The following is a 144,179-nucleotide window of genomic DNA, read 5'->3' as shown; positions in this document are numbered from 1 at the left end:
TGCTCACAATTCTTTCATCCTAAAATAATCACCACTAACATTTTTTCAATTTACATGTGAGAGCATTTACTTAATGTAATTACTCTTGGGTAACCTCATTTTCTTTCATAATTTTAAAATTATAAAATATATGCTTATTGTAAAATATTCAACAACACACACATACTTGCATTAAAATGTCTGTTCTTGGCTATCACTTGCCTTGCAAAATTTCACTCCACTGTTTCAAATACTGTATATGTTTCTATGCAAACATTTTTAAAACAATGATTTTCCTATTATACTCTTCTCTATTTTTCATTTGTTTACTTAATGATTGTGGCAGACTGTTATAGTAGTGACCCCCAGTGAACCATACTTCCTGTAATCCACACCTTTGTGTAGTCCTCTCCCACATTGTGTCTAGGTTTGGCTGTATGCCTGGCTTTGGCTAATAGGACATTAGCAAGCTTGAAGCAAGCAGAGGAGTAATAAGAATTTCCACAGAGGGGCTTGACTTCTTAGATCACTTCTTCTTTGAACCCAACTATACGTGCTGTAAGGAAGCTGGCCTAGCCTTATAGATGAAGAGAAGTAGTTTTATGGAAGAAGCTTTATGGAAGAGAATTGAGGTGATAGCCAGCAGCAAATGACAGATGTGTGAGTGAGGTCTTGAATATTCCAGCCCCAGTTTACCTGCCCCCTAAATGCAGCACTGTACGAGTGGCCCCAATCAACACTGGAAGGAATAGGTGAATACCTCCAGTCAATCCACAGCATCTTGAAAAATAATAAGTAATTGCTTTATATTTGAGTGTTTTGTTAGCAATCAATAACTGAAACAATAATATATCAGTTCATTTTCATTCATCTCCTTTTTCATTTCCACCTAGTACGTAATTATATGAATATACAACAACCATTTATTTAGTCCTTACTTGATAGATTTTTTTGCTTGTTTGTACTAACAATATGGCAGTGGACATCATATTTAACAATAAGGCAAATATCTTGATGTACAAACTTTCATGTGTACCTCTGAATATGTCCTTAGAATAAATTCCTAGATACCTCTGCAGCTAGTCTGACTAGTCTGTTTTTAAGGCTGTTGATAGGTTTTGCCAAATTGCTCTCAAGAAGAGGTGAAATATCTTTATTTTTCGGAAAAAATGAAGATAAGAAGGGCTACATTTAATCACTGACAATCCACTTGGAATCTGGCCTGTTTGCCTTAATTCATTACTTCGACTGGGGGGGTAGAACATAATTGTGGATAAACACACTTCTTTTAATGTGTGTTGCAATGAGGATCCAGCCAGATTCAAGCATTGTTGGAGTTGAATTTTCTGTTTGGTAATGTCTGTTTAAAAAAGTTGAAATGAGAGAAGAGCTATGAATTTGACCTCTTTCAAAACAATTTTTTCGGTATCTAGTTTATTTGAAGATGTATATACCTTTTATTCCAGAAATTTTGCTTCTAAGTATAGCCTCAGGAAATTATCATGTCTGAATACACATGAATTTTGAAAAGTACTTTTTGTAATGGCAAAGTTATCCTGTTCGTCAGTAGGAAAATGGCTATATGGATGTATTTTGATACAACAGAATTATGCAGTACAAATAATATTACAGAACCTTCTATATCAACATAAGTGAATCTCACAAATAAAATGATCATGAAAAGAGAGAGAGAGAGAAAGAAAAAGCAAGTTGCAGAAGTATTCATACTATGTGAATGATTTACCTTTAGTTTTGGAAACATGAAGAACTATGATATATGTTGTCTAGGAATGCATACAGATGGAGTGAAAGTATAAAACATATATGGGACTAAGCATCAAATTCAGAGTAGTAGTTGCTATTCTATGAGGGAGTAAGGGTCATGTGATCAGAGATCAGTTCTCAGATGCTTCTAAAGTTTTGATAATGTGCTATTTCTTTTTTTATGAATATAATATTAATATTTTATAATACAGCATGGCAAATCTAGACTTCAGATAAAAGGAAAACTTTACACATCCCAGGGTCTTCAGCATATTCTATGCAAATACTTGTTAAGAATAAAAATTCTACTTTCAAATGAAGAAGATCAATGATGTGCATCTATTTTGGTTTAATCCCTGTATACTCCAGGAGCTATCGACAGTTGTTTCACAGAAGCTATTAAAGTTGCTGTCCAAGGTTAAATGAAAATTTCAGTTTATCAGAGTAGCATTGAGGAAATAAGGGAATTTGTTCATGGTTCTTGTATGGTCCACACAAGGGGGTTCATTAAGCTATACATCATGTGGGTAATTTCACAAGTCATTGTGCTTGCTTTCTACCTTGAGTGTTTATAGCCTTGAGTTTCAAAATTGTATCTCTGATGCCACTGAGTTCTGAACAAAAACATCCCTCTTCTTTCGTTGTGTATTTTCTGTTAAGCATACTTTTTAAAGACATGTTAAGCATTTTATATAAATTATTTAATATGTTTTGGGACAAAAAATATGTCTGGCTTTTTAATGGGTTCTCCTCACACTACACGAAATAAAATTTATTAGGCAACACTTTTCCTTTTATTTATGTCTTAAAATCTGATGTGACTGAGGCTATTTCTCAAGATGGTAAGTAGGTACCTGGCTACATGTTTTATTATTTTAAACACATTTTTATGTGTTTTAAATATTCTGTATGTACACATTTTAAAGACTGTGTTGGGGGATGGATAATGCAGAGGTGGCAGGTGTCTCTTCTGTGGTGTAGTATTTCTTCATGCTGAGATGGGGATAACAGGTGATGGCTGGGGAATTCCCAGTCATATGTACAATCAATCCATTGGTGGGTGGACCCTGCTCACTGGCAGAAGAATCCCCAGTATTTTGGGAATATTTAGAATATCGAGAAAGTTTTCCAGTGGATAGGGCCTTTTCTCACTTCCTTTAAAGTACTTTGTAATATCTCGGTATCATGATAATACATTTTTGGCTCAATTGGGAAGATAATCTATTGTTGACTTCTTTACCCATTGAAGGGTCAGTCCTTCACTTTCCCAGATAAGGAAGTGATAGATGGTAGTATGGTGTAATGGACATGGAACATGGACTGTGAAAACAGACCATCTTAAAAATCAGATCCTGACTTCTCATGCTGCAAGCTATATCAACTTGGGCAAGGGTTAAGTTACTCAATTTTGCTGGTTTGTTGTGAAAATCAAATGAGATGTCCTCTATAAAGTGCCTGACACACAGGGGCTCAGTCATCTCCTATTTTTTTTTCATAAGACATCTACAGTTTCGGCGCACCTGGGTGGCTCAGTTGGTTAAGCATCTGCCTTGGCTCAGGTAATGATCTCAGGGTCCTGGGATCAAACCCCATATCTGCTCCCTGAGGGGTGTCTGCTACTTCCTCTCTCTTTGCTGCTCCCTACTCCCCCTCACCCCCCTCCCGTGCCTCATGCATGCTCTCTCTCTCTCTCTCTCAAATAAGCAAATAAGATCTTTTTTTTAATTATTATTATTTTTTTTAAGATTTTATTTATTTATTTGACAGAGAGAAATCACAAGTAGGCAGAGAAGCAGGCAGAGAGAGAGGAGGAAGCAGGCTCCCCGCCGAGCAGAAAGCCCGATGCGGGGCTCGAACCCAGGACCTGGGATCATGACCTGAGCCGAAGGCAGCGGCTTAACCCACTGAGCCACCCAGGCGCCCCAGCAAATAAGATCTTTAAAAAAAAAAAGACATCTACAATTTCTGCTCATTTTAATGATACCTGCAACCATAGAATTGAATGATTATATTAAGAAAACAAATTTTCTGGCTAAACATTAAAATAGTATGCTGAAAGAGGCAATTAGGCTACTCTTTGTTGAGTGAGCTATTACTTACCAAAGCTAAGGACTTTCCCCTTATATGTAATTCTACAATAGAGAGTTCTTTATTTATATTAGAATAGATGAGGACATGTTTTGATATTTGTACTTTCTATTTGCAAATTGGTGTTTATAATGAAAATTTCTTTTAACTGGAAAAATTACGGCATTTAAATCCATTAGAATTTTATATTTTAAGTGGTCTTTAGAGGCCATTCTGAGCCTGTCATGGACCTAGGAGGAGGAGGGGCCTCCTCACAAAAAGGTTTGATTGATTCATCATCAACAGCATCCTTTTCCTGCCTTCCCTCTCCTAACTGAGGGACTCCTAGAGATTTCATTCTCTAGTCCGTACACTTGCTGTCCTCTTCCTCATCTTGCTGTGGTTTTGAGATTCGAGGAAAGAAAAGTTACTCTTCTTTGGGAGGAACTTAGACTCCTTACCTCATCTAAGGCCCCTCAGTTTCTGTATCACAGTTTGGTCATTATGTTTCACCCTTCACAGCTGCTGTTCTGCTTTGATCCATATTATAAACTTGTTGGATTTTAATTAATTGCCTCTTCTAGGAAGAACTGGATAAATAGAAGTTTAAAAGAACCCAAAGAAGGTTAAGCTTCTTTTGTCTTGACAAATTTGGATGACAATAAAGTTGAATTAACTGACATTTTACATGCACAAGGTACTTCTACCAACAGAACTATTACAGTACTAATGTAAACTGAGATAAGGTAGAAGAGAAAGCACCAAAAACAAGACACTAATCAGCTACAGATAAACAAAATTCCATTATTTTGATTTTCTTTCCAAAAATTCTGGAAAGCTAGCTGAATCCTACCTGGCTTATAAGCAAAAGAAATATTTGTTAACATCTCGTAGTACACACTTTTTCCATTTCTGTATCCACTGGTTAGGTTATCATTTGTAATCTTTGTTTTCATTCTTCCTTGTTATTCTTTAAATTTTATTTGATTAGCAAATGCTGTGTTTTCCATTTATGATAAAAATTCCAGAGAAGGAAACTAATCATCAGATGAAATGAAAGCAAAATGGAAAGAAGGAATGACATATGAAACCCATTCAGTAAACTAATAACCAAAAGTTCCACATATTTAATGTCAGAAAACAGTTGGTTCCACATAAATACTTTTTTTTAAAAAATGAAGATAACTATTTAAAGTACATTATTAGGAATATTTGTTAAGTATATCCTGAATAAATGCATCTCTTTCACAATATAAACTTCAATAAAATGTTTTCTTTCTTTTTTAAGATTTTATTGAGAGAGAGAGAAAGCATGAGCAGGGGAAAGGGCAGAGGGAGAGAGATAAGCAGAGTCCCTGCTGAGTGGGGAGCCCCACTTGGAACTCAGTCCTAGAACCCTGAGATTATGACTTGAGCAGAAATCAAGGGTTGGATACTTAACTGACTGAGCCACCCAGGAACCCCTCAATGAAATGTCTTCTTGATGACTCCAGGGAATATTTATGAACCAATGTTTCTCTTTAGATCTTACTTTAAGGTAGCCACTATCCTAAATGAGCTAAGATGATTATGGTTTTAGAACCCAGATCTACTTTTCATCGATCTTCTCTTTCCTCTTAGCCTTCTCTCCAGTATTAATAAATATTTCCCAATTTGCAGAGACTAAAGAGTCATATAACATTTATGATAATTTATGATACATACATATGATGGAATATTATTAAAATTGAATAGTTTCAGACTACTATTTGCTAAGTAGAAATGCTCATGATGAAATAAAAAGTAGAAAAAGTATATAAAAATAGTGTATGGACTTGGATATCAGTTGAAGACAACAAAAATACGTAGATGATAGGAAAACAGAAAACAAAGCAAAAAGTATATAACACTTAATGTTGGTATTACTGGAGATTTCAGTAGTTTCTTTCATTTTTTTCAAATTTTCAAATATATATTATATGTTTATTATATCTAATATATCTATCCTGAGATATGTATACATATACTTTAAAGAAACAGGTAGCTCGCATCCACATGCTGCTGCTGCTACTGCTGCTGCTACTACTACTAACTAACACTGACACAGTTATTACTTTACTTAGCACCTTGCATATGTTAACTCAACAGCATGTTGGAGACAGTTCTCCATAGGTGTCTTGTACTGCTAACCATCTTGCTGGAAATGCCAAGGATGCAAGTCCCTGACAGCTCTTTACCTGGGTCACTTTTCAGGATTGTGTTTGTAGTGACAGTCTTGGGAATGAGATTATATCCTGCTCTCGGACAAAGAGTAGGCTTGCTTACAACTCATAGAACAGCAGCTCCCCCAGACGAGCATTCCTCTTCTGTAACACTATACACGTGTGCAGGCATCAATCTAGGCAAACCTTCAGTGCCACTGGGGACTCTGGGGACTTGTATTCAGGGAACTGACCACGCAGTGCTGACCCTCTGGCTACTGCTTTTGCTATGGGTAAAAAAGCCTTTTGTCTCTGAACCAGGAATCTGTATCTCTTGTCGTAAAAACGAAATTGTGGCAAGTTAATTTGTTAGGTTGCAAGTGATGTAAAATCTAAGAGTTTTTATAATTCTTGAAAAAAATTGCATTATTCCCATTAGATAGATGAGGAAAGAGAGAGACAGACTGGCCTGAGTTTATATTGCTAGTAATTGATGGAGTTAGATATGAAACCTGGTAGACAAGCTCCAGGGTCCAGGCTCTGAATTACTACCATATACTGTTACTGTATAGCAGCTGAAGCTAGGTACCTTGGATGTTCAAATGTCTACTACCTGCCCTACATGGTCAACAATCCTGCAAAATTCAGATTCCTAAAATTTTCCATATTATAATGTTTCTTTATCTGCGAATGTGTAAATGTGGCAAATTGTCACCAAGAAAGCCTGGGATGGCAAGTCCTAAGGTCCCTCTATTCCTATAAAATAAACTAAATGTAAAAACAAAGAGGTGGGATAAAATCAGAAACTACTATCACCGTCATATTCTGTATTATATTATTGTATGCTTGCCATTTTGTAGTATCTCTGGTAGTGGAGATCTCCACTGGTAGTGGAGTATCTCTGGTAGGAGGAACCCTCCTGGGATGTCTGGGTGGCTCAGTTGGTTAAGCAGCTGCCTTTGGCTCAGGTCGTGATCCCAGCGTCCTGGGATCGAGTCCCACAGCAGGCTCCTTGCTCAGCAGGGAGCCTGCTTCTCTTTCTGTCTCTGCCTGCCACTCTGTCTGCCTGTGCTCGCTCACTCTCTCTGACAAATAAATAAATAAAATCTTAAAAAAAAAATAAAAACAAATAAAAGGAACCCTCCTTACCCTCCTCAAAAAAAAGGAAAAGTTATGTCTAGATCTTATCACTGTCAGTTATCTTGGTTATCAAATATGGAGGTGGTTCTCTTTATCACTTCAAAGCAGTCACTACTAGGTTGAATTTCAGAGCTTGGCTCTGCATGAATCTCCAGTTGTGCTTGGATCCAGAGCTGCTGTATTATATAGTTCTTAAATGTGCCATTGACAGGCACATAATATGAATAGTCCCTTCTAGACTTGTGTGAAAATGGAGTTATGTGAACTTTGATGCAGTCCACAATGAGGGACATCACTGACCTTAAAAAAGACAAAACCAGTGCAAGCAATATATAATTTTTAATGTCTCTTGACTCTGAGATAAAAGGATTTTGTTTGAAAGCACTTCTAAGTGAACTTTTAGATTTCTTTCTCCCTGCATTTGATTTTCAGATTAAAAATTTCATACAATACCAGCTATTCCTAGGCAGATCCTGATTTATTGAGTCTAGGGAGGGGTTGAGATGCTACTTAGGTAAATTCCCAGGTAGTATCACTGTCACTGGTCCAAGAATCAATAGTGACTAGTAACATCAGCTCTTGACAGACTTATCCTATGGTAAAAGTCATTTTGGCAGCTAATGTTTAAAAAAGCTTTCAGGCCCCACCCTTAGAAATTCTAATTAGGTGGCTCTAGAAGATACCCTAAGCTTTTTAAAATAAGCAACCCAGGTGAGTTACCATTAGGAAAGTTTGGGTATGCTGTACTAAATCAGGGACTACCATATCTGGCTGCACTTTACTGTCATAATAAGGCTTGTTTAAAAAAATGAAGAGATGCCGACAACTGGTAATTAGGCTCAGGTATCTGTTAGAGGCCTAAGAAACTGCTACTTCCTTCAGGGCAGGAACCAAAGTTTTTTTGTTCCTTGCAATATCTAAAGAATTTAGCACCGTATTATGAGTATTCACTCATAAAATATTTTCCAATTGCCTAATTCTAGGCTCGCCACAATCTAGCCCTGGATTAGTCAGCGCTCTTGTGATTTCAAGTGACAGAAACTCATCCTAAACCAGATTATGCCAAACAAGGGAATTTTGGGGGTTAACAAAACAGAACAATGTAGAGTTGTTCTGATTCCAGGCATAGTTGGATTCAAATGTTTAAACAATATTATCAGATATCAAATTTTGCCCTCCCTCTTCCTCCCTTCCTCCCTCCCTCCCTTCTTCCTTCTCTTCCTTCATTCCTTCCTTCCCTCCTTCCATCCATCCATCTCTCTCTCCCTCTCTCTTTCCTCTCTCTCCCTCTCTCTTTCCTCTCTCTCTCCCTTCCTTCTCTCTTCTCTTTCCTTCTCTGTCTTTATGTCTTTCCTCCACCCTGTGTCTTTTTTTTTTTTTTTCCTATTCTGATGTTAGTTTCTTTTGTATTTTTGGTTGGATTCTCTGTGTGGAAGATGTCCAGGGGCATCTCCAGGTCTACATGCTCCTTAAATCTTTTTTTTTTTTTTTTTTAAGATTTTTGTTTATTTATTTGACAGATCACAAGTTGGCAGAGAGGCAGGCAGGGAGAGAGAGGAGGAAGCAGGCTCTCTGCAGAGCCAAGATCCTGATGTGGGGCTCAGTTCCAGGACCCTGGGATTATGACCTGAGCCGAAGGCAGAGGCTTTAACTCACTGAGCCACCCAGGCACCCCGCTCCTTAAATCTTAAATGTCAATGAAGAGAGAGTCTCTTTCTCTGATAGTGCCAACAAAATGCTAGAGAGGAATCTAACTATCCTATTCCCATTTGTATGTGTGTACATTCCTAAATTATTTTATATATATTTATATACATAAATATATTTCTATATATTATATATTTAATTATATAATTAATATATTTATATATATAATACATATTTTACACATATATATAAAATATATATATTTGGGAAAGGGGATACTTTCCTTACTGAAAGTATGGAGTTAATTCTGCCCAAACCATATGGGTTGAGGATGATGAATGGAAAAGGAATGGTGGGGGGAGTCATTCAAAGCTGGGAGGTGGTATTGTGCAGGGGAATAGATGTCCACTATAGGCTCACATCTGTATTTCCAGCCTTATTATTTAGAATTATTTAGAATATTACTCAGTGGTATATGACATACCCTTATGTCACCTGATCTGTGACTATTCAGCATCTATCCTGTTTCCTTAGTATTCTCTTAGTTCAAGATTCCCTAATATTGTCCCCTATTCTTGCCAACTTATTGTGGTTATTCATATCATTGTTCAATTAAAATGATCTTTCTCTCTAAATACTTCTTTGGAAGTTGTGGTAAAAAATACATAACATGAAATGTATCATCTTAATATTTCTAAGTACACAGTCCTATAGAGATAAATATATTCACAGTGCTATGAAACAACAATCTCCAGAACTTTTTCATCTTGCAAAACTAAAATTCTATACCCATTAAATAATTCCCCATTTTCCCCTCCCCTCCATTCTCTGGCAACCACCATTCTTTCTGTTTCTATGAGTCAGACTACTATAGATACTTCATATATGTGGAATCATATGGTATTTGTGTTTTTATAACTGACTTGTTTTGTTTAGCATACTGTCTTCAAGCTTCATCAATGTTGTAGCTTGTGGCAGAATTTCTTTCCATTTCAAGACAAATAATATTCCATTATTTGTCCATACCACATTTTGCTTTTCTATTCATCTGTTGATGAACACTTGGATTGCTTCCCCCTCCTGGCTTTTGTGAATAGTGCTGCTATAACATGGGTGTACATGAAACCTTCTTAAATCTTCTCCTTCATCTTCTCTTTCCTCCAAGGAATGAATTTCTCCCATTCTTATAAAAATGTTGGTTCTTCCCATGCCATAATCCCATGCTACCCAAGCCATTCTGCACTCCATGGTACATTAATAGCTTTCAAGGTGAGGCAGGTATGGGATTTGAATACTTTCTGTATTGTTCTTAATATATACATGGACATCCATTCTTTTTTAAAAATTATTTTTATTAACATATAATGTATTATTTGCCCTAGGGGTACAGGTCTATGAATCATCAGGCTTACACATTTCATAGCACTCACCACAGCACATACCCTCCTCCCCAGTGTCCATAACCCGACTACCCTATCCCTATCCCCCCGTCCCCCAGAAACCCTCAGTTTGTTTCATGAGATTGAGTCTCTTATGGTTTGTCTCCCTCACAATCCCATCTTGTTTCACTTTTTCCTTCCCTACCCCCACAATCCCCTGCCCTGCCTCTCAAATTCCTCATATCAAAGAGATCATATAATAATTGTCTTTCTCTGATTGACTTATTTTGCTTAGCATAATACCCTCTAGTTCCATCCATGTCATTGCAAATGGCAAGATTTCATTTCTTTTGATAGCTGCATAGTATCATGGACATCCACTCTTATAGATGCCTCACTAGTTGCAAGATTCCAGAGAAGAGCACTGCTCCAATTATGTAAAAGGACAAATGTTTAAGACTGTCACAATTACTTCTCAGTGATGCATATTAAAGTAGAACATCTGATGTGTGAGATTTTGCTTGTGTATGTGTGTTTTAAAGCATTTGTTAATGAACTTCATGTTTTTGTTCAAATTAATTGCCATACTGACTTTCCAAAGAAAAATCATAGTTTGCCCATGTCATTTACTCAGTAGTTCCCAGAAATATATTGCCAGAGAAATACAAACCCCATGCATGAAAAGGCATATCCTTTTGTGTGGGAATTAAGGTGTTTTTTTTTTAATAATTTTTGTGCTAATGACTCCATTTGAAAGTTTTGACAGCTATCTGAAATGGCACATAAGGTAAATCCTTAGGATGTAGTAATTACCTCTCCAGTCTTTCTTGCTTTCAGAGGCTTCAGCTCACCGAGCCACCCAGCCATCCCTCTTTCTTGCTTTCCAAAGCTGATTTCAGTTTTGATATTTTTCCATAAATGTGTTATTACAAAGGAGAGAAGCAAAAATAATTATGCTTGAGACTCTCTCTTTCCCTCTGGACTTTCTCCCCTTATCTCTCTCCTTCTCTTGGAAAAAAAAAAAAAAAGCATTACTTACAATAGCCAAGTTATGGAAGCAACCTAAATGTCCATCCATAGATGAGTTAATAAAGAAGATGTGGTTTATATATACCATGGAATATTACTTAACCATAAAAAGAATACCTTGCTATTTATGACAACATATGGATGGAGCTAGAGGATATTATGCTAAGTGAAATAAGTCAAACTGAGAAAGAAAAATACCATATGATTTTACTTATTTGTGGAATCTAAAAAACAAAACAAATGAACAAACAAAGGAGAAACAGACAAACTGGTGGTGCAAAAGACAAACTGGTGGTTGCCAGAGGTGAGGTGCTTGGAGGGATGGGAAAAATGGGTGAAGGGGAGTGGAAGGTACAGCCTTCCAGTTATGGAATGAAAGTAATGGGAATGAAAGGTACAGCATAGGGAATATAGTCAATGGTATTGTAATTGCATTGTGTGATGATAGATGGTAGCTACCTTTGTAGTGAGCATAGTATAACGTATCTGAATCACTCTGTTGGATACCTGAAACTAATGTAATACGTGTAAACTATACCCTAGTAAAACGAAATTCAGATAGCCTGTGTTAGCAACTGATAGAGAACATAGGGTAAGGCTTCAGTCATGTCCACATCAGAAAGGACTATCTAGTGCCCATCAAATGTCTGCCTGAGAAAAAGGATATGTATAGATAATCATTCTTGGCATAAGCAACTCACCTTCAGATAAGCCCCGTGAAGGGAGGGGCTTTTATGAATTACTCAGTGCTCTATCCCCAGAAACTAGAACAGCAGCTGTTCAGAAAATATCTGAACATAAAGAAGTATTAAATAAATAAATACATTCAAGGGTCCTGTATTTCTCCCTAGATAGATATCACTCCAACAACAACCATGATCTCGTCCTTTCAGTTTTAGTTCCCAAGTGATTCCCAGATATGTCCACAGCTCTTCATATTGACAACTGCCAACTCCAATAGCCTCTCTACTTGTTTCCCTCTACTCTGCTTCCCATTGTGGTGACCAGACCTCAAAGATGTCTGTGTCCTAATCTTGGAACTTGACTATGTTAGGTTTTAAGGCAAAGTTGAATTAAGGTTTCAGATGGAATTATGTTATTTTTTCTTTAAGATTTTATTTATTTGACAGAGAGAAAGATCACAAGTAGGCAGAGAGGCATGCAGAGAGAGAGGAGGAAGCAGGCCCCCTGCCAAGCAGAGAGCCCGACATGGGGCTCAATCCCAGGATCCTGGAATCATGACCTGAGCCGAAAGCAGAGGCTTTAATCCATTGAGCCACCCAGGTGCCCAGAATTATGGTTTTTAATTAGCTGACCTTGAGATGGGGGAGATTATCCTGGATGATCTGGTTAGGCATACTATAATCAAAAGGATCTTTGGGTGTGGAAGAGGGATGCAGAAGAATCAGTAACAGAGGGTTGTGATGTGAGAAAGACTAGAGTGGCCACCGATAGCTTTGAAGATGGAAGGGGGCCATGAGCCAAGAAAAGTGGGCAGCTTTTCTAGAGGACTCTAAGTGGAAAAAAAAATAAGGAAATAGATTCTATCCTAGAGCCTTCAGAAAAGAATATGCCCCCATCAGCAACTTGATTTTGTCCCAGTGAGACCCATTTTGGACTTCAGATCAACAGAATTTTAAGGTAATAAAGTTGCATGGTTTAAGTCACTAAGTTTGTGGTACTTTGTTATATCAGTCCTAGAGAACTAATACATCCTCCAAATGAATCTCATTAGCAGTACCTTCTCATTCAGCGCCTTGTGTAAAACACTTGATTTTCCTATTTCTCTTAAGATGAAGACCATGTTGCTTAATGTAATCTACAAAACCTTGCCTGGGTTGACTTTCCCTAATTCTATAGTCTCATTTCTTCCAAATTTGCCCTTAGCATCTGTCTGCACTCTAGCACTAGCCTTCTTGGCTTTCTGTGGTAACACTAGTTCTATTGCCTCTGCCTGCTTTGGTTGGCTAGCTCTTACTCTCCCTTCAGCACTTAGAAATAATTGCTTCCTCAAGAAGTGTCTCTTTTCTCTATAACCAGATCAGTTTCCACTATTAGGTGTTTTGGTAATGCTGCAGTGAGCCTCTCATATGCAATGATCAAAAGTGTGATTTCACATTTGTTCATGAGATTCTTTGATTAAAGTCTGTGATCTCTGTAGGGTCTGTACTCCCATGTCATAATATTTCTAATGTCTAGCATAATGCCTGGCACACAGTAGGGACTTAGTAAATACTTGCTGAATAAAGGAATAAATAAATGAATGAAGTTGGACCACCAGAAAACTGGGTCCCAGGTTAGTTGTGCTAACTTTAAAGAATCACTCTAATGGAAAGAGGCATGTTAATATTATCTGTTATCAAGGATACTGTTCAAAACAGCTCCATGAAATCTGTTAACTCTGTTTCCTATAGGGCTATTGGTGAGGATTTTTTTCCATCATATTAATCAGTTTTCTATTATCAAGTAATGAAAATAATTTATTTTTCATCCTGTTTTGGAATAACTTTGCTTTCCCAGGGAGAGTAATCTGTTTTCTTTCTTTTATAAGTGAACAGGAGGGGTGCAGATTAAATGCATGACCTTCAAGATTATAGCACACATAACAAAGCTCCTGGGACAATTGACAGCTGATGACTTGCAGCAAAAGCCCTTCCCGCTCACCCTCGATTGCCCTCTGCTGCAGAGAGCCACCTGGCTCAACATTACTCCACTTACCAGGAATAGCCTGCATCAGTGATGGCCCAGTCGGCGGTGGGGGGTTAGAGGTATAAAGGCTGTGTTATCCAATTGGAAGAACTCTGCAGAGCTGCCTCAGCTTCATTGCTTCCCAAAAGGGAGACTTTGTTTGATGGTTTCATAGTTCAACTCCTCTCTCTTCCCATTGAACTAATAGATACTAATCTCAAGAGCCTTTCCTCAGTAAACTTCCTAAATACAAAGATGTCTCCTTCCTAAAACCTGACTTAAAGCTTTCTCTTTCTCCAGAATGAGAATTGAATGATTTTACTTCACCTGGAAACTCAGAAACCCAACTAAAGTAGCTATGGTGACTTATATAATCTACATATTAACAGATTTGGTCTAGGTTGTTTATTTGCATGCCTGTTTGTCCAGTCTCTTTTTATTGGTATTATAATTATTTTCATGGGTATACTATGATTTTAAAGTGTCCCAACTTTAAAGTGGTGAATAAGACAGGATTTCAATGAGTAAACAAACCAAATAAATAAGAATAATAGTGTGTTTAGGAGATAAACACTAAGCACAGAAATTTAGGTTTACCTAAGATTTGTTGAAATTTCTTGCACTAAAGGGAGATAGATATGCCCAAATATTGGGCATATTGGTTGTTTTTCCTCCAGTGTGCTTCCATTAGGGTACATTTATGATCATTTGAAATAAAAGTTAGCAGGACAGAAAAAGGAGCTGTGAGTGTATTTGTCTTTCCTTTAAAATTTACTTTATGCCTAAGAAGCAAGCTGGGAGAAAAGAAAATGGGAAAGTCAGGAGGCAGATTGTTACTGGTTCAGTTGATATTTTACAGTTTCCTCCTTTTAATTGTCCTTAAATAACCTTTATCATGTCTTGATTCTGTACTACTTCGTAAGCCATGTATCTCCTGGGAAATGAAACAACATGCAAATGTTAAATTTCTCCTATAAAATGGGTATGACTCTGCCTCTCAGTTCCTCATTTTCCAAACCCTTGTAACCAAAGTTACCAAACACAGAAATAGCATGAGAATTAAATAACAGAGACATTTCCAGATATAGTCGTTCAATTCATTTACATGCATCTCCTAGGTTCGTCATTTTTAGGGAGTAGAAAGCAGAGCTTTTGACGTTGTGTTTTGGCTTGGGTAAGTGAGCTGTGTGCTCTGCTGACATTCCTGATATACAACTCCTTGTACCCATATCAAAGAAATTTACATTTTCTGATCCTATTTCCTCATGGTAAAGTTTTCTGATCCTATTTCCTCATTTGAAATTTATCTCAAAAAATGAAATCAGGGGGCGCCTGGGTGGCTCAGTGGGGTGAAGCCTCTGCCTTCGGCTCAGGTCAGGATCTCAGGGTCCTGGGATGGAGCCCTGCATTGGGCTCTCTGCTCAGCAGGAAGCCTACTTCTCCCCACCCCAACCCCTCCACCCCTGCCTCCATCTCTGTCTACTTGTGATCTCTTTCTCTCTGTCAAATAAATAAATAAAAATCTTGAAAAAAAAAATGAAATCAGAAACATGAACTTTCTTGATAATTTTGGGGGAAATGCCAGGATCTCTTTTTTACTTGTAAAGATCTTCCTTAGGAACACTGTATCCCTTAACGAGAGAACACTTTTCATAACTTAAGGAACATTGAATCTAGTTCATTTCCCATTAATGGCAAATTACTTCATACACTCAGGAGTCTGTATGTGATGTTTAATGTACACCTCAGAGACTATTATAACTTGAATGTTAACCTTGGTAATATCTGAGTGTCCTAGCAGAGAAAAGAGATGGAGTGATTATAGAGGTTTATTAGACTATTTGCTAATCTGTTTACTCTGTATTATGAATACCAATTAAGATCAACTTATAGGGGCGCCTGGGTGGCTCAGTGGGTTAAAGCCTCTGCCTTCGGCTCAGGTCATGATCCCAGGGTCCTGGGATCGAGCCCCACATCGGGCTCTCTGCTCAGCGGGGAGCCTGCTTCCTCCTCTCTCTCTCTGCCTGCCTCTCTGCCTACTTGTAATCTCTGTCTGTCAAATAAATAAATAAAATCTTTAAAAAAAAAAAAAAAAGATCAACTTATAAAGGGGCACCTGGGTGGCTCAGTGGGTTAAGCCTCTGCCTTCGGCTCAGGTCATGATCTCAGGGTTCTGGGATCGAGCCCCGCATCAGGCTCTCTGCTCAGCAGGGAGCCTGCTTCCTCCTCTCTCTCTGCCTGCCTCTCTGCCTTCTTGTGATCTCTATCTGTCAAATAAATAAATAGAATCTTTAAAAAAAAAAAGATCAACTTACAAAAATAATAGAAAATACAATTAAAAATAGAGTGAAAACTGCCAGGCAGTTAAAGAATTCTTCCATTAAAATATAACTGAGGGGCACCTAGGTGGCTCAGTTAGTTAAGTGTCCACCTACAGCTCAGGTCATGATCCCAGGGTCCTGGGATGGAGCCCTATGTCGGGCTCCCTGCTCAGCAGGGAGCCTACTTCTTTCTTCCTGTCCCTCTGCTTCTCCCCCTGCTTGTGTTCTCTTGCTCGCTCTCTCTTTCTCTCTTTCAAATCAATAAATCAATAAATAAAAATCCTTAAAATAGAAGATCTAAGAGGGCATCTGGGTGGCTCAGTCAGTTAAGCCTTGGATTCTTGGTTTTGGCTCAGGTCATGATCTCAGGTGTCATGGGACTGAACCCTGCATTGGGTTCTGCACTCAGGGTGGTGTCTGCTTGAGATTATCTCTCTCCTTCTTCCTCTGCTCATGTGGCTGCACTCTTTCTCTAAAATGGGTAAATTTAAAAAAAAATAAAAAAATAGAACTCACTAATAAGCTAACAAAAGAGTGCTAAGTCATAAGAAAAATCTGCTTTTCAAATCAGTTTATTCTGATAATCATCCCAAAATATGTAGCTTCTTTTAGCAGTCTTTATAAAAAGAAATAAATTTGAGGGAGATTAAGATAGTTACTTAGCAAAGTTAAGATGGTGTTTAGAAACATGGCTTGGAGAAATGAATACTGATGTAAGAACATCCTTCCAACCCCTAGGAAGATAACAGGGAAAAGTGACAGTAAAAGGTGTGGCCACCTTAACCTAATTATACTTCTTGAAAAACACTATCTCAATCTTACAATTTGGCTATAAAACCACTAAGTGGACTCAGTAATGGAGGATGGAAAACAAAAAAGAAAGGATTAGAGGAACTTAGAAGAATGTCATTAGAATGTGATGTGACTTCAGTTTAAAAAGGACTGCAGTGGATTCTGACTTAACTAGGCCCAACTTCACAGATTAGGAGCACAGGTCTCCATTAGACCGCCCTCATTTCAGACATCAACTGCAAAGAGATCCTAGGCCACCCTCACTTCTGACCAGGTAGATATGGGTTTAGAGGTTCCCACTACCTTGTCAGGTGTGATAATTTACTAGAATGACTCACAGAACTCAGGAAAATGGTATACTAATGATTATAGTTTTAATATGGCAAAGAATACCAATCACATTCAGCCAAAGGGAGAGAGGCATGGAGTAAGGTTTGGGAGGGTTCCAAACACAAAGCTTCAATTGTCCTCTTCCTGTAGAGTGAGGACAGGTTACTTTCCTCGCACATCAGTGTATGACAGTGTGTGTATTGCCAATAAGTATGTTCAACTCCGCTTTGGTCTCCAGAGTTCTCCACATAATTGAACTCAATCTCTAGTCCTTTTCTCCTTCTCAGAAGTTGAGCTGTTATTATCTTGCTCAAAGCCTTAACCTTGTAATCACATGGTTGGTCTTTTGGGCATTGCCAGCCTCAATCCTGAATTATCTGGTTAGCATAAATCATCAAAAGGATTACTGTGTTAACCTTATTTCAGTCACCTAGTTAGTGTAAACTCAGGTGTGGTTCCAGAGGTCCACCATGAATAGCAAAGACACTGTTACCATTCTGGAAATTCCAAGGGTTTAGAGGATACCTCTCAGTAACAAGGGACAAAGGCCAGCCAAATTCATTATTAAATAAAAGGGAAGTAAAATATTATAGGAGTGTGTCATTGTAAAGAAAAAAAGATAAAAATGAATTTTTACATTATTTGTGTAATTACTATTACATAACTTATTCTGGGGCGTAAATGCTTTTTGTGCTTAATGAGTCCAACTACAAGGTGAAGATATTGCTGGGCATTTATTGCACTGACTAGTAGCAAAATGCGTTTTTAAGAGCTCTTTAATTTTTGAGACTTTTAAGTATCCAATGTCCATTTTCGTTATGCAAAAAATGACATGAATTACCAGGACAGCACAAAATATTAAAGGTATTCGATGACTTTATGTGAAAGAGAACATGGCAATTTTTTGGTAAAATATAAAAAAGGCTTTCATTTTGATTTAAAATATGCCTTATTTTATAAGCTAATTTATTTATTTTAGAGAGGGAGGGCAGGAGCAGAGGTAGAGAGGGAGAGGGAGACAGAGAATCCTAAAAATCTTAAACTGGGCCTGGATGGGGGGCTTGATCTCACATTCCTGAGATCACCATCTGAGCCAAAATATAGTCAAACGCTTAAGTGACTGAGCCACCCAGGTACCCTAATCTGACTTATTTTAAAGGATTTTATTTTATTTTATTTATCTTATTTGAGAGAGAGAGACTGCAAGTGAGAAAGCAGAAGGAGCAGCAAATGGAGGGGGAGAAGCAGGCTCCCCACTGAGTAGGAGCCCTGATGCGGGGCTCAATCCCGGGACCCTGGAATCATGACATGAACCAAAGGCAGTCGCTTAACAGACTGAGCCAACCAGGAACCCCACCTAATTTAACTTTTTTTAAAGCAAGGCAAGATAAAAACTCTGACTTATTTTGTGTTAAGCAACATTTTGCTTAAGAACCATGGTTCATTGAAAATTACTCAAAAACTAATATATTCCAGCTTATGATTAAGACTTAGTAATATTTATTCACTTAATTTTGTATTTAAATGTTTATAATTAAGTATTTGTGTAATGTTAACTTATTTTCTTTTTTTCTAATAACCCATCCTACAATATATGAGATTTTAAGGGTTGACATTGTTGGATAAGAAAATAACACATGGTGTTCATTTGGTTGGGATTCACAAACATGTGCTTCTAGCTTTACATTTTAGGATTTTTCATTTTCTACTTCATAATTTCTAAAACACTGTACTGTGGTAATCTTATTTTATTTACCAAAACTATAATAATGAAAACTATTATTTTGTCAAGTTTTAGCTCATTGGGTCTGAAAACAAGTTTTGAAATTCAGTCATTTCATATCCAAAGTTTTTATATTTTCTAAAGGTAATTTTCTTAGGCTTTCCTAATTTTCAGAAAGGTACTTACATCTGGAGAACCTCCAAATAATTTATCCTCAAAAATATTCAGGAAGATGATTTGTAGAATGATTTGTATACTGATTAAAGAAAAATAAGATACAGAAATGACAATTCAATCTGATTCTTTCTTTGGACAAATCACTTGAATTACTAGCTGCATAAAAGTTTCCTCCACTTGGGGCACCTGGGTGGCTCAGTGGGTTAAGGCCTCTGCCTTCAGCTCAGGTCATGATCCCTTGGTCCTGGGATCCAGCCCCACATCAGGCTCTCTGCTCAGCAGGGAGCCTGCTTCCTCCTCTCTCTCTCTCTCTGCCTACTTGTGATCTCTGTCTGTCAAATAAATAAATAAAATCTTGAAAAAAAAAGTTTCCTCCACTTTTTTTTTTCCCCGTCCTCCCTACCTCCTTTTCTTTCTTATTTTCATTCATATGGTGCTTGGTGGGAGAGAAATTTTGAATTTGCAGATAGAGACTTTCTTCCTTCCTAGCATATTTAAGGTGCTTCTAATGTTCTACTAAAGCTCATCTCCTTGTAATGTTAAATTATGGTACTTTTTGAAAAAAATACTTAATGTCCTAGGATCCTAGCGTAAAAGGTAATAAAGCTCCGTATTTGTGTGTGTGTGCTAACATACTTCCAGAAACTTAGCAAAATATTTCATAATCCATCTGTGTAATAATCAAATCCAGAATATTCTACTATTCATATCCCAAGCATGTGGCCCTAGGCAATTAAGAAAATGTGTGGGTATTGAGCCAAACTTCTTGTGAAAACATTTCTCACTCTGTTTTTGTTGTCATCAAGTGGAGTGGAAGCAGTAGCTAGAAGGAGACCTGGAAAAGGGCCAGGTTGATAAGTGGGAAGGCCGCTGGAGATCAAGACCTTCCCTAAGCATCATTGCTGAAGACAGAACAGTCTTCTTTGGTGTTTCCCCAGCTGGTATTAATAACTTTGTTCATATCCTACCTCCTCAGGCCTAGAAACAATCCTTTTCTTTGTACCAGTACATTCTTTTCACCTATTAATTATACAAAAGTTTAATGACAGAATTTTATGAAGGCAGAAGAGATGATGATATTTTATAGATAACTTGGTTATAACCTAACCAGCACAAGAAAATTATGAAAAATGCTTAGAATTAAAAAATATAAATTAATATACTAAGAGAAATTTACAGAAGTCAATGATTTCTTATATGCAATTTCTATCTAAAAGATATACGGAAGAGAGGGCATGAGATATTCTTTATTGAATAACAAAAAAGAAAGCCTTACAATGTATCAAATATTAACCCCCCAAAATATTTTTGTGGCTTATGAGTAAAATTACAGTAGTATATTGAGAGATATAAAAGAAGAGTTGAATTTACAGTTTTATACAGGAATATTGCTTTTGTTTCTAAGGAGATCAGTTCTTTTTTTAAATTTTCAACTAGTTGACAAATATGACTATAATAGTTTCAGGAGTACAACACAATGATTCAACAATTCTATGCATTATGAAATGCTCACTAGAATAAGTATAGTTACCGTTTGTCACCATACAAGTTATTATAATCTTATTGACTATATTCCCTATGCTACATTTATGGCCCCTGTGTCTTATTTACTGTATAACTAGAAGTTTATACCCCTTAATCTCTTTTACCTATTTCTCTATCCTCGTGCCCCCTCCCCTCTGGCAACCACCAGTTTGTTCCTTGTATTTATTAGTCAGTTACAGGTTTTGTTTTTGTTTTATTTGTTTTGTTTTTTAGATTCCACTGTAAATGAAGTCATATGATGCTTGACTTTCTTTGTCTGATTTATTTCACTTAACATAATACCCTCTAGGTTCATCCATGTTGTTCCAAATGGCAAGATTACATTCTTTTAAATGGCTGACTAATATTCCATTGTGTGTATATGTGTGTGTGTGTGTGTGTGTGTGTGTATAAAACATATAACACATCTTCTTCATAAGGTCCTATGTATAAGGACCTCCTTTATAAGGAGGTCAATTCTTACTAAAGTATTTTTTGAAATCTCAATATAATTACTAATAGAATTATTTTCTTTGGTGGATGTGGGACTTGATGCAAAATTCTGAACTTCATTTGGAAAAATGAGATTAGCTAAAAATGTTCTAAAGAAAATTTAAAAAGGAGGGATTTGCCTAAAAATGTATAACTACTGTGATTATAATATTGCAGTAGTGTGAGAGTAGATTGACAGAGTATTAGATCAGAATAGATAATCAGGGGTGCCTGGGTGGCTCAGTGGGTTAAAGCCTCTGCCTTCGGCTTGGGTCGTGGTCCCAGGGTCCTGGGATCGAGCCCCGCGTCGGGCTCTCTGCTCAGCGGGGAGCCTGCTTCCTCTTCTCTCTCTCTGCCTGTCTCTCTGCCTACTTGTGATCTCTGTCTGTAAAATGAATAAGTAAATCTTTAAGAAAAAAAAAAAGAATAGATAATCAGCCTAGAATAGATAAATAGATGGATAGATCCTAGTGAGGATTCACAGTTCATTCACAACAATCACAAAGGACCATGCCTGAAGACTTCCCTTAATTTAGCAACTAACTCAAGATGAATCCTGACCAATGGCATTTTTTTTACCAACTGGAACAGAAGCCATCAGTCCCTGTCCTAATCCCCTAGGCCTCCCTATTATAGTATACTGCTGCCTTCTCTCCCCACAAACCTATGCTCCCTCATCTGGCTGCTAAATCCAGGTCTGCCTCCTGAGGCTTCTGGAAGTGCTGGAGAGCAAGCACCACAGCTAGTAGCTTTCAACCATACACTGACTGAGGTTGCTGCATAAAATTTCCAGTTCCCTCCTCCCTAGTATGGACACCTTAGAGGAAGAAGGTCTACACTAACTCAGGCTTAAATTCCAGTTGCTACAGTGGTAAAGAGTTTGGTACAAACTCTTTATTGGTCATTTTCCATTTCCGTTTGTGCTTACCATTTCCCTATCAGTGTTTTCTCAGATCACATCCCAAATAAATTACTTTCACTTGAATCTTTGGAGGTGGAGGCAGTAGCTTCTGGGGGAGTCCAAATTAACCCACCAGCTAAGATTACAGGGCTTCTCAGGCCACGGTTGCATAGACCAAAGGTATAATGTTCTAGAATATACAGTGCTATGTTATAAGTGCTACCATCATATTGCACAACATGGGGACATGGATGGCTTATTATTTTTCCCATTTTTCTTTTTGGAATTACTATATCCTTGAGAGATTTTTAATTTAGAGTGCAGGTATTAACTTTTCTGCACAAAATAATGCTTTACTAACTTTATCATAGTAGAGTGCGTTTTCAAATTCCCATAATTTAAATTTATAAGCAAGAATGCATCTTCAGTTTGTGTGGTTGCAATGAATTCACATATTAGTAAAAGAAGAAATGATGTAATAAATGGTGCCAGTAAAATTAGTATGGGGTGCAATTCAAGTTATCCCTAGTCTCATAATAAAAACAAAAATAAATACCAAATTCATCAATAAGTTTAACGTAAATAAAAGAAAAAAATACTGTAAGCAACTAGAAAATACTGCCGAATATCTTGTCTTAAGGTGGGAAATGGCTTTCTAACCAAAAAAACATTGAAGGAAACTACATTGTTAGATATTACTACATCAAACTGAAATATTTCTGTGTTATAATTAATACAAATAAAACTAAGAGACAAATTATAGAGTGCGGAGATATTTTAAGAAGTTTTGGCAAAGGGTACTAAAACACAATATTAACATTATGGACTTTAGGAAGCCAGAAATGGATGAATTCACTGGTTCAAGATTTGGCTCTGTTTTCTAGCTTTGTGATATCAGGCAAACAAATTAATCTTGATCAGTCTCTATTTTCTTATCTGCTAAAGGGAGATAACAATATATCTACTCATAAAGGTGTTTTGAGTATTAAATGAGATTATCTAGATAAAGTATTTGCAGAATGCCTGAAATATGGTAAGAGTTCAATGAAGTCTAATTCTAAGTATTACTATCTTTAAAATCGGTCTACATTTTTTTGGTAAATAGTGAATACTTACGTTATAATTTTTTTAAAAAGTTGAATGTAACAGAGAGGAAAAAAGAGGACATGAACAATTTACAAAATATATTGAGATGAGTAAGTGCCAGGCATCTAGTCTAAGCACTTTACATATATTTGCTATTTTAATACAACAACCTTATAAGATAGGCACTATTGTTATTTTCATTTTTATGAGATGAGGAAACTGAAGCACAGAGGGGTTGAGGAACTTGCCAGTGGCCATGCATCTAGTATTATATATATTTCTCAAGGAATTTCAGTGATTATTAAAAAAAAATGTAACTTGAAAATTCCTTTACCTAATTCGGAGTACCAAAAAACTTTTAATTATTTTTATAGTCACTTTATTATTGATAATATGTTAAATATTTTTCAATGGAAATTGGTTATTTCCTTTTGCCCTCACCAGACATGGGCAGAGTGTGAAAATTAAATTGGTTGAGTGACTTGAATCATTCTATCTGCTTTCTCCTACTCAAAAAGCTGAAAATATCTGGTGTTTGTGGAGAAGGGAACTGGATGGGACAGGAGAGGGAGGAAAACTCTCAATAACTTCATAAAATTTTTCAAATAACAGTCTTGAGTAGAAACATTATGATTAAACAATATGATTAAACTCATAATATAGAAAGCTGACAACCTTAAGGTCAGAAAAAATAAAGAGAAATTATTTAAGGAAAATTGATCTACTCACAGAAACCTTCAGTATAGGGAGGCACTTTGTTTAGGTGTAGATGAGAGCAAAAGGCTTTAAATCTCGGGAGCTCAACAGCATTGAGAGCCTTCTGGAATCCTTAAATACCTGTCATTATTCTCACCAGCCAGGACAGCATAGTGGAGAATCAACATTGGAGGTGATGGGAATGGGTTGTCAAATGGGAAATTACCTCGATATAATGGAAGTCTACAAGTATCCAATCAGAGAATCTTTACCAGAGGTCACAGAACAGAAGGACTCAGAGACTAAACTAAAATCATTAAAGTTCATGGTTTATTGAATCAACATAAAGTAAAGAGTAAGAAACAAGAGGAAAGAGATGGGGTAGCTTAACTTACTACACTTATGAAAGGGTAAAGAGTAAGAAAGACCACACTGTGTGATTTCTATGTTATAAAGTGCTACTATGTCTTATTTTTCTCTCTCCCGAATCAGGTATCCCCACTGTCAGCGTGATTGAAAGGACCAGACTTGAGAGTGAACAAGGAACTCAGGTGATGGAAAGTGCCTGGAGTCAAATTCTTGTGCTTTAGGAGAGACACAGGGGCAAGGATGCCTTGCCACAGCTATAGCTTGTCCATTAGTTTGACTAAGCAGTGGTAGATTTTATCTGCATGTCTCAGGCAGAGGACAAATGAGTCAGAATGAGTGTTGCCAATAGATGGAGGATAATTAAAAATCTCATGAATATTTAGTATCTCTTTTGCCTCATAAATATTCAGTAGAACGTTAAGATTTGGTGTCTCATGTGCCATACTAATAATTGATCACTTTCATTTTTCCATTTCCACCTATGTGACTAGTGGTCTTTTTACTAGTGGTAAAAAGTGGTCTTTTTATTTATGTCTAACATATTTCACATATTATTATTTTACTATTTGTGCTTAACATGAGTTTTCCTTGTGTCTCGCAAGCTATTTCATACTCACAATCTATATTTAATGTTTCTTATGAGTTTTATTGATTCCATTTGCTTTTCCTGTCTTCTATAGGAGAGCTGAATATTCTCAAATAATACAGAAAACACACCTTTCCAAGCGGAGGGTGTGAGTAGGGACAAGGAAGGATCAGGGTTTATAGAGAAGGAAGACTTCTGTGTGTTTGTGGAGATAGACCTTGGCATGGTATGGCTCTACAGAACCTGGCAAAAAGCAAACAAGGTACTCTTCTTCTCTTTGGGTATTTCCTGCGTTCCCTCTTAGCTCAAATACTCCAGACTATTTATACTGCAGTCCCCCCTTATCTGTGGTTTTGCCTTCTGTGGTTTCAGTTACCCGTGGTCAACCACAGTCCAGAAGACGATGATCCTTCTTTGATTTATCCTCAGAAGGTCAGTAGTACCTAGTGCTGTGTCACAGTGCCTACATCATTCATTTCACTTAGTCTAATCATGTAGGTGTTTTATCATCTGGTATTATCAGTAGAAGAAGAATGAATGCAGTATAAGAGATTTTGAGAGAGAGAGAGAGAGAGAGACCACATTCACAGAATTTTTATTAGAATATATTATTACAATGATTCTATTTCATTATTATTGTTACTGTTTATCTTTACTGTGCCAGAATTTATAAATTAAACTTTATCATAGATGTGTATATATAGGGAAAACAGTGTATATATAGGGTTCAGTATATCCCCCATCTCAGGCATCCACTGGGGATCTTGGTGACCTGAGGGTGAGGCGAGGGTGGGGAGGACTGATGATTTATAAACAGGCGCTGAAGGATACTCTTCATATAGCTGTATACTTTGAAAGCATTCCTTTTATAAACTATCTTATGCTGTTTATTCTTCTACCATCACATCTTTACTAAAACTAATAAATTGTTTATTTTAGGTTGATAAGGCTTAACTAGAAAAACATAGCAAAAATCAGAGTATCAAAGGATAGAAGAAAGGGGAATATGCAAACATTCTCAGGCAGATGGCTCCTAAATTATTCAAGATAGAATTAAGACTTGCACACAGAATTTGATTGTGGGTAACATATACAGTTGGAATTCACTAAATATCTGACTCTACTTTTCCTACTGCATTCAACTTATGTTTATAGTTCAAGGCATATATTTGGTTTTGACCACTGAGTACTGTAAATTCCAACTGAATTTTGATTAGCTGAGTTCTAATATAAGGGAGAAAAATCCCCACTATCATTTACAGTATAAGACTTTCTTCTTTGTTTTTCATCTAGGATCATGGAAATCACCAAAGTTTTACTGTTGTCTCTTAAGATTCTGATCTGAGTGGGGGTAGTAATTGTCCAATATTTGGCAGTTTGTTTTCCCAGGCAATTACACTGTACTCTCTCTGTCACACTAAGACAAACTTTAGAAAGGAATATTTAACAGTTTTCAATTCCTTACCCAGGTAATTTAATCATCATATGGAGACCGTTATTAAGGCCCAAACTGAAAATGTCCATGTACCTATAGGTGGTTAACTACATCTATGAAAACAGGTGCCAGTTTCATCACAGGAAATCTTGACTGAGCCAAAACTTGCACTGTTCTGCACTCCCATATGGTTTTAATACTAAAATCTGGCTTTAACCAAGGTATTTTTCATTTTTAATTTTTATGAAAACCATTTGGCTGCATTTTAAATGGGTTTCGGTTTTCTATTCAAAGATTACAAGAAAACATTCAAAATGATTTTTACAAATTAAGGATTATATTTCACACTTGGATAATGAAACAAGTTGTATAAAACTATTCAAGATAACATTAAAAATTGATGTTAATAATATTTATGTCACCATATATTTTAGTATTTCTCTATTGAATAGCACTTTTCCATGGGTAGAAGAAAGCCGAGTGTGTGTCTGAGGTGGGGGACTATAAAGAAATAGAGATTTTAAAATAAGAAAGAATAAGTATGTAGAGGACATTATATGTAATTAAATTTAGATATGTCAAATAGGTTTTATTTTTATATCCCCTACAAAGATTAACACAGTGTTTTTCACATGGTACTGCTGAGCATATACTGAGTGAATATAATATTTTATCACATTCTTTTACACATACTTTTACAAGGATTTTCAGAGAAACAGGAGGTTCTTTTTATTTTTGCAGTTCCACCAAAAATAAAGGATCACAGTCTTCCAGAATTGTTCCAAGAGCAAAGAGTGGGCGGAGGATTGACTATGAGCGTAACATTACTGGAATCTCCCCAAAACTAGAACTAGAAATTCCCTGTATTATTGTACTAGGAGAAAAATACCAATTGTAATACTCAAATATTATGGCACCCTGCTTCTCCTACTCTCCCCCACTGACTCTTGTCTCTATTCCCTGATCACCAGCAGTTTCTCCCTCTTTTTATTTATTTATTTTTTTTATTAACTAGTGATGTTAATGCATGTGGCTGTTCAATTTTCCCAACACCATTTGTTGAAGAGACTGTCTTTTTTCCATTGGACATTCTTTCTGTGTAATCAAAGATTAGTTGACTATAGAGTTGAGGGTCCAGTTCTGGGCTCTTTATTCTGTTCCTTTGATCTATGTATCTCTTTTTGTGCCGGTACCATACTGTCTTGATGATGACAGCTTTATAATAGAGCTTGAAGTCTGGAATTGTGATGCTGCCAGCTTTGCTTTTCTTTTTCAATATTACTCTGGCTATATCGGGGTCTTTTCCAGTTCCATACAAATTTTAGGATTATTTGTTCAATTTCTTTGAAAAAAGTATTTTGATAGGTATTGCATTAAATATGTAAATTGCTCTAGGTAGCATAGACATTTTCACAATGTTCTTTCTTCCAATCCATGAGCATGGAACGTTTTTCCATTTTTTTGTGTCTTCCTCAATTTCTTCCATGAGTATTCTATAGTTTCCTGAGTATAGATTCTTTGCCTCTTTGGTTAGATTTATTCTTAGGTGTCATATGGTTTGGGATGAAATTGTAAATGGGATCAACTCCTTAATTTCTCTTTCTTTTGTCTTATTATTGATGTATAGAAATGCAACTGATTTCTATTCATTGATTTTAAATCCTGCCACTTTACTGAGTTCCTGTATGAGTTCTAGCAGTTTTGGGGTGGAGTCTTTTGGGTTTTCCACATAAAGTATCATATCATCTGCAAAGAGTGAGAGTTTGACTTCTTCTTTGCCGATTTGGATGCCTTTTATTTCTTTTTGTTGTCTGATTGTTGAGGCTAGGACTTCTAGCACTATGTTGAATAACAGTGTTGTAGTGGACATCCCTGATGTGTTCCTGACCTTAGAAAAGCTCTCAGTTTTTCTAAGCCATTGAGGATGATATTTGCTGTGGGTTTTTCTCTAGATGGCTTTTATGATATTGAGGTATGTACCCTCTATCCCTACACTTGAAGAGTTTTGATCAAGAAATGATGCTGTACTGGGGTGCCTCAGTGGCTCAGTGGGTTAGGTCTCTGCCTTCGGCTCGGGTCATGGTCTCAGGGTCCTGGGATCGAGCCCCGAATCGGGATCTCTGCTCAGCGGGGAACCTGCTTCTTCCTCTCTCTCTGCCTGCCTCTCTACTTGTAATCTCTATCAAATATATAAATAAAATCTAAAAAAAATGATGCTGTACTTTGTTAAATGCTTTTTCAGCATCTTTTGAGATTATCATAGGTTCTTGCTCTTTCTTTTATTAATGTATTGTATTAATTGATTAATTTGTGGATGTTGAACCAACCTTGCACCCTAGGAATAAATCCCACTTGGTCGTGGTGAATAATCCTTTTAATGAACTATTGGATCCTCTTGGCTAGTGTTTTAATGAAAATTTATGCATTCATGTTGATCAGGGATAGTGGTCTTTAATGGGGTCTTTGGTTTTTGGGATCAAGGTAATGCTGGCTTTGTAAAATGAGTTTGGAGGTTTTCCTTCCACTTTTATTTTTTGGAACAGTTTCAGGAGAATAGGTATTCATTTTTCTTTAAATGTTTGATAGAATTCCTCTGGGAAACTATCTGGCCCTGGGCTCTTGTTTGTTGGGAGATTTTTGATTACTGTTTCAATCTCCTTACTGGTTATGGCTCTGTTCAAGTTTTCTATTTCTTCCAGGTTCAGTTTTGGTAGTTTATATGTCTCTAGGAATGCATCCATTTCTTCCAGATTATCTAATTTGAGGGCATATATTTGCTCATAATATGTTCTTATAATTGTTTGTATTTCTTTGGTGTTGGTTGTGATCTCTCCCCTTTCATTCTTGATTTAATTAATATGGGTCCTTTCTCTTTTCTTTTTGGTAAGTCTGGCTAGGGGTTTATTAATGTTATTCATTCTTTCAGAGAACGAGCTCCTAGTTTCGTTGATCTATTCTGCTATTCTTTTGGTTTCTATTTCATTGATTTCTGCTCTGATTTTTATTATTTCTATTCTCCTTCTGGGTTTAGGCCTTACTTACTATTCTTTCTCCAGCTCCTTTAGTTGTAGTTAGATTGTGTATTTGAGACCTTTCTTGTTTCTTGAGAAAGGCTTGTATTGTTATATACTGTCCTCTTAGGATTGCTTTTGCTGCTTCCCAAAGATTTTGAACAGTCGTGTTTTCATTTTCATTTGTTTCCATGAATTTTTTCAATTCTTCTTTAATTTCCTGATTGACCTTCAGTAGGATGCTCTCTAGCCTCCATGTATTTGAGTTCTTTCTAACTTTCCTCTTGTGATTGAGTTCTAGTTTCAAAGCATTGTGGTCTGAAAATATGCAGGGAATGATCCCAACCTTTTGGTACCGGTTGAAACCTGATTTGTGACCCAGGATGTGATCTATTCTGGAGAATATTCCATGGGCACTAGAGAAGAATATGTATTCTGTTGCTTTGGGATGGAATGTTCGGACTATATCTGTGATGTCCATCTGGTCCAGTGTGTCATTTAAAGTTTTTATTTCCTTGTTGATCTTTTGCTTAGATGATCTGTCCATTTCAGTGAGGGGGGTTATTAAAGTCCCCTACTATTATTGTACTACTGTCAATGTGTTTCTTTGATTTTGTTATTAATTGGCTTATATAATTGGCAGCTCTTATGTTATGGGCATAGATATTTAAAATAGATCTTCTTGTTGGGCACACCCTTTAAGTATGATATAGTGTCCTTCCTCATCTCTTATTATGGTCTTTGGTTTAAAATCTAATTTATCTGATATAAGAATTGCTACCCTAGCTTTCTTTTGATGTCCATAAGCATGGCAAATTGTTTTCCACCCCCTCACTTTAAATCTGAAGGTGTCTTTGCATCTATAATGAGTCTCTTGTAGACAGTATATCTATGGGTCTTTGTTTTTTTAGCCATTCTGATACCCTATTTCTTTTGATTGGGGCATTTAGCCCATTTACATTCAGAATCATTATTGATTATACTGGTTATATAAAGATATAAATTTAGTCCCATTGTATTACCTGTAAGCTGACTGTCACTGTATATTGTCTCTGTTCCTTTCTGTCTATGTTACTTTTAGGCTCTCTCTTTGCTTAGAGGACCCCTTTCAGTATTTCCCATAGGGCTGGTTTGGTGTTTGCAAATTCTTTTAGTTTTTTCTTGTCCTGGAAGCTTTTTATTTCTCCTTCTATTTTCAGTGACAGCACAGCCTGATATAATATTCTTGGCTGCATAAATATCTCATTTAGTGCTCTGCATGCATATATCATGCCAGTCCTTTCTGGCTTGTCAGGTCTCTATGCATAGGTCTGCTACCAATCTAATATCTCTACCATTGTAGGTTACAGACCTCTTCTGCTGAGCTGCTTTCAGGATTTTCTCTTTGTCTCTGAAACTTGTAAGTTTTACTATTAGATGATGGTGTGTTGACATATTTTTATTGATTTTGAGGGAGGTTCCCTGTGTCTCATGGATTTTGATACCTATTTCCTTTCCCAAATTAGGGAAGTTCTCTGCTATAATTTGCTCCAATATATCTTCTGCCCCTCTCTCTCCTTCTTCTTCTGGGATTCCAATTATTTTAATATTGTTTCATCTTATGGTATCACTTATCTTTCGAATTCTCCTCTTGTGATCCAGTAGTTGTTTATCTCTCTTTTTCTCAGCTTCTTCATTCTCCATCATTTGGTCTTCTCTATCACTAATTCTGTCTTCTGCCTCTTTTATCTAACAGTAAGAGCCTCCTTTTCTATTGCACCTCATTAATAGCTTTTTTAAAATTTCAACTTTTTTATTTTATTTATTTATTTATTTATTTTTAGATTTTATTTATTTATTTGTCAGAGAGAGAGAGGGAGAGAGAGCGAGCACAGGCAGACAGAATGGCAGGCAGAGGCAGAGGGAGAAGCAAGCTCCCTGATGAGCAAGGAGCCCGATGCGGGACTCGATCCCAGGACGCTGGGATCACGACCTGAGCCGAAGGCAGCTGGTTAACCAACTGAGCCACCCAGGCGTCCCTCAACTTTTTTAAAATAGCTTTTAGTTCTTTTATTTCTCCAGAAAGGGATACTCTAGTATCTTCTATGATTTTTTCAAACCCAGCTAGTATCTTTATAATCATCATTCTGAACTCTAGTTCTGACATATTACTGTCTGTATTGATTAGGTCCCTCGCAGTCAGTACTGCCTCTTGTTCTTTTTTTGAGGTGAGTTTTTCCATTTTGTCATTTTGTCCAGAGAAGAATAGATGAATGGGAGAACAAAATGTTAAAGAATAACAATGACCCTCCAAAAATAGACACTAAACAAATCAGAAGATACCTGAAACTGGGGGAAAAATAATGGGGGGGAGAGAATATCGTCAAGCGAGTAAATAGAGCAGAGCCACACACCAGATTTTGGGTGTATTTTGGTCTGTTAGAAGAAATTGCCTCTCAAAATTTTAAAGTAAGAAAAAATATATATATATACAAAAATAAAGGTAAATACAATGAAGGGATTGAATATGATTGAAAGATGAAAATTTTAAAAAGAAATGAAAAGATAAAAAGATTTTTAAAAAGGAATTGATAAGATAAAAATCTGATTGGAAAGAGAAAGAAAATGTAAAAAAAAAAAAAAGAGAAAAAGAGAGAATGTGGTCAGACAGGAGACTAGAACAAAGCCATACACTAGATTTAGGATATATTTTGGGTCTATCTTCCCAAATATTGCCTTGGATTCACTTCTCTGCATGTCCTACCCTCCAGAAAGTGTTCACTTTTCTGTTCATAGAATTGTTGCTATTCTTGTCTTCCATCTCCTGTGGAGTTTGTAGGTGTTCAGAATGGTTTGATAACTATCTAGCTGAATTCTTGGGACCAGATAAAATTTAGGTCTCCTACTCCTCCACCATCTTGCTTCTCCCTCAGTTTCCCCCTCTTCTTGATGCGGCTTTTTGCTAATAAAAAACAGAATGGAAAAGTGCTCACACCGATGTTTGGCCCATGGAAAAACAGTTTAGATAACCGGAGAATGGTTCATGGAGGAGATTAATTAAACTGGGCCTTGAAGTAAAATAGGAATCCAGATAGATGAAAGGAAAAGAGCATTGAGGGTCAAAGGATGAGTATCATTCAAGCAAGATAGAGGGGTACCACAGCTTAGAGTTTGTGATTGCACCTTGTGCAAAATATGGTAGAATGAGTGAGGTTATACTGTGCAGAGTTAAAAGCAATTGAATTAGTTCAGAATTAAAAAGTGTCAATAAATATAAATTTACCATATCAACAAACTAAAAGGAGGAAAAATATGATCAGAAGTTACACACCATCATTTCCAGAGTATATTACTTGTTACACAGCCCTATTAGATTTAGGAGAGTACTACATAGGGTTGTGAATACCAGTATCTCTGGATCATTTGGGGGCCATCTTGGATGCTGGCTCCTACAGACAGCAAAGAAAGACATGAAAAGAAGCTTCACATCTTTAGTAGTCATTAGAGAAGTGCAAAGATAGAGCAGTACACACCTATTAGAATGGCTATTTAAAACCTGACACTGCAATGTCCTAAAAGAGATGCAGAGCAACTGGAACATTTGTGTATTTCAGCTGGGAATGTAAAATGGTACATCCACTTTGCAAAATAGTTTGGTAGTTTCTGATAAAGTTAACCACACATTTGCTATTTAACCTAACAATTCTACATCTAGGTATTTAAATAAGGGAAATAAAAACATGTATTTGCATGAAGGTCTTTATGAGAATATATACAGCAGTTTTACTCATAAACACCAAAAACTGAAAATAGTCCAAATATTCATTAACCAATGAATGGATTGTCAAGTTGTGGTACATCCATACAGTGGAATTCACCAATAAAAGGAATTACTTATATGTGTCAGTGAGATTGAATCTCAAAAGCATTATGCTAAGTGAGAAAAAAAAAAACACAAGTGTCTATTTTATGGTATAATTCCATTAGTATGACTTTCTGGAACAGACTATTAGTGGTTGCCAGGACCTGATAGGAAGAGAGAATTGACTATTAAGGAGTTTTGGAAACTTTTGGGCATGATGGAAACATTCTATATCTTGATTTTGGTAATGGTTCTATAACTATATGCATGTGTTTATCAAGACCAATCTGAAAAAAGTGAATTTTTCTATAGGGAAATTATACTATAATAAACCTGACTTTTAAAAAAGCCAAGTATAATGTATTTAAATATTATGCTAGCTTCCATTCCTTAGTATTGCTATGAGAAGATTGTGTTTGGGTAAAGGTTAGGTGAGAGACTATTAATTCTGAAGGACATTGTGAGTAAGATAGTTGTTTGGTTATGGTAAGAGAAATTAGGGTTGCGTGAAAGGGGAGGTGTACTGGGTTCCCCAGAGGAACAGAAACAATAGGATGGAAATACCTCTTTCTCTCTCCAATAGGATGAATATATATTTATATACATATATAGATTTTATCTGGTTTATATGTTTATATTTTATTCATTTGTTCATTTATTTGTATATTTTTTTTTAATTGGAATTGTCTCATGTAATTGTGGAAGCTTAGTAAGACCAAAATCTGATGGGGGATGCCAGCAAGCTACTCAGGAAAGAGTTGCAGTTTGAGTCTAATTGCAGTCTTCTGGAAAGCCAGGAAGAACTGATTTGCAGATGAAGTCCGAAGAATTGATGTTCTGAAGGCAGTTTGCTGGTTGCCTCTTGCTTGAGGGAGATTAGTCTTTTGTTCTGTTCAGTGATAGAACAAACTGTTTCAACTCAAATTCAACTGATTGAGGCTCACTCATATTATGGGAGGGCAATCTGTTTTACTCAGAGTCCACTAATTTAAATGTAAATCTCACCCCAAAACACGCCTACAGGAATATCCAGAATAATGTTTAACCAAATATCTAGACAATTTGGCCCAGTTAAGTTGACTCATAAAATTAACCATCTCAGGAGGGAATGATTGACAGGAAAGGGAATAAAGAACTTTCTGAGTTGAGAAATGTTCAGTTTCTTAATTGGGCTGGTGGTAACATAGGTATATACATTTGTCAAAATTCATCTAGTTGCAAAGTTAAGATCCATGCATTCATTCTGTCATATGTAAATTATACATAGGAGAAAAATATCCCAAAGGGCCCTTGGACAGTTGTGTCATGACTGTTAATATTCATATGATATGAGTGTATATATGTATATGAGAGTTTATGTGCATTGGGGGAGGGAGCTGGTAGATAAGTGATAGAAATTTCCTTGCTGTAACATTTTGTTCCCTATTTCTCTCCTTTATTTTTGAGCCACCTACACTCAACATAAAGACTCACTGACACCTTCACTCATCATCATTTTTTAGAATGCATTTACTTTATCCCCAATTCTTTGAAAGTATGTGGGTTTCTTCTTCTATTCTGCTCCTATTTTCAAATGATTACTGACTAATTAGGCCATTATCTACCCATTATCAGAATAGAGAGTTAAGATGTATATGTACGCTTACTGAATGACTAAGAAGCTAGGAAGAAACTTAAATTGCATGTTTATCTTTTATTAATAGAGGAAATTTAAAAGATACATATATAGTTACAATTCTAGTCATCCAATTTTGACTTGAAGGCTTCTATTTATATTTTTACTCAAATTGACTCCATGTCATCAGAAGACAATGAAATGAAATCTTGAAACTTAATAATTGTCTTTTCACAACTTATCCAAGGGCAAAGGAGAACATCATGGTCATCAAATAAGAGGAAGCTAGGAAATTGCTTAGTGGGAAGTAATCAATATTTGTAAAATCAACCTGCTGATTTAAAGTTAATATTTTTATGCAAAGTAATATCATAAATTCAAATGCATTAAAATGTAAACTTTAATTATTTAATATGAGATATAACTGACATGAAATATTATATTAGTTCCATGTGTACAGCAATGATTTCACATTTTTGTACATTATGAAATGATTACCATAATAAAGCTGGTTGCCATCTGTCACCTTACAAATTTAATAAAATATTGACTGTATTCCTTCTGCTGTATATTACGTCCACTTGACTTATGTATTTTACAACTGGATGTTTGTACTTCTTAATCCCCTTCACCCATTTCTTGCATCTCTCTCCCCTCTGGCAATCACCCATCTGTTCTCTGTGTCTGTGAGTCTGCACTTTGTTTTTTGTTTGTTTTGATTTTTAGTTTCTATATATAAGTGAAATCATGAGATATTTGCCTTCACCTGTGTGACTTATTTCATTTAGCATGATATTGTCAAGGTCTATTCATGTTTTGTAAATGGCAAGATGTCATTCTTTTTTTATGACTGAGTAGTATTTCATTATATATATGCCACTTCTTTTTATCCACACATTCATTTGGAGATGCTTGGGTTTTTTACGTATCTTGCTTGTTGTAAATGAACATGCAGGTGTATATATCTTTTTCAACTAGCCCTTTTGTTTTCTTCAGTTCAATACTGAGTAGTGGAATTGCTGGATCATGTAGCACCTCTTTTTCAAATTTTTTGAGGAACCTCCATAACTATTTTCCATAGTGACTGCACCAACTTCTGTCCCCATCAACAGTGCATGAGGGCTCTTTTTTCTCCACATCCTCACCAACATTTGTTTTTGTTTTGTCTTTTGATAATAGCCATTCTGACAGGTAGAAGGTGCTATCTCATTGTCATTTCAACTTGCATTTCCCTAATGGCTAGTGAAGTTGAGCATCCTTTCCTGCACTTGTTGGCTATCTTTGTTGGAAAAATGTCATGTGTCTGTTAGTCATTTGTATGTCTTCTTTGGAGAAGTGTCTGTTCATGTCTTCTGCCCATTTTTTGACATGATTATCTTTTTTGTGTGTGTTGAGTTTGAGAAGTTCTTTATAGATCTTGGATATCAGCCCTTTGTCTGTAGTGTCATTTACAAATATCTTCTCCCATTCCATGGGTTGCCTCTTTGTTTTGTTGACTGTTTCCTTTGTTGTGCAGTGCTTTTTGATCTTGATGAAGTCCCGAAAGTCACATACTCTTTTAAACCTTGCAGAAGCTCTTTATCTCTCCATCCATTTTGAATGTCAACCTTGCTGGATAAAGTATGCTTGGCTGCATGTTCTTCTCATTTAGTGCCATAAATATGTCTTGCCAGCCCTTTCTGGCTTGTCAGGTTTCTGTGGACAGGTCTGACGTTATTCTGATGGACCTTCCTCTGTATGTAAGGAATCTCTTCCCCCTAGCTTCCCTTAGGACCTCTTGTCTAAAATTATGATTCATGAATTTCACAATTAAGTGTCTGGATGTCTTTCTAGACTTGTTGATCTTGGGGGTGTCCTTTCTGCCTCTAGGACATGAACACTTGTTCCATTCCCCAGATTGGGAAATTTCATTGAGAATTTTTTCAATTATATCTATTAGTCTTCTCACTTTCTCCACCCCCTCAGGGATCCCAATAATTCTGATGTTGGAATGTTTCATGGTGTCATTTATTTCCCTGAATCTGTTTTCATTTCTTCTAAGCTGTTTGTTCCAGGCCTCCTCCTGATCCTTCTTTTCTATCAGTTTGTCTTCTAGATCACTAATTCTATATTCTACCTCAGTTACCCTAGCTATAAGAGTATTTAGATTAGATTGGATCTCATTGATATTATTTTTAACTTCTGCCAGATTGGCTCTCACTTCCACTCTTTTAGAGATTCTATGTTTTCACTAATGGTTTTCTCCAACCTAGCCATCACCTGGATAATTGTTACCCTGAATTCCCTTTCCAACATACTGTTTATGTCCATATCTGATAGTTCTGTGGCAGAGGGCACAATTTCTGAATTTTTCTTCTGTTGCGTGTTTCTCCTCCTAGTCATTTTGGTGATAGATGGTTGAGGGGATGTATAGTTGAATATATTGACCACAATCCAGGCAAGGTGCACCCTCTCCACTGATGTCTTCTTCCCCCACAGAGATCCAGAAGTGTTTTATCTTACGTCTCGGGGTGACTTCATGGGTATTCAGAGTGTTCTGGTAGATATTTAGCTCACTTTAGGGGTCCGGTTGAAACAGGGTCTCCTAGTTCTCTGCCATCGTGCCCTTCCGCCCTGCCTTTTTCTTTAGTTGATAATTTCTTTTGTTGTGCAGTAACTTCTTAGATTGATGCTGTCCCATTTGTTTATTATTGTTTTTGTCTCTTTTTGGTGTCAGATCCAAAAAACATTGTTAAGACCAATGTCAAGGAACTTACCATTTATGTATTCTCTTATGAGTTTTATTGTTCAGGCCTTACACTCCGTTTTGAGGACATTTTGAGGTATTTGTGTAGGGTGTAAGATAGTGGTCCAGTTTCATTCTTTTGCAGATAGCTGTTCAGTTTTCCCAACACCATTTAAGGAAGAGACTGTTGTTTCCCCATTGTATATTCTTTCCTCTTTGCTATAAATTAATTGACTGTATATCCATGGTTTATTTCTGGAATCTCTGTTGTGTTCCATTGATCTATGTGTCTGTTTTTGTGTCAATACCATACAATAGATTTGTAGTATAGTTTGAAACCAGGAAGTATGATACCTCCAAGTTTGTTCCTCTTTCTCAAGATTGTTTTGGCTCCGTAGGGTATTTTGTGTTTCCATATAAATTTTAGAATTGTTTTGGTTCTGTGAAAAATGTCATTGGAATTTGATAGGGATTACATTGAATCTTTGGATTTCTTTGGGTAGTATAGACAAATTAACATATGCTTTTCCATCCATGAGCCTGAAGTATCTTTCTATTTGTGTGGTCTTCAATTTCATTCATCAGTGTCTCATAGTTTTCAGTGTAGAGGTCTTTCATGTCCTTGGTTAAATTTATTCCTAGGTATTTTATTCTTTTGTATGTGAATGTAAATGTGATTGTTTTCTTGATTTATCTTTCTGATAGTCCATCTACATTATTGTGAAGAAAGATCACAGATCGAAGCTCTAGGCTAAGTAAATAGACCTATTCATAGGAAGACTGGGCTTCTTTCAGTCTGCTGTCTGTGCAGTGCCCTGGGTGTGGCAGCCTGCCAAGAACTGTCTTTCTGATTGTTATAGTCCTGTGGAACTCTGGAATGTCCACCCACTGGGGCACCAGGGCCAGGTAATCAAGGAGTGTCCCCTATGTGGATTGTATGTGCCTGCTGGGTTTAGGAAGGCTGCTGGAGAGTTTATTAGGTGGAGACTGCTTGCTGGCTTCTGAAATGCAGGGGGAAAATTTCTTGAATGTGCCCTTCCATAGGCTTCAGCAATGCAGCAGGAAAGTGCCTTGTCTGCACATGTACCAGTTTTAGGCTGAGAGCAAGATAATGCTTCGACCTCTCATACTGGCCAGCCTCGGGCTCCAGGGTGTTGGGGGTGTGAGGGAGTGAGGAGTGTTGCAGTTGGCTATACTTGCAGACTTTAGCTGGCGAGCAGGAAAACTCTGTGACCTGCCCTTCTTAGGGAGTAGGGGAGTGCTACAACCACACATGCTCTCTGGCCTCAGCAAGTATTGTGATCCCTTGTCCAGCTCATCCCAACAAAGCAGCAGGAGGATGCTCCATCCAAACTCATCCACCTGTGCTACCAGGCTGTGTGGCAAGTACAGCAGTGGCATCCATCAGAGTTTCTGCTTCTAGGGAATTTCTCAACTGATTGAACCCTTTCAGTTGATGCTTCCAGATCAGCAAATGAATCTTTCTCATATTGTCTAGGTGCTTTCAAACTGCCATTTTTTCACCAGGTCTCAAGGTGAGCAGGACTGAATGTGAGCCATCCAAGAGGAGGAATTCAGTTTCCTAGAGCACTTTGGGACTTCCAGATATCAGTCCTGTTGATTTTCTAAGCCAAATATTCTGGGAGCTGTCTCTCTGGTGCAGATCTCAGGGGTAAGGGTCTCTAATCCTTGCTCATCTGAGAGAAATGCCTCTAGTAAGATCCCTTCTTATTGTGTGTCTCTGTACCAGGTGTAGGCTTTTTTTTTTTTTTCTGGACAGTGTGTTTGCCTTTCCTACCCCTCTCATTGTCCTTTTGTTCTTTATTATGTAGAGCAGTTGATCTAGTTTTCAGATCTTTTTCAGAGGGAACTGATCTATTTATAGCTATAGATTTGGTGTGTCTGTGGGAGGAGGTGAGTTCAGGATCTTTTATGTTGCCATCTTGGAACCCCTCCTCTAAATCCTTTTTAAAAGTGTTTTTAGAAATATTTTCAATACATGTTTTTTGTTGTTTTCAGATTCTCTGGTGAACAGAAAGGAAGTTGTAAATTAGATCCAAAATCATTCTTGAGAAGAGTCTGACACTGTTTTGCTATTTGAAAGGAAAGAAAATGGCACTTATTTATTCTGTTTCAAATTATACTGTAACTTGTAGAATAAGAATAGACATTTAGTGAGAATTAAGGTAGACATACGTAGTAGCACTAGCCATTCATCCCCTTTTCCTAGGAAGAGGTAGGACCCAGAATATAGCCTTCCATGTTGTCAGCACCAGTCTATGATGAAGTCTCTTCTCTCTGGCATGAGCAAGTCATCAGACTTCTTGTCTCCCAGATGTAGGAATACATTTCAAAGCTTACAGTGCGTCCCTGGAAACCCCACTGGCTGGTAGTTAGGAGGACTATCTTTCACCCTATCCCTGGAGAGAGATGAAATAGACTCACAGCAAGTATCTTTCAAAAAAATTTTAAACAATCTTTTTTTTTTTTCCTCTACCTCCTCTATCCTCTTTTTATTTCCTCTGCTCCAGAGATCCATAGTCCCAGAACCAGTTCTCAGTACCATTTTTTATTCTTTGGGTCTGTCTGTTACATACACATATGTATATTTCTTTCCCTTCTGCTATTCGTTGGAAATATAAGGGTTATTTTCCCTTTTCCAGCCCACACAAAAACAAGTACTACCAAAACAAGTGCAAAATTTAGTGGACTAAAGACAAATGTGGTTAGTTGTCTGTAGATCTTTTCTTTCTTTCTCTCTCTCTTTTCAAGACAAGATAAAAATGGATCTGGGCCAAGGAAAAAAGGGGTGAATTAGACCTGAGAGAAGAAAAATAAACAAAAGTGATTACTAAAAATAAGAGGGACCATAATGATTTTCTACTCCACTAACCAGGGAGCAGAATGGAAAGGATACTCTGCCCAGCTGTCCTTGATGTGGCTGTCCCCCTTGTGTTCCCTAAAGACAATAGACCAGGACACTCATGTCACTAAGGGAAGAGGAAGGAGAGAAGTTGTATACTTTGGTGGGGATGAGAGTATGAAGAGAAGATTTAGTTCTCTGACAAAGATGGAATTCTATAGGCCATATTAGAATTTCCCTATTAATTAAGATAGTGGTTGAGATCCTTTGATGTTTCATGCATGCACACAAATATAAAGATATATAGCTTTTGGAATGAACAGAGAGGGTTTCAGTGATAGAAAAATGGTAACTGGCTATAGATAATAAAAATATTTAATCTAGTCCTCTAAATACACTGGAGATGTTAGGCTTGCTATAAAAAGTAATTGAAGTCGGTTGGGGAGTCAAGATGGCGGAGAAGTAGCAGGCTGAGACTACTTCAGGTAGCGGGAGATCAGCTAAATAGCTTATCTAAAGATTGCAAACACCTACAAATCCAACGGGAGATTGAAGAGAAGAACAGCAATTCTAGAAACAGAAAATCAACCACTATCTGAAAGGTAGGACTGGCGGAGAAGTGAATCCAAAGCGACTGGAAGATAGACCGCGGGGGGAGGAGCCGGCTCCTGGCAAGCGGCGAAGCAACGGAGCACAAAATCAGGACTTTTAAAAGTCTGTTCCGCTGAGGGACATCGCTCCAGAAGCTTAACTGGGGTGAAGCCCAGGCGGGGTCAGCACGGCCTCAGGTCCCACAGGGTCACAGAAGGATCGGGGGTGTCTGAGTGTCGCAGAGCTTACCGGTATTAGAACAGGGAAGCCGGCTACAGAGACAGAGCCGAGGAGTAAGCTCTAAACTCGGGGTTACCTTGAACCGGTCGCAGGCTCGGTCAGCTCGGAGCGCGGCCAGAGGCCAGGGTGACAGGAGTAATTGGGCGCTGTTCTCTGAGGGCGCACTGCGGAGTGGGGCCCCGGGCTCTCGGCTCCTCCGGGCCGGAGACCAGGAGGCCGCCATCTTCATTCCCGTCTTCCAGAACTCTACGGAAAGATGATATGATACTCTATGTGGAAAACCCAAAAGACTCCACTCCAAAACTGCTAGAACTTGTACAGGAATTCAGTAAAGTGTCAGGATATAAAATCAATGCACAGAAATCAGTTGCATTTCTCTACACCAACAACAAGACAGAAGAAAGAGAAATTAAGGAGTCCATCCCATTTACAATTGCACCCAAAACTATAAGATACCTAGGAATAAACCTAACCAAAGAGACTAAGAATCTATACACAGAAAACTATAAAGTACTCATGAAAGAAATTGAGGAAGCCACAAAGAAATGGAAAAATGTTCCATGCTCATGGATTGGAAGAATAAATATTGTGAAAATGTCTATGCTACCTAAAGCAATCTACACATTCAATGCAATTCCTATCAAAGTACCATCCATTTTTTTCAAAGAAATGGAACAAATAATCCTAAAATTTATATGGAACCAGAAAAGACCTCGAATAGCCAAAGGAATATTGAAAAAGAAAGCCAAAGTTGGTGGCATCACAATTCCAGACTTCAAGCTCTATTACAAAGCTGTCATCATCAAGACAGCATGGTACTGGCATAAAAACAGACACATAGATCAATGGAACAGAATAGAGAGCCCAGAAATAGACCCTCAACTCTATGGTCAACTCATCTTTGACAAAGCAGGAAAGAATGTCCAATGGAAAAAAGACAGCCTCTTCAATAAATGGTGTTGGGAAAATTGGACAGCCACATGCAGAAAAATGAAGTTGGATCATTTCCTTACACCACACACGAAAATAGACTCAAAATGGATGAAGGATCTCAATGTGAGAAAGGAATCCATCAAAATCCTTGAGGAGAACACAGGCAGCAACCTCTTCGACCTCAGCCGCAGCAACATCTTCCTAGGAACATCGCCAAAGGCAAGGGAAGCAAGGGCAAAAATGAACTATTGGGATTTCATCAAGATCAAAAGCTTTTGCACAGCAAAGGAAAGAGTTAACAAAACCAAAAGACAACTGACAGAATGGGAGAAGATATTTGCAAATGACATATCAGATAAAGGGCTAGTGTCCAAAATCTATAAAGAACTTAGCAAACTCAACACCCAAAGAACAAATAATCCAATCAAGAAATGGGCAGAGGACATGAACAGACATTTCTGCAAAGAAGACATCCAGATGGCCAACAGACACATGAAAAAGTGCTCCATATCACTCGGCATCAGGGAAATACAAATCAAAACCACAATGAGATATCACCTCACATCAGTCAGAATGGCTAAAATTAACAAGTCAGGAAATGACAGATGCTGGCGAGGATGCGGAGAAAGGGGAACCCTCCTACACTGTTGGTGGGAATGCAAGCTGGTGCAACCACTCTGGAAAACAGCATGGAGGTTCCTCAAAATGTTGAAAATAGAACTACCCTATGACCCAGCAATTGCACTGCTGGGTATTTACCCTAAAGATACAAACGTAGTGATCCAAAGGGGCACGTGCACCCGAATGTTTATAGCAGCAATGTCTACAATAGCCAAACTATGGAAAGAACCTAGATGTCCATCAACAGACGAATGGATAAAGAAGATGTGGTATATATACACAATGGAATACTATGCAGCCATCAAAAGAAATTAAATCTTGCCATTTGCGACGACGTGGATGGAACTAGAGGGTATCATGCTTAGTGAAATAAGTCAATCGGAGAAAGACAACTATCATATGATCTCCCTGATATGAGGGAGAGGAGATGCAACATGGGGGGTTAAGGGGGAAGGAGAAGAATAAATGTAACAAGATGGGATTGGGAGGGAGACAAACCATAAGTGACTCTTAATCTCACAAAACAAACTGAGGGTTGATGGGGGGAGGGGGGTTGGGAGAGGGGGGGTGGGGTTATGGATATTGGGGAGGGTATGTGCTATGGTGAGTGCTGTGAAGTGTGTAAACCTGGTGATTCGCAGGCCTGTACCCCTGGGGATAAAAATATATGTTTATAAAAAATAAAATTAAAAAAAAAAAGTAATTGAAGTCAACCTTATTTTTTTTTTAAATAACAGGCCAGACATTCATTTTATTACTTTGATTTTAACTATAAAAAATGACAAGCAAATTTTGAGCAGTCTTTTCTCTGGGACATGTCTCAGGGGCTCAGAGAAATCAGAACATCATTGACTCACTCAGCACTTATTTATTGAGTACCTGTACTAAGTATTGAGTATCAAGTACTGAACAGTAAGCATAACCCATAGCTATGGTCTATTGATTCTAGTTTTCACTGTTTATGGAGATGGTTCTCAAACTTTGGTATGCATAAGAGTTATTTAAGAAAGTGTATTAAACACAGATCAGTGAGCCCCATTCCCAGAGTTTCTGATTCAGAAGATTTGGGGTAGAAACCAAAATCTGCATTTCTAGTAAGTTTTCCTGTGACATTGATGCTGCAGATCTGGGGACTGCCTCTTGAAAACCATGGACTTCCAGCTTATAATTTAATAGTGGAAAATGTAAAATAAGTTGTTGTTAATGTCAAATTAAGGTTTTCTTAAGTGGATGATTATCTCTCATGACTTTAATGATGGTTAGAATGTATTTTGTAGTCATAACAATGGAAAAACAGCACAGAGCTTGATAGCATGCAGTGAAGAAAGTGTTTTTCTCTTATCACTATAGTCTGAAGGTTTTGTTTTGTTTTCAAACTTAAAGCAATTCACTGGAAGAAGTCTAAACGGTACCAGCCCCTAAGTGCTAAATAATGCACCAATCTGAATAAGAGCTAAAGGATTGCCAATTCAAAAACCAATATAATCATTTATCTTTCTTGGGTAGCCTACCATTGCTTCTAATTATGATCAAATTATCCATATATAAATAACTGCTTAAAAGGAGATACTGCCTATCTTGCAGTTAGGCTTCTTTTGATAATTTTGAAAGCATGATCGTTGACATGGTTTAAAAATTCACAGCTTTAGTTTTGGCAGGCCAAATATTTTGATGAAGTTAGAATTTAGTTTAAAAGTCACAGATTGGCAAGAATGATGTGGTTAGTGAGACCAGATTGGAACTTTTATTCTATTTGGATAGAAGTCTATAGTGACTTTTAGAGTTGGCATTGGAATTCTCTTCCACTAACTTCTTTCCTTATCACCTATTATCTAGCCAGTACCCAAATTCTCTCAAATCTTCCTTGCAGTAGTAGCTCATATTCACTCCCTTTGTACTTTGGTCTAGATCTTTACTTTTTCAGAAAAATTCTTCAAGCTCATTTCATTGACTCCTTTTTGTCACAATTTGAAATGCTTTCTTATGGTACCTTAGACCAGTCCAAACCTCCCCAACATAAACATTTCTCTCTACATTGGCTCCTTCTTCTTTGCCATTATAAATATGCAAATCCTTCCCATTTTAAAACAACTTACTTACCCAGTCTCCTCTTATTGAATACCGAAGTTTAACCAATATTTTATGTTTGGTATCATATCTTGCTCATTCTTTACTCAGTAAATATAAGAGATAGTGGCACATTCATGGATGGGATAATATATACCTATTAAAGATTGTTTAAACCTTGACATGGAAAAACTTTGAAGTTCTTTTGAATAAAAAATATTTTTATACTAGACTATTCATAGCGTATTTCTATCTTAGATACAAACATGTATATATCTCTAGAAAATAATGGCTATGGTCAATGCTTGGTGGTCAGACTGGAATAGTATTTATTTGAATTGTACAGCGTAAGTATTTTTGGATGTTTTATAATAAATATGCATTATTTGCACAATAAAAATGGGAAAGTACATAGAAAAATAAAATGAAAATATACCTAGATGTGAAAGTGATTAGTATTAGAAAGTTGGATTTTGAATTTTTTTCTGCTTTTGTATACTTCCAATTTTTTTACATTAGTACTAAATAGTATTTGAATTGGGTATAAAAAGTATCTTATAGCATTAAATACTTAGTAATATTTATTTATTTATTTATTTAAATTTTATTTATTTATTTGACAGAGAGAGAGAGAAATCACAAGTAGGCAGAGAGGCAGGCAAGGGGTGGGGGAGCAGGCTCCCTGCTGAGCAGAGGGCCCAATGTGGGGCACGATCTCAGGACCCTGAGATCATGGCCTGAGCTGAAGGCAGAAGCTTAACCCACTGAGCCACCCAGGTGCCCCAATACTTACTAATATTTAAAAAGAAATTTTTAATTCAGTAAAGTTGACACATGTTATATTCGTTTCAGTGTACAACATAGTGATTCAACCTTAATAGTATTAAAAAGTATTGACAGCATTAGAGGGTATGAAATTAATGTTTAATTAAGAAATTATATTTGGTTTTTGTGGGTATATGTAATTACATATAATTCCATATAATACGGATAACTACATATAATTCTAATAATATCATTTTTCTATGTAGAAACTTTAGGGCTTGCTTTTTCCTAGTAGCCAAAATCAAACTTCTAACCCTGGAAGTCAAATTCATAACTTAGGACCTGTAGGTTATTGCCTTTCATTATCCAGTGCTGTATCTTAACAAGATTTCAGTGTTCTTACATGGAACTCTCACTTTTATCTGCTTTACCATTCCCCTAACTCTCCCTGACATCACATTTCTATATATCCACCCTCACCTTTCCTTCAGTGTCCAACCCAAACCCTCTTCTCTGTGGACCAACTTTGCTATAGCTCCAACATGAATCCATTAGCAATTTTTTTTTTCATTTTTAAGGTTTATTCACTCTTTCCTCTGTAGTACTTTTGCACATACATTAACTCTCCAAGTTAATTTATTGCACATTTTTGGGGGGTGCATGGGGACATATTTCAACTAATAAAATTAGTTAAACTAGCAAAATCTATCCTCACAGAACATATAATCAGTCATTTATGGAGACAAAAACAGATCTGGGCATGAATTCTGCCTTGGCAACTTGCTGGCTCTGTGTATTTATACAAGGTCCTTAACAACTCCTTGCCTCAATTTCTTATTTGAAAAATCAAAGGAAATGCTAGTTAGAATTGCTGAAGATTCAGTGAGACAATTATATAAAGAATACTTTGTTAGAGTGTAGATTATCTGCTATAACATCAACTGCTGTAACATCAAATGCAGTCGTTTAGCTAAAAGAATTATTTCCCTACCAGGTATCAATCTTGAGGTAAGCAGCTGATGGCTGAAGGGGAAGCTCTGACAATTTCAGCATAGGACTTCCTTGGCCAAGATATCTGCTCCAATTGTTCCAGATGACAAAGAGAGAGAAAGGGGAAGTGAGATCCAGGTTGCATATACTCCCTCCTCTCCCATTTCACCAGCAAAATTTAGTCCTCTGATTGTTTGGCTGCAAAAGAGTCTGTGTAGTTAAGTCTTAGCTATGTGCTCTACTGAAACTTGGATCCTGTTATTGAAGGTGGAAAGGAAGAATGGGGCCAAACAGCACTCATAACAGAATCATGATTATGAGCCTCAAAGACTGTAGTCTGAACCCATCTGGGGTGAATTCTCAAAAATAAAGTCCTTGTGAGACTTTCTGATAGATTCCATCTGATCTTCCCAGTGCAACTGTTCTAGATGTGCTACACATACCTTTTCCTTCAAACTATTGAAATTCCTTAATGACAGGCAATCTGTCCACATGTCTTATTTGACTTTTAACTTGTCCCCTCATCTGCTTTACTCTTGCCCCTCAGTTAAACAGAGGAAAATCACAACATAAGGGTATTTTATAAATTTCAGTTGTTAAAATATGACTCTCAAGAATGGGCAATTGAAGTTCATGAACATCTTACATTTGTATCAAGGTGATGGTAGAAGTTTCTGGCTGGTAAAAAAAAGCCTGACTTACCTTTTAGCTAATTTTTTAGTTCTCTGTAATTTGGATGTTCTTTCTGCTTTCACTTTTGGGCAGCTATCAAAAGGGAAGAGAGAAATTTGGATGGCCCCACATCTTTATCATTGGCTCTGTAACTTTCTAGAAGTAGCTTTTTGGAATTATATAATTTACCAGTGACAATGTACAGATGATATTAAATTTCCTTGTATGAAAATATGATATTTTCTGGCAGCTCTGAGGGTCATGTAACACACAATGGTAAACAAAGAAGTATTCTGTGCATTCTTAGATCTTTACATATTTATTTTAAAACATAAAATTTCATATTGATTAATACCTACTTTTAAACAGAATGATGCATTAATTAAATGCCTTGTCATAACTATTATAAGCTCTGTTAGAAAAATAAACATCTCACAACAAACTACAGTGTCAGCTCTTTAATAAATACATAAAACAGAAATTAGTAGTCAATCAGAATAGCATGAACAGGTTCATAGTATATTTTCTGAAATTATCTTATTCCCCAATTTTCTGCATCATTTAAGGAGATTTAACTACTTATAATTCAAAGCCAGAAATAGTAAGAAACTTTTTTAATGAGAATTTGTTTCTTTCATAAGAGCTATTTTAAATTCAAATATTTTAATTTAAAAATACTCTATATTAATTTTTTTACAAAGACAGGACTTGTTAAATGAAACAAATAAGGTTATGTTACTGTTAACTTAAAAACATTACTAAATTATTTTTGAAGATGTTTAAAAAACTTTAATGAAGTAACTGGTAAATGTAAAATAGTTTTAGAGTTATGTTAAATATACACAAAATTATTTTCTATATTATGTGCAAATTTATATTTTCTTATAATTTAGAATTAAAATATTTCATGTTCAACATTCTTAAAGTTTCTGTACCATAAATTTTGTCATTGTGGGGAATTCTTATCAAAATCACATTTATCTGTGATACAGTGTAAAGTTAGTAAGTGTTCTTTACACAAATCACACAATTTATATCCTTAATAACTGCATTTGGTTTTTTTTGTTTGTTTGTTTTCTTTTTTAATATTCTTAGATTAAATAATTTTTACTGAAATAGGTCACAGAGGTTGGAAATCTGATTAATAGACTTAGCTTACAAAGATAGATTTTATGCAGGAAAGTATGCCAGGTAGATAAAAGAGTAGTGTTGTTACTCTCAGATATTTCATTAACAGCTGCCCAGATAGCTGACCAATTGTTTCATATAATTCAAATAACTTAAGTATGCAGTTTTATGACAGTCGTTATATAGGCTTGAAGGTAAATTTATCAAAGCCAAAGAAAAAAGTCAAACAAAAAGGCAGAAATGAGAAAGAAGTATAAAAAAATGAGAGGACTTGAAGGGAAAGTTTTTTTCCTACAGTACTGATTGGTTGTATCATATTTTTCTTCTGTCATTGACGTAAGATATACAAGATGCTACATAATCTAATTATGATGGTTTCTTATATTTTTCCAGTTAATTTTGTTTAAAGTGAGATGATCATATGAAAGTATTCTTTAGAAAGGAATAGAAAGATTAAAAATTTGTTAGCAAAGCTGGGAGAAACCCACCCATTCTTATCAATTAGTTTTGCTGAAATCAAAGCCACTAGCATAAAGTAGACATAGGAAGATGAAAGAGCTTTTATAACCTAAAGATCTACAGGGTCTGAGCTCGTAATCAGACAGGCTTCATGATGAGTTGTATGTGATTCAGTGCACTGAAAATTGGCCTCACATATTATCATAAATGGGTTCTCAAATATATTTATAAGAAAAAGGAGTGTCCTTATCCCCATGAACATTTAAAAGTGAATTAGTTAATACTTATTCAAGTACAACTTCAAGCACTGCATCTAAGATGCCAATTGCAAGATGTATCACAATTTTAGAAATGTGGAATTGAAAACTAGATATCTTAGAATCAATGAAATATGAATACATATAATCAGTTACCCATAATAAATTAGCCATACAGTAATTATAAAAGAAAAATGAAACGATCTGAAAGAATACTAGTTTTATACTTCTCTGAAAATATATCTGTTTGCACTGAATGAAATGGAGTTCTTAAGGTCAATATAAATAAGGAGAGTTGTGAATTAAATATTAAGTATATAAAACAGAATACAAAATACACATGATTGAACTCCCAAATAGCTATATTTCACTCAATACTTTTATTAAAGATACAGATTGCAAACCCTTTAGACCTGAAAGAAGCTCAAATGGTTGTGAAAATTTTAAATTCTTAGTTTTTAATGTGTATGTCTTGAAATCATTGAGAGATTTTTGGAAATGAAGAACTCCCTTATACCATTACGTTGAGTCATTTTTTATAATAAGCCTTATTGAGCTTAGAGTTTTAGGGCAATCTCAAGAATAGTGAGTAGGAAAACCAGAAGCAAGGAAAGGAAGGAAAAGTCATTGAGTCTAATTTACTATACCTTGTAACCAGAAGGAATATAATTCTATGGAGAAAAATTTTTGTACTTCATCATACTCATATTTCAGTGTCTCATGGATACTTGTCATACATAAGAATATTTTTAATGGGATTAAGTAATGTTTCTTAAGAATTTGGAATTTATTCTTTTGTGAAGTGTTCTATTTGATGCATCTACCAATTTTAAGTTTTGAAAAATTTGCCTCCAAATAAATCTACTCTGTTAACCTTAGATTTTTTTATCCTTATAACCACAGCTACACTGAACATTCAGTACATAATCAGATTTTTAAGTGAATTTTTGAGTCTTGCAGAGCATGTCTATGGCTTCATACATATTAATAAGTGTCTAAAAAAGATATCAAATGTTTATAAATCCATGTACACTATGGTGTAAAGATCTCCCCAGAGAAATAAAATGCATACAGTTATATTGTAGTGTATATATATCACATTTCTAAATCATTACGTACTTTAGAGCACAAAAATGCTATCGTACCAAAAGTGTTGTTCAAGTTCTTTGCTAACTATTTAAAATTTCATTATATGTTTAATATCACAAATCTCAAAAGGCTTGTATGATCATATTAGTTGAAAATAGTCTCTATTTACATAAGTTATTTAATCTAAGAATAAGAATACCCTGTTTTCCCTTACCTATTAATTAATTCTAACTAGTCAAATATTAATTCTCTTCTCATAAGCCATTTTACAGGAAAATATCCATTGTTCAAGTAAAATATAAGCTCTAAAATCTTTAAGAATTAGGTCTTTAAGTAAAAAAAGAAAGCATAAGACATCACAAGCATAACTACAATCATCATCAAGCATTGAACTGCCTATCTGGAAGTTTGTCTTTTCCTATGATAACAGCCTTGGTCTATTATATTAGTGCAAACTAGTGAGAGTATAAAAATATAAACCCTTGATTTTTAAGAGTTTCATTTTATTATGCTCCTTTGGATAATTCATTCCACATGGAGATTAGTTTTCGAACATTATGATGTTCATTTTTTTTTTAACTGTCAGCATTTTAATGAATGAATGTTTTCCACTTTTTCCTTTTGGAGAGCTATCAGGTATCCAATTTTTCTTTAAAAATGGATACTGTGTGTGATAGGCAGCCTGCAGAATATGATCTTTACGTTATCCCTGGTGATCAAAGGTATCTTACACAAGTGAGTCACAGTACTGAATCATGTCATTGTCCCCAGTCTCATTGGGGAAGGAAATACAGTTCAATTTAGCATCATAATGGCTTGGCTATAGGGAACAGTTAATGGAGCTGCTGTGCTTGTTTGCTCCAGAACAACTTATTATATGTTTTAAAATCCTCTTTGGGGTAAAATATGGGGTGGGAATTAGTCTTCATTAAAATGCAAATATCTGGCCTTTCTTCAAGTGCTGGAAGAGAAATTTGGGAAGTTAATCATAAAACATTTGAAACAAATTCCTTTGTTTTCATAAGCAAAGCTCTGTACTACACACAGGACTATTGGACTTATAGCCAATAAAATCAGACTCAGTGAGTCCGTAGGGACTTAATTGTGAAGAAGTTTCCATGGGGGAAGGTAAAAACTTTATTGGACTTATAGCCAATAAAATCAGACTCAGTGAGTCCGTAGGGACTTAATTGTGAAGAAGTTTCCATGGGGGAAGGTAAAAGCTCATGGCCTCTGTGTCAGGCTCTCTGGCTGAGCTCTGCACAGCTCACAAGCTGTGGTGTGAATGGATATCCCTGTAGTTAGGCCATGCAGCATTCTCTTAGAAGCTGATTAGCAGGAAAGACTGGAAGCCAATCATGGAATTCAGTTTGAGTTATGCTTTTCTGCTTTGCTTTGGAATTTTCTCTTGTCCATTTACTGAAGACTTCAGTTAATTACATTGAAAAATACTTCCAGTGAAATATTTTAAAGATTCAAGAGGTAGCATGATACTGTGAATGAACACAAGCCTGGCAATAAGAAGATAAAAGTTCTCTTCAAAGGCTACCACTTAATCACTTGGGTGTTTTTTGAGATATCATTTAAACTTTCTGAGCTTCAGTTCCCTAAGTAAAAGGATGAATTAGCTTATTTCTAAGATATTGTCTCTCCTCCTCCAATTGTATACTTTTAAAATTCTTGTGAGTACGGTTTAGGTGGTTAAGGAAAAGAACTCCTTAGGCTGCACGGAAGGGTGAAAATAATATAGCTTAATATAGCTTTTAATTAGAAAAATGCTAATGTCTACTTGAAGTAAACATCTGAGAGAACTCACTAAGGAATATGACACTTTGCTTGAGGCAGAGTTTCTAAACGCCTTGTGATCTTCAACCTGATGATTAGACAAATGAAATGGTGAAACATCCAGTTTATCAGGTGAGAAGGTATATAAGACTCCACGTCTACACACAATGAAGCTGTCTGGTTTTGATGTTACTTTACAGTGTCCCTTATTAAACATTCAGCTTTAAAAATCAGTATTCTAATAAAGTGACATTGTATTATTAGGTTTTTATGGCAGTAGTAACTTAGCACTTATATAATCCAGTCATCTGTGACATATATAAACTTATCCTGTAAGAAAGAAAAAATATAAAGGCAAAGAGAGAATGTTGAAATTAGTATCTTGTAAGAAGCAGAAAACATAAACACATGCATAACACTACTCTGTTTCAAAAGCAATATCCCTCAAAATTAAGATTTTATCTATTAACCTCTTGAATAAGTGAGACGCTAATCATTTATTCATTTAGATGTTCTTGTCTCTTCACTGCCAAGTGTTGAAGTGTGTGGCAACAGTAGTATAACTGCCTTTTGTTTTTTTCATCCGCATGTTTGGTGCAGGGATTACTGTACCCTTGTAGTGACATAGCATTGTCTCTCTCTGGGAAGCATAGGAATGGCAGGTACCTGTAAAGTGTAATCAGTGCTCTTCAGATGATCTACATTCTATGCTGATCTAAATAAGTTATATTTTACAGTAAAGTGCTACAATGACACTAGTCTCAAACAGTAGTAAGACACATTTTTCTCTGAAAAATTCAGCAGCGATGTGAGTCACATGATAATGAGGATGCTTGTCAGTCTTCATTCAAGTGGACAACCAGCAACCAGCATGATCTAGAACAGTTTGTCTCCTCCTGTGACTTCTAAAATTATATGTTTTTAGGAGCAATTATTAAAAATCCAGTTCCCCATAAAGGACTTTTTATCTTTTTAGAAGTTGCACCTGAAAGTTTCATGAGCATTTAATTTGCTGATATCCATTTTTATTTCTTCAGGTCTCTCACGTCGGTAGGTTACTGCTCTTGTGCAAACACTTTGCAGAATCAACTTGTCCTTGATGGAGAAAAAAAATTATTAATTAACCATCTAAATATTGGAAGTAGACAATGACATACAGATAATAGTTGTTTTTTAGAATTCACTGACCTTTTTTGAGGCTGACACCCTGTAATCTGCCGAAGACTTAATTTTATTACTATTCCATTGTAGTATCACCTGTCTAATGATAAGGACTTTAAGCAACCCAATCAGGAATGTAACTATGAAGATGATGAAAAATATTCTTAAATAGCTTGGGCTAGAAAAACATTCTGTAATAAAGCAAACAAATAAGTGGATTAAAAACTGGAATGAGTAAATCAAAGGATTCTAACAAGCAAACAATGTTCTCCATCTCAATCCAGAGGACCAGAGATATTTGCAAATCTACATTTTCGAAACAGAAGAATGTCATTACTATTGATTTAAAAAGTAGACTATAATTTTTATTGCACATTTATTATTAAAATGTTTCCAAGAGAAAACCTTGTTTTGGAGAATAGCCACAATTAAAGTTTTCAAAAACATTATTTCTTTGCAGCTTGATTCTTTAATTGAATTAACTGGGATGCACCCAAATTCCTTAACCAAATACAATTTTATCGATGTCAGAGAGGGGCAGTTTTTGCGGTGTGCATTGTTGATCATTAAGTGGAAAACAGGATTTAAAAATTATTTAATGGCTCTGTGTATCAGCATATGTTTCTCTTGTTATGCCTGCTTTTCATTCATTGCACATCAGTAATGGAAAATAAAGTAAACAACTGCAGAAGCTAAAATCAGTACTATTCTAATAGATGAATAAGTATTTCCTTTGAAAGTGTGGTATAAATCTCTGTTAATATAACATGTAGCCTCTAGGGAATAGGAGTGTCCAGCTCAGGACAATATGCAAATCTCTTTCCTCAGTTTTTAATAATTTAGTTTTTACTTGTCAACGAAATCTGTCATATTTTTCTTCTAAAAATTCCACTGTGTATTTTTTTTTTCAAGAACAAATAATTACTAGCTGTGAAAGGAAAATGCTGCATTAAGAGGAGGAGCATACTAAGTCTCTGTTTTAGCACCAGACCTTTGGCAAACCTTAGTTGGAAAGTCTGCAGGCTCTGTGGATGCCAGAAGTATTACCCTAATCTAAGAGGAACATTGCACAATATGCCAGTATTCCACAGAATTCACTAGCTGCCCCAGATACACAAAATTTCCTCCTGACTTAAAGAGGCATGTGTTTTCTTCCTACTCTCCAGACTTTGGGGACTTCACCTAAATGCCTGAAGTTCTCTCTGAGAGGGCCTTTTGGGAGGGGACCTGCCAAGATTGAGAAAAGCAGTCACCCATACGTGGGTAATTTGTGTCTGAATTCGCAGGGATGACCAAGCATGCTTTTGAATAAGCCAAGAACTCAGAAATGAGGCAAGGGCTCCTTCCAAGTGGGAACATTTAGAGCTGTTTTCTTTGGTCAGTGATAAGCTTCCTTGAAAGAAAGGCTAAAGGGAGTCCAGAGGACTACTGATTGGAATAGAAATACCAAAAGTAAGCACATATTTCCTGTTGTTACTGGTCTCTCACACAGGGAGACTCCAACATGCTTTATTCAAAGGTGGTGTCCTTTGAGTCTAACACAGTGACCTTCAGGTTTATGACAAGCATGCCTTTCATCCTGACAGACTGTCATTTCCCTTGGCTGATTTAGAACTAGTCAATCAGCTAAAGCAGATCCTTAAAGGGGACACGTGTCTTGATCCCACTTATTGGCTTCTTGCCCAGGAGGAGCTTAGCCAGAAGACTAGAACAACACCCTTTAAATGTGATTGAGTGGATAGATAATAGAGGTGGCTAACAATAAGTCTTCTTTCCCTCTCCATCCACCATAGTTGTGAAGGGGAGGGGAGCCCCCTAGCTACCAATAAATTTTACAAATATTTCTAATGGGTTAGGATAGAAGACATTTTCTGGCTCCAATCTGTATGCATTTTAGAATGTCATTTGGATAGACAAACATTTAGCCTTGGCCATGCCTCTCATTTAGTTTAGGTCAAGCAAGGGCTTTTCCTAAGGAGCTTTAAGGGAATACTTTTTGTAACCACACTTAGGTCAGAGTAGGTTTGTTTACTTAACATAATAAATGACATGTTGACAGTAAGGGCTCTATTTATTAGAAAAGGCACTTGGCTTTCTGCAGTGATTGCTGCAGCCCCAGCTGGTAGCACATGGGCTCCTTTCAAAGCCAAATTCATTATGGGCTAAGATCACTGTGCATACAAGGGAAGAAGGAAACAAAACTGGAGAAAGTTCATTCTTCTGTGCAGTCTAAGAGCTGGAATTGTCTTTATAGGTTGGAGAGGAGACTAAAAATAAGAGTAGCAGTAGAAATGTCTTCAAAGAAGACTTAATTTCTAATTCATGTGTACTTTAACACCTTATACCTGAGCCAAGTAGAGTACTGGCTTTTGGCTTCTAATGAATTTTTATCTGAAAGTTGTCTTTGAACACAGCTTTCACATGTTTCTCCCATTTGCATGTCATCTTTTAATTCACACATTTCTTTCATATTCACTGGCTCATTTAATCTCCTACAATTCCTTGAGTTTGGTATTATTATCTTTATTACATATGAGGAAACTGAGGCTCAGAGAAATTTTGTAAGAGGGCTGGTATTTCTTGTCTATTAGTGTAAAGGGACATGTGTTAAACCAAATTCTTCAGACTAAAAGTTTCATGCCTTTTCCATTATGCTGCATTTATAATCATTCACCCCTAAATTATATTTACATCAGAATGGAAAATACCAGAAAGGAATGGCCCTTCTTAAGTTATATATTTTGCAAAAGCAGATCATTGCTACTTAGGATTTTTGGCTCCACCTGAAACATAAAAGTGAATTTTGGTTTTACATGAGGAACATTGTAACTGGAAGCAAGTTTGGGTTACGAACGAGAAGTAAGGCTCCACAGTTTATCTGTAAGGACTCTACAGGAAATTTCCACTCTCGGCTCACTGAGGCCTTGTAGTAAATCTGTTTGGTGTACTTCCACAGAGGGGCACAGCATGAGAATTTAGTTGGATAATTGGATGGGAGATGTAACAATTCAGCCAATCCATGGCAAATATACTCAGCTTCTTTTTATAGAGTACCATTTCTGGATGACTGAAAACACTGAAGCAGTTAGTCCTTTCTTTAGGATGATTTATTATGGGCCCTTTCGGGGAATGTGATTCTCTGCAGATACTCTTCAGTGCTTTTTAAGCTTTGGTTTACCTGATGTTTGATCCATATAATGCTGTTCCATGAGAGCACATGAGGTTTTACAACGATCAAGTATAGCTTGAGATAGGTTGTAAGGGTGAAGGCATTGCACACAATTCCTGTAAGGATGAAAAGAAATGAAACATTTAATCTTTTTTTTTTTTTTTGATTTAATTTTTTATTTTTTTCAGCATAACAGTATTCATTATTTTTGCACCACACCCAGTGCTCCATGCAATCCGTGCCCTCTACAATACCCACCACCTGGTGCCCCCAACCTCCCACCCCCCACCCCTTCAAAATTCTCAGATCGTTTTTCAGAGTCCATAGTCTCTCATGGTTCACCTCCCCTTCCAATTTCCCTCAACTCCCTTCTCCTCTCCATCTCCCCTTGTCCTCCATGCTATTTGTTATGCTCCACAAATAAGTGAAACCATATGATAATTGACTCTCTCTGCTTGACTTATTTCACTCAGCATGAAACATTTAATCTTTGAAAAGGTTGTAGCTCACAGTATTTTCTGCAAGAAATAAGATATCAAAATAGAATAGTGCTGCTTTAGACAGCAGCCATGTAAAACTGGGAAAGAAAGCCATGACATTTATTTGTAATACTGGCTGAATTTAATACTATGGCAAAATTATATTCTAGCCACTAGAAATATTTTAATAATGTATAAAATCAAAATAATGAATTTTCTGTATTGAGAAGAAAGTAGGAAATGCATAAGATGCTTTCATCACAAATAAAACCAACAAAAATATTTTAGAGGATATATATTATACTATTAGAAAAGTTTAGCAATGAATACACAGTTCAAGTTTCAGTTGGGTTCATTAGAAATAACTTCAACATTATGTTTAAGTACTGCATCCCGAAGAGAGTTACATAAATTGCTATGTATAATTTTAAAAATTTACTTGAGCTACCAATCTGAGAAAGTAAATGTCTTAAAATTTTTGAATAAAACAAATTGGAAGGCACAGTAATGTTTAGAGTAGTGATCTTTGAGCAGGCTCAAACTGTTTCTGGGAAATTAGTTACTGACACAAAACAACAATGTCACATTCATTAACATATCACCTTTTACTCATCAATAATTCTTTAAAAAACAATAAAAAATAAAAGAAAACCAGTAATAATAGCTAACATTTATTCTAGGATTATCACGCACCAAGTACAAAGTTGGGTTATTTTTGTTTTATGTCAATCATCTAACTTAATTCTGTCATGGAACTGTATCAGGTCTTATTATAATCCTCATTATTATTTTAGTCATCATGTTGCACACCTTAAGCCTTGTGTAAACAAGGTTATATGTCAGTTATATCTCAATGAAATTGGGGAAAAAACAATGGACACTGAATATTATTCTTTAAAACAGCAAACCTATTTCAAAAAAGGTAAGGAAGTGAATGCCTAGATCAATTCCGATGCTATCACAACTATCTATCTAGTGGCCAAAAATTCGAATTCAAGTTTTCTAATTCCTAAATTCCCCATTCAGTTCTTTTTTAGCATGATGATAACAACTTACCTAGTAGAGAAGATCCAGCAACTTCTAAGGTTAAGGAAGGCAAAATAAAAAAAGGACGAACACATCTATAATGAAGGACTGCTTTATGTATGTTTCTGTATGTTTGGAGTCAGAGAACACATACCAGTTTTCACTGCAGGCTGTGTGACACGTGGGACAGTGTTCACAGAAGCGGCCGATGCTCCTGGGATCCGTGCATTCACACCTGCCACATACACACGTACCTCTTCCACTACACACTTGGCCCTTCGAATTGACACAGTGCTGGGCTGATGCTGATGGGCACTGGCAGCGATCCCCTTCCCAGCCACTGAAGCACTGGCATCTGCCCGCTTCACACTCTCCATGCCCTGCAACAGACACTCTGGGACCTAAGTTATTGGGGCCACTGATCTGTGAAGTGTTTCCAAACATGAAATCCTCTCCCATTTTCCAGGGAAACACTCGGGATGATCAAGTGAATGGAAACAGCATCATTTTATTCGTCTGACAAGAAAGATGCTAGGGTTTAGGAGTGTCTATTTTCAAAGCTATTCAGTTGTAGAGATTCTCCTGATGCTAAGTGTTGTGCTGACAGTTGTGACATCTCTGCTGCGGTGGTTGCTTGGCCACTTGCAGGTCACTGGTCGTTCAGTTTTAAATTAAAAACACACAAAAATAAAAAAAGCTACAAAGGCTGAAGTAATGTTAATTGTTTTAAAATCCGAAAAATAGGGGTATTTGATTAAGAGCTTCCATAATTTATTCCTATAGTGTCTCATGATTGCTGAAGGCCTGGGATAATTTTGGTTTTTGAGGCAAACCCCTAGGGCTTCAGTGCTGCTCGGGTCATTTTAAAGTTCTCTGGGGAAGTTGAAGTAATCGTTTCATGTCATCAGGACATTATTTAACAGGTCAGAAGGGATGTCCTCCAGTAAGCTGTGAGCGGTTATTAGGTCATAAATGAGAGAAGGCAAGGTGTGGTATGTGTGTTAAGTGTGTGTGCATGTGTGCAAAGGTACACTTGTGTGTTGGGGTTGGGGGCATGCAGACAAATGAGTTGAAGGGAAACACTGGTTATATGTACTTAAATGGATTTTAGACAGCAGAAAGCATCTAAAATTTAGTAAGCTTATATGAATTAGAAATCTTTAAGAGGGAGTATATATTACAAGGTCACATAATGTTTCTCAAGCTTATGTAGCCACAGACGTTTCCTTCCTTCCTTCTCTTGCTTCCTGACCTTCTCCCAGTCTTCTTCCCTCCCTCCCTTACTGAGAAGCACCTCATAGGGTAACTGTTCCATAGAATCTACTGTTGGATCAACTCAATTGCTAAATGTAAAACTAATGAGGTCCAGGCCACACAAATGCCTGCCAGACCCTGTTCCCTATATATAGGCTGCACGCCTAATCCTATCCAGCTGACCTGTGAACATGTGTTTTTATTCTCAAAGGAGACTAGTGAAGAAAATGTTTGTCAGCCTACAGTTTGCACTTATAATTTATACACAAATAATTCAAAGCAGATTTTCAACTGCCTGTGGCCAGTAGTATAGTCATATAGAAGGGCTAGTACATTGGCTTTTGATATTTAACTATAAATAGAGACTGGGATTCTCAATGTATTTCAAGCTTCTTTGGCAGATCAATAGTTGTGGGATATCAGAATTACTCTTCTTCCCTATTCCAAATAGGATTAGCTTTGCAAATTAGAAGATAATTGCTAGTTTATTCTTAAGTCACCTATAATCCATTCTACCAATGATACCAGGTACAGCAGAATAATATTTGGCATATAAAATGTTTCATGTATATAACAGAATAAAAAGGCAATTTTCCATTGCATATTTCTAGTTTATACAAGAATAGAAAATTTGTATGGGTTTGTTACTTTCTGTATGGTTATGACAGTGAAATATTTCAGTTAATCAGTAATTTAATATTTGCTTACCAAATCCAAACATTAAAAAGCTGTTTTAGCAATAAATGGATTCAGCACAATGTCACAGAAAAATTGATTCATTTAAAAACAACATTTTGTATTAAACTTCAAATGTTGCACAGATTTTCTAGAATCTAACCTCTAGGTGGCAGTAAACTGAATTAGCCAAAAAGTACTTTTGATATTTTTGTTTTAAATTATTTCATTTTTAAACTTTGTCTGCATGTGGCCTCTGGTACTAATCTTCTAGATTACTTATGAAACCAACATTTTCTTGGAGAATGCTGTCCTTTGATAATTTCGTTACTGGTGTTCCAAAAATATACTGGAAAGGTTTAAGTTATTACAAATTTATAATACCATTTGTAATAATGCATTATTTTCCAATGAAAGGAAACTTATATAGCTCACTATTCTCTGAGCGAGCTGGAGGGAGTGACCACTTAGGAGAGTGAATCAGGTCTTTCTAGAAGAATACTCTTGATTATAGAAAGCCTGCCAGACATCATCAGTAATTTCCTTTTCTGGATATATATTTTTATAAGATCAAGGCATACTTGAGAATAACATTTAATTTTTGGTTTTTATTTTCAAGTATTTCTTGCACAAAATAATTTAAAATATAAATACCAGAATCATGTGCCATATATCTGTTGCCATGCCCTAATTTCATAGACTTTGAATCTTTGAATATTAAATTCAGATTCAGGATTAGTAATTATAAAGGTGTAATTTAAAGGTACTTAAACATATATGCTAGTTTAATAGTTACTAGTAAAAACTGCATGTATATATTTATTTATACCTACCAGCGCACAGATTTCCATGGTGATATGGACAAGAGAAGTCATCCTTTTCACAGTATTTTCCATATACTTTTCCAAGCTTAATTTTGTGACATAAACATTTCCCACAAACACAAACTCCTCGACCACTGCAAACAGGTTGATCCTTTTGTGACTTGCAACTCTCAGAAGGAAATTGATCTTCATCAAAATGACATTTATTCTCATTACACTGGAAACACTTGGCATCTAGAGAAACTTCATCTACACACTTTCGTTTAGGTCCTCTCCTGTCATCACACTGACAGCTGCAGTTTCTGTGTATATGAATTTTAGTGGTTTCATTGAAACCAATAGGTTTGATTATTGCATAGCTCTTTCCTCCTGTGACATCACACATTTTCATTGTAACTGTTACATTGAAAAGAACCTAAATGGGGGGGGGGGGGAGGAAAGAAAATATATTTATATGTCCTGATTATTTCTATCATCACTATTATATCTATTAATGATATTCTGAATCATTAATATGCCATCTTATAGAAACTTATAATACTTTATAAATTACACACACACTCTTTCAGAGGTAGATGTAACATCCCTTTTTAATTTCATTTATATCCTAATTAATGAACTAGAGAGTTAAAGGAAGCAATGACTGCTACTTGTCTATATTGTACCATTAAATGAATATGGGTTCAAGCCTATTTGAAATGACCACTCTTCTTCCAATGATTAACTGATGTCCTCCATTGAGTTTTTAGCAAACTTGAGAGAGAACAGGTCATCTCCTGAATTAATTCCTTAAAATGTGGGGTTATTGAATATTTGGCACAAGGGAGAGATCAAATAATCTAAAATAAAGAACGACTGCTCTCCTGCTTTATAACCATGAGATAGGATGTTCGGATGAACAATTTTTATTTTTGTTTCTATTTCCAGGGGCCCAAGTAAAGTTTCAGGGTTCAGTTTTAGTTTATACATCGTGTTAATGAAGGAAAACATGAGGCTTTCTCTGATGTTGCTTAAGGGAAAAAGATTTAGGACTTTCTTAGATCTTAAAGATCTCAATACTAGGTCATACATTTGTCTCAGGACATGTGAGCCCACAACTAAAGATCTGAGTTGGCAGGGGGTTTTTTCCTCTTGTGAAATGATCCTGCCAAGTTTTTCCTTTCTTTCTATTTTTTTTTTTTTTTTTTTTTTTTTTTTTTTTGCAGGACATGATGGGTGTAATGTGTCTTTTCTATTTGTTAGCCTATCTTATGATCTTCAGGTACTTTGGCAAATAAGACTGTAGGTTTTTTCCATTTTAGACTGAGATCCATTAAAACTTAAAAATAATTTGTGATAGCCTTTTTTGTTGGAGTGGATATATATATGTATCTCTACTCTGACCAAAAAACCTAGCACAAATACGTGTGTGCACATGCACATACATTCACAAGATACAAAATATCTAACTTCAGGCTTATATATTACATGTTTGCATCAGAAATTAGAATCAGTTCCATAATATTAAAATTAATGCAGTTGGTATTGTACTTGAGATGTTTTTTGTCTTTAAGAATGTTAAGGATTAACAGATGTGTAAGATAATGTGGTCATTGCCAAAATTAATAGAGCAAAACTTGGGGTTTATATAATTAAGAGGTCACATGACTCTTTCTGAAAGTCAAACTGTTTATACTACTTAGTTGAAAGTGAAGGGGGAAAAGGGATTATAGACAAAGGAAAAAGAAAAAAAAATGTAAGCAGTAAGGAAAACCATTCTGACATAACTGATTTTGAAAGGAAGAAGTACTAAGAGGATAACCCTTTCTCAGAAATTTATCCTAGCACAAAGTTTATCTATATTTAATGGAAATCAAATATGTATATTTTATAAACTGGTACATAATGTCTTGGGAACAAAATCCATGAAGTGATTATGCAAGACCTACAGAAACAGATACTAGCAATAATTGATTTCAATTGGAGCAACTATACTATCCAAAGGTTCTAAATTTTCCAAGGGGGAAACATACAGCCCAGAACTTTAGAGATGAAAAGAAGGATTAGAAATCTTTTAGTCTGAACAGATCATTTAAAAATGAAGCAACTGAAAATCACTGCATCTAATAAGAATTCCCTTTAAAAGCTTATTTCTGTGTGTTTGCTCTCTATCATGCCAATACTGGGAGAATCCCTCTCTCTCCTGGTCCTATTTCCTAACAGTGCAATAATCTGGGCCCTACACCCTCCCCCCATATTTTATCCTTTTTTGGTCAAATAACACTTCTTTTTTATTGTAAATAAATTCCCCCACCTCTTCCTAGATCATTATGAGTTTATTGGGACAATAACACAGTGAAAGATTTTGGAATTCTTAACCTTTATCAACTGCTCCATCACTCCCATTCTTTTCTGTGGCTTATTACCTTTGATTTCAAATTTAGTCTGAGAATTTTCAGATTTGAAACCAGAAAGGTATCATCATCATCATCATAAGTGTAGACACTGCTTGTTTGACTAGATGTGCTTTACTGATATACAGTGGCTGTGACCCCTAAGTTTAAAATTATTATTAAATAAGTATTTAATATATATTTAACTTGAGAGTTTGAGAGAACAGTCAGTGGAGTTAAAACAAGTCGGAACTTTGGAAAGAGACAATAAAAATGACTTTGAAGCGTTTAAATAAGATACTTGGAGTTTGTAGTAAATAAAGTTTTCCAGAATGATTTGATTTTTCTGTGAGAAAACATGCCAGACAACTTAGTTTATTTTAAATGGGAAGAATGTACACCCACATACTTCGTCATTGCTTGTCACATTTCCACATCCGTCTGTGCCTGGTTTTCGGGTCCCATCTGGACAAATGGCAGTAATATTAAAATAGACGCCTTTTACCTGGTTTTCCACCTGAACTTTGACTTCTGAAATGAGTTTCTGCAGAGACATCATGTTTTGATTGTATATCACAAAAGTTTCATATGTAAGCAGTTAAGCAGAGGCAAGCTTATTAAATCATTCTAGATTTAATTTTTAATGAAATCAAAGTCTATCTCCATAAAAGGATAAATAAATGTAGTGTTTCCATGTAATGACCCAATTGTATTTGAGATACATAAGAAATACTGAAGGATTAGACCATTTGCATTTAAATTGTTCTATTTTTTCACATTTTCCATGACTATGCAACTGATGACTTTAAAGATATTGCTCATTCAGCTTGTATTACAAAATTAGTCATTTTAACTCCCAACAATATTTAAATTTTGTGACAAAACTTAAAAAAAAAATACTGAGAACACCTATACTGTCACAAGGGTGAATCTTTAACAGCTTAAAATCTGGAACACATGTCTGACAATTTCAGCTATTAAATAAGCATTTCTGTTTGAAACACTTTAGGCTATCATGAAAACTGAAATACCTTATTAATACAGAATTGAAAGGTAAATTTTGGCGAGGGCATTTCTATACTGTAGACATAAGAATTATCTGCCTGGGACACCTGGGTGGCTCAGTGGGTTATAGCCTCTGCCTTCCGATAGGGTCATGATCCCAGGGTCATGGGATTGAGCCCCGCATCCGGCTCTCTGTTCAGCAGGGAGCCTGCTTCCCTTCCTCTCTCTCTGCCTGATTGTAAACTCTATCTGTCAAATAAATAAAATTTTAAAAAAAATTATCTGCCTGATATGGTCCTGTAAAATTCTCCAAGAATGGCCTATGATTTTTGTCAAATCCCTGAGGCTTGCCTGTGTCACATTTGTTCTAATCCTTAATACTAAAATGGGACCACTTACTAGACAGAAAACCATTCATGCATTTATTCATTTATTTTTACAATTATTAAAAAAATAGCTATATAAAGTTTATCATGTATCAAACACACACAAATTTCTTCCAGCATAGTCTCTGGTTCCAAAATTTCTAACTATATTAAATATATACTGAAGATCTGTGTGTATTTTATCTCATAAAACAGTCTACCACATGTAAAAATTCTTACCTTATAAACAAAAAAGATGAAGTATATACCTAAGAAAAGAGTGAGTAGCAGGATATGAAGAAAAGTTTTTTTCTATTGGCTTCTAATATTTTACTTGAGTAAATTTTTATCTTCAACTGTATAATTGATAAAGAGATGTGTGCTTACTGACTGATAATGGACCATAGTGGTAAATCTAGAACAAAATACTTATTCAAATCAGTAAATTTTATTTGGATTCAATAAGACTCTATTAGCCACATTTTTAAATCTCCCAGAGAGCTCATCCATTGTAATCACTTAATTGAACATTCTCAGCAAGCCAATAGAAACTTGTAATGGTATATAAATGGTCTTGATAGGGTGATGGTTTGAAAGATCAGAAGGAAATTCCCAGTACAATGAGTGTTCTCAGTTTGCCTTCTGGAGTTCTTTCTCTTAAGAAGTTAACCTTATTATACTATGTTTTTCACTTAAGCAGGTGTAAAGACAAATGTCTAAAAATTTTGCCCAGTTTTGAAATTTAGAAATTAGGCTCAAACACAACATTAAGTTTCCTTTTTAATATCTAACAAATACAGAGGCAGATTTTTTTTATATACAATTCTGTTTATATTCAATATAATTTATTTTTCATTTCTTAATTTCAGCTTAAGTTATTTTAGTCATGATTTTTATTTAATCTTAATTCTAGTGGCAGTGCTGATGTAAAAGATAAAAAACAAAATGCAGTCATATTCACCATGCACTAAATTTATGTATAATTTTATAAAATTCTTAGAAAGGAAATGCAAAAAATTCAAAGTTAGAATGAAATATTTTTATTCTTTTTCTTCAATGAATTATGAATTATTTCTGTTGGACTGTGAAGACAAAATAATATTTCAGAAGAATTTCGAAAATATACGCGTATGTTAAAAAAAAAATAACAGAATCACAACCTAAGGAGGTTAATTAGCCAGAGTCAGTCTTATTGGATTTGCTAGTATTTTCCCACTGTTTAAGGTTAATCAGAACTGCAGTTAGCTAAGGCATTGGATATCTGTCCTGGGCAAATAAAAAACATAAAACCAAATACTGCTGGTTCCCTTTCCATTGGCACAGTCTGACACACAGACAAGTTTGTCAGTTTATTGTTTGGCATTTCTTGTCTGGAGTAATAAGTGGGTTCATACCATAAAAACTAGGGTGATTTCTAAGACTGCACATTCCTTCCTTACTTTGATTATTCCTGGGAACAAACTGCAAAGGGGAATGAACTGTACACATTTGATCCTCCTTGATAAGAAGCTCCCCCAGTCCTAATATTCTTTTGTAACAATGAGAAATAAAAATAATTAAAGATATTCTTCCTTATTTTCTCCAACGTATTTTTCAGACATAGAACAATTCCTTGGCAAAAAACAAAACAAAACAAAAACAAAAAAACCTCACACGGTTTATTTTTCTTTTAAAAGAATAAATTTTAAACAAGTCCTTCATTTTCTATTCCGTGTCTACTTCCTGACTTTCCCTTTTGTGCTCAGGAGAAGGCAGAGCTGCACAGAGACAATGAGAAGAGAAGCCTGAGGTTTCTCATAAGGCTTGGGCTACTATGTACACTGTTCATCTCTACTGTGTAAAAAAGAGAATCAGAATTTGGGAAGTGAGACTTTATCAGTGGTCCATACGTTCAAGGTAGAGTAAAGCATATCTTTGTAAAAAAAAAAAAAAAAAAAAGAAAAAAAGAAAAACAGGTGTTACCACACAGAAAGAAGTACCTGGGGCCTAGAGTTAAGAAAGACCTGGGTTCTGGTGCTGATCTTTTTGTTTCTTTTACCCTTGGTTAGCTTGCTTAGCTTCTTTGAGGTTCTATAAATACAAAATGAGAGTACTAACATCTTCCTTATGGATTGGTTGTGTGGATTAAATGAGGTCACAAATGGAAAGTAATGTTTCTCAGTGGTATTAATGTAACAATCAAGGATGCCTGGGTGGCTTAGTCAGTTGAGCATTTGCCTTCAGCTCAGGTCATGATCCCAGGGTCCTGGGATCCAGTCCCCACATCAGGCTCCCTGATCGTTGGGGAGTCTGCTTCTCCCTCTCCCCGCCCCCACACCTGCTAATGCTGTCTCTCTCTTGCTATCTCTTTCTCTCAAATAAATAAAATCTTAAAAAAATAAAGTAAAAATCACAATTATTACAAAATCTTAACAGTGATTATTCTATCCAGGAATGACCTATGCTGAGAGAGCAGATGTTTCTATAAATCTTTGCATTTTGGCACTCACTCTTGATAGACTAGGGACAGCGTACAACTGTCAGTTCAATAAAACAGTATACCTCTTAAGGTGATTCTTTTAATCAAACTAATTTGATAATATTGCTAAAATAACTGATTAAACATCAAGTAATTTATCTAAGAGACCCAACAGAGTCCTCTCAGTCATCTTGATACATGATTTGGTGACTTATTGAACATTTCATTTAGAAAAAAATTCAGATAGCCCGTAGCCTGACTTGAGTTTATTGTCAATGAGACAGTGAGGTAAAGAAAGCTGAAATGACTTTCCCAAGGATACAAGCTTAGTTAGTGATAGAGCCAGGGCTAAATTCAGGTTTCTAATTTTTAACCTAATTTTCTGTTCATGATTCCTCTCAAGATGATAGGGTACTAATTTATATCTTGCCATAGAAACTGGGGTTAAAAGTTTATATGAAAAAATTGTGTTTAATATATACATACCTGATAGGCTTCTACTACCAAATTATTGAGGTTTGCAGCCTTTGATTCTATTTCACCAGCAATGGTGCCAGGCAAGAGGGGTAGAAGGTCCTAGAAAACATACCAATAATATTAACTTAATGACAGTAGTATACAGTGGCTCAGTAATTAACAAATATTAAAAATTCTTAGAGTTACAGGTGGAAGGTGAGCTATTACATGAATGAAAAAATATAAGATACAAGATACAAGAAAAATATAAGCAAGCAGGTAGGGCACCAGACCACATACACCAGACTACAGAGTCCAGAGTGCTCACCATTACACCACAGAACCACCACCAGACTACAAATGGGAGTGTGTGTGTATTGTATGTGTGTGAGCATGTATGTGTCCACAAATTACATGTTGACCTAAAAACCCAATCAAAGTACAGACCAGGATTTCCCAAAGTAATCTCCCATGTTCCATGGAATATCGTTATCAAAAGTGTTGTGAAGGCAAAAATTTTAGAAAGTTCTGCATATGGTTTCTTCCACATAGATACTCAAAATGCACACTTGCAAAGTAAAGGTTCAGAGAAGTCTTGGAAATGATTTAGCAGTATTTGCTGCAGCATTTCCAACATTTTCAAATTATAAAACCCTTTTCTCATGTAGCATATGTAAATATGAAGAACTACTGTTCCATGGAGTGACCTTTAGGACAAGTTGGCCCAGAATGGAGAAAAAAATCATTGTCACTAGTGGAAGCTTCTTGGAGTGGGTATTTTTGGTGGATGTCACTGAACAATTATGTAGAAAACTCTAGGTATTCCTAGTGAGAAAATGAGAATTAGCAAAGGCTTAAAGGTTTACCTGAGTTCCAGATGAAGTAAGAAAAGAGAAGAAACCAATCTGACTGGAGTGAAGGCTGAATTTTTTTTTTTTTGAAGATTTTATTTATTGGGGCACCTGGGTGGCTCAGTGGGTTAAAGCCTCTGCCTTCAGCTCAGGTTGTGATCCCAGGCTCCTGGGATTGAGCCCTACATCAGCCTCTCTGCCTGCCTCTCTGCCTACCTGTGATCTCTGTCTGTCAAATAAATAAATAAAATCCTTTAAAAAAAGATTTTATTTATTTGACAGAAAGAGAGAGACACAGCGAGAGAGGAAACACAAGCAGGAGAAATGGGAGAGGGAGAAGCAGTCTCCCCACCAAGCAGGGAGCCTGATATGGGACTGGATCCCAGGACCCTGGGATCCTGACCTGAAGGCTGAATATGTTTAAGGAATCAGATTTTGGAAGGTCTTAAAATCCATTTGTACACTCATTTTACCATACATAAGTATCATTAAGCTCCTGCTGTATGCCAGCCACTACTTGGACATTAACAATTTGGTATCTTAGGTAACAGGTAAAATGTAGCACTCACAGATTTTTAAAAGGCATTTATCTAACCTTTATTGAATACCTATTATGTACCACTTTGGAGTTCCCATCCTTAAGGACCTCACAAGTATATCAATTTCAAAAAACAATATACACATGAAGTAGCAGAGATAATGCACAGACCCTGATGAGAGGGATCCCCAGCAAGCATTTGAGGGCTGGGGAAGTCTGTCAGGATTGTTTCCTGGAGGAGATGACTCATGAGCTGTATCTTAAAGGATGACTAAGAGTGAGCCAAGTAATAAGGGAAAGAGACTTCCAGGCAAGAGGAAGAAGTAGCAAGAACAAAGGCACAAAGAAAGAGGGAGCCTGGTAAGTGCGTGTGCACGGGAGACTTAAAAGCAAGCTAGAGGGAGAAGTGTAAGGCAGAGAATAAGGGGGGGTATGAGAGGCAAGTAGGGACCAAATGGTCTCATATGCCACCGTAAAGACTTGATCCTTTAAATCAGAGAGAATCACTGGGATAGTTTGCTCTAGGGAGAACTTTGGTCACAAATTGTGATTTAATAGATCATTCTGCCTCCAGGTAGAGGATGAATTTAGGAGACAGGTTAGGAGGCTGTAACAACCCAGATGAAGGTGGTTGATAAAAATATCTCTGGGCAGCCAAAGTAGGTGACTGTAAAGACATACATAGGACTTTTGGCAGAACTTGTCAGGCCTTCTGAGCCTGTTGATTCATAGTTTTACATAATTCAATTAATAATAAACCTGGCTTATGGTTTTATCTATCAATGAAAATCTTTTTAAAGGACTAGGGAGAAACTGCTAAGCCAATAACAACAACAACAACAAGAAATAATACATAGCAGAGAAGGATGAGGCTAAAGTAGTAAAAAGCCACACAATAATATGAAATTCAACTATTTTTTCACTCTATGCTAAATTTTTTTTTTTTTAAGTTACAGTCCCATTATTTTTTTCTTTTCAAAATTTTTTTTTAAATTCCAGTTAATTATCATACAGTGCAATATAGAATTCAGGAGAAAAATTCAGTGATTCATCACTTCCGTACAACACCACTGCTCATCATATCTAGTGCCCTTCTAATACTCATAACCCTCCTCCCTCCATCAACCCTCTCTTTGTTCTCTATCTTTAAAAGTCTCTTATGGTTTGTTTCCCTCTCTCTCTTTTTCTTTTCCCCCCTCCCATATGTTCATCATCATCAGTTTTTTATTTCTTAAATTCCACATATGAATGAAATCATCTAGGTATTTGTCTTTCTCTGACTGACTTATCTCACTTAGCATTATACATTCTAGCTTGCCCGCAGCATTACAAATGTCAAAACTTTGTTCTTTTTGATGGCTGAGTAATATTCCATCATATATATTTACCACATCTTCTTTATCCATTTATCAGTCAGTGGACATTTGGGCTCTTTCCATAGCTTGGCTATTGTTGATAATGCTGCTATAAGCATGGAGGTGCCCCTTTGAATCTGCATTTTTGTATCCTTTGGGTAAATACCTAGTGCAAATTGTTGGATCCCAGAGTAGTTCTATTTTTAACTTTTTGAGGAACTGCCACACTGTTTTCCAGAATGGCTGCACCAGTTTGCATTCCTGAAATTCAACCATTAAGCTGAGAGGCAACGAGCATGGGACTTAAGCTGTTAGGAAAGTATGGTCAAGTACATAACCTCTCTGAATGTGTTTCCTTATCTTTAAAATGGGCTTTAAATTGGTAATACTTCCCTCATTGTTATGAGTATTACATGAGTTAATGTTAGTAAACTCAGTGCCTGACAATAGTTAGTATTCAATAAATGGAATCTGTTACTTTGCTCACAAAGTAGTTTGGGCATTTAATTTGGGCTAGAGCCCTACTTCTGTGACTATTAATGGTTATTACATTAAAAAGGGGTTCCATGGTATACCAATCTGGGAATTGATTAAAGTTTCACTGAAGATTTCTAAGGGAAGAAGTGGAATGATTAAATAGTGCTTTCAAGATGAGCTAGACATTGGTCAGGTATTAGGGAAATTGGTGGAGGGAATAACAGCTTTGTAGCTAATGGAGACAGATTCAAGCATTTGCTGAAGATGAAAGAAAATGTAGTTTCTCCGAAGTATTAAAAGAAATAAATAAAGGACAGTGGGAGTGGAAAGAAGAAGCAGAGACAACAAAGGAGATGGAGATCCTGTGAACAGACATGTGCAATAAAAGGATATCACAACATCATGAAAATTAAAAAAAAAAAAAAGAGAGAGAAAGAGAGAGAGAGTTTCCTGGAAAAAGGGACCTAGAAGACTGTGAAAAGAACCTGACGGCACGGTCCCAGAAGCAGTTTTTTGTTGGAGGTGGGTTCTACAGTGCTGCCACAGTGACATGACTGCCGAACATCTGTTCTGTTTGTGGATCTCATCTGGCCTGAAGGATTGTCGACAAAACCAGTATTATTCTTGCATAGGAAAGCTCTGACAGGATCAGCCACTTCACTGGCTCCTCTTGTTCCTTTATTGGATGACCTAGACCAAATCTAGGTATGTTGTTACTATCGAACCTAAGCTGATGTTCCCCAACCCAATCTATTATAAGAATATGCCCATGGACCAGAACAGAATCAGGAATCCAGACATGAAAAGTGTAGTTGGAATGTGAACTATTTTTTTACCTGATAAAAATCTTCTCCATTATTGTCATAGTCAGTACCACACTATCAGTCCCCACACTTGGTTCTAGGTGTTAACATAGATAGAATGTATATGTAAATGCTAATTTAAGACACTGTGTGGTATATATTAGTTAATACATTATTAAAATCAGATTGTACAAAGTACAGTAACTCTAGAATCCTCACCTGGGGTCTAAGAAGCATTCTAATTTCAACTATCGATGCAGACAGTTTAATTTTTATTTTTTGGGAATTAACGTACCTTATACCAATGAAACTGTTTTCCTTGAACTGCAAAGATGACATTAATGTTGTTGTCTATTAACTTTTCAGAAAGTTGGCCTAGTGAGGGATGTTCCTGCAAAGGATAATGAAAAAAAAAAAGAAGGGAGTGAAATATTGTAGCTCAATCCCACGCATACCCAGATATCATTATGAGGAAAACCATATGACTGACATAAAAATGTATTATGTTTGGAAGGATTATGGTTTTATTGGAGTCATTTAAGTTTAAAAAAAAAAGATCAACATCAATATATTAGGGATATATTCTAGACAAAATCCCATAAAATCCTATAACTCAGAAAACTGAAGAGGGCTGACTCGATGTTGTGCGAAGTACCTCTTTAGATTAAATTTGGCCTCACAGTGGTAAGAGTGAAAGATAATGTACTATTCAGAAATAGAGACACATTAGTGACAGTCATATTCTGAAATTTAGTAACAAGTGCTGAAATGCAAATATATGCATGTATAAACATAAATACATAGATATTCAGTATATAACATGATACAGTATGAACTTTGTTTAAAAGCGGAAAACCCTGTATTCAAATCCGAGGTTGTCACTTTATGATAAAAATTCTATCTCAGGTCCATCCTCTGTAACATCTCAGTGGTTTTTGCTTTCCATGATTGCAAGCAAGATTAAAAAGAGACTGATTGTATGTCATGTATTTAGTGCAGCTTCTTACATATGGTAGGTGCCCAAAACTAATAGCAATTACCATGATTTTTATTTCCAACAGCTTATACAAGGTGTATACAGTATCTCAACTTACCAACATACTTAACCTTTTGGTCATATGATATATTATAAATCTGTTTTACTTTGATAAATAAAATTTACACACAGCCAACTGTGACATTCTTTGTGTTAGTGAGAAAGCTGGGGAAGAGTAGGAGAAAGGGTATATAATTTAGTAAATATGAGAAATCTGCCAACTATGGAATGGTATCTAAATTGAAATAGTTAGACATGGTACTCGATATTTTTTCTTTCTAAAAATGCTCTTCCAGAAATTAAAGTGATGATATCAAATAACAACTTCATAATTAGACACTTCTCAGAGGGATGATGTCAAACTTCACCTTACGTGGTCCTCACCTGTTCACTGGTGCTTAGTTACATTAGCTAAGTTGCAAATAAGGATCATGTGACTGAGCCTAATTAGTATCATGTGACTCAAGCTCAAGTAACTGTAGTTTTTTTTTTGTTTGTTTGTTTGTTTTAAGATTTTATTTATTTATTTGACAGAGAGAGATCACAAGTAGATGGAGAGGCAGGCAGAGAGAGAGGGGGGGGAAGCAGGATCTCCGCCGAGCAGAGAACCCGATGCGGGACTCGATCCCAGGACCCTGAGATCATGACCTGAGCCGAAGGCAGCGGCTTAACCCACTGAGCCACCCAGGCGCCCGTAACTGTAGTTTTTATTTCTCCTTTCACCTGTCAATGTTAATTGTGTTTTCTTTAAGGGGAAATTTTGCTAAACCATCTTGGTTAACATTTCTGTATTTGGGCAAACTATGTGAACTTAGTAAAAGAGCTAATTTAACTGGAGTTTCTCTTATAGCCTAAGCTCTGAGACCCAAATATTAAACTTACATACATAGATATAAGATATAGCCTTGTGTTTAAAAATACTATCACTAACATGAGTAACTGCTGGGATCTGATTATCTGTGCCCTCCTCTCCAAATTCACAAGTTGAATTCCTAAACTCCAAGGTGATGGTGTTAGGAAGTGGGCCTTGGGAGATGATTAGATCATGAAGGTGGAGTCCTCATGAATGGGATTAGTGCCCTTATAAAAGAGGGCCAATGGAGAAAGCCAGTTTGCCCCTTCTACTGTGTGAGGTGGTGGAAATATTACAGCTTGAAGGTATCATGTATGAACTAGAAAGGAGGCTCTCACCAGATCCCGAATCTGCCAGTGCCTCCATCTTAGACTTCACAACCTCTAGAACTGTGAGGAATAAATTTTTATTGTTTATAAGTCACACAGTTTATGGACTTTTTGTTACAGCAGCCTGAATGGACTAAGATGATAACCGTAACAATACATTTTATTTATTTATTGTTCTGGTAGAAACAAATCAAATTTTCATGAACTTAATTTAAATGTGATATGAAACTAATTTACAAAGAGGTTAAAGAACTATTACCACATGGATTTGCATAAGAAAAATTCTGCCCAAAGCAATTCTTCAAGAATATAATTTTAAAGTAATAGAAAATCAGTTCCCAAAATATAAATTCTGCCAGATGAATTCTTGTGTCTTGCTCCTAATACTATGTGTACTCTTAAAATAGATTTATGACAGTTTCCATAATGCTAGTAAATTAAAGAGAACAAGTCAAGGAAGGGTAAATCTAGCTGTATTGGGAATATTTTTTTAATGGCAACAACTACTTTTGAAATATTTTGTTTTGACCAAAAAAATAAAAAAATAAAAAAAATCAGTTTGCCAAGCAATCCCCCTTAATTTTAAAAACCATTTGTATTTTAAGGAAAATTTAATCCATATGTTTTTTAACTAGTTTATACTTAACTCACATAAAATCAATATTTAAAGAACAGTCCAAAACGTAAGCAGCTTTTGGAGCCTTCTTAATCTCTTTCCCCTTTTCAAAAACAGGAAGTCACATTGACGAAAAGTACACAAAATTTAAATCTAAAAAGTTCTAGTTTGGTCAGAAGCTCATTAAGAAGGTCAATTGGATTTTTAAATTTAAAAGAATACACTTTTTTAAACCCTAGGAAGAAATCTGTTTTAAGAGAAAATTCCAGCTACTTCGAGGCAGATTTGTTAAAATTACAAATGTTTAACAGATGTTTTAATAAACCACTGTTGACAGGAGAGCTGTGGATTAATGGCCATTTTTGAAGCCCCTTCCCCTTTCCTCCATGAAGCATGTTATCTTTTAAATATTTTATCTTTTATGTCTTGTATTTCACTAGCAGAACACTCCCTCTCAGCCAGCTGTCCTTGTCTAGTGACGTCACTGCTTCTCATTTCTAACTCCCCCTCCGTCTAACCTATTACATATTGTTTCTCTAAACTCTGAAAATAATTAACAGAGATAGCAAGCATTTCAGGGGCAAGAAGGGAGAAGGGAAAGCAACGTGCCAAGACAGCTGCTAAGTATTTTAGGGCAAAAGGGTTCCTCTTACATTTTTCTTCTTCACCAACACCTTCGCGGTGACTTGTGGGAAATAACTTCTAAATGTCAGAAAGGAAGAGGAGGTAAGAAAGATTCACTGGGAGCAATTCCAGTTAAAGAGATAATTGTGTGAAGGTGTATGGGAGAATTTTAATAAGGTGCAGAAATAGTGACCAAAACAAGAAGTGTTGAAGATTCTCTTCATAAAGCTGAACCTCATAGTAAAATTTTTTATAAGCTAATAAGAGACTTTGTAGTATTAAATATCATAGTAAGATGAAAAAAACCAATGTCTTGTTAAATAAAGTACTCAATTATCTGGATAATTTTTTTATAGTTCACTTTTTTTTTTTTAAAGATTTTATTTATTTATTTGACAGAGAGAGATCACAAGTAGACAGAGAGGCAGGCAGAGAGAGAGAGAGAGAGAGAGAGGGAAGCAGGCTCCCTGCTGAGCAGAGAGCCCGATGCGGGCCTCGATCCCAGGACCCTGAGATCATGACCTGAGCCGAAGGCAGCGGCTTAACCCACTGAGCCACCCAGGCGCCCTATAGTTCACTTTTTAGAAGAAAGATAACATGAAAGCAGTCTGCTAGCAGAGATTTATTTAAAGAGAAGACTTTAAATTCTGTGTTGTCAGCCCGCATCTTATTGCAATAGTATATTTTCTATTTGCATAGTTGCACAATAGTACTCACATAGACAAGGGTTTCTCATCAGTGGCACCAATGACATCCTGGGCCGAGTGTTCTGTATTGTGGGCGCGCTGTTCTTGTCTGGTGCACTGTAGGGTATTTAGCAACATCCCTAGCCTCTACCTGCAGATGTCAGTATCTCCTGTCTTCCACACTTGTTGGAACAACTAAAATGTCTCTGGAGATTAACATGTCCTCTGGGGGGCAAAATCATTCCAATTTCGAACCATACCAAGAGCAGGGGCTCTGTGACCACCTGGGCTTTCATGCCTGGTTCTGCAATTACCAGCTATGGAACACTGGATAGTTGTTGTGACCTTCCTGTGATCCTGTGACCTTCCTGTTGAATTGGATAACAACAATTATCCAGTGTTCCATAGCTGGTAATTTATACCTATTATACAGCTGGTAATTTATACCTATTATACAGGTGTAAATACTAGTACCTACCTTTCATAGTTATGGTGGGGATTAAATGAGTTAATATATAAAAAGGCTTTTACTTATCATTCTGTAGTTATTGGATCCCGAGTAACGGTGAGTGGGGGCTCATTCCTGATGTCACGCTGCTTGGCATTTCCCATAAGCACCACTATGTAGGGCTCTGTGACTACAGACTAATTCCTGATCCCTTTAGCACCCCCATTTTCTCATTCATAAAATGGAGGTAGTAGCACTTATCTATACCTCACTGTGATGTTGGGTGATGTTATATAGTGTAATGGGCAAATACTGCAGGACTTAACAAAATGCAGTTTTCAAGGAAATACTGCTTAGTGAAAGACATTTGGAGGCCATTACTAAAGGCTAGGTATTGAGCTCTGCTGGGATATGCTTGGTTTGACTTTCTTCATTTGTTATGCCTTTGTATGTGGCCCCTCAAGTGCCTGAATCTGTAGCTTCTGCCAAATGCCGTATCATTGTGCTCATGATATCCCAGTTGCTGAAGGGTGGGGATTGACTAATAATTTTCGTAAATTTTTCAATGAAAGTGATTATAAAAAGTTTTCTGCTTAAATAGGATTGAACTGAAACATGTCATTTAATGGGAACATTCTATATAAGTATTTTCATCATGTTTGGTTTTTATTGTCACTTTTATTGTCACTTTTGCAAACCATTATTTTTTTCAGAGTTCATTTCCAGAGTAGTATAAAAGCAGTGCCAGGCTACTCTAAGCCTAGCCCTGGTGTTTCTGAAACCTTTGCTTTCAACTTAAAACAAAAAATAAACTAAATATTGTTTGCAGAGATCATTCCCTGGCTATTTTTCTTTGAGCATGAGAAACCTTCAAATTAGGTCTATTCTGAAGTTATTATTGAAGTCATTACTGTTTTTATGGCATTTACAATTTAAAACAGTTGAGAGAGCAATAAGCTGAAATCAGGCATTTTGTTAGTTTTTAAAGTTGTAACAGTATTTTTAAAAACTCAACTGCATCTGGACTTAACACATGATTTAAAACTTTCTAGGTGCATTCTGCCTAGGTGACATTTCCTTTACTTTCCTGATTGTGCATGTTAATAAAACTCAAAAGTGCTTAGTGAAAGACTTTTCTCTAAACTGGTCTTATCTCTTTAATTAATTTTAGAAGTTATGGTTTTATGTAGTGTTAAGTGGAGAAAAAAAGTAAGAAATAAGGTGAAAAGTATTATTACATGCTTTAGGTGAGCCATATTAGAATTACTGTTATTATTCTCATAACTACGTATCAGTGATTTCCATGAAATTAAATAAATACTAATTCCCTTAAAAGGATGGTTTTGATTTAAGTGGTCTCTCCATTTGACTTTCAATAGCTATTGTGCTGTTAAACCTCAGTCTGTGACAAAAGGTAATAGACGTGGGGGGTTATTCTAGATTGGTTTTTCATTAGATATAGGATTCAGTGTCATGTAAAATTAGGACTACTGTGTAAACTTGGATTTAAGAAGTACATTTTTAAGTGTTCAAAACATTTAGAATAATAATTATTTGGGGAGGACTTCAAAGTTGAATAAACTTAAAACTACTTTTTTTAAATGACTCTCAACTTAGCTTTCTTTCAGTGTCCATCACTCGCATTCACTGGTTTTCTGAAAAGCAGCCAGTGTGAAAACTGTCAGTATGAAAACTGTGGTGTAGTGGGCAAGCTGGAGCTCTGAGAGTCAACTATCCTGGGAAGATGTTTACCCTCCCTCTCCACTTCAGCCATCCTGGATGGGTATGATGATGCCGACTCTATCAAGTTGATAGGGAGACACAATGAGCTAAGGTGTGTGGAGGGTCCAGCAGACCATTTAGTTCAGGGTCAGTAGTAATAAACGGAAGCAGCCAGCACAGCATCAGGTGAAAGTCCAGCAGTGGATTCTTGTATTAGACAGCTTAGGTGTGGCTTGAATGATAGTTGTAGTATCTCAGTGACCTTGTGTAAATGAATCTGAGTTTCTAAGTTTCTCTAAGTTTCAGCTTCCTTATTTATAACATGGGTTGTGGTGAAGACTAAATGAGCTAAAATAAACAATATACTCACACTGTGCTAGCGCAAAATAAGTGCTCCATGAATTAACATTTTTATTAATATGTGTGTAACAGAAAGAAGGTGAGGAGCAGAAAAAGAGAGACATTTAACATTTTCTGAAGTTATTTCTAAGTTATTTCTTAGTTATAGAGCAGCAAAAATGATTAACAGGTCTTTTTACCGAAGACTCCTTACGTGGAATGTAATAGTCTCCTTACATGGAATGCTGCCTGATAGCAGCATTAATTATAAATGAGTCTCCCAAACATTTGAAAATGTCAGAAATAACCCTTAAAAGGAACACAAATAAATATAATAACTTTAACTTCTGTTAACTCAACAATGTTATGGATTAAATTAGCTAAGTATCTTTTGGGGCTCCCTTTTTTCATCAGCAGTTCTGGAAAAACTGAATACAATTCCAAGTATTGAGATACATGGTAAAAAAGAAGGCTTCTTAAGGGAGCCTGCATGGCTCAGTCGGTTGAATGTCCGACTCTTGATTTTGGCTCAGGTCATAATCTCAGGGTTGTGAGATCAAGTTCTGCCTTCAGCTTGGCCCTGAGCATGGAGTCTGCTTAAAATTCTCTCTCTCCCTCTTCCTATGCCCCTCCCACTGCTCACATGGCCTGCTGTGCTCACTGGCTTGTACTCTCTCTCAAAAACAAAACAAAACGAATAACTTAAAAAAAAAGAAGTCTTCCTGAATGGCTTACTCTAAGTGAATAACATGTTAAACATAGTTATATCAGAAGTCACAAGCAGAATATTGACTGTTTTTACCCATTAGGAAGCAAAACTCTTTAGTAATGCCTAATACACCTTCTGCAATTCAGCTTCCATCCTCTAAGGTAGTGACCAATTCGGCAGCTAGTATATCCAAATGAGGCTCAGGGGAGGGAGTGAACTATGAGGCCAGCAGTAGGGGAATTCTGAGGAGCTATATGATAGGAGGGGTGAAGAATCCCTGGCCATAATATGATGAGGCACACCAAAAAAAGGCTGAGTCCAAAAAGAAACACCACAACTAAGCTACTAAATATGTTTAGGAGTATGGTAGGATTTTGCCTATTTGCATGTCTCTATCTAGAACAGAGAGTCACAGCAACTTTTGAAAATCCATTAGTAAGTGTTCATTACGTGACCGGTGTGCTTCTTCCAAATATTTGCTCCTTGGCTCCCTTTCGCTGTTACTAGAGACCTTTGTATTATTCTTGGCCTCTGCCAGGGATGGGGTGAATGTTGTAAGGAAGGCTCTGAGAATCACCCTGGAGGAGCTGGGTGGGGAGACAGGTTGAAATTCCAGACCCTCAGTATTAATAGCCTTCTTTTACACTATTAATAATTTTTTATACAAATATCGACTGTTTTAGAAAGAATGCCATATTTTAATTGCCATTATTCCTGGATAAATTATAAAGCCATATAACTACTCAAATTTTTATTCTGGAACTTGGAGAAAAAGCAACAGAAATTAATCAGTATAACCATATACTAATATATAATACCATATACTAATATATAATAATTACCATATACTAATATATAATAATGTGTAAATAGAAACTATCTTAAATTATATCTCATTTATTCATGTGAACCAAATTATGTGCTTTATGTTTTCTATAAGTAAGACTGCAGCCAGGAAATTAGAGCAGAAATTATGCCAAGGACTTCAGCCCTCTCTCTTTTATATTTTTCCCTTGAGACATTGTGGCAAAGATTTTAATGTAAGATTTGAACCAGCTCTGCTACTTATTAACTTTTTAACTCTCTGGCCTTAGTAAACTTAATTAACTACATCTATGCTCAGTTTTTCTGTTGTTGTTGTTGTTGTTGTTGTTTTAAAGGATAATTATGACGACCCTACAGAGTTGCTATGAAGATAAATTTGATCATGTATGCAGTATTTGCTATAGTGGTTTCAGTTAATAAATACCCAAAACGTGGTAGTTGTTATTATTCTGGAGTTCACATTGACCCTCATGAAATAACTATGTGTACAAATAGTAGAACTCTGGCCCATGTAATTTATTCATATAAAAGGTCTTTTATCAGTTATTTCCTTTTATAAACAAAACCACCAGTATCTTAGACCAAAAAGCTCAGTCAGATACCATTCAACATTACTGGTGTTGGCTGCTGGAAATGAAGCCAGGAAGCGAAGTGCTTGATTGCTTATCTAACTTATACCTTCTTAAATTCCTCTATAATGGCCAAATAGGAGAGAAGGAAGACATTTTAAAATAAGCAGGTAAATGTGCTTAGAGTCAGGTTCAGGGTAGCTTTGGATATAGGAAGTTTCAGAGCAGTAGCACATCTTGCAGATATAAATGCATAGTCAAAGGATCAATCAAAATACTTCAGCTTCTTTTGTTTTAGGACAGTGTCCCTGGAAATGAAGGGAATGAGAATTCTTAGGAAGAGGATCCCTTAAAACAAAGTCCTGGTATAAAATGAGATAAAAATATTCTTCTAAGATGTAAACAAACACACTGCTCCTTGGTTTACTCAGTAAACATCAGTGACATGTGGAAGGTTCATTCTTTCAAGTGGGTGGAACAATGTTCAAGAAGGCAAATGAATTTCATGAAAGATTGTCCAAATTCCTGATGTCATAAGAGCCCAAAATTCTACCAGAATTATAATTTATTTCCATAAGGTTATATGGCATGGCATATGTCTAAAATTATGAGAGCATTTCTTTGCCTTAAGGAAATCTTTCCTAGATGTACAACAGTACCTTCTAAAATACAGTTATAAAGACATGATTTCAGTGACTTGGCAAAAATTCAAAAGGATAGTGCACTGCAACTTGAGAAAATGTGATTATTATTTTTTCTTTAAAAAAAGAAAAAGCTTCTCCTGGTCTCACAATAGAGTTGTTCCTCTTCCCCCCTCCTCCATTCCCTGGTAAATAATTAGAACTCTACCTCAGATTTAAAAAGGTTAAATAAAAGGAAGGAAAGGTAAGAAATGACTAAATGAAAGTGGGTAGGTCTACCAAATGTGGCTGAGTAGAATAGAATTAGCAAAGAGAAAGACTGTTGGAATAATTCCAAATCCCAAAATTTAAAATTCAATCTCTAGTTACCTTTTAAAGTCCTTAAATTTTGAGGCTGTTACCAAGGGTTGAATTTGTTCAATGCAGTAATATGCTTGCTCCTGTAGATTTGCAGTAAGTCTGGTAAGATGTCCCAGGTTAAGTAAATTTAAACTATATAAACTTGACTCATGGGAACCACACAAATTTCAGCATAATTTATATGCTTCTAATATTGCAATTTCCAAACTGTGCATGAGGTGGCTTGGAGTACTACAGTATACCCACCAGAGTGCCCTGAAGTATCATTAATTTTTAAAGTGATAGTTCAGCATCTGACAGGTAGCCATGAACTACTAGCTGGAGGTAGTTTGCAGTTTGAAGATTACATTTGTCTCTGTTCCTGTAAATGACATCATATCTTTGCAAAACTAGGCAACATGAAAATCAATGTGGAACAGGAAATGAACAGGAAATGAAAATCAATGTGGAACAGGAAATGATGTCCAGTCTGATTCTAAGACTTGGGAAGTTCCTTCTAGTAAGTTCATTACTAAGAATGATACACACACACACACACACACACACACGTATTTTTGGATGAATCATGTATATTACTTTTTGATGATTCATGTATATATATATTTTAATATATTCTTAATAGTTAAGTTATTTGGACCTACCTAATAACAGAACTGTCAGATTTTTTTTTTTTTTTTACTATGAAAACCAGGGGAAAAAATTATTTAGACACTAAGGTACCAAGATCAGAGAAAGTTTAAAGCTTTTGTTTTAACAGAAGAAAATTACCAATATACTAGGGTACCAAAATCTGAGAAAGTTTGGAAGATTTTGTCCTACCATTCAGTATGAATAGTTTCCATCAGAAATAAATCATGCATCATACAGTTGACTTTCCACATGTAGAACAATAACTAATGCTGGGAGAGATGTGGTTCCAGGTGATTGTATTAAGTGTATGATTCAGAGCTGAAGCTAACCCTCAGGAACCAATCCAGATATCCACTAATTTTTAAAAAATAGACCCTAAATATAGATAAGCTTCAGAGGGAAGTAATGAGGTCCAGAATATTGGAAGTCGGCCTTGTTTTTACTTTTTTTTTTTTTCTCCTTAGTCTCTATTTAGTTCTACCTATTATATTGTGAGGATTTTTCAGGCCAAATATCCTTTTCTTACCAATCCTTAATATGTTTTTATATACCTACACTGCAGAACAAGTGTGTATGTGTGTGTGTATGCTTGTGTGTGTTTCCTTTTAAAGTTCTTCACTTGCATAAAAAGTAAGCTCTTTTATCACTTTTATTTTCACATATTATACAGTGCGTTTTAGCATATCAGAGAATTAGCTACTAGATGTTGTTAGAGTGTTTTAGCCTTATATTCTATCAATCAGCATTTATAGATGGCATTATTCCATAACTTCTCTCTCATGGTTTATCCTGACTCTGTATCATGCTTGTTTAGGTAATTTTTTATACAAAAACAGCTGAATTGCCAATTTAAACTTATTCTTGAGCCAGAAGAGTCATAACTACTAAGAAGCTTTCGCTACATTACCATGCTTGTTGATCTGACGTAGATGTTGTTTTTCAGATGGCAGTTTCCGTCATTTGGCACCACTATGCCTGCCAATTTGCTATCAAGAGCAAGATGAGATGTCTGATCGGTCATCACCAGCAGCAATCTTTTAGCTTCTTTTCGCCATCCAATATGACTCTTAAAATAAACATGTAATTAGATCTTGTACAATCACATAGATCTCTATTGTGGTCTTTATCTCAAGAAACACTAAGTTCGAGTTTAACAAACATTAAGTCAGGCTGGAATGAAGTGCATAAATACAATGCTGTTTCCTAAATAGCACTGACTTTATTTGTATATTCTCTATTTTACCACAGCCATTTGACTGCACCAACTCCCAGCTGGAGATTTCTGGGGTTCCCTCAGAGGAAGAACAAGCCAGGTTTATGAACTGCAGAGCACCCAACACAATGTGAGTAGGAAAACGGCTATTTTCAGGCTCTTCCTTGGAAAGCGGTGAGTGAAAAGAATAGTTCTTTTGGAAAGGATTTTCCAAGCACATGAGTTATTCTTTCCCTTCTATATTTTTCTATTTATAACCCTCTTTCATTTCAGCCCCTCTGTCCTGAACACATACCAAAATGAATAACATTGGTGAGGAATAAGCATTAGAAGACTGTATTCTTCTGTATTATATTTTCACTCTATAGGTCAAAGAGAAAATAAAATCTTAAATTCTGGAGAATTTTGCATCTGAGCAAAAACTCGGTAATGTGAAGCTTTTTACCTCACAGACAGCTGCCTGAAGCATGGCATCAAAACCTCCTTCGGGTGTATCTATATTTCCAGAGATCTTTTGTCTGTGAACCGCTTTTTCAAACTCAGTAATGTTCTCCGTCAAAGATAGCACATGGATGTATCCATGAGGAGGCATACAGTCTAAATTGTAGTCACTATGTGGGAAAAGAAGAAAGGCAAATTCTATTTTGCTATGCTTCATTCAAAGATTCAAAATACTGTTCACAGTAAAATTATGTGGTTTGCTGTAAGAAAGGAATATATATATATATATTACATACATAATATATATAGAGAAATATATAAGCATATAAAATATAAATATATAAAATATAAATATATAAAATATAAAGATATATTTATATATTTTATAAATAGTATATATATTAAGTATTTATGCTTATATAAATATAAATATATATATTTTTTGCCAAGGTAATTTTATTAGAGAAAACCTATACTTAATAAAATCAGGAAAAAGTTCAATATTGGATATTTCTTTGCAAGTAGGAAATAGGAATATAATGGTTTGGTATCCAAAAACTCAAGAAGATTAAGCACGTTTAATATAGGACACCTAAAGAGCTTTTATTATGCTAATATACATGGTTAATTTTTAAGAATTTGCAGTCATTTCCTATCATATTTGACCATGGTGCAGCAGAAAAACATTTTTGGGGAACTGTTTTTAGGAATTTAGTGGAAATATTATACTATCGTTTGATATTTTAAAATATTGTGCTAATTTTTAAAACATTGCGTGGTGTGAAATTATTGATGAACAGTTTCCTAAAATTGTTTTGAGAATCCCATGATGTCCCAAGAGGTGAGAATCATTCCTCAGGCACATGCACATTTAGGGAGAAGGAACATGAAACTCCATGAGGAGACGCATTCATTCCAACAGTTAGCAGAGCTATTCTGGTATATGAGCGTGTGTACTCTAAAGTGACCTGGGGAATTTATGAAAGTAGGAAAGAAGATGTTATAATGATATGTTATATTAAGGAAGAACTGAACACATTTCTCTCTGAGAATTCAACAGGCTAAATAAGATACTGTCTGACAAACTTGTATTTTTAAAGTCCGTCCTTGTTTCATAGTGCAGCATGTGCTCTTTAGAATGAGACTTTCAAAATGCTAAGAAAAAGGGCTCTTTCCAGAAAACAGACAAATTCCTCTCTTTCCAACTACCGTCCATGTCCTAGCTGAACTTTCTTTGAAGTCACCTCTCAGGCAACATAATTACAAACATAGTCACGATACAATAATGGAAAGGTAGTTGCATTACTGGCAAGGTAAGTACTTCATATTTGACAAACCTTAATTTAACAAATTTGGATCTATCAAAAAGGACACATACAGAATTCTCAAACAGGTATTTATATGCATGGTGGCCTGGATATTGGGAGTTTATCCAAAATCACTAATATTACTTGTGGGTTTTTTGTGATGAAACTGAGTGATATTTGAAAAAACAAAATAAAAAGTCCAAGCTACACATGATGTTGTAAGGTTTCAGATAGGAACATACCTCCTCTACAAATATTTTAATTTCCCACTTAATAAAACAAAAATATAAAATTTAGTGAGTCCTTTATATAAAAACAAAGAGTTTATAAGAAAAAAATTAATTTAATATTACAAAGTCCACATCAAACCCTAGATACCTGCATTGATTATGAATCCTTTCTGGGTGGATGCTAATGTATGGTGAAACTGTTTTATCAACATAGGAGCCAAATCCAAGGCGGAAGTCACGGGAAAAGTATGCCATTTTTCTAGATAAGTCATTTCCAACGGAATTTAATTTTTCAATATTATTATGCATTGATGCCGAGACATCAACCAGATAATAAAGGTCCACAGGGTATTTCTTCAGAGGATGAATTTTCAGCATAAAATTAGCTTCAGCTTCTGGTTCAAAGAAAGACAGACATTATGTAGTATTCATTTTAAACATCTCAGGATAAGCTCTCAATAAATCAGTCACATTTTATATACAGAACAACTAGCACTGATTTGTGCATGAAGTTAGGAATATCCTGGAATAATTTTAAGGCAATTTGAAAACCATATCAACCCTATCAATTTATTAGTTTCCAACTTCTACAATGTATTTCTCACAATTCTGTGGTGCAGATAGTGATAGTAACAAATGGACCAACTCATTATAAATGTAATAGATAGAGAATGTATTTATCACCATATGAACCCGTACTTCCTTAGTATCTAGGAAAGCACAGCACAATACAGTAAGCAGTGTTCTATCTCAAGTGTAGGTGGCTGTTTTGGTTTGAAGAAAAGTAGAAAGGCATCTTAAGAAAAGTTACCTCTTATTGGATAAAGGTGCAAATTTATCCTTTTGGGTTAAGGCATATTTACATATGTGATGTGAAAACTCTGGTACTAAGTATGAGGTTAACCTATCTAAAATAAGTAGTACCTCATTATGAATTATATGATGAGATCCTTCCCAACAGCTAGTCCTGAGAAGGAATGAGAGACAGTGGTCTAAAGAATTGTACCCAGCACTGCCACGCTGGGGACCTGGGCAATGTAGGGAACAGTAACTGTCGAACACATAGTGGGTGCTTGATAAACGGATGTTGAAGAGGGATCACGGAAGCAAAGGAACTAGACAAGAAGAGAGGATCACCATGAGGAGAAATGTGAGAGCTTCCCAACAAGTGTGTACCATACCATTTTATTTATTTCCCTGTCCATTATCATTTGATACAGGGACCGGTATCACTGTATAAAGGCCCTCCGTGGAGTTGGTAATTCTGTATTTAATTTTTTAAAATTTCTTCTAATTTGTTGATTGATTTTATTTGAGTATAACTGACACACAATGTTACATTAGTTTCAGGTGTAAAACTTAGTGGTTTGTCAAGTTTATATGTTATGCTGTGTATAACAGATGGTATAACTACCATCTGTCCTATTACATAGCTATTACAGTGACTACATTCCTTATGCTTTGCCTTTTATTCCCATGACTTATTAATTCCATAATTAGAAGCCTGTAAGTACATGGTAAAAAAGTCATCTCTTTAAATATGAGCAGTTTGTGAATTTTACTTTTTTAAACAATAAAGTATATGCTTTTTAAGTCATTATTTGTCAGTAGAGAGTAATTTGAGTAGAACAATTTTTTTAATGAACACCAATTTGTATATACAATTGATAGTCTGATTTACTTATCAGAAGAATCCCCTAATTTATCAAATCCTATTTTTAGTCTTAATATGCTAAAAAGTAGCAATATTTTCTTTTAAATTGTTTTACAAATCAAATGTTTTTAAACCAGTTACAGAATGTATTCAAAATAAGTTTTTTTCTGGTATGTAATAATAATTATGGGGAAAATTACTTATTCCTAATTTGCCTGTATTTGCTGAAAATCCCTTTACTGCAACACTCTTAGTTTTTGGCCCAAGAGTTTGGGAGGAGAAACTGGGAGATGTGAAAGCCACCCAGCCCACTCTCTCACTCCTTCCCTTTATGAGATGGGCTGCCTCCAAAGAGCATATATTCATCTCTGCTTTTCCAGTGTCTGGCAAGAAGGCCTATCCCTTTGGAAGTGTCTTGAGTTTGGGTGGAAAAGTTCAATCCAGGAGACTGTCAGTATCTAGAAAGGGCCAGATTGATGAGAAATAGAAATGGAGTATAATTGGGGAATGTGGTTCATGTGGTTTAATGTGTGGATCAGCTGCTTCTTCTCCTTCTCCTCCTCCTCCTTCCCCACCTCCTTCTCCCCTCCTTCTCCTTTCTTCTTCTTCTACAAACTGTGTAGTCGTTTTTTAACTGTTGACTGGGGGTATAAGGCTGAAGACCTAAAGCACCGGCCAGATGGTGTTTTCATCTTGGTGATCATTACAGTTTATGGTGGCTCTGTCTAAGGAAGAATGGCTGTGTGTGTTCATGGAGTTACTGAAAAATACACTTAGATAGTGTATTGTCCAGGTTGTTATAAAGTTGGTGGTTATCTTAGCCAACAGAAACTGCAAAGGCGCAGTACTTAGAGGACTAAAATACTCAGAGAGATCTAACCAAATGGTAGCCCTACAAGGGCCCTCAGCACATACCAGTTACTCTTAGCCTTGCAAGAAAATCCTAGTCTCACTGGCCTCAGCAAAGAAGATGGCTGGGAAGCCTACCAAATGATCAGGGTTGGAGGATTTAGGCTGCTGTAGCTTGATTTTAAATCATATAAATGCTGGCCTCAGATATGTGCCTGGGTCACTTGAAGACTTCAGCATGGGCTGAGGCCTCAGTAAGACAAAATTTTAATAAAGGGGGAAAGAGACTCTTTGTATACATAGGCCCTTTAATCATTTCTGGAGAAAATGATAATTACCACTTCTAAACTGCAAGGCATTTGAAGCGCCTAGGTGGTGAAGTCAGTTGAGCAACCAACTCTTGATTTTGGCTCAGATAGTGACCTCAGGGTCCTGAGTTCGAACCCTGAGTCCAGCTCCACACTCAGTGGGAGTCTGCTTGAGATTCTCTCCCTTCTCCCATGGTCTCTCCTCCCGTCTAAAATGAATAAATCTTTTTAAAAATAATAAACTGCATGGCATTTGAGGTTCCCATAAAGTTCTAACTTTAAGCCATCAGCTCAATGGCTTAAAGTTATTTAGGCAGCCCTAGATAAGCTGACCCCAAACCCCATGTTGTGCCTATGAGCTTGAGCTATTCCCCATATGCTTTCAAGCTGGCTCTTGATGGTTTCATTTTATATAACCTTCTTGGAGGCAGTAGAAATACCTTTTTATGGGAACATGAATACTGTGTCCCCAGATAAAATCTCCATTCAGTTCATTCTGGGGTGTCACCAACACAGGGTTCAAAATGTGGATGACATTAAGAGATTTTGAATATTTTAGATGAGAAAGAAACACATGTAAAAATAAGACTTAATATCGGTGAGATTATCAATGTAGACAGCAGTGTCATAAATACTATTCTGAGAGCAGATTCTTTTAGCGTCTATTTAAAATACTTACTTCAGTATTTAGTACACAGTAAATATATATGTGTTAGTAATTATCACTATTAGCCTCATTAGCATAGAAACTTCATTCATCTCTGAAGTTTCTGGGTTTAGTTCAGGCCCAACCACTCGTAAATGTGTTTAACTAAACTACATTTGAAGCATATTTTGATACATCATTTCAAAAGGTCCTCATATTTTAACCTTAGTGAGAAGCTCATTATCTATTACTTCTTTCCTTCAGAGTAGGAAAAAACTTAAATAGTTTCTCTGAGAGGAAAGAATATCATCTAGCCCCCAAATGTTTATGCCACTACTTATATTATCTCCAAGAAAGCTTCATTCTTATACCTTTTGAGATTTTTAAAGGCTCAGATCCTTGTTTCTATCGATCAACTTCAAAGGCAAAAAGTGGGTCTGTGACATAGAATAAGAAAGAGGACTTGGAGGAAAGCAGAGACCTACTTAGAGCTTTTGCCAGTATTGGTTTGAATAGCCCAAAGAATTGAAAGTAGTTAGAATGAGCTTAAAATCACTCAAATAATGGTGTGAACATCGCTGAAGACTTGGCTACAACCATGACTGGACATTAAGAAAAGATAACTAAAAATGTTCTGCATAAGATGAAACTGAAAAACCGAAAGAAAATGTGGAAAACTATCAGGAAGAAAGAACAACCAAATTCTGTTCATTATACTTGGGTCAGGGAAGGAGAAGTCCCCAGAATGAGATGGGTTTGAAACATCACGGCACAGACTCCAGCACATTTCTGAATTTCTGGGATAAAATGAGGATAAAATGATTGATATGTACCAGGGGTAGAGGGGAAACAATGTGTGATTTCTGTATTTTTCTGGTTTTTAAAAAAATTTGAATTTAGGAAGAATACCTGAAAAATTTTACATTTTAAGTTAAGCTACACTAAATTAAAGGGCATTCTTTTGTTACAGTATTAAAATGAATTGAGTTTGAAATATTCTCCTAAATTGGTGAAGTATAAATTACGTTAATACTTATCATTTACATTGTATTACTTCTGAAGCAGAATTGGAGAATTCCTTTTTCTCTCCTATATTCCTAAAGATTTCACTTCAATGTTCTTATGGAATATCAGGTAGGATCAATACCTTCTTTCTGTTATTTTCCCATAAGATTGGTAGGTTAAAAATAAGAAAAAAATATATAGTTTAAGAAGTAAAAAGTGAAAGAAAATATCACTTTTAAATTTCATTTTAAATATATAAAATAGGGGTACCTGGGTGGCTCAGTGGGTTAAAGCCTCTGCCTTCGGCTCAGGTCATGATCCCAGGGTCCTGGGACTGAGCCCCGCATGGGGCTGTCTGTTCAGCAGGGAGCCTGCCTCCCCCTCTCTCTGTGCCTGCCTCTCTGCCTACTTGTGATTTCTGTCTGTCAAATAAATAAATAAATAAATAAACTCTTTTGATAAATAAATAAATAAATATATAAAATATATAATAAGGTCCTACTAACATTCTTTAAAAAATTTAATCAGTATCCATGAAAAAATTTTTAAATTCTTAATAGATGCTACCTTAAAAGTAATGAATTTTTATAAGAATAATTATAAATAAATCAAGTCTAAATCAATATTGGAGAATAAATGCATTTTCTTTAAAGATTTTATTTATTTATTTGACAGATAGAGATCACAAATAGGCAGAGAGGCAGCCAGAAAGAGAGGAGGAAACAGGCTCCCCTCCTAGCAGAGAGCCAGATGCGGGGCTCGATCCCAGGACCCTGAGATCATGACCTGAGCCAAAGGCAGAGGCTTTAACCCACTGAGCCACCCAGGCGCCCAATAAATGCATTTTATACTTAGGTATGCATTGTATGTGTCGTGGTAGAAAGGACTTTTATATTATAAGGAGCAATGGTTCTATATATCTGGAATTGGTAAAATGTAGCTTTATATATTATGCCTCAAAGCTGGCACATCTTTGATGCCACATGTGGTTTTTAGATGAGCTTATTAAATATAATTTAACAAGCATTTGTTTTAGATGCATATTGTAAAATATAGTTCTGTCATGGCTACATTGGAGAGATGACTTAAACACATTATATAATTCACTGATTTGCATACAGAAATTTAAATAGTAGTGGGAAAATGAAAATAATCAAACCCCATAATGACTGATATAGATATTAAGCATTTCTCTTTACACTTTCCCATTCCCCATACTGCCTTCACTTAACATCATTTACTACCTTTTGTTGAAGTCTCCCACATCTTTTTTTTTTAAAGATTTTATTTATTTATTTGACAGACAGAGATCACAACTAGGCAGAGAGGCAGGCAGAGAGAGAGGAGGAAGCAGGCTCCCCACTGAGCAGAGTGCCCGATGCAGGGCTCGATCCCAGGACACTGAGATGATGACCTGAGTCGAAGGCAGAGGCTTTAACCCACTGAGCCACCCAGGTGCCCCGAAGTCTCCCACATCTTTATCCAACCTGTATCTCCTGCTGAACTGCAGCCTCATATATAGTAAATAAGTCACCACCTCAATTTAAAATGTCTCAGTTTGAACTCAGTACCATGCCTTCCACAGATGGCAGCCAGCCCTCTTCCTTTGTTGCCTGAGCCACAGCCCAAGTGTCCCTATGCTCATCAATCACCAACCCCTGGAGATGCTACCTCCCATTATCCCTCATGTCTGTCCACTTTTCTCCTGCCTCATTACCATGACTGTCATTGCTTATCTATAGCACTGAAACAGTTACTCAACTTTTGAACTGTTAATTTTTAGTCTCAGAAAGGTTCAACCACCATTATATCTACAAAAATGAACAAACTAAATCCATTTAAGTATATAAATTTAAATGTAACACACCAAAAAAAAAAAAAAATGCACCCCTGTTTCAAATCCTAAGTGTTTAAAAAAGAGCAAGACCAACAACAACAACAACAAAAAACAAAGAAAAAGAGCAAGACATTTTGAAAGGATATAGTTACATTTATTAGAAACATAATATACCATAAGCCTCACGTATAAGCTACTGAAAAGTAATGTTTAGAGGCACCCGGGTGGCTTATTTGGTTAAGGAGCTGCTTTCAGCCAAGGTCATGATCCCAGGGTCCTGAGATTGAGCTGGGTGGGGCTGTCTTCTGACTCTTAAGAAAGCCTTCTTCTCCCTCTCCCTCTGCCTGCTAATCCCCCTGCTTGTGCTGTGTCTCTCTCTGTCAAATAAATAAATAAAATCTTTTTTAAAAAAGTAATGTTTAGTTAGAAAAATAGGAAGATTTGTATGGAGAGGCATATCACCCACAAAAAAGAGAACTAAGATGGTTAATAAACTTAGGAATCTTCCTAGTACTAGGAAAAAGGGCAAAAGAAACAAGTAACAGAGCTACTTAAAAAACTGAAGGATTGAAAAGAATGAGAAGACAAGGGTGAGTCATGAAAGCCTTAATTGGACATCCATTTTTCTTGTGAATAACCTGATAATAACATTAAAAATCTAAATAAATTTGTATATATGTATTTTTATTTTTAATATTTATATATTTATTATGTAATTTTAAAAATATATATTATATTTATTTGTATTATACAAAGATACATGCAAAACAAATATCATTGAAGATTTTAAAAAACTTCATTTAGATTGTATTGGGGTTGACTTATATTTACTTATTCACTTGGATTCTGTTACAATTATAGAGTTCATTTATAGAAAACTGTCACTGTTAAAATATTGCCTTCCTAATCAGGAACATAAAATTTTTCTGCACTTTTACATATCTTCTTTGAGGTTACACAATGGATCTTATGAATTTTTTAAAAAACTTTATCCCTGGATAGTTTATATTTTAATTGCTGCTGTGAATTGATCCCCTTTTTCATTATATTTAATATCACATAGGAAATTCACTGATTTGAATACTTCATAAAAAACAACCTGCCTTATTTATTTATTTTTAAAAACATGTATTCCTTGTTTATATAATGATGGCTGAGGAATTTATTTTTTTTTAAAGTAAGCTCTAAGCCCATTGTGGGGCTCAAATTCGTGACCCTGAGATCAAGAGTCCCTTGTTTTTTATTTTAAATTTTAAAAATTAATTTTAGTTGATTTGCTTGAATTTACCAGAGACATATAATGATAATTTTGCTTTAGCTTTTCAAAATGTTTATAACTTGTATTTGTTTTTTAAATCTAATTGCTTTTATATAAAACTTCCAGAATAATTTTAATACATATTAAAGAACTGTTCTTCAATTTTGATTTTGGCAGAATGGACACTAAATTTTACTGTATGATTTTTTCAGCATCTGTTGAAATAACAATATATATTTTTTCCTTTTGGCATTATTTTTCTTATCACATATGATTTAAGGTGGTTTCCTGAAATGTTAAGGATTTGATACTAGGGTTATGAAACTTTGTACAGGTTGGGTAGCTTCTAGGCCTTCTCTAAAAATAAAGGAAGAGTTTATGTAGCCTAGGGATAATGCATTCTTAATGTTTGGGTGAACATGAAATCATTTCTTCCTAAGAAAACATTAAGTACACAATGTGGGTTTTTCTTTTATAATGCTCTTAATATCTTTTATTTTTATTAGGTTTCTTAGATATCCCCCACTTCCTGAGCAATATTAGTCATATATATTTTCCTTAAAATTATGTATATTATCAACATTTATGCATTTTACCATAGATTTTTATACCTAATACTTTCATAGTCTTTTTTTCTTTAATATTTGTTTCTTTGGTTATAATCTATATAACTGGGTTATTTACTTTTTTACTCTTTTCTTAATTAGCTTTGACAACAATTTATCTGTTTTTATTTGACTTTGCAAAAAAACCAACTCTTGGAATTATACATTAATTTTACCTTTTAATTTCTATTTTGCATTTCATTAATTTTTTTTCATAACTTATGAATTCCTTTCTCTTGTTTTCCTTATGGCTATTCTGGTTTTGTTGCTCCTATACCTTAATTTGGATGCTTAGTTAATTTTTTTCATTCTTCTTTAATAATAAAAAGCATTTAAAGCTTTTAGTTTTCCTGGGAGAAAACTTAATCACATATATACACAAAATATATGTATGTTGATGTGTGTTGCTGTTATTGTTATTATTAAATAGTCTATGACTATAGTTTTGTTTTATTCTTGGACACAATTTAGGAAAAGCTTTTCTTAGTTCATTGTTTAATCTTTATTTATCCTCTTATATTGATTTCAAAAGTTATTGCATAGTGTACAGTGATGTTGACCTATAAAAAGTTTCACTTTTCGGGATTAAGTTTTCTTGTTTAAAATATGATTAATATCTAAAAATATTCCATGGCTTTTGAAAATATTATTTTATATATCAAGTGCTGTGGACTAAATTGTGTTCCCTCCAAATTTGTGTGTTGAAGCCCTAACCCATAATGTGAAGGTGTTCGAAGATGGGGCCAGTGGGGAATAATTAGGTTTAGATGAGGTCAGGAGGGTGGGGCCCTCATGATGAGATTAGTGCCCTTTTGGGAAGAGATACCACAGAGCTCATTCTCTGTCTCCCTCTCTTGTGTGTATCTCTCTCCCTCTGTAGGCACCAGATCAGCCAGGATCTTGATCTTAAACTTTCTAGCTGTGAGAAAATAAATTTCTGCTGTTTAAGCCACCTATTGTACAGTATATTGTTATGGTAGCAATAGAAGGTAGTGAATGGCATAATCTTACCAATCTAATTTCTTTCATTTTTGTGTATCCCTTTCCAACAGTTGCTTATATGTGTCCACACTGGGCTGCTTTATATGGTGAAGAACATAGTTTTAATTGGAAGCTGGGAATATGTCTAGAGCCAAGAAAGAAATAGAATTTGTTTTTCTGGTAATCTAAGAATCTGTAAGAAATAGCTCAGTTTTGGAATAGGGAGGTCACGTGTCAATAATGGTTATTTAAAAATTTAATGACAGGACAAGACCACCCAGAATGAAATAATGGCAGACTTGAAGGCAATTGCATATGGCTTAAAACTAAGTGCATCTAATTGACTGATGCATACCTGTGTACCTGAAATTATCTTGCCATGTGTAGTTTGTACACTGAGATTCTCTAGCACCAGAGGAAAATGAATAATTTCCAGTGGCCTACTACTTGTGTCAAACTGTGGAATACAATGTGATAAAATGGCAATTACAAGAGAAGTATAGGAGGAGAAAGATGTGTTAATCTCAGGGGCCATCACAAAGCAGCTCAAGTTAATTATGATAATTATGAATTGTAGTTTTCTGTTTAAAAGTTTATCACACAGGCTCTAAGGGCTTAGCTTAATTTACATCTCTTACTAATTAATTAATCAACTAATCAAGTCAACAAATACTTATGGAGTGCTTACTACAAGCCAGCACTCTGTGAGGCTTTGGGGAAACAGTGGAATAAAACATGTTCTCTTTCTTTCAGAGCTGGCAATGGAATAGGAGCACAATTACATTACAATTTGATCAAGTCTGGAAACATGTAATTATAATATAATGTGGTCAGGTTTGCAGAGAGTGTCCGAGGCCACACAGATAGCTAGCTATACGCACAAAAAAGCAAAATTCTGATTTTTTATTCTGAGCCCACTGTTATTTCTATTACAATAATACTGCCTTCCACAAAATATTAAATGTGAGCAAATAAAGCTAAATGTAATTTCAAGTCAGAAACATCGTAGATTTATTTGAAAATCACCAAACCTGGCCGCAGCTGGATCAACACTTCTCCTGGTGTCACCTGGGTATTAATTCCATTTTCACTTGGTATTACATGCACAGATGGGTATTCTATTGAATCAATTGAGCAGCCTTTGCTTATTAAATTGGAAATAATATCACAACGCTCACTCCTTGATCCACCCGAAATGAAATCCTGTTTAAAAAAAGGAAAATCACTGACATTTTTAGTGCATACCATCTCAGTTACAATCAAAGAAAACCACACAGCAAATATTGAGAAGAAGCCATCTTCTAATACTGCATAGATTATGCAACTATTCAAAATAGCTGCATGTTTCCAATAAGAAAACTAGTACATTTCTCTTAAATAAAGCTTTAATTCCTAAACTTTATTTAAAAAGAAGAAAATGAATATTAAAGAGGAGATTTAAACCAAGGACTTTAAATATTGTTAACTGATCACTGTAAAATTATACCAACTTAATTCTTTCTAAATATTTTATGTGGGAAAGACTGCTTCAAAAAATTTTATTCAAAATAGGCCATTCAGTCATTCCAAATGTAAATTTCAGTTCTCAAAGAACCCAGCTGATATGTTTATTAAATACTGTTATATTTGGAATATAGAGCAAGCCCTCAGGAGTCACATTCCTAATAAGATACTAAAATTTTAAAAAATGAATTGGAAATCTATATTCCTTAGACCATAAAATCCCCCAACTTCTTAGACACATAATAGCCTGGAAATAATTTAATAAACCAAGGAAGATGTTTATAATGAGGCTGAGAGATACAAGGTTGCAGCTAAAATTCTCCTGATTTTGTAACTGAATCTAGAACTTTTATTACCATTCAGGATTGGTTGGTTGTCATTCAATAGCCGTATAATAAACTTGGAATTAGTGGAGCAAGCTTAAAATTCAATTTATCGTGACTGAGAAAAATTTGACATTTTTATTTTTCATGTAACCATTCAGGTTTTCCCTAAGGACAGGAATTGTATCAAAAAGTATAAAAATATGTTTTTTTAATATAGAATGTTGGCCTGAATTATTTGAAATATTTGTTTACACATTAGCTGGATATTTGCTTAGTGATCTTCCTGGCAGTGGTTATTCTGATGTGGTATTCAGTCTTTCCTCCTTTAGTTCAGATGATTCAGGGAATTGGGTTTCCAACTAATCATTCAGTTGAAGAATACAGATTGAATACTTACTATAATTTGTTAGGTGCTGAGGATACAGAATGGAATAAGATAGACTCTCTCCCTGTCATCAAAGAGTTAACAGACCCTTGGTGAATTCAGCCTTTAAGCAAGTAAATGTGATTTTTATGGGCGTTAAACTTCGGGGAAGCACAGAATTTCATAAGGTTATGGAAGAAAGAGATTATATCAAGTTCAATATTAGTTGAATATTAGATCACTAATTATGAATAGGAGCATCCGTTGCAATGGTGAGTATTAGATAGGATGGTGGTAGGCAATATAAAAACACTCATACAAGGATTTTAATTTAATTCCTCTCTTAATTTAGAGCAGGTTTGGAAAACTAGGGACTATGGGACAAATACAACAATCCGTGGCCTGTTTTATATCGATTGAGTGCCAGAAAATGCTTTCTACATTTAAAAAATGCTATAAAGCAATAAAAAAGAAGAACATGCAAGAGAAACAGTATGTGGCCCACAAAACAAAATTTTTTACTGTGTGGCCCCTTATAGTACTGATTCTGAATTAGAGTGTGAAACACACTTTAAAATATAAAAATAATTGAAAGATAAAAGAGGATATATCCTTTTCAATTAAGATGTCCAGCTATCATTTGGTAAACCACTTCATGGGAACAGAAAAATTCAATTTGCTGTGCTATTGACACCTAGATTTTTAGCCTGAAGTTTAAAAAGTCCAAATCCTTAATTTATTGTATCCAAATTTATTCATCTATTGATAAAACTCAGAGATACTCAGTATACGATTTAGTTTATAAAAAGTTTCGAATTCCTCAAAGAAAGGTAGCATGGACTGCTATCAATGGTATCACTTTCCTTTAGAAAGCTCCAGGCTAGATGGGGGGATCCCTCCTTTCTTGGAGCTTGAGGAATCTAGAGGGTGCATGAGGCTTAGAACCTCAATGCTCACTCTTGCCTCAAATGACGGACCACAGACAAGGGGCCACACACGTTTTACAGATGTAAAAAACCCCAAGACTTCAAATCAAGAAGGAAATAAAGTACAGATAATTCCGATTTTCCTTTTCAGCTAGGGATTTTGTTATTTGTGTATACAGAAATGGAAAAGAAGGGAATATGGTTAATTCAACTCTAACTATACATCACACTATGCCGTTTGACCTTTAAATGTCAATCATTTTGCTGAAATAAGCAAAATAGTCTCAATTATTTTGCAATGTCTGAATCAGCAATAGCTGTTTTTACTCCACTATAAAAACTGAGTTAGAAAAACACTGCCAATTTGACAATTAGGTTTGAGAAGGGAAGAAAAGACCGTGACATCAAAATAAAGAATGGAATGCTGCCCCTACCCACTGTGGCCTACTTTCTACTTTGTATAAAAGAAAAGAATTTGAAACCACACCCTTTTAATTTGTGGTGTTTTGTGTCATTTTAATTTTTTCTAATTCTTATGTTTTATTTTTTCTGCAAGAAATACACAAGCAAAAATCATACTCCAACTATCTGCATCTCAAGCCTATTTGTACATGAAAAGCCCAGGTTGAAGTTACCCCAGATGGCTTTTCATCAGTTGTTACTTTCATCCATTCAAGATAATTGTCTGGGGAAAAGAAGAGTTTTTTTCTTCTCATTTCTGAGTCTTTATGATTTCCAAACATGGTAATCTGCACAGAAATGAAGAACTCTATCATCTTCCTTTTGACAGTGAATGCCCCTTGTGTTGTCTTTCAGTATAATTATGTTCAAAGGCTGTCTTCTAAACTTCTGGCTATGTAATCACAATCTGTGTCTGGCATAGCAGGCAAGAGAGAAAGAGAATTCTTCAAAACTCATCAAGATTTTGTTTTTGTTAAAAGGGAGGTTGAGGCATTAAACTAGGTAATAATGGTAAGGTCCTTTCTATCCTAATTATTGTCTAATTATTTTTATGTATCATGGAGAGAAAGAGAAACCCAAAAGTACAGAATAGCAGATTAACATGCTATAAAAAAGAATGTAGGCATATTGGATATACCCTGTCTAAATTTTCTAGTGATGTTTTACTTCTTACCAGTTTTGAAAATTGTACAAACCAGGCTTAATTTGTTACTGTTTATTTATTCTAATCATGAACAGAGAAAAAAATGCCTATTCTTTCCCGGTCCCTCCACTCTCATCGGTTAAGAAATAAAAGGCATCAGTTGCATATGTGCCTAATGGTGGGTAAGCTTTCAAAATTAACCATTCTACTCTTCTTCTCAATGATGTCAGGTCAGCCTGCAGGGAGTGGACAGCTCCTTCTGTTAATGAAGTGGCTAGTGGCTGAGTCCTAACACTGGTTGCCTACCCTTAGGTGGTGTTCTTAACACAGTCCTCTTGGTTTCCTAAACCTGAATGAGTTGCTCTGGAGTCTTGAGTTCTTAAAGTAACAACTCCCATTTCTTAAGCAATGCCTGGGTCAAATGCTTCTCACATACTGTTTCATTTAATCTTCACTACAATGTGTCAGAGGTACAATTATTATTTCCGAGGGAAAAATGAGGTTCAGAGTTGTTAGAGTAATATGTCCAAATTTATACAGTTAGAAACGGATGGCCTTGGGATTTGAATCCAAGGTGATCTCATTTCAGAGCCTGCTTTTTAAATACATGAATTAGATGCTTTTTTTCCCCTGCCATCTGTGTTCTATCCCATGATGGTGTTTCTTGTGTTTGTTTTCTGGTTGATCATAAATATTTACTGCACACGCTCCCTTAGTACGGGTTTTTTCTGGGGACCCAGGAGCACAGAGACCTTGGAAAGAGGGTGGGTATCCCACGATCAGGTAGTCCTCCGGCCGCTGCACTGTGGACTGGAGGGCCCTGGGGCTGCGCCGAGGGTCCTGCTGAGCTTTGGGGAAACCGGCACTACCTAGAAGACTATTTTGCAACATGAACAGCCAACAGATTTCCAAATGTTTCCTGAGATCCTCTTCTGAAGCATTTGACCAAAGCAGACACAGGTTTGCCTCTTCTGCTTCGGCAGCCACCCAGCACTTCCCCTTGGATTACCTCCTTCCATTTGGCCACCAGTTTCTCTGAATACTCAAAATCCTTCCCCTTGTGGCAGGACTGACATTTGCTATGTCTATGACTGTGCCTCTCCAGATTTTCTGTGCCAGCAGCAGTTATCAGATAAAGGAGTCCCTCTGGAACTTGGCATTATGTATGCCTGGGATGTTAACATTTGGCTGACAACTGGCTGTCTTAACCACCTAAGTCCCTCTAAACTATACTGATCAAAATTCTCAGCAGCACACCAAGTTGATGTAAACTTCATGGCTCTAAGGATCTTCCTTAGTAAAAATCTAAAATGGAATATTGGCCTAGGGTCGGGAAATATCAAGCCATGGAACATTCTTGACAAGAAGACCTAGAAGTAAATGCCAAACTCAGGGTTAGATGAGGAAAGGGAGGCTCAGAGAATAGAGTGAATTCTATCTGGTCATTTGTCTCATCAGAAGTGATGGGATAGAAACTAGAAACTCTGGAATTGTCCTCTCTCTGACATTGCTTGATTCTGTGGGTTCTGGTGAAGCACTGCCTAGTTTTGAGTGACATCTCAAATTTTCTAACTTGTAAAGCCTAGAGTATATTCAAGAAGGCTTTGGTTTGTCAGTAGGAGGGACATTTACTTTCAGATATGGCCACTATTTTCTGAACTCCTCCCCTGCCTCTTTCCTGACTTGCTTTAGAAGAAAGTAATATCTATCATCCTTTGCTACTTTTCAGCTTTCTTTTTCCTCTTGGGAGATACATAGAGCAAGCAGTAACAGGAGAGGTTGGAAAGATGATGGTAGGTGCAGTTTTTGAGCACAATCACAGGAAGCAAAAGCTAGAGATTTCTTTTCATGTCAAGCAAAAGGCCATTAAAGATCTATTTGTTCCAATTCACAAGAGCTATGTAAACAAATATAAAATTACCTATATAAATTTCACAAAAGAACTCCCAGATTAGTAGATGGCTTCTTCATTACAACTTATTATATAAGATAGTTCTGACCAAAGGGCATCAACAAAAGAGAAAATTCACAAAACAACTTCACATCCAAGAAAGAAAGAATGCATTGTAATTTTTTTACTAAGAAGTTTGTTATTGGGGTATGTTTCTCTTATTAGAATATACAAACACTAATTTTGAACAATAAACAACTTCTGAATTATTCTTCATTCCACAGAATTTAAATGTACACAGTATTGCATGAATAGGGTCACATGTCAAAGGAAAAACATCCCATTTTTCATAAGTAACTGGCAAATTGATGGACATTGTTATGAAGTGGAGTAAATAACTTATCTCTAAGTATTTCAAGTAAAAACAAATGAAAGAGACCAATAAACTAACTTGCTTTTCTTTAATAAGCATGTACAAGACTATGATCCAACTTGGATATATAACCTACTGCCCCAAGCCGCAGCAAGAATTTCACACAAAGTCTCCTGACCTATCAAAAGTCACTTTCTGTGTTTGCCAATTCTCTCTATAGAACAGATGGAAAACATAAAATGGTTTGCACTTCGTTTCAAAATTACTATAATTTTCCTAATGAAAAGGTTATACTTTATATTAAGCCAGATATTTCCAAGCATAAAACCAAATAAAATTGTCCTGATGTTCAGCAGTATCTTTCTTTTTCCTGATTCACCTTTAAGGAATAAAATACTAGGGCAATGAAATCATGCCTAGAGAGAAGGTCAACCATGAGGAACAGAGAAAATAGCAAAAAAGAGAAAAGGCAAGAAAAGAGAAGGGAAGGGAGACAAGGAAAGAAGGAAGGAAAGAGGAAGGAAGGGAGGAAGGAAGGAAGGAAGGAAAGAAGGAAAAGAAAGAGGAAAATAAGAAAGAAAGAAAATGGCACACCTCTTGAGCACACCATCCACATTCTGGACCCAGCGCGAGGCACTTGGTGCAGGACACTGCATTCGAAGATGCACATCTATTGTCTTCTGTAATGGAGGACAAAATGAGGTGTTACTCTCATATTGGGAAGTATATACAATTCTAGACCAAAATGCATTTTGAAAGCTGAAGCAAGTTGACCAATAGTTTTAAGTACACTACATTAAAAAATATATAATTTCTGGAGCGCCTGGGTGGCTCAGTGGGTTAAAGCCTCCGCCTTGGGCTCTGGTCATGATCTCAGGGTCCTGGGATCGAGCCCCGCATCTGGCTCTCTGCTTGGCGGGGAGCCTGTTTCCTCCTCTCTTTCTGGCTGCCTCTCTGGCTATTTGTGATCTCTGTCAAATAAATAAATAAAATCTTTAAAAAAAAAAAAAAATATATATATATATATATATATATATATATATATATATAAAATTTCTTTGGGAAGAGGTAAGGTTAACTGCATTGCAATTAACAGATATAATATTTCCTGAGTAGCTATTATTTGGTTTTATAAGGCTGGGGAAAAGGAGGGTGATGAAAATGTGATATTAGTTAGGTTTGGGGTTTGGCTTGAATTCTACTACAAGAGTAAAAGACACTCCACATTTTTTAGTGTGCTAAAGCTTCATTATATTTCATATTATCTGAACTAATAAGGCATTTTTGGATCTAGAATTTTTCCTATAAAAATAGTCATATACAGACCTCAATCTGAACATTTCAATCCATGTTGGGTCACAGTGAATGAACTTTCTGAAAAATGATCTTGATATCTTGAGAAATGATGACATATAGAGTAATCTAGTAATCTACTAGTCTAGTAATCAACTCAGGAATTCTGATTATCTTACTATTGATTATTTTGACTTCATGGGTACCAGAACCAAATATAATAGCGTGGTTCAACATTTTAGACATAAAGTAGTTAAAATGGATAAATTGTTTTAGTTTACCCAATTTAAGATCACTTTAAGATCATGACCAGTTCACTTTCCCATACATTCCCACACTTAGCTGGACATTTTAGTAATATAGCTGTGCCTGGAAACTACTTATATACTTATGAAGAGACTCATCATTATGAACTTAAACACATAAAATGCAGTAAGAATGAGTCATAAATTATTTTATCATGAGTTTTTAATAGAATAATCACATACTTCTACAGTCCATCCTTTACTATGAAATATCACAAGGACACTGGAAATGAAGCATTCTATTCATCTCACTCACAGGCATACAGTGAATAACAACCATTCTAGCTGTAAGTAGGTCACAGTCCAGGTGAGGAGATAACTATATAAGCAAACAACAAAATACAGTAAGATAAGCACAAGAGAGATATCACCAAGGCACTATGGGAACACAGTCAGGGGCTTCACTGCTTTAGAAGGAAGGGCAGAACTCTGGTTTCTCTTCAGATCGCATAAATCTTTCCTTTGTACTAGAAGGAAGGGCAGGGGTGTGGGAAGAGGGTATGTTTTAAGGATGATTCCTAGAGGCCATGAGATCTAGTGTATCTCTTTGCCATTTCATTTGGTTTCTTCTAATCTGTATTTATCTTTTAAAAAATGTAATGAAAGACGCATGAAAGGACTATGTGTGTGTGTGTGTGTGTGTGTGTGTGTGTGTGTTTGTTTACAATCACATAGAGTCATGGTAGTTTGAAAGGGGATCAAGGCCACAAAATCTCTTGCTGTCCCCATCCAGTTTTTCTTTTTTTTTCTCTTTCAACTTACTCTAACGATCTAGAATACACCGTTAAAACAGCTGTGACCTAAAGACAGCATGGCGTGGGCTTTGGCAGTGGGAAGAGAGAAAGAGGAACTACAGGAGAGTAAGTACAGCAGAAAGGTACTACTTGGGGTAGTAGTGAGCACCCTTCTCTGTATATCCTCAGACAACCAACAAGTTAAGCCCAAACCATCCCTCCTTAACTCTTCTCTTTTTAAATTTTTTTTTTTTAATTTTATTTTTTCAGTGTTCCAAGATTCATTGTTTATGCACCACACCCACTGCTCTATGCACTATGTGCCCACCTTAATACCCACCACCAGGGTCACCCATCCCTCCACCTCCCCCAAAACCCTCAGTTTGTTTCTCAGAGTCCACAGTCTCTCATGCTTCATCTCCCCCTCCAATTTACCCCAATTCTCCTTAACTCTTAATGGCTGTTCTATTATCTCTGTGTCCCCTTGCAGCCTTTGTCCTTGGTTTTATATCAACTTTAATAAACATGATCTACACTTCTTTACTGATTTGTCCAGACCTGGTCTAGACTTCCAAGGACAAAAAATAACTACTGTTTTGGGCAGCTTTTACTACTAGTATGGCCACCTGTGTATGAAGACTTCATAAGTTAAAATCCTTCTATCTGGCTTAGCCTGCCAAACTATAAAAGGTGCTTATTTCTAAAATATTTAGAAGAGAGAATGACCTTTTTAGTTTTGTTCTCAGAAAGAAATCAAGCACATTTGCAGACCTACCTTGGCCTTTACCAACTCTTAAACTTGACCTGACTGGAACGTGGAAGTAAGTCTGTTTCAGTTCAGACTTGACTCACTCTTTAACTCTGTAGGTAGGACGCTGGCACTGGCAGTTAAGATTGCACTGTCTTGGAAGGGAAGCTGCTGCTTCTATGACTGTGGTCTTTGTTTCTCATAGTTGTCTGACTGTGTCCTAAGCTAACCCAGATTCAAGGTCAGGTCAGTCTCCTACTTCCAAGACATGAGTGGTAAATAACGAGTTTACAAGCAAAAATCTTTCTTTATAGTCTGCTTTCCGACCATTTGTTTTAAAAAGTTCTACTGCCAACTTCTGTTCTCAAACTTCAGACACCTAAGAATGATGACCAAGAGGGATAGAAATTTTGGTTGTGTCAATATGTCCCAGGTTCCAGGGTTGACATTTCTCAGTCTACATAATTATAGGAAAAATGATCCCATAAATGGATATGGAGGAGGCAGACCTTATGATTCTGCAGAACTGGAGGAAGGCCATAAATTGAACTCCATGGGAATAGTGTCAAATGTTACTGCTGGAGAGTGTCATGGTTAGACTTTACAGAAGACAAACCAGATACACTTTGGTAAGCAGAATCTTAAAGGTTTTTCTTTTTAATTTTAAATAACACATTAAGTAAATACCTAAAGTGCACATATCACACCAATAAGAACAGTTCTCTACACTGAATGGTCATGCTACTATGGAGGCTATTAGTTAATATGTGCTAAAGGGATATGTGTGTGTGTGTGTGTGTGTGTGTGTGTGTGTATCTGTCCCTCTGTCAGATCATCCTATGTAAATAGAAATCTTTATGTTGAACACACATTAATTAGTGCATGAATGTGGTTTACAGACCAGACATGGGCAGTTTGTCATCAGCCTTTAGGATGACTCTGTTCATTGGCTGCCCCATCCCTGATGCAACATCATAGGAGGCTGCTTTCCAGTGGTGCTTTCCTAGCAGCCCTCAGCACTGACACCCCATTAGAAGGGGTGCCCGAGTGTTTCTTTGTGCCACTCTGTGAGAGTGGTAGCTACTTGTCCAGCTGTTTAGTGGTATGGCATAGCACTATATTCTTTATGTTCTAGCATTGTGTTTTTATCAAGGATACTTTTTTGTGGATCTTAGTGGAAATTAGGAAAGACAATGGAAGCAGAATCATATTTTAAACCGTATCTTCAGAACTCTCTTTTGTTCTCATTTGCTTTAGTCCTAACTGCCTCACAAATCCCATGTCATTAAAAAAAATGTGCTACCAAGAAAAATTAATAAAGGATTTAATGTTATATAAGTGTGTGCATTCTGAAAAATTCTATTCCTTGATCTATGAGCATGGGCTGAGATTCTTACTTTTACTCCTGTTACAACTGCAGGTAACAGAAATGATGAGGTAGCATTGCTAAATAGTTACTGGAAATAAAGTTCCAAATTTCCACAGCACTGTTACTTAATAGCAATGTGTTCTTAGGTTGAGGTTCCATTTCTTCCAAGGTAACATAGGGCTAACTATACCTATATCAAAATATTGATATGAGCTGAAATGAGAGCAAGCATAAGCATGCCAAGCATAGTAGTTAGGATAAGGTAGACACTTAGCAAAGGGACTATTATAACTTATTTATAATTAATATTATAATAATTTATATGTGTATATGTACACACATATATATACACACATCGTATATATAGATCTAGCTCCAAAAAAAGGGAGAGGTGTTATGTGTCTTTAAATTTGTTGTAAATAGGATTAGTTGTATTTAAAATGAAAGTCCCTTGTATCATAAACACAAAGTTTTAAAAATATAGCTAATATATAAAAATAACTATTAAATAAAAAGCTACTACTTTTATTTTGGTTATTTAAAAATGACTCTTAAAAGCCAATTTATTCAAATATACACACATCAGTTCAATCTGTGACAAATACAATTCTGGCATGACTATAATTGATTACCGAAAATCTTACAACACCTTCATTTTGTTTCCACTTTTCAAAGTGTACCTTGACTTAATCTGAATATTTTTCTGATTATTTCCCAGAATTAAATGTTTCTGACGCATGTAAAATGACCTTTATAACAGTCTGTCATAAAGTATAATAAATATCTATCATCAACAGGATAAAGTAACACAAAAATCAGGAAACTACATATTTGTGACTGTCACTTAGATATTCTTTGTTTTAGATGATCACTTATTCATATATTTTGATAATGTTTAATCTATAGAAGTAAGAATTGAAAGAAAATGGACCAAAAAACCCCCCAAAAACAAAAAAACAAACAAACTATAAAAGGCCCGTAATAGCCCGTAAGATTCAACATTTAGATTGGGATCTTTCCACAAGTCAAGTGATCAGAGAAAGTGAAATTTTTGGAAACATTCCTAATGTTTTTCTGCTCTGAAGTCTACACCACAACATTTCAAATTTAAAGGATGCCCAAAGTTATCTGGAAGAAGGAGCATCAATTAAAACTGATAAAGATTGTGGTCCTTGGTATTCACAATCAATCATTCTGGATTCTGTTAGGACTAGACACACTGATTTGTGAAGAATGGAGAAATGCATTTTTTTTTCAGAGTATCATTTCCTTAATTGCATTTACTATACATATTAAATTAAACTTGGATAATTATGTAAAGCCATTTTCTTAACAAAAAGATAAAAGTGAACACTGTTACAATGAATAAATACTCACTTTGATAGCAATCAAAACCAGACAAATTGAGCACAGACAGAATAAGTTTTAGAGTATTACTGGATATTCCTTATTCTATGTGTATGTTGTGGCCACCTAATTGTTACAGATATCTTCAAAATACATTACCTGATTACTGAAAGCTCTTTTTTGCACAGAAATTTAGCATGCTATCATTTGATGTAACAATAAAAATGAAGCAATAGATTAGTGTTCTAATCACTTGCTGTTACCTAGTTATTCCAAGTTTTGATTGAGGGCTGTTCTCTAAAGGCTCCTATAAATATATAGAGAGGGAAGAAAATGAGGCACAGGAAACAAAAGCGAAGTCAGTTAAATTTTAAGATAGATTATGTAAAGGTGCATGGGAGAAAAGGTAGAAGCATGGGAAGCTCTTTGGAAAAGGTAGATCAGAGTAGGGAAGTTCTGAAGAGCTAGAGATGTATTATGAGAAAGCTAGTGACTGAGGGCATATTGCAAAAACAAAGGGAGCAAGGAAATAATAATACAACTATTTGTATTTTCCTTTTTCTTCTTGTTCCCCCCCCCCTTGGACTTTATAGAAACATAATAAACATAAAAAAACACATTTTTAATTAACGTTTTGCATTTGTTGTTTTACTTAGCATTTAGGTTTTGAAACATAATGTTACTGTTGAAATGGACAAAAAAGCAGATATTAAAAGAATTAAAATAGCTAAAATAATTTTTATGCAACAAGTGCATATTTCAACTGTGCTTATATACAATGAGTTGAAAAATTCACCTCAATATTTGTAGTTTGCTACTAAATTATACATACAGAAAATACTACTCTCTAGCAGCAACACCCAACCTAGAGTATTTTTCTTTCCTTTGTCTTTCCCTTTATATTATTTGTTTCAAACTTGTAACAAATAAGCATTCAGGCCATGGAAATGAAAATGAGTATCTCTATGGGAAAGAAAATTTTTGTCTAAATAGTTTTGCCACTACTTACACTTGAAAAAATATACACCCATATTTATGTTTGGCCAAAAACTGCTTGGAGTCCTTCCTTTTTTATCTTTTCTGTTAGCTGTTCTGGTGATTAGTCTTGATAGTCTTAAAGTATATTTGGAGGAAAAGGCAGTGGTACAATAATGTTCAATATTTATGTAGAGACTCAGAAGAAAGGGTGAGGAAATGAAGACATTTTAAGTTAAAAAAAAAAAAAAAAAGTCTTTGCTCCCCAAAAGAAGAGCCTGAGATAGAGATTCTTGGCAACAAATCTATTGAGAAGAAAAGTAAGGTAAGATCAGGAAAGAAAAGGCACAAAGATACTGTTGCAGTCAAGCTCTGATCTTAACCTGCCTGATTATCTACCCAGAACTTGGAGCACAAATGATACCACAAAATTGTCTCACTCTGGGGCAAAGTGGAAGTCTGGCTTTTATACTCTCCCATCAGTTATTGACTGAGGGCAGCACAGAGAGGGCTGGGTGTTGGGGTGGCTTAAGCTCTACACATTGCTCAGCAATGTGTCTCCCTTTGTTGGATGCCATTTTTCTGAGAATGTGGCAGCTGTGAGCCATTAATGGCTAGAACTCAGAGCAACTGGGTATGGCACACCAGCCCTATAAATGGATATCTAATTTAGTAGCAGCCATCTTGAGCACTAATGGAAGGGCTAAGCATGGAAGCCAATGCTAAGATTGGCAAAGGTAAAGAGGTCCTGGCCCCTCACAGCACCATGGAGTTGCTGCCTCCATTCTGGGTTGTCTTTCAGAACTGTATCCTTTTTTCTTTTTCTTCTTTAAAAAAGTAATCTCCAAACCCAGTATGGGGCTCAAACTCACAACCCCAAGATCAAGAGTCCTGTGCTCTACCAACAGATCCAGCCAGGTGCCCCACTCAGAACTGTTTCTGATGTAAGAGGAAAATTCACCTGAGTTTTGAAAAATAATGAAAGAAAGACTTGAGCAGTATTAATGTAAATGATTTTTTAGAAATGTTAAGCCTAACATTACTTTACATGACATAGACCAGCCACTCTGAAGAGACACCCATTTTGTTTTTCCTTGGAAAAATAAGACTATGAGACTGTCAGTTCCTGGAAGACAGGTGCTTATAAATATTTTCTTTCTATCCCTAGTATCCAAGTCTAGCATCTGGTATATACTCAGTAAATGTGTGATGAATACATGATATTCTAAGCTGAAGTTGAGCTGGCAGTCTAATGTCTTAGGTTTTTATAGCTCTTGATAATCTACATTAAAAAAATCTTCATTTCTAAAACCAATTTATTGTAAAAGACAATAAATATAATTATGCTTACTGGATGAACTCATATCTGGTTGAGTTCATATCTAGATGAATTCATCTTGATGTTTTCAAATGTGAAAAAAAAAACCCAACATATAATGATGATTTTCTTTACATTTGGTCTTCTGATGGTGTACAGTTCTGCTGATCTATTTATTTATTTATTTATTTTTAAAAGATTTTATTTATTTATTTGACAGAGAGAGATCACAAGTAGATGGAGAGGCAGGCAGAGAGAGAGAGAGGGAAGCAGGCTCCCTGCTGAGCAGAGAGCCCGATGTGGGCCTCGATCCCAGGACCCTGAGATCATGACCTGAGCCGAAGGCAGTGGCTTCCCAGGCCCACTGAGCCACCCAGGCGCCCCTCTGCTGATTTATTTTATAGCAAGGGTAATTTCTTTCTAAAGAACCCTGAATATGTGACGGGAATGATACTGAATTGAAACAGCACTTCCTAATGCTACCATTATCAGATGCAAAACTACCAAATTCACTTGCTGTTTTTTTATTGCCAAGATCTGAATCAAATTTCAATTCAGCAAATATTCTTTGCCCCTATAAGGTTGAGTAGTTTTTACTGAGCACAACTTCCTTATAATGCCAATGTTATGAAATAGCACTAATCTCTTCTTCTCATTAACCAGGTTTATTAGGTTTTTATTATGTGTAATCTTTATGTTTCAGGGAAAAGTTTCAACCTCCCTTGTTACATAGATAAAATTCATGTGAGTTCAATAGGGTTTTATAAAGATTTTTGGAGAACAAAAGCAGGGGGAAGGTCACTTTCAATGCAGGGCAGGTTAAGAAATGTTAAGGCAATGCTACACATTCCATCTGTCTGCCCTGCCCTGTTTGGGGCAATCCCAACATGAGTCAGAATTTAAAGTGGGCTGGGATGGCATAAAGCAAAACTCTAGTTCATGATGGAATTTACAAGAAGAACCATTGTGAAGCCACTGATGACACTCATTTGTGTTGAAATGGGCCATCACAAGAAGGCTGGTCTGGTGAGGTCATCGCAGCCTTTCATTGTGGTTCATTTACACATGCTTCAGTTAATTTAGCTTTGAAAAAAATCTGATAGCAGTATACAGTGGACGATTGTATAAATTATGCTCTACGTCAGAACACTTTTTAATTTGAAAGAGGGCACTATTAAGTACATGGTGTAGCGGTATAAATTCAAACTTCCCTGGCAAGCTGAGTTCTTAGGTTACCCTAAATGCACATTAGTTTGGTGGTGTAGAACAAGAAATGAAAAAAATAAACAGGGCAGTCCATGCTAAGGTGATAGATAGGAAGTCAGGAGAAAGGGAATGACCTGAGTTAGTGATGAAGGAATCTATTCACGTGAAGTTGGGCCTAACAAGTTTTGAAGGACAGGTACACTGCAGAAATCTGGTTGAAATTTGTGACTGTTTTTAGATTTAATATATGAACATATTTATGTTTATGATATGTTATATGTTATATATTTTGACATATATCTTACATGTGGGAAGGAGATGAAAGAATACATAGAATACTTGTTTGCTTTCAAAAATGACTTTGCAGTTGATATGATTTTCTACATAGTGAAATTTCTCTTGGTGGCCCAAGCTTGTTTTCAATTATGTATAGCAAGACTTATTCCTGAAGATGATAAAATTCAGTTTTGCAGTTGCTCCCTTACCTGAGCACATCATTTGTCTTCTGACACTTACTTATCTGGGGGAAATTTGTGAGGAAGTGAGAGAAACTCGGGAAGAAAGATGGGGTCAGAGCACAGCATCTCCCAGTATAGCCTTCCTTCTTCAGAATTAGAACTTCAACAAGGATCAAAATCTCAAGATTCAGGGAGGGCTCCAGAGGCCCCTCTGAGGCAAATTCTGGTTAAAGCTGCATTTGTCTAACTTGGAAAAGCAATATTAGTCATGTGCTTTGTGTCTTGTTTTAACTGGAACTTTTCCATACATTCCAACTATCCTGTTTATGAGGCACACTCCCTTTTTATAAAAGCCAAAATATTCACCGGTTTCCCACTCTGTTTCTCTAAATAATGTTTTTAATCTAACATACTAGAGTTCCAGGGGCTCTTCCTATTTTCCTCTCTAATTCTTGGCAGGTATGAATTTCCTTTCTCCCATTAAAAAAAAAAAGAAATTACATGGCTATTCATGTCAAAACCTCAAATGCCATAGTCAAGGATGTAAAAGAAATGCCCCAGGATAGTAGCAATGCATTTTCTACATTACATTTTTTAAACCTGAAGTCACATTGCAGGTATGTACTTGATTGGAAAAACAAAGAAACACTTGATATTATAAAGAATTTTGTTTGTTTGTAAAAAAATTAATTAGGAACCCAAGTGAATTTTAGTTCATTTTGCATTTAGCTTTCCTGCAATTAGATTTCAAAGACCAGAAAGGTATTTATATTTTCCTCTGCCACTTCAAAAAGCAAACCTATATATACAATAGGATAAATTATGGAAAATAAGAAATAAATATTAAGTGATTACTCAATTTTGGGTCCTCTACTGAGCACTTTATATGTATTATTTCATTGAAAGTTTAGAAAAATCCTATGAAGAAAGCATGCCCATCTGTAAAGATGGGGTAACTATAGCTAGTAATTACAGAGAACAAATTGGAACCCAGTTCTGATTATAGAGACTTTTCTCTTGAATAATGTCCTATATGGAATAGAGAATAACATAAAGACAATTATGCCAAAGTATAATTTAAAACTCTTGCCAATTAAACTATTATTAGTCCTTAAGTAATGACTCAATAATAATTCCCATATACCTCAAGATAATTCTTTCATACAGTAGTATGTCATTACTTTTCCTATTATCAGTTCTACTCTTGAGATGAGGATGTTAGATTGCTCCAATAGGATTTTTTTCTATCCTTAGTGCCAAAGATCTCCTTAAATATACAGTGCCCTTTTCAAAATTCATTTTAATTCCTTGTACAAGGAAACTTTGAGTTTTAACACCGAAGCTCCAGCCTGAACATCTCATTGAGTGCTGAGTGCCTAAATTAGATTGGTTGGCACTTTTTCAGCACAAGAGAGAACTTATCCTTTTACAACTGTGTTTCCCCAGCCTCTTGCCAGGGGACAGCTCTGGGCTGCATGCTAATTAGGCAGAAGCACTTGAAATGGTGTTTGCAATTGCTATTTCCATTTGTGAATTTCCAGTTCTGTCCAGGAAGCCAAATCTAGAACAGGGAAGCAGGCAACTTTTTCTTGTCCATAACTGCCTATTCTCTGACCTTGGCTTGATATTCTAACTTTTCTGGGGTTTTGCTTCCTGGCTGATGTGCTCTCAAAACACTTTAAAATACAGAGTCTGAGTTAAAAGAGCATGATTGGTGGAGAATATTTGCTTTATAGCATTGCATAGTTCTGTTAGTTTACGGAAATATCTTAAGATACAACTTATAATATGGAAGATTTATTTTAAAAGTCTCTCCTACCCCCAAACCTGTATATTAGGTACATCCAGTTGTCCACTGGTTGCCTGGTAATGCAGAATCATTCACTGTTTTGTTTTAACACTGTCAGCTTAGAGGCACAGCAAGTTTTTGAAGGGTAGAGATGTTCTTTATGCTGGTTGTAGCAGTAGTTCCACAGGCCTATACATCTGTCAAAACCCATTGATTGGAAATTTAGAGAGATGCAGTTTGTCATTGTAAATTATATCAATACAGTTTATTTAAAATTTGCTTTGTAAATTAACTTAGATGGAGTATTTTTTATTCAAAGGATAATGAGTACACAGTGAGGAAATTTCTTTCTTTCCTGATAGTATATACAAAAATATAAATTACTTTATGTGGTTTTTAAAAGGTAAACCAATGACACATCACATAAATCCTTTGACTTATAGATACTTACAGATTAGTTGGTGGGTAAGTAACTAAAGTCATTTATCCCTATACTCTACTTATCTGATTTATATGACTTCCATTCAGATCAAGAGATAAGTTATTTTAAACCTCCTTAAAACAGATTTAGCTCAGTTGTTGGATTATAAAATTATTTTTCAAATTAAAAAATTATTTTTTATATTCTACCAGGCACTTCTTAAAAGCCTTTAGCCATATGAAAAATTGAGAGAAGTGTGTAGTAATACCAAATGAAAGATTAAATATCTTAGTAATTAATACTATTATTGCTGGTAATACTAATACAAGTTAAAGTACACATTAATAATATATTTTATATTCTATTCTCTATAGTAAAGTTTCTTCTATCTTCAGTGCCAAAGAAGATCCAAATACTTAAGTGTTTTTTATGAAATTCATTTTACTTTTGGGTTCAGACAAAGAAAATTCTGAATTATAATGAAAAGATTTTCAGCTGTCTTATAGGATATAAATTTAACCTTCTATAATACTTTAATTATCTTGAACTATTTCAAATAATAATTGTCCAGTTTAATTCTGTTGGGTAGAATTTGACTAGGTACTCCTTTATACATAAGTATCAGTTGACAATATTTTACCTCATTGCCTTTAGTGTGTACTTCCTAACAAGGATATTCTCTTATAAAACCACCAAAGAATTGGAGAATTCAGGAAATTTAATAGTGATACTATATAATGAACTAAACTATAGTCTGTATTGTTCTATGAAGCTCTTGTTCCATATTCTTTATATGTTCCCCAAATGGTCCAGCTACTACTCCTCCTTCATCAAAACTTAGCTTTACCACAGTTCATCTTTCTTTGAGCAAATCTTCAACCAATCCTTTAGTCTTGTCTTCATTCTCATTGACTCCCTACCTCCTTGTCTTTCAAAAGTATCAATTTCTAGTCTTTCAAAGTCCTAAGCTCTTATTTAATTTGACCCTCCCCATCTTTGTTATTACTAGACACTTTCCTAAATTTTACAATGTATTCATGCCCTTGCTTATGGTTTTTGGGTTCATCTGATCCCATGTAATCATCCAAATCAGCCACACATCTCACTGCCTCCAACTGAGGCAGAGCCATTAGCAATCCCTGGGGCCAAGGACCGTGGGTTTTTTGTGGAAATTCTTATGTGGTATATTCTCATGAAGGGCCACTGGATCATGAAATCATGAAAATGATATCTGACCTTTTTTTAAGATTTTATTTATTTATTTGAGATAGAGAGCATGAACGAGGTGGGGGAAATACAGAGGGAGAGGGAGAAGCAGGCTATCCACTGAGCAGGAGTTTGATGTGGGGCTCTGTTTCAAGATCCTGGGATCATGACCTGAGCCAAAGGCAGACACTTAACTGACTGAGTCACCCAGGTCCCCCTGACGTCTGACTTTTCATAATGCCTATAAGTCCATCTCTGCCCCATCAAGTCATCAGATAATCTAGTCTATGACTGTTCTCAGAGAGAGAACAGAGAGTTCTCTAGTCTAGTCTCTAGTCTCTCTAATCTAGTTCTCTAGATTAGAAAGTCTCTAGTCTCTCTAATCTGTTCTCTCTTTGAGAACAGAACTAGATTATCATCAGATAATCTAATCTATGACTGTTCTCAGAGAGCATTGACCTCTGGCATCGATGCTATGCTGACCTCCAAGTAGCCAAGGGTCAGTCCTGGTATATCAATACCATGTGCACCCTTACAGGGAGCCCTGGCCTCATTCTCCAGCCTTGCTGTGCTGCCTTCAGGAGGACGCAGGACATGCTCAGGAACCCACACCCTTCCCCTGCCCCATCATCATCCCATGAAATGTAACCAAACATTTTGTGGCTTTGAATTCTTCAAGAGGCATCAAGCATGCTACATCTCTGAATTGGAGACTGGTACTAATAACATTTAGTCCTTGTGTTTCCGTTACCTACTTCAGAGGTTAGGCACTATGATTATATTATGTTGGCCCTCACCTTAAAGCTCTGTGTCTAGGGCGCCTGGGTGGCTCAGTGGGTTAAGCCGCTGCCTTCGGCTCAGGTCATGATCTCAGGGTCCTGGGATCGAGGCCCGCATCGGGCTCTCTGCTCAGCAGGGAGCCTGCTTCCCTCTCTCTCTCTGCCTGCCTCTCCGTCTACTTGTGATCTCTCTCTGTCAAATAAATAAATAAAATCTTTTTAAAAAAAAAAAAAAAAGCTCTGTGTCTAGATGGTTATGGTTGAAACGCTCATCAAAAGGGACGTTTTTAACCAAATTCAGAATGCCTGAAACTTACTCTCTTCTTGAGGGTTTTTTTTTTTTTCCAGTGTTACTATCTTCCAAATGAATTCCCTTGGAACTTAAGCCTCATCTATCATTTCTAGAGGGTTTTCTTTTACAAATTACATTCTGCTTGTCTTCAAGTCAATAAATTCAGTGAAAGTTCAGACCAACTGTACACAAAGACAATAGAGCAACACCTTGGGAAGTAGGCTTTATACTATAAAAGAGACCAGCTAGGTCATTTTTTTCTGCCAACAATACAGTTCTGCTACAGTGAGTTTTTTGTTTCCAACTAGAACAGCCAGTTCTACAGCAATTCCTACACACCCCAAAACTTTCTCACATTCTTTGCCCCACTGCTATCAATGAGTACCTTCCACACCAGGCATAGCCAGTCCAGCCTCCTAGCAAGCTGGCAATAAGGAAAGACATTTCATAGTTTGTCATTCCTTAATGTACCTATTGTCAGCCTAATCTTGTAGAATCTTGAATTTTTCTTTTAATTATTTTCTTTGTACAACATCATAATATTCTAAATCTACTCTGGAGCATAGTGGTAATCCTTCATTCCATAAGGAAGAAGATTTCCACCCAGCTCCTTTCTCTACCCAGTATCTGTCATAGTTACTAGGGAATTACACTAACTATATGCTCTCCACTGAAATCGGGAAAAAATGCTTGTATCTGGGAAAACATTTGTAGTTCAATTCAGAGGATAGGACCCTGATACCATATGTATATGTGTAACAAACAGTATCTGAACTGTGGCTGCACTTTACTGTTGGCATATCTTGAAATATCAACTATCATAAAAGGAAGCTGGGTCCCAAACCATGCAAAACATCAAACATCCCTGGCCAAACGACTTGGCCCACTTCACATACCTAGTAAGACATATTTGGTACATTTATTTCTTTAGAGCTGACATTTCTTCTCTTTTATCTTTCTGCCTTCATTACCAGACTTTCCCTATACTTCTCAACTTGGTCTTTCCCATGTACTTTGGCTTGAATTAGCCTTTGGCAGGTACTTTTCCTTTCTCCATGCAACCCAGGGACTATGATTTTGAGAGGCAGTTTTCAAAAATCAAACTGCACCAGTGCTGACCTAGAATAGCAACAGACTGTCTTTGACAACAGTATTTGTTGATTAAAACAAAACAAAGTAAAACAAAATAATAAAAACACCTGGGAAAGAGAGATAACACATCTCTAAAACCACTATAGTAATGATGGTTGGCTGATTGATAAGGTTATCATGGAAGGCCACTTTTTAAAATCTTTTTTTTTTTCAATTTTTTTTTTTTTTAATTTGACAGACAGAGATCACAAGTAGGCAGAGAGGCAGACAGAGAGAGAGAGAGAGAAGCAGACTCCCTGCCAAGCAGAGAGCCCAATGCAAGACTAGATCCCAGGACCCTGAGATCATGACCTGAGCCGAAGGCAGCAGCTTAACCCACTGAGCCACCCAGGCACCCCCACTTTTAAAAATCTTATATGTTGTTCTAAAATATGAACATTTATGAATTTTGAATAACAACCACTCAAAAGCACTGATAGAAGTCGTCTTGAGTATATATACAATAAGACCACTATAATTTAACATGGCAATTCTAATTTAATTATCTTATCCTTATTTCCTAAACTAATTTTAGTTGGGAACTTTTAAAAAATGACTTGGGGAAGGTAATTTTATTTACTTATTTATTTCTAAAGATTTTATTTATTTATTTGTCAGAGAGAGAGCACAAGCAGGGGGAACAGCAGGCAGAGGGAGAAGCAGAAGCAGCTTCCTCTTGAGCAAGAAGCCCGATGTGGGACTTGTGGGACTTGTGGGGCTCTATCCCAGGACCCTGGGATCATGACCTGAGCCAAAGGCAGATGCTTAACCAACTTAACAACCCAGTCATCCTGGGAAGGTAATTTTAATAAGTCTGTTTAATATTAGTAGTTTTCTCAAATGATTGATCCCAGCCAGTACTTTTGTTGAAAGATAGGAATGTTTTAATTAACTTATAAAATCCCAGTGGAAACCATTTTGACTTCCATTATTTTTCTTTGATACAGAAACTACACTAATTTACTTACTCTGAAAACAGAAAGAAGGCCACATTAAGATTGATTTTTAAGGAGAAAAATAGGACTTTAATCCATGAAAGCAATATGGAAATGTTTATTTTACCTATTCACTTATAGATATTAAATATATGCCAGCTGAATAATTCAGCCAAATTTGGCTAATTCATGTAAGTAAAATTTTCCTTTCTGTGACATATTTTAAATTAATAAGGGGAAATAAAAAAGAAAAACTAAATTAAAAATATGCATACACTAGACCCTTACTGTAACTCTCTTGGCAAGAAAATAGGATTCAGTGTAATCTGTTCACATCTTAGAGTTTACCAAAAGACATTTAGTTACTGACAAATAAAAGCACCTTGACATAAGATGGTTTTTCTTATGCAATAAGCACTGGTGTTTTCATTGTTTGTCACTCTCCCTAGAGTAATATATAAATTACTATACAAGTCTGCCCTTAACTTTTTAGGGCCCAAAGCAAGAGTAAAAATGGTGATGGGACTAACAGGACTAAATATTTAACAGTTAAAACTCAGGCTAAGAAATCGTTAAATATGGGGCACCTGGATGGCTCAGTCGGTTAAGCGTCTGCCTTCAGCTGGGGTCATGATCCCAGGGTCCTGGGATAGAACCCTGCATTGGGATCCCTGCTTGGCAGGAAGCCAGCTTCTCCCTCTCCCACTCCCCGTGCTTGTGTTCCCTCTCTCGCTGTGTCTCTCTCTGTCAAATAAATAAATAAAATCTTTGGAAAAAAAAAAAACATTAAAATAAGTTATATTTTCTTATCTTGATAAATATACATTGATAATGTGCTAGAAAGCCAGGTTGAATTTAGAATTTCAGACTCTTTAGATTTCTGTTTGGCAACTTGGCAGTATGTAAAACCCCTCCAGCCCCTGATCTGCTCCTCTTCTCTCTTACTTCTAGTTTTATTCTGCATTGCAAGTAGCCTATCACTGGCCAGCATGGACACTCCAGTGTGCATTTCTAAGCTCTGTTTACTTTCCCTCTCTTGGAGTTTGGCATACAGGTGGCACAGTCTACCCACAGGGTGGCCCTGAAAGTAATTCGGGGCTGTTTGGGCAGAGAATCCTGGAGATGATCTAGTAGGGCACTGAAGCCGGAAGAGTCATATAGCATGGATAACCTAACTGTGGGTAGTGCTAGAGGAGGGACTCTTCTCACCCCTGGTAGATAGTCTGTAATGATTGAGGGTGTGGAGTCACATTACTTACTAGCTAAGAGATCTTGAAGAAGTTATTCAGTATTTCTTTAATTAGTCTGCTTGACTATAAAATGGGAATTATCAAAGCCCATGTCTCAGAGGGTTGTGGGCATTAAAGGATATATTTTTACTCTATATGTACAGAAGGGTACCCGACATATAGAAAATACTTCACAGCTGCTCACTATTGTTATTCTTTTACCTCCAGAACCCAGAACTGTGCTTGACACAAAGCTATAGATGTTTTAAGAAAATCTGAATGAATGATTAAATGGATTAGAACAGTCTGTCTTCAATACCATTTTTAGTGTTTGGTAAATGACTATAAAGTCCAGTTTGTATGATCTAAATAAAATTAATTTTAAAATACAGATTGAGAGTAAAGGATCAGGATTATTTTTTATACTTAACTGTCAACAATGAAAGTAATTATCACAGAAATTCAGAAGGAAAACAATTTTATAAAATTATGACATCTCTATATTGATCTCTGCTAAAGATTTTCCTGTAAAGCCAAGAAACTGCTTTCTGGGTGGACTGAGTAAGCAGAAACAAATGTCTTTCATGGCATCAAAAGTTTCATAGTAAAACTCACTTTTATTTATTTTTTTAATTTTTTTATAAAATTTTTTAAAGGATTTTTTATTTTATTTATTTGACAGAGAGAAAGATCACAAGTAGACAGAGAGGCAGGCAGAGAGAGAGGCAGAAGCAGGCTCCCTACCAAGCAGAGAGCCTGATGCAGGGCTCGATCCCAGGACCCTGAGATCATGACCTGAGCTGCAGGCAGAGGCTTAACCCACTGAGCCACCCAGGTGCCCCTAGAACTTACTTTTAAAAGAAAACTGTATTTCTTAAAGTTCAAATTCTAATGAAGATTAGAGTTAAAGAAGCTTATTTGCTTAGATACCCAATTTTAAGCTAATCATTATTATCCTCCCCTCACTCATTGAGTCATTTATATCAAATAGTTTATTAGGACCCTAGTGTGTGCCAGGCATTGAGACACAGAACAGTGAGTTTTCTCTCTCTCTCTTTTTAAATATTTATTTATTTAAGAGAGAGAGAGAGAGGAAGGGGGTAGGGAAAGAAGGAGAGAGAGTCTTAAGCAGACTCCATGCTGAGCATGAAGTCCAATGCAGGGCTGGATCTCAAGGCCCTGAGATCATGACAGGAGCCAAAACCAAGAGTCGGTTGCTCAACCCACTGCACCACTCTGGTGCCCTGCAGTTTCTCTCTTAAGAAGGTCACAGGTGGGTGTGGAAATGGGATGTGAACAAGGATTCAAAGGGTTAGGCATGAGATGCTCAGGAAGGAATTTGTCTGCCATGTGGAACAGCCTGAAGACACTGGGACCTATAGGAAGGAAAAATGTGGATAAAGATTTGAAATGTTGGAGATTGGTTAGGAAGCCCATAGAATGAAGGATATGTCAGTCTTTCTCCACTCTAGTGGCGTTGTATTAAAAAGAGGAGATAAATTTGAGAAACCATTATGGATGAAGAGCTGATGTGTTAAAAACAAAACAAAACAAAACAAAACAAAAAAACAACTCCATTTTCCTTAAAACATCTTACCTAGTCTCACCCATTTATGTATCATCTTGTCACCCCTTCACTACTTTACATCTTTTCTCTTCCTAGCCATAAGTGAGAATTTGATCAAGTTTCATAGCAAAGGAGAAGAAAATTCCTATTATTGTTATCAACTTGGAAATCCTAACATACCTTTCCCTACTTTTTAGAGGAGCTGAACCATAGGAAAGATTGTGAAATGCCTTAAGTGGACCTAGAAAGAAACAATTTAAGAAGTTTAATGTCATCTTTCTAAAATAGCCTGCTCTGACTTTCATATATAATAGCAGCATATCTCATTCTGTCTCTCTCAGGGCAATTTCTCATTCTGCTCTATTTTTTCTTCTTTTTACCGTGTGTGTGTGTGTGTGTGTGTGTGTGACATATACATATGTGACAAAATATATGTTACATTTTTATGTATAAAATATATATTTTATCATATAATTATTTATATATACATATAAGCACATGTGTAATACAATTATTGTCCTCTTCAATCAGAATGTAAGCAACATGACAGCAAGAATTTTGTTTTCCACTCTTACTGTATTCCTAGTGCTTAGGTAGAGCCTTTGATGTCTCAGCATCAAACTTCTGCCTGAAGGAACATAATCCCTTGTGTTCCTTGGATGGCTCTCTCGAAGAAGACTGACAAGGATAAGAAGGGCTGTTCTGCCCTTAACGAGATGGTGATCAGGAAATACAGTAAGGGCATTCACAAGTGCATCCATGGAGTGGACTTTAAGAACCATGCCCCTCAGGCACTCAAAGATACCTGGAAATTTTCGATGAAGGAAAAGGGAACTCCAGATGTGTGCATTGACACCAGGCCCAAGAGAGCTCTCTGGATCAAAGGAATAAGATATGTCCTACACTGAAGGTGTATTTGGCTGTCCAGACACTAAGGATAAATATTCACTAATTAAGCTCTATATTGCTGCTTACCCATATACCTGTCACAGCCTTCAAAAACCCATATAGTCAATATGGATGAAGACTAACTGCTGACTGTCAAATAAAAATATAAAATTGCAAAAAAGAATCAATAAAAAATACTTATGCCTGAAGAAAACATAGCAGTTTATTCCTTTAGCCTAGTACATACTGGAAATGCACTAAACAACCAATACTGCTAATCATGGCTAATCACAGCAAATATTTAACAGCCAAAGAATTAGCCACTTTAGTTAAAAACTCATGAAGACGAAATAATGTGAATATATTAAACAATATAGAGTATTAAGCTATAATAGAGTACCTCCAAGCAGGTAGAAATGTCACAAGTCCTATGATGATCAGCAGTCTGACTCATATACTGTGATTTTGTCCCTTTGAACACTTTTGACTGAACAGGCTACCAAATACTTAGTAGGTCAGTCCCCTTTTCTTTCTCTCATAACCACAAGTCATACACATCTGTAATGCATTGGAAATCCTGTGTGAGGCATAGTTACATTCCAGGTTACTCCCATAAAGCCACATGTCTTTTCTCCATTCTCACTATGATAGGAAACTAACCATAGTGAGGCGTATTTAAGATGAGTTGAGAGCACTTGGGAGCTTCCACCAGAAGTATGCTTTGATTATGCCCCCAATTCACAAATCAGTATATTCCCATCTCTAGTTACTCTGTGCCAGTAACATTGTTACAGTGTTGGACCCAGGAATCCCCACAGGTGTGTGAAGGTCCTCCTTCATCTGATAGCCACAGTGAATGTATAACTTAGAGTAACATCCGGAAATTTTTTAAGAAGGTAGGAGGCAACATGACAGTTCACATCTTATCTCTTCGACTTAATAACTAGGTGACTTTGAGCAAATTATCTCCGCTGTGCTTCGGTTTTTATCATCTCCAAAACAGAAATGATAATTCTACCTCTCTTAAAATATTAGTATGAAGAGTCAATTAATATGGTGAATCAGTTAGATCAGTGAGTGGTATAGAGCGAGAGCTATCCAAGTGTTTCATTTTTTTTTTTAAGATTTTATTTATTTATTTGACAGAGAGAGATGGTGAGAGAGGGAACACAAGCAGGGGCAGTGGGAGAGGGAGAAGCAGGCTTCCCGCTGAGCAGGGAGCCTGACTCGGGGCTCGATCCCAAGACCCTGGGATCATGACCTGAGCCAAAGTCAGCGCTTAACAACTGAGCCACCCAGGTGCCCCTACCCAAGTATTTCTTACATGACATGAACATTATACTTTCTTTTCACTACATATAGAAGTCACACTTACATGACTTCTTTAGGATAAAATTGGAAAAATGACATTTTTAGAGAGTAACAAGTAAGTCACCTACTTAAACTCAGTAATTTAATTGTTTAATTTAATAAAATGCAGTGTGAATCATCATAAAATATTAATTTTGTCTGCTTTTATTTTATAATCAATATACAGCTTACAGAATGCATTTCATATATAATTAGAGAAGATACACAGGGCTCAGCATTCTCATGTTGGCAAAAGTCTAAATGTATAGATTTGGGCTGCAACAGGGACTAGTTCTGAGGACCAAAAAGGACTTAGACATATACAGTACAGGACCGGTTATGAATGTTGTTAGGTTATTTGATGAACATATAAAAAGACTATTTCCTTAGGTCAGTTTGATAAGGTAAGATTCAATAATATCACAAGCCACTCACCATTTTTATATGAGTTACTCAAAGAGACTCCCCAAACCAGCAAAACACACCATTTAAATGACAGAATGTTATACAACAGGCATTTTCAAGGGGGATGCTTTGAGCATCTTAGCTTATTAAGGACAAACAAGAGAAAGACTACATAACAAATGGTTTTTTACTTTTCAAGAAAACTGATGGGCCCTGCAGAGGATTGGCTCCTGTTTCTTAGCGTCTAAAGAAACTTAGATCAAAACAATACCTTCTGACACCCAACTAGTGAACACCAAAATGACTGTGTGGGTAGCGGTGCTGGTGAACAAAGTGAGGCATTTAACACCCAATTATTTATACCTGGACAGGTAAAATTTAACAGGGGTGGCAGAAAAGTCTCTAAACTGTTGAGCAACAAAGACAAAGTTATCGCACATACTTTATTTGTTTTGAGAAAGTTTCATTCAAAATGGGGAATAAGAAAATTGAAAATGCAATCTAGTGTTGCTATGTCATATTTCTCATGCCTCATAAAAAAATTGGAATGAGAACTAATTTTTGTATTTATCTTTTATTGCCTATATGAAAACCTATTCAAAGAGGACCTTTATTCTCTTAAATAATACCCCCCAATTCCCCTTTGTTCATTAAAATTATTAACTAATTTTGTTTTTGCTCTAATTAAGGCTTAATTAGCTTACCAGGTATATATGTTCATGAATGAATAATTTATCTTTAAAACTTAAACATACATTGGAAAAATTTAATCAGCTAGTGATTCTCAGATGACTCTTTTATACCTGGTCAGTCTTATTTTTAAAAAATATTTATTTGTTTATTTGAAGGAGAGAGCAAGTGGAGACGAGGGACAGAGGGAGAGGGAGAGGATCCTAAGGCAGACTCCCTGCTGAGCACAGAGCCGGATAGGGGGCTTGATTTCAGGACCTTGAGATTATGACCTCAGCTGAAACCAAGACCTGGATGCTCAACTGACTGAGCCACCCAGATGCCCCTGGTCAGTCCTATGTTTTAGAGTCCTGTATATATGGTTCTACCACTTGAAGATATGGTATACTTTAAAAAAAAAAAAAAAGGAAGAAGTTATAAGATTAATTCAACTTTTATCAAATATGAATGGACAAAAAAAATCACAGCAAAATCGGCTTATTAGGCAAATTATTCATGTTTATGCTAAATATAGAAATACCTTTATTTTTCTTCTGGGAGAAGATTCTGTTATTATCTAATAAATATAGTGAGACTTGATTCTTCAGTTCATTTGTTTGTTACAAAGATTAGAGAGGTTGATAGAAAATAAATGAAGCCTCATCTTGGAATGAACAGAGAATGTGATGACAAAACTGAGAAGAAATTTACTTATTCATTCTTTCACTCAACAAATACGTATTGAGCATCTTTTATATAACTGGTATTTCCATAACTTTAAAATAAAAGCAAAGTACCTTCCCTTATAAGCTATAATGTAGTTGCTGAGTTGGGAGCAAGAGAGAAAGATAGTAAACAAATACATAATATATCAGGGATGCTATAATATATAAAAGAAAAGAAGATCCAGGGTGAGGCACTAGATAGTGTTGATAAGGAGAACAGAGAGGGCCTCTTTGATAAGATATTTGAATAAACATCTGGAAGAACTAAGGGAGAGGGAATTAGAAATATATCTCATGGAAACACATTCCAGGGAGAAGAGGAACAGTGAGTTCATGATTGGAGGTAAGATCATGCATGGTACATCCAAAGTATAGCAAGAATCAGTGTTGTTAAAACAGATTGAGAGAGGAAAAATGAGTAAGAAGGGGAGGTCAGAAAGTCATCAGGATCTTGGAAACCATGTAGAGTTGGCCTTCAATTTGAGATAGATGAGAAACCGTGTAGAGTTCTGAGGGGAGGAGTGAGAGAACCTGAGGCACAGTTTAAAAAGGTAAGTCTCGCTGTACTGTGATGCAGAGAAGACAGTTTAATAGGCATTCAAGAGTTCAAGCAAAAAATGGCATGGGCCATAGTGGTGGCAGTGGAGGTGGTACAGTGACTGTAGAATGTGAGGGAAACAGAAATCAAGGATGTCACCAAAGTGTTACCCTGCACTACTGGAAGTGTGGCTGATCACTTAGTGAGATGAGGAAGAGTATGAAAAAAGCAAGCTTGGGGGGAAAAAATTGGATGTTTGGTTTTGAATACTAGGGTTGATTTTGCCTTTAGACGCACAGTGGAGATGCCCAATAGGTAGTTTGCTATCCCCTCTGGAGATCAGAAAAGAGGTCAGGACTGGAGTTGTCAGCATACAAGTGGTATTTAAGACCCAATACTGCATTAGTCCATCTGAAGATTCAGTATATATCTAGAAAAGAAAGTTTGAGGACTGAGTCCTCAGCCACTTTGACATTTAGAGTTGGGACAGGAAGAAGAAGCAACATAAGAGAGAGAAGGATCTTGCTTAACCAAGAGAATGTGAGTTCAGGAAGTCAAGGAAAGAAGTGTTTTGAAGGAGGGAGTGGTCAACAGTGTCAACTTGCTGACAGATGATAGGCCAGTGGGGTGAAAACCATAAACTGGCTATCAGCTGTGGCAATCGGGAGGGCACTCTGATATTAACAGGATGGTATCACTGCAGAGGTGATTAACACAAGCCTGACTGGAATGGATTCAAAGAGAAGGTAAGGAGAATTGGAGACAGCAAGAATGGACAACTCTTTTAAGGATTTTTTGCTAAAAAGGAGAGTGAGAAATAGAAGATGAGAGATATTACAACATGTATGGATATGCATATGCTATAAATGGCCCAGTAGAGAGGAGAAGAACTGAATAGTCCAGAGACACAGGGAACAATCCTTAAAACTGAAACCTAAAACAAGTTATACCTGTGATTCCACTGGGATAAAATAATTGATGTTTGTCTGGGGAAGTAGATTTATTCATGCTATTTTTTTTTCTTTTTCATATACATGCATACCAAAAAAGCTGTTACATATGCATAGTTTTAAGAGAAGTATTTTTAATGCAGCCATAACAGAATCATTGAAAAGTAAATGGTTGAAACTGTCATTATCTTTGCTTCCTTTGTCACTTCTGCATTTCTTCCTTTAAACATAGTAAACATTCCTGAAGCCCTAAATTTCAGTTCAAAAATTCATGCTGTGAGACAAATGATAATGTGTTTCTCCTCTATTAGTACTTTGATTTACTGAAATATTTTAGGATAAAATGATATGAAATTTGCTTCAAAATAATCTTATTGGGGGAATGAGATGAAATGATTAGGGGAAGAGATGAAAAAAGTTGGCCCTGAGTTGATACTTGATGAAGCCTAGTGATGGGGGTATGGTGATTCCTTATACCATTTTCTCTGCTTCTGTATGTGTTTGAAAATTTCCAAATACAAAGTTAAAAATTAAAAGAAACCTACTGTCAAAACCGTACTTAATCCAAAGAAATCCATTACGTGGTGAAATTTCTGATAATGTGTTAACAGGTGAAGGAGCCACTTGGGGGCACAGAATTTCTCCAAATCATAATTGGTTCTTTTGCTTTCATGTATATATATGAAATACATATATTTCATACACAGCACTAACTTTTTTTTATCAGAAAGTGTCTCAGTTGCTTTAAGATAGAATTAATTTGGATGCTTATTGTACAAATATTTTGGAAGACTGGACTTCTAAAAATGAAGCCTTGATTCTCTTAAATATCCTCTTACTTTAGGTAAGCATAAAGAAATCTCAGAACACTTGTGATATGAAATATGTTCTGAGGTAAAATAATGTTATAGTTACAAAACAATGCTAATCCAGCTGATTATTATTTCAGAGTTTAAATAAATATTTGATTATGGACAGAAGGTAAAATTACATGGCAATAATAGTTAACACTTTTTAAAAAGTAAATGGTAATTTCTGAAATTTGACACTCTTATATTGCTATATAAAACTTTAGGTAAAAAAAGATTTTTAACCTTTCAAAGTAAGCAAATGCAGAAACAATAGTGTTGCTACATTAACTCTTCAAATATTAACCACTAAGTATTCTTTAGTGTTTTCCAGTTACTCATTAACCATTTTATACTGTTATTGTTTCTTTAGTTGTTGGTGATTTCCATCAGGGAAAGTTGAAAAACATTTTTCTAAATCAGAAAAATGGTCAGATTTATTAACAACATCCCCCTTGCTCACCATTTATTCATTGTTAAAAGTCCACTATGTATTTAGGACCTATAAATCCTACTTCAAAAATTAAACCCAAAGTTATGCTGTTGTGCAGTTTATGGTTCCTTGTGTATGACTTTATTGCCCTCAACATTTCCCTGGTGTAAACTACTGAGCAAAGGAACAAGATTTCTTTTGTAACTGATACCTAGATTTCTATTCTGCTTTAAGCATCTTATTTGCACTGCAAAGACATATAATTTGAGACATGTAGCTATATCATGAAAGTACAACAGTTTACGCTGATCTCTAATTTTCTTAGTTGTACTGGCTATAATTTAAATTTTTTGCATGATTTTAACTGCAATGCAAACCAGTATACATCAGAAACCTTTGTATATTGACAGCGACTGGGAAAAGGATGCCTTGTTCTGATTTCAGATAAGCATTCCCTTTTTACAACTGCAGGTGCAAGGGAGCCCATTCATAGTATTTACTTCAAACCAATTACAGTTACTGAATGGAAATACAATGCTATTACATGAGAACTTGACTGATCTTACAAGCACAATGAATATTTTAAAAATACTATTAGTAGTAAATTCTAGAGGCAAGTATCATGTTTTGTCTAGGTACTGGGGACAAAATATACTCTGTTGACACAGCCTTGATCATTTTGCTTTTGTGTGTATGTGTGTGTGTATTTACTAAATCTAGAAAAATACTTCATCACATATTAACACAAGGCAGAATTATACTCAGTGGAAAATCTGCTGCAATCAATGCATAGTTCCACTGAAATAATTGATAATGAACGTTACTATTTCCTATGCCTTCAAATTTCACTTATTTTGAAATAAACATATAAGCCAAAAAATAACCACAAGATAAAAATTTACTCTAATTGCTCTCATTTCACATAACTGGGTAAATCTTTTGAAACAAATATTAGACAACTATATATGCAACAAATGAGTGAAGCTAACTGGATATTTACAGTTAAGCTCTTATTTGTAAGATTATGACTTGTTTTTATTAGCTTCAGGCAGAAACATGGCACATCAATTCGAAGCATAAGAGAAAATTTTGGTCTACAAAACAATTACAACTCTACTTCAACAGGCGAGTTCAGAGAAACGTGCTAACAGAATTTAAGGGTTTGATGACTAAAGGCAGATAAAGCAAATAAAAAAAATTGGCAATAATCATTGCATTGGCAAAAATAAATGTTTGGCCTATATTTAAAACTAAGAAGAGTTCACCCCAGATTGATGAGTACTACTATTACTTACTGTATGTTTTACTGTTTACTAACAATCCAGTACAGCCATCTTAAATTTTCATGTAATTCAAAATGCCTACATACCTTTTCATACACTATTTGACCTGAGCTTTTGTGATTTAGCATGGGAGGTACTGTCCTAATTTGTAAAATAAGGACAATATACATTATTAAAAAGTATCCTTTCCAAATCAAGGCAATTCTGATAGAAGTGGCTTGCCTGGATTGAAAGCTGTCAATCCTAGTCTAGGTTTCTGTCTGAGGGTTTCAGTCTCAGGGGCTGATCCGATTGAGAGATTAATTAGCTAGGCTTTTTTTTTTTTTTTTTTTTTTTCAGCTGAAAAAATGGTGACTTAAAGAGTATTTTGCGAGTGTGTTTAATTCATTCAGGCTAAGCACAATGATAGAGGAAACTTGTATGCAGCCATCCTCTTCTTTCATGGACTCAAACCCAGAAAACTCACTCCCATTGTAGCAGTGTACCCTTAGCCTTGAATCAAATGCTAGTGATAGGTGGATCCACATGCAGAAAGATGGGGGTACCCACAAAGATGCCTTCAAGGAGGATGCCTTCAAGGATGGAGCAGAGCCCCTGAACTCGCTTAGGTAAATATGACCTTTCACTTTTCCAAACTTCCATTCTATTACTGCTTCCCCCAAATCCGGGAGCAACACACAGTCTCCTCATACAATGTTATTGCTGTCACTCCGGGGCGCGGAAGTACTTGACACCTGGCCTCCCTCGGGCCGCCTGAATGGAGGACGCTGCCACACACCCGCCTTTCTGAAGTTCTCAGGGCGGATGGAGGCTGACATTGGGCCACTTACCTGGCCAGTATGTTCTTCGTCAAAGCCCCAGACCTTTGGGGGAAGAGAAGAAAACAAAAGAAAACAGAACAACTTACCACTCTGGCCCAGTCCAAGAACAACTAAAAACACCCAGGCCGCCCGAAGGAATGAGGCAGGACCTGGCCGGCAGTTTTGCAGGCAGACAAATGCGGCAGTAAAAAAAGTCAGGGCGGAGTGGCACATAATGCAAAGCAGCCCGCACCGCGCCCGCCGCCTGGCTGCTATCCGGCTGCGCGCTGGCGACTCCTGGGCGCACCTCGGGGCCCGCGGGCCAAGAATCGCTAGGACGTTTCCCGCAGGCCCAGCAGGCGGACCCTGCGGCTCGGAGCAAGCGGTGCAGGTACGCTGGCCCGGACACTGCTTGGCATCTCAGGGCCCCAGAGGCCCTGCCAGCTCGGCTCTGCGGGTCCCGCGATCTCCGCGAGAAGCACCTCCTCTGACGGTCAATGGCCCGGGGCGGCGACGCGAGCGAAGGCTCCGCAGCCCGCTCTGGGACAAAGAAAAGAGCTTTTGTTTCTCTCCGGCCGATGGGGCTTCTGCTGCATAAATCAGCTTAGTGAACAGCCAAACAGAATCAAACCCAAACAAAGCCCGAAGCCTGGGGGAAAAACCAGGCTAAAGTACTATCACTGGGTGATGCTGCATCTGTGGGAGGGGACGCCGGCGAGGCCGAAGGGGAAAAAAGTCGATGGCGCATCAATCAACGCGAGCTTCTTCCACAGGTGGGCAGGGAGGCCAGTTCCACTTAGTTACAGCTTTGCCGCCTCATCAGCTGAGCCGCGGGCAAAGTCAAAACGGCAATGTCCTGGCTGGTGAGGGAGGAAGCGCCGGGTGCCAAGAGCTGGGGGAAACGACTCCAGCAGCACCCTAGAAGCCCCCAGCGGCGCCTGCGGACCCAGAGCGAGGCATAGCAGCTCCCCGCTCGGCCGGGAGTGGAGCGCACCGCCGCTAGCACAGGAGGGGAGGTTCCGCGAGGGTGCAGTAGCCCGGCCTTGCGGGGCGGGAGCTTCGTGCCCTCGTCCTTCTGGCCCCAGCTTGCGGCTCAGGCGTCCCGCCGTCCAGAACCCCGGCCGCTGGCGCACTCTGGGGTGCACCCAGCGAGAAGGAGAGGGAAGCGAGGCTGGCGAGGGGCGGGGGAGCAGTGGTCCAGCTCCGGCCCCCGGGGGGGGGGGGGGGGGCTCCCCAAGTGCTGATAGCTGGGCGCGCTCCGGGCCGCGAGTTGCTAGGAAACCGCCCCACGCTACCCAGCGCCTCGCCCCGGCCGCCTGCAGGCGCAGCGGCGGCTCCGGCGGCAGCAGCAGCAGCAACAGCTCGGAGCAGCGTGGGCGGGACATTGGTGAGGCATGAAGTCACCGCGGCCCACACTCGCTCTTTGTTTTGCTCACTCCAGCTCTTTTTCTCCCCCTTGGCGCTGATAGTTGTCATGCCCACCGTTCACAAGAGCTCCTGATGCGTAGCTGCTCAACAAGAATCGCTCCCCCTGTTCCCTTCCCCCCTCCTCGCCGAATCCTAGCACCCCAACGCTCCCCTAGCCGGTATGGAGACTCGCTCAGTACTAATGGCAGCTGCGCACAAACCCCAGCCTCTCACCCGGGCACTCTCCGCTCCTTTGTTCCGAGATACTCACTGCCCGGCAGCTGCAGCGTACAAAGTAGAGCGTGTGGGGGTGGGGGTGGGGGCTCTCCCCGCCCCCAACACCCTCTGTTCCGAGGGTGCGCACTGCCAACGTTGCTTGTAGAATTAGGAGCTCACACTTTACCCCACCCCAAGACCGTCCGGCATCTCCCCAACACTTGGAGAATTGGTCCAGTCCGCAGAGGCCGTACCCGGAGCTGCTCGCTGAAATTTCTCGCGCCTCCTTCTCTCCGAGTCTCAGCCCTGGGCTGGACAGCCTTGTTCTTCCCAGGATCTGGTGGTGGCTCTGGGTTTTGCTAGTGACAGTGAGTCCTTTGACCTTAAGCGTCACCTTTCTAATAAACGGAACAAAGAAGTTACAAAGTGCGGGGAAGCAGAAGAGAGAAACTAAGGAGAGGACCAGAGAGGGCGTTTCTGCCTGCTTGCAGCTCAGAAATTTAGGTGCAAAAAGGGAGCGGCTATTAAGCTGGGCAACTGTCAGAGAAGCCGCGTGCCTGCTGGAATCCTGTCACTACCACTCTAGGCCGAGGGAGGGAACCCAGTCCCCCGGATCGAAAACAAAGCACTATTTCCAATCCGAGACACGGTGATGGTTTTCTTTTTCCTCTAGGGGCAGGAGTGGTTCCCCGTGGTGAAGTCTGATCTTTCATTTTTCCACCAGCAGTTTGCCTGAGGTCTTTCATAGGGCACCGCCTCTTACAGGCATCAGACCAGTCCAGCCAGGTCAAGGTGAAATATGCGGGGAGTTCCCCCTCCTTCTTATTTGTTTAATAGTTTCCATCTCCATATTTGGAGTAAAAAAACAAGTAGGAGGCTTTCTCCGTCTTTCTCTCTCTCTCCTTTTCTGTTTTCTAATTGTTAACTGAGTTAATGGAAAGTACCTGGTTAATAAGCCACAACATTGAAAACTCCCCCTTTTCAGGTGTGGACTGCACATTGGGACCCACAGAATTATCTAGGCAAACCAAGAACCCAGCTGGAAAATTACAAGTGCCCTACATCTGCAAAGCAGGTCCTTTTGAGAGACCAAATGAATGTTCCAAACCTGACAAACTGATACCTTTAAACACAATTCACTATGGGCAATGTACTCCAAATAGGTAATTAAATCTAGCTCAGCTTCTTAACTTCTTAACTTATTTTCTTTTCTGGTTCCAAGTTTGAACAGCTCTAGTTTTGTTTCAGGTAGTCTTAAAGGAGTGGCCTGGAAAGTAGCTGGGATGGGGATGAAGACTTTACATTTGAACACAAAAGGAGCATTTTTAAGCCCTTATTGGTCACTCTTCAATGGGGGAGCATGTGTATTTTCCAGAGATTATTTCACAGACACTGTAGTGCTACAATGAAGAAAATAAGTCAATTCATAATCACTATAAAGACGTGTGTCTAAGTGCACTCTACACTGTAAAGTTGTACATCAGAGTTTCATGACATTTTTAAAAATCTGACTCTCGATGTTGGAAATGTAAATGGCAATTATAGTAATAAATAAAATGTAAATTTATGTAATTAACAATTGGTGTAGTTTTGTGACACTGAATAGGTATGCACTAATTTTTAACTATACATATCTTCTTTGACTTATAAATCCATCATAAGTTGAACATACTGTAAGTTGGAAATGCATTTAACACACCTAACCTACTGAACATCATAGCTTGGCCTAGCCTACCTTAAACATGCTCAGAACACTTACATTAGCCTACAGTTGGGCAGTATCATATAACACAAAGTCTGTTTTATAATGAAGTATTGAATATCTCGTGAAATCTATCGAATACTGTGTCAAAAGTGAAAAACAATGTTTGTGTACAGAATGGTTGTAGGTACATTGGCTGTGTACCATGTGAAAGCATGGCTGAATGGAAACAGTGGCTAGCTCATGCTGCCCAGCAAGAGTGGTGGGTATCCCACCACACATCACTAGCCTGGGGAAAGATCAAAATTTGAATATAGTTTCTACTGAACTCATATCACTTTTGCACCATTGTAAAGTCAGAAAATTGTAAGCCAAACTGTCATTAAGTCAGGGATTGCTTGTATTGTTAGATGTGTTTATAAGTCTACATATTCTACATACTAGGCCCTAAAAACTGTGTAGCAAGAGGAATGAAACAGTTTGTAAATCTGTTGCAGGAAATTTTGGAGCCTTTTAAAAAGAAAGACTTACATGTTTTGTTGTATGAAACCCATGCGAATATGTATCAGGATGCCAGTTTTATGGAGTTGTTGAAGAATAATTACAGCACCATTCATCACCACTTTCCAGTTGTAAAGAAGTTTTAATTCCGGTTATCGAGATAAACTAAGACTGTATCCCTGCTGAGACTGTGATCCTGGCAAGTTATTTACAAACGAGCTATCTGTACATTTTGGGCTATAAAGATAAAAGTGAATTCTCCTGACCCTTACAAATCATCTGTAGGGTTTTCTTTCACTAAATGGGGTCTGGGAACAGAATTTGCTTTTTTCCAATGAGTGCCATTGGTCACCACAACTCATCCTTCTTTCTATAAGAAAATATGTAAGATGCTCTGAAGAAATATGGTATTGTTATCTTTGTCATATTACCTGAAGAATTCTAACAGAGAAAAAATATTCCAAAAGATAGTTAGTGGATTAATTCCTGTTTCTATGATGTTCTGCTGTCTTACTTTGAAATTTCTGGCAGCTAATTTTTCATCATTTGTAGTAATGAGAGCAAATGAATTTCACAGATAGTCTAAAAATAACATTTTAGCTATTCATTCCAGTCTTCCTATCATCAGATTCTTTTAGTTGCTAATAAGTCATAAAATTAGATGAATTAAGTTTCTTCCCTACTCCTTTGATTTCTCCTTAATCTTGATTTCTTGCTAACTCAGTTTATGGTGAGAAATGAATAGGCTATAAATAGATAGTAGCAGTGAGAGAGACATATGAAAGAATGCTCCTTTTAGTGTGTATTCAGACTTTATCTAGATTTTGTCCACATTATTGACCTCATGCATAGAGTTAAAACTATATGTACACTTTAATATTATATCCTTCTGAAGTTAGGATCAGATATTCAGTAGGTTATAAGGAAATGTTCACAAGATGTCTGTAATCTTGCTTCATCTACTGCTCTAGGGATATGATGAATGATCCAGTAAGTGGGATGTATTATTGTGAACATGACTTCTAGCTTCTTCCAGTGATAAAGACCATAAGCCACTGGAAGGTAGTTTTCACTGAAATATAACATAAGGTAGTGTTCCTCATACAGTGGACTGAAGACTGCCTACAATCTAATCATCTGTTGAGTGATTCCTTGGCTCTATTCCAGGAGATTCTGAAATCATAGATCTTGTGTGGTATCCAGCAGTATTTATTATTATAAAATCCTCAAATGGTTCCTTAAGTACCGAGGTTCAAGAACCCCTACCATAATAGATTAATACAGAGACTCCTCAAAGACCTCTTGTGTGTTTATTGATAAACTCCAGTGTCAGATGCAAAGTCAAAGAAACATGAATTGCTAGAGCCAAAGTCTCTTCCCAAAGTATTCTATGAATGATTGACTCTGTGAGATGTTTTTGGAAACAGACTTGCATGACTAAGTTTGGGAAATGCTACATTAAAGTTAAGTGAAATCCTTTACTGGAAGATTTTACAGAAACTTATACAGGCTACATGCAGCTGGATTCTCCAAAAGAAGAACCCGTTTTCAAAGAACATTTCAAAGACTAATTTCCATAAAGCACACTGCCAAATGAATCCTATTTTACAAAAATGGAAACTAAGAACCAGAGTGGAGAGGAGACAGACCTTACGTCCTGAAGAAAATTACTGAGCAGACAAATCAGCGCTCTGAGTCTTGTCCACTATCTCATATCAGTGACGACTTTTGGTTTCAAGTGACAGAGTCAGACTGTGACAGTCATAAGTGAAAAGGGAAATTATTGGAAGGAAATTGGGAGCTCACAGAATGAATAGGAGACTGAGAGACCAGGATTGAAAAAGGTCAAAAACCAATGGAGGCATAAGCAAGGGCAGTAAGCATCCTGCAAACAAGAACACTTTTCTAATCATCGCTTCTTCTTTGTACCATTTGCTCAAGATGCAGAATCCTGGCTGGGAATGTTGAATTTTCAGAACTTTAGTCACATGACAGTCCCCTGGCCTTTTGGGGGTAGAAGGGTAGGAGGGGAAGCTCTTGCCTTTGGCTTCCTCAGTGGAAAATATAATACTCTTTCCCAATAAGATGACACAAAATCACATAGGTTGAGGAAGGGAGCCCTGTAAAGTGACAAATGCTCATCACTCAGATATCCTGATTTCCACTAACTACTGGTTTGCATTACAGTTGGATTTTGGGTCACAATGCAGCTTTAATTTAACTACCCTGCCTACTAACTGATACTTTGGCTAGTGGTATTAGTTATCTTCATGGGTACTTTTGAATGAAACATTTTCTATGTGCAGTCTAATCCTAGCTTTCTGTTACTTTTCTGTAAGCTGCAGTTGCCCACAGTGGTAACTTTATTCAGACATACTCTTCACTGGCTGCCTTTTCCTCCCTCATTTTCCTACTGTTCCCTAGCATTTCCTTATCTCAGGGTCCTCTTCTGGAGGAATCTAACCTAAGACAAATAGTGAATGAGCCTGGAAACCACTCTCTGGAGTCCTCCATGTGTGAATTTGAATTTTATTCTTGTCTAGCTATTAGGCAACCCACAGAATAAAAAGTACAGGAGCTTTGGAGCCTGAAAAAAACCGAATCTTACTTAGCAGCTGTAGAACCACAGGCAAATTACTTATTTTCTCTAAACCTCAGTTTATTCACTTATGTCCAACAAAATGAAAATAACTACCAAAATTGCAAATTAAAACAAAGAGATAGCAGTGTACTTCTATCGGAATGGCCAAAGTCCAGACACTGACAACTGGTGAGGATATGGGACAGTAGAAATCCTCATTCATTGCTGGCATGGAATGCAAGAGGTACAACTCCTTTGGGAGAGTTTCATGGATTCTTTACAGAACTAAACACACCCTTAACGTATAATCCAGCAATTGCACTCCTTAGTATTTACCCAAAGAAGCTGAGAATTTATGTCCACACAAAAAAACCTGCACACAGATGTATATAGCAGTTTTATTCATAATTGCCAATATTTGCAAGCAGTCAAAATGTACTTTCATAGGTGAAGGGATAAATAAACTGTGGTATATCCAGAAAATGGAATATTGTTCAGTGCTAAAAAGAAATGAGCTATCAAGCCATGAAAAGATATGAAGAAAACTTAAATGGATATTGTTAAATAAAATAAGCCAGTGTGAAAAGTCTACATAATGTATGATTCCAACTATATGACATTCTGATAAGGCAGAAGTGTGGAAATAGTAAAAAGATGGTTGCGAGGGTAAGGCGGAGGGAACAATAAATCAGTGGAGCACAGGGGAGTTTTAGGGCAGTTAACTAACTCCACATCGTTGTATGTTTGTCAAAACCCGGAGAATGTATGACATCAAGAGTGAACTTTAATGTAAACTATGGACTTCGGGTGATAACGATGTGTTGGTATAGGTTTAGTCATTGTTTCAAGTGTACCACTGTAATATGGGATGTTGAAAGTGGGAAGGCTATGTGTACCAGGGTGCTAAGAGGCGTATGAGAACCCTTTGTAGTTTTCATTCAATTTTGCTGTGAACCTACAACTACTCTACAAAGTAAAGTTTAGGGGCACCTTGATGGCCCAGTTGGTAAGGCACCCTACTCTTTATTTTGGCTCAGGTCATGATCACAGTGTCATGGGACCGAGCCCCGTTTTGGGCTCTGCACTCTGCAGGGAGTCTGTTTTTCCCTCTCCCTCTGCCCGTCCCCCCATTCTTTCTTCCTCTCTCTCTCAAATAAATAAATCATTAAAAAAATAAAAATTAAAGTTTATATAACACACACACAAAGGACTACCTAATAAGATTATTGTGAGAATCAAAGGAGAGATCATCTATGAAACATGTTCGAATTCACCATATATTCTCCAAACAGTTTTTGCAAAGGTAATTTAGATTATTTAAATTTCACAATATAAACAACATTGAAAATACATAAATACTTTTTTCCAGACTTGCATATTGTCATAAAAGTACCATTAAATTATCTTTGGTTTTGATGAATACATAAATTTCCTTTTCTAGTAACAATGCAATTTTTTATCCACATTAGTAGATATAATGAGCATGACTTAATATAGATTCTGCCTGTAATCCTAGCATTCTTTATGATGGTCAAGTTTTATATCTCCCTAACCAAACAAAATTGTTCTGCAATCTCTTCAGCCTGAAGTCATCCTTATACAGTTTGACATAAGACTATATGAAAGTCTCAATGATTTGTACATGACAGGGACAAGTCTTAACTGCCTTTTATTTAAAATCCAACATGTTTAAACTTATATGTAGTCAGGATGGTAATATGAATATGTAGTATATTTTAAATGTTATTGCTTTACTGCTTAGTGCTCTAAATGGATGGCAATGTTAAGGGTCCACAGCTGGTTTTCCCAAATAAAGGTACCAGCAGATATTAAAAAGACAACATTTCACCATTGACATAGTTCATCTGTTGAGCCGGGATGGTATGTGGATAGATTTGCACATCATTACACAGCTAAAGGCCTTTCTGAACTTTAATAACTCAGAGTAAATCCACTACTAAAATTTTCCTTCTCAGCATTTTCTCATGATCACATAGCCTCTGGAGAATGAAGTCACTACAAAATGTAAATTATTCTAATCAGATTCACATGGCATTTTTATACTTGGAATGCTTCCATTCTCAGCCCCCTTCTCCAATTTCAAAATTACTTCATATTTCACCTTGAAGAATGTGACCTTTTAACATAGTGAGGAAATTCTTTGTAAATTAGGCACAGGATATTCAATTTCGACATTCATTTAACAAATATGTAAATATTTATTGAACATTTGCTATGTGTAAAGTCATAGATCTATGGAAAATATAAGCATCAGTAAAATCCAGTCCTTTTTTCAAAGACATTTAATCTGATTTGGAAATGATATGTAATAATAAAAAAAACATGACTGAGTTGGTAAATAGAATGGATCAGAAATAGACTCTAACATCAGTAATAATTTAATATAACACAAAATATGCTTTGAAAGTTGATGGAGAGGAATAAATAATTTAACAAATGGTATTGGGATAATTATTAACTATTTGGGAAAAAACTATTAATTTATAAACTTGCTATATACCCAAATACATTCATGATGGATTAAAGGACTTAAGCATAAAACTACAAGACTACATATTTCTTTTTTTTTTCTGATATTGGCATAAAATTCCCTTCTAAAATGTAAAAATTATTTATCAAATTTCAAGAGAATGAATCAATGAATCTGATGATAATTTCTTTAAAACTTGGGTGTTTATACATATTTTAGAAAAGGATATAAATAATACTGTATAATGTGTTCACACAATCAATAAAGAAACATTTACTCTATAATAGATTAATGTGCAGCATAATTTTATGTCTGGGAAGTTAGTCCTTTAATGATTCAGAAATACAAGAAAATTATTTATAGAGTTGCACATTTCAGTATGATATAGAGTAACAACCAGAAAGGCAATGATACTTTTGATCATTTGAAACCTTTTCAAGCTAAAGTAACAGAGAAGATTATCAAGGTGTTTTGTTGTTTTTTTTTTTTTAATATTTTATTTGAGAGAGAGAAAGAGCAAAATAGAGGGAGGAGCAGAGAGAGAGGGAAAAGCAGACTCCATGCAGAACAGGGAGCCCAATTCAGGACTTGATCCCAAGACCTTAGAATCATGACATGAGCTGAAGGCAGACACTTAACCGACAGAGCCACCTGGCACCCAGGAGCTTTCCTTCTGAAATAAAAATATAATATTGTTATTCTTTTCTTAAACCTTTCTATGATTCATCTTGTGCTATTCTCCAGCTTTCTCTAAGCTATGAAAAAGAACTTTACTTATCATCAACTATGAAGCCTAGAATATTTCATATATTTCAAATCATAATTCCCAGTACCACTTTGTATGACATCTCCCTTGACTACCCTATGCTCTAGGGTAGAGCAGAAGAGAAATCAGAAGAGAAATCCTGATTTTCTATAAGCACTTTCACTTGCCTTTTCATAGGCTTTAACATCAGCTGGACAGGTTTTCCCCACCCCTTTTTCCTTTCCATTTGTCCCACTTGATTGTTAAGAATAATTTCTCATGCCATTTCTACCAAGTCTATCAGGATTTCTCTTGGTATAATCTACAATATCTTTCACTTTTAAATAATCTTTGAAGAAAAAAATTTTCATTAAAAAAGTAATATCTTGTATATTGCATTTTCATGGCTAATTTTATTTGTTTTATTTTTGTGTAGTTTTGTTCATACTGGATCTACCATTTTTGTTTTTAATATGCATTCTTCATGAACATCTTTCTATGTTATATATTATTCCCTGGTGAGTTTGTTATTCAGTTTACTTAAAGCTCCTTGATTCCACCAGATTCTTGGCAGTGAAATAGCTACTCAAACTGGGTAATTTGAGGAGAATTAGTTAATGAAGAAGCTATTTGTAAACATGGGGGTAGAGTGTCAGTGGTAATGCTGTGTTCTTGAGTTATAAACCAGGGGGAGATGCATCACTATTCTCAGGCTTCAGACAATAAAAGAAGGGTGCATTACTAAACCCCAGAGGTATTGAGTATGTGGATATCACCTGGCAAGTTCTGTCACCTTTGTTTAAGAGTCACTGCCAGCGTGAGGTCATCTGTACAGAAGGGACAGGAAGCATAACTGGCCCTACTTCATTCTTTTCTCCTTCTCTGGTGTCCTGTTAAGACATACCATAGGCAAAGCACATCCCTAAGCAAGAGGGTAGTGCAACTGTAGCCAGGGTCCAGATAGTCTGGCCCATCAAGGCAGAAAGTGTAGTGGAGTGAAAAGCTGGTGGAGCAAATGAGATACCTGGCATCCCTTAGGATGTGATGTGGATCATTTATGGGTTTTGACCATTTTAATAACACATAAATTTGCATAAGTCTTTTTTTTAAGTTCTTAAATGTTTAAGATTTTTTCCTTAGGAAAAATTTTCAAGGTGAAGTTACTGGGTCAAAGATTAGATACATTCTGAGGGCTCTTGATACTTCCTGCCAAATAGCTCTGCTTTTCCAAAGGACCTAGAAGAATAGGAATAAAATGACTTGATGAGAAGTTTTGCCCAGTGAAGAGCCCAGCCCTGGGAAATCATCGTATCTTTGGAAATGGTGTCTTAAGGCAGGTTCCCAGCAGGAAATGGAAAGCAGAGTTGAGCTGGATAATTGAAGCCTGAAGCATAGGTCTTATGGAAGGGAAGAAGTGATAGTGTAGTCTTCTGGGGCTTATAGTAGTAAGAAACTTTTAGCACCCTAGGCTTAGAAGGTCAAGAAGAGGCAATATTTCAAGGAACACACACACAGAAGGTATAGAGGAGCTGTATAAAGAGAGTCTCCAGACAGGAAGAAAGGAACCCATTGGTGAACCAGCAGGGGGAAAGCCGGGCAAATAAAGATCTTGATATCAATTCTTCCTACCCTCCAAACTTCTGCCAGTGTCTCGGATGGGTCAAACCCAATGAAAGCCAAATATAAAGTAACCATTCAATGCAACCTACACTGGCTAGTTTCCTGGGACACAAAGGGGGTAGGGAATGGAACTGAATAGGTAAATGGAAAATATCCAACCTGCTTAATTTCAAAGGAGGGAAAAGAGATTTCCTTTATTAAGATACCTATAATATACCTTGGCAATATTAGCAAAAGAAATATGAAAATTTCCCCTTACTCTAAACTTTACATCTTTGCCTAATAAGTGTTTTTTATTGCTGTGAGCAAATGTCATTTTCCTCTCAAATATACCTGTTTGTCTGAATTTCCTGGATCTTCTTGATTGACTGTGAAACACACATTTCAGAATCTAATATAAACACATGTTTTGTTTAGTGCTCATACTCTCTGCCTATAGAGTGGTTTAACTTTTTTTAAAATTTAATTTTATTTTATTTTTTCAATGTTCCAAGATTCATTGTTTATGCACACCCAGTGCTGCATGCAAGGAGGGCATGTATTGCATGGTTTAACTTAAAAAAAAATTTTTTTTTTTTTTTTTGCCAAATGCTTTAAAATCAGAAGATAACATGAAATCCTACTTTTAGCTTCTTTTGAATAGTCAGACTACTGGACACACCTGGGCCTTCATTTCTGCAAGGCATTGAGCTAGAGCTGTGTATCTGCTGCTACCTAAGAAGGAGCCCAGGCTCTTCAGTTTGCCATAGTCCTCTCCATTCCCTGTTGTATTTTGATTGTCAGTTACTGGTTTTCAATGTGATCATGCTACTGCTTTTCATATACCTAGGCTGGGTTTGCTCGTATATGTTACATGTCAAAATCTTATAGACATTTAAATTTGTGGTCCCTGCTTGAGTTGCTCATAGGCAAAGGAGGCCTCTGATTCTTTATTTTCTCAGGATCAACTGAACATTGAATGTCAATGTGGCAGGAACTACATTCTGAACAATGGAAGGTGGTATAGTAAAACTACTGTCAACCTTGTCACAATTCCTTTTACTAAATAGTGATTGCTTGTTACCTGTCCTATGTCCTAGCCTTCAACACTTTCCATTATACTTCCTCCCTCTGATTTGATTTGACCTGCAGGAAGTGGCTTGGAATTAAAACAGCTTTAACCTATTAAAACAGATTTCTTTTTATGAAACTAGTACTTCCCAGATGGTTTTAGGTCCTGAAACTAAATAATAATATGGCTGTCTCTTATGGACATTGAAGGTATCCTCAAGCAAAGATGTATGTACAATTGGGCAACATCAGGTTTTGTTACTTGCCTAAAGTGTTTGGTAAGACATTGGGCCTAGGATCTTTAAGAAACTATTTCTCAACACTACTTGGAATATTAGAAAGGCTAAAAGACAACAAGAACTTAAAGAACTTAAAGGTTCATTCTAAATATTTCACCCAGATAGCAAACAGTATGTCTCTAGAGAAAGGAAAAAAATAACAACTGGAGGCATAATTGCCATACAACCTTACTTCAGAAGAAAGCAGAGCTTGAAACATCAGTCCAAAAACCTTACTCTGTCTTTGTTTTCTCCTACCTGTTTTAGACTCTAGGACAGAAGAGTCAAGGACGTATTAGAATACATGTACATTTATGTTCTGAGGAAGGTGAAAAATAACTTCTGCTGACAGGAAAGACTAAGCAGGATTCAAAGAGATAAAGTTCTTGGTAGGACATCCTAGATTAGGTAAGTGATTGAAGTCCTTTAAGCATAACTTAAGAAGTTCTCTCGAGGTTCAGTCATCCTGAGACCTAAAAGAACCTAGATTAGATGTGGTACCTGGGTGCAGGTGAGGTGGAGAAAAGGACAAAATCCAGGTGTGAACGAAAAGTTTTAGGACTGAAATGAAAAGTGAGAATTTTAGTAAGATGAATAAGGTCTGAGAATCTAATGTGAAACAAGGTAACTATAGTTGACAGCACTGTATTGTATAGTTGAACATTGCTATGCAGGTAAAAAAATGTTCTCATAAAAAAAGATAAGTATGTGAGATGATTGACAAATTAGTTATCTGGATGTGGGGGGGGTTCTTTTACAGCGTATACCTATATCAAATCACCATGATGTCCACTTTAAATATGTTATCATTTTATATGCCAATTATACCTCAGAGGAGCTAAAAATTTTTTCAAGGTAAGATTTTTAACTGAATACAACATTTATCTTGGGTTTTTATCCTTAGACATTTTATGCAGAGTAAATCGTTATTGAACCAATTTATATCTTTATTCTATTACTAATTCAAGAAACATATACAGAGCTATGGTGTATCCCTATCTTTTTCCTAAGTGCTAGAATACAATAATTAATAAGACTTAGTTTCTCTGTCCTAGGACTTTATGGTACCCTGAGGAAGATAGTCATTTAAAGAAAATAACTACAATATAATCGTATATTGATTAAATGAGCAGTAATAACAATATGTTTGGAACATGTGAGGTGGTATAGGGAAGTGAAAAATTTAATCCATCTTGGCATCAGGAAAGGCTACATGAGAAAAGCTTGTGCAGGATTTTGAAGAATGAGGAATGGATACTGGGGTAATGACGTGAATGAATTTTGTAGTGGGTTCCAGTTTATGGAAGGAAGTAGCCAGTAATGAGGATAGAGAGGTGTGTAGCAATAGACCATGGAAGACCCTGTTGGCCATAGAGCTTAGACTTTCTCCTGCATATGATGGGGAGTCATTGTGAAGTTCTAAACAGGCAGATGATTTGGTTATCTTGGCATTTTGGATATATCACTCTGGCATTAAGTATGGAGAGTGAATGTGATAGGATGAGACTGGAGCAGGATTAGGTGAGATGTGCAAAAGGACCTGGGACAGGAAAGTGGTATTTGGTGATGGAGAGGAGGTAATAGATTTGAGAGATATTTTATTTAGGATATTAAAAAAAGATATTTAGGGTATATTTAGTGATTAGTCAAGGAATATAAGAGGAAAACTAAGATATACTGGGGAAGATAATTTAGAAGTGGACTGAAGGAATTTCAGATGGAGATACCCAGAAGACAGTTGGGAATATAGTTCTGAAGCTTAAAAGAGAAGTACATACCGTTATTATAGATTTGAGAGTAAAAGTATGCTAGGTGGTGTATAAAGTCATGGGTATTCTTTGGGGGAATATATGGAAGGATTATAGATTATGATCAAGAAGGGGAATCTGCAAAATAGCAATTGAAGGCTGAGACAGGATGGTCAATAGAGGCAAGAGAAAAAGGGTAGTGGAGACTCATTGATAGAAATCAAGAAAAGTGAAACATACCTAAAAAGAAAGAGTGATCAGAAGGTCAAATGCTACAGAAAAGTCAATTCTTGTAAGGATTTCAAATTAGATTTGAATCTAATCCTATTAGATTGGAACCCAGAAGATCACTGTTGTTGTTAGGGGAAGCAGCCTCTGTGAAGGGTGCATTAGAAGCCAGACTATACTATGTGAATGAGTTGGAGACATCATTTGAGATGCTGACATGAGGGAGAATGAAAGAGGTCAGAATAGCCTGAGAGAAACTTCTACATTTCTCAATGAATCTTTATATATGCTGCCATATTAATTTTTTAAAATAAAATCGCTATGGAAGCATTTGCTCGGTATCACAATGTAAGCAATGCCTATAGGACAACTTTTCTGTTGTCAGCTTTACTTTTCAGATTTCAGTCTAAGAGGAAATAAGTAATATGTATACCACTTGACAGGGAAATTCACATACCCTATGTTTCAGTGCATACTTAACTTGATATCAGAAGAAATGAAAGCTATGGAAACTGACTTTTCAGTACAATCGTTAAAATAATAGACTAAAACATATGCTATATTTATGTAAATTGGACACTCTGATACAAGAAAATAGGTGAAAATCTGCTTCAAAGGCCAGATTTTTAGAAATAAAAAGCTAGAAGGAACCTGGCACAATGGATAATTATTTAGTTGAATTTTAGGAATTAAGCCTTTTGTAATACAAATGAAAAATGAGATAGTCAAAGGGTTAAGTGATTTAATCAGAGTTGCTCAATGAATTAGTGACAGAAACCAGCATCAATTATATTTGATAGTTAAATTTGAATCTCATGCATTAAGTACATCTTATATGCCAGGGACTGTGCTAAGCACATTCTATTCATTTTATCTTTTAATCTTCAAAGATAATTATGACTTCAGTACTATTATTATTACTTTTTGCAGAAGAGGAAATGGAGTCACAAGAAATAAAATAACATGCCCAAGACCACTTTGTAAATGGTGGAGTTAGCATTAAAACCTAGGCAGTCTGACTCAAGAGTTAAATGCTCTTATTCATGACCATCTTCTACCAGATTTAGGCACATACACTGTATAATTATTACTTGAAACTGTTAGAGACATTCAGCGTTCTCTTTCATAGGTAGGGATCATATGTACAAAATTAAAGATTCTTTTTGGTTTGGGGCTTTAATGGGAAA

At 36.4% G+C, this 144,179-nt stretch overlaps 1 protein-coding gene across 3 annotated transcripts; it reads right to left on the bottom strand.

Annotated features, from left to right (window-relative positions):
* Positions 1-47,682: 47,682 nt before the first annotated feature.
* ITGB8 (integrin subunit beta 8) lies at positions 47,683-128,674 on the bottom strand. Of its 3 annotated transcripts, XM_047695403.1 has the most exons (15): positions 128,533-128,674; positions 101,029-101,114; positions 94,978-95,149; positions 84,952-85,198; positions 83,271-83,436; positions 82,520-82,678; positions 71,521-71,616; positions 67,232-67,321; positions 63,327-63,461; positions 60,555-60,960; positions 57,947-58,172; positions 56,297-56,403; positions 53,146-53,309; positions 51,359-53,052; positions 47,683-51,269 (listed from the first exon to the last, which is right to left on the bottom strand). In XM_047695403.1, the coding sequence occupies exons 1-14, from the start codon at positions 128,657-128,659 to the stop codon at positions 52,930-52,932; spliced, it is 2,304 nt and encodes a 767-aa protein (XP_047551359.1). In that variant the 5' UTR covers positions 128,660-128,674; the 3' UTR covers positions 47,683-51,269; positions 51,359-52,929. The 3 variants fall into 3 exon arrangements, with proteins under 3 accessions (XP_047551359.1, XP_047551360.1, XP_047551361.1); XM_047695404.1 differs by lacking the exon at positions 63,327-63,461; XM_047695405.1 differs by lacking the exons at positions 94,978-95,149; positions 101,029-101,114; positions 128,533-128,674 and adding an exon at positions 94,302-94,450.
* Positions 128,675-144,179: the final 15,505 nt, after the last annotated feature.

Source organism: Lutra lutra, chromosome 11, assembly GCF_902655055.1.
Source record: "Lutra lutra chromosome 11, mLutLut1.2, whole genome shotgun sequence".
Lineage (NCBI taxonomy): Eukaryota > Metazoa > Chordata > Mammalia > Carnivora > Mustelidae > Lutra > Lutra lutra.
This window is presented reverse-complemented; position numbering and strand designations above follow the sequence as displayed.

What these genes read in the sequence shown, in the direction of transcription:
- ITGB8 (XM_047695403.1), bottom strand. Translation starts at nt 128,659, where the DNA reads ATGTGCCACTCCGCCCTGACTTTTTTTACTGCCGCATTTGTCTGCCTG. An exon ending in TCTTGGACTGGGCCAGAGTG is followed by an intron (nt 101,115 to 128,532) that starts GTAAGTTGTTCT and finishes CCTCCATTACAG; the next exon opens with AAGACAATAGATGTGCATCT. An exon ending in ATGTGACAAGCAATGACGAA is followed by an intron (nt 60,961 to 63,326) that starts GTATGTGGGTGT and finishes CCCCCCATTTAG; the next exon opens with GTTCTTTTCAATGTAACAGT.